The sequence below is a fragment of the Oncorhynchus masou genome, chromosome 18 (assembly GCF_036934945.1).
Source record: "Oncorhynchus masou masou isolate Uvic2021 chromosome 18, UVic_Omas_1.1, whole genome shotgun sequence".
NCBI classification, from domain to species: Eukaryota; Metazoa; Chordata; class Actinopteri; order Salmoniformes; family Salmonidae; genus Oncorhynchus; species Oncorhynchus masou.
Genome location: NC_088229.1, coordinates 57775706 through 57892127, shown reverse-complemented (window position 1 = coordinate 57892127; position 116422 = coordinate 57775706). Strand labels below are relative to the sequence as shown.

General features: G+C 41.6%; 9 protein-coding genes, 1 non-coding gene and 1 pseudogene across 18 annotated transcripts; 6 read left to right on the top strand and 5 right to left on the bottom strand.

Annotated features, from left to right (window-relative positions):
• The first annotated feature begins 10347 nt into the window (after window positions 1-10347).
• LOC135504940 (circularly permutated Ras protein 1-like) lies at window positions 10348-23323 on the top strand (annotated as a pseudogene).
• gjz1 (gap junction protein zeta 1) lies at window positions 23016-25060 on the bottom strand. Its single transcript, XM_064923885.1, has 2 exons — window positions 24712-25060; window positions 23016-24478 (listed from the first exon to the last, which is right to left on the bottom strand). Exon 2 carries the CDS (start codon window positions 24434-24436, stop codon window positions 23729-23731), a length of 708 nt encoding a protein of 235 aa, XP_064779957.1. The 5' UTR covers window positions 24437-24478; window positions 24712-25060; the 3' UTR covers window positions 23016-23728.
• Window positions 25061-25153: 93 nt separating this feature from the next.
• On the bottom strand, window positions 25154-28880 carry znf668 (zinc finger protein 668). Its single transcript, XM_064923884.1, has 2 exons — window positions 28774-28880; window positions 25154-28157 (listed from the first exon to the last, which is right to left on the bottom strand). The coding sequence occupies exon 2, from the start codon at window positions 28131-28133 to the stop codon at window positions 26160-26162; it is 1974 nt and encodes a 657-aa protein (XP_064779956.1). The 5' UTR covers window positions 28134-28157; window positions 28774-28880; the 3' UTR covers window positions 25154-26159.
• An 11-nt stretch (window positions 28881-28891) lies between these two features.
• On the top strand, window positions 28892-39004 carry znf646 (zinc finger protein 646). Of its 4 annotated transcripts, none has more exons than XM_064923882.1 (4): window positions 28892-29071; window positions 30685-33473; window positions 33870-34994; window positions 35254-39004. In XM_064923882.1, exons 2-4 carry the CDS (start codon window positions 30889-30891, stop codon window positions 36152-36154), a joined length of 4611 nt encoding a protein of 1536 aa, XP_064779954.1. In that variant the 5' UTR covers window positions 28892-29071; window positions 30685-30888; the 3' UTR covers window positions 36155-39004. The 4 variants fall into 4 exon arrangements, with proteins under 4 accessions (XP_064779954.1, XP_064779955.1, XP_064779952.1 ...); XM_064923880.1 differs by lacking the exon at window positions 28892-29071 and adding an exon at window positions 29106-29460; XM_064923881.1 differs by lacking the exon at window positions 28892-29071 and adding an exon at window positions 29106-29551.
• An 853-nt stretch (window positions 39005-39857) lies between these two features.
• On the bottom strand, window positions 39858-46450 carry si:rp71-1c10.7 (tumor necrosis factor receptor superfamily member 12A). The gene is made up of 5 exons (XM_064923879.1): window positions 45448-46450; window positions 42470-42568; window positions 42222-42365; window positions 42003-42051; window positions 39858-41808 (listed from the first exon to the last, which is right to left on the bottom strand). Exons 1-4 carry the CDS (start codon window positions 45527-45529, stop codon window positions 42011-42013), a joined length of 366 nt encoding a protein of 121 aa, XP_064779951.1. The 5' UTR covers window positions 45530-46450; the 3' UTR covers window positions 39858-41808; window positions 42003-42010.
• A 4194-nt stretch (window positions 46451-50644) lies between these two features.
• Window positions 50645-62872, bottom strand: rnf40 (ring finger protein 40). 4 transcript variants are annotated; one of them, XM_064923876.1, is made up of 20 exons: window positions 62806-62872; window positions 61564-61712; window positions 61291-61458; window positions 60950-61178; window positions 60498-60695; window positions 59911-60032; window positions 59558-59704; window positions 59116-59190; window positions 58779-58898; window positions 56784-56963; window positions 55974-56109; window positions 55518-55639; window positions 54455-54708; window positions 53344-53461; window positions 53007-53156; window positions 52354-52566; window positions 51926-52051; window positions 51601-51741; window positions 51261-51362; window positions 50645-51113 (listed from the first exon to the last, which is right to left on the bottom strand). In XM_064923876.1, exons 2-20 carry the CDS (start codon window positions 61699-61701, stop codon window positions 50937-50939), a joined length of 2916 nt encoding a protein of 971 aa, XP_064779948.1. In that variant the 5' UTR covers window positions 61702-61712; window positions 62806-62872; the 3' UTR covers window positions 50645-50936. The 4 variants fall into 4 exon arrangements, with proteins under 4 accessions (XP_064779948.1, XP_064779947.1, XP_064779946.1 ...); XM_064923875.1 differs by lacking the exon at window positions 62806-62872 and adding an exon at window positions 62302-62799; XM_064923874.1 differs by lacking the exon at window positions 62806-62872 and adding an exon at window positions 62655-62799.
• Window positions 62873-63279: 407 nt separating this feature from the next.
• phkg2 (phosphorylase kinase, gamma 2 (testis)) lies at window positions 63280-82356 on the top strand. 3 transcript variants are annotated; one of them, XM_064923872.1, is made up of 10 exons: window positions 63280-63354; window positions 66583-66691; window positions 77006-77181; window positions 77290-77344; window positions 77478-77543; window positions 77643-77806; window positions 77948-78038; window positions 78179-78332; window positions 78513-78638; window positions 78823-82356. In XM_064923872.1, exons 2-10 carry the CDS (start codon window positions 66597-66599, stop codon window positions 79066-79068), a joined length of 1173 nt encoding a protein of 390 aa, XP_064779944.1. In that variant the 5' UTR covers window positions 63280-63354; window positions 66583-66596; the 3' UTR covers window positions 79069-82356. The 3 variants fall into 3 exon arrangements, with proteins under 3 accessions (XP_064779944.1, XP_064779943.1, XP_064779942.1); XM_064923871.1 differs by having other exon boundaries at window positions 63321-63362; XM_064923870.1 differs by lacking the exon at window positions 63280-63354 and adding an exon at window positions 63369-63512.
• cfap119 (cilia and flagella associated protein 119) lies at window positions 80089-81946 on the bottom strand. The gene is made up of 9 exons (XM_064923873.1): window positions 81864-81946; window positions 81624-81658; window positions 81466-81531; window positions 81225-81388; window positions 81041-81111; window positions 80757-80873; window positions 80571-80649; window positions 80388-80480; window positions 80089-80249 (listed from the first exon to the last, which is right to left on the bottom strand). The coding sequence occupies exons 1-9, from the start codon at window positions 81930-81932 to the stop codon at window positions 80089-80091; spliced, it is 855 nt and encodes a 284-aa protein (XP_064779945.1). The 5' UTR covers window positions 81933-81946.
• A 328-nt stretch (window positions 82357-82684) lies between the features above and the next one.
• On the top strand, window positions 82685-88619 carry si:dkey-220f10.4 (tubby protein). Its single transcript, XM_064921881.1, has 12 exons — window positions 82685-82726; window positions 83165-83321; window positions 83586-83828; window positions 84076-84204; window positions 84923-85069; window positions 86501-86670; window positions 86885-87046; window positions 87267-87379; window positions 87571-87685; window positions 87811-87909; window positions 88089-88260; window positions 88486-88619. Exons 1-12 carry the CDS (start codon window positions 82685-82687, stop codon window positions 88617-88619), a joined length of 1683 nt encoding a protein of 560 aa, XP_064777953.1.
• LOC135505341 (small nucleolar RNA SNORA17) lies at window positions 84384-84512 on the top strand. Its single transcript, XR_010450274.1, has one exon. It is a non-coding gene; the product is annotated as a small nucleolar RNA SNORA17 (small nucleolar RNA).
• An 18875-nt stretch (window positions 88620-107494) lies between the features above and the next one.
• Window positions 107495-110186, top strand: LOC135559399 (interleukin-21 receptor-like). Its single transcript, XM_064993557.1, has 6 exons — window positions 107495-107661; window positions 108865-109025; window positions 109111-109279; window positions 109394-109481; window positions 109591-109669; window positions 109764-110186. The coding sequence occupies exons 1-6, from the start codon at window positions 107646-107648 to the stop codon at window positions 110184-110186; spliced, it is 936 nt and encodes a 311-aa protein (XP_064849629.1). The 5' UTR covers window positions 107495-107645.
• Window positions 110187-116422: the final 6236 nt, after the last annotated feature.

The window sequence follows — 116422 nt, the reverse complement described above, 5'->3', positions numbered from 1 at the left end:
AAAATGAAATATGACATTTCCATAAGTATTCAGAGCTTTTACTCAGTACTTTGTTGAAGAACCTTTGGCAGTGATTACAGCCTCGAGTCTTCTTGGGTATGACACAACAAGCTGTATTTGGGGAGTTTCTCCCATTCTTCTCTGCAGATCCTCTCAAGCTCTGTCAGGTTGGATGGGGCTATGTTGCTGCATAGCTATTTTCAGGTCTCTCCAGAGATGTTCAATCAGGTTCAAGTCCAGGCTCTGGCTGTGCCACTCAAGGACATTCAGAGACCACCGAAGCCACTCCTGCGTTGTCTTGGCTGTGTGCTAGGGTCGTTGTCCTGTTGGAAGGTGAACCTTCGCCTAAGACTGAGGACCTGAGCACTCTGGAGCAGGTTTTCATCAACAATCTCTCTGTACTTCGCACCGTTCATCTTTCCTTCGATCCTGACTAGTCTCCCTGTCCCTGCTGCTGAAAAACATCCCCACATCATGATGTTGCCACCACCATGCTTCACCGTAGGGATGGTGCCAGGTTTCCTCCAGACATAATGCTTGGCATTCAGGCCAAAGAGTTCAATCTTGGTTTCATCAGAACAGTTAATCTTGTTTCTCATGAGAGTCTTTAGGTGCCTTTTGACAAACTCCAAGCGGCCTGTCATGTTCATTTCACTGAGGAGTGGCTTCCGTCTGGCCATTCTACCATAACGGCCTGATTGGTGGAGTTCTGCAGAGATGGCTGTCCTTCTGGAAGGTTCTCCCATCGCCACAGACGAACTCTGGAGCTATGTCAGAGTGACCATCAGGTTCTTAGTCACCTCCCTGACCAAGGCCCTTCTCCCCGATTGCTCAGTTTGGCTGGGCGACCAGCTTTAGGAAGAGTCTTGGGGGTTCCAAACTTCTTCCATTTAAGAATGATGGAGGCCACTGTGTTCTTGGGAACCTTCAATGCTGCAGAAATGTTTTGGTACCCTTCCCCAGATCTGTGCCTCAACACAATCCTGTCTCGGAGCTCTACGACAATTCCCTTGCCTCATGGCTTGGTTTTTGCTCTAACATGCACTGTAAACTGTCGGATCTTCTATAGACAGGTGTGTGCCTTTCCAAATCATGTCCAATCAATTGAATTTACCACAGGTGAACTCCAATCAAATTGTAGAAACATCTCAAGGATGATCAATGGAAACAGGATGCACCTGAGCTCAATTTCGAGTCTCATAGCAAAGGGTCTGAATACTTCTGGAAATAAGGTATTGTGTGTAGATATTTTTATTTATTCAATATTGGAATAAGACTGTAACGTAACATGTGGAAAAAGTCAAGGGGTCTGAATACTTTCCGAATGCACTGTATAGCAACACAGATCAAGCCATCTTCTATGCACACATTTAGTTCAAATCAAATCAAATTGTATTAGTCACATGCGCCGAATACAACAGGTATAGACCTTACAGTGAAATGCTTACTTACGAGCCCCTAAGAGGACTGGCCACCTCTCAGAGCCTTGTTCCGCTCTAGGTTTCTTCCTAAGTTCTTGCCTTTTTAGGGAGTTTTTCCAAGTCACTGTGCTTCTACATCTGCATTGCTTGTTGATTGGGGTTTTAGGCTGAATTTCTGTATAGCGCTTTGTGACATCTGCTGATGTAAAAAGGGATTTATAAATACATTTGATTGATTGATGTCGGGCGATTAAGCCTGGCTCGCAATTCGGCGTTCCAATTCATCCCAAAGGTGTTTGATGGGGTTGAGGTCAGGGCTCTGTGCAGACCAGTCAAGTTATTCCACACCGATCTCGACAAACCATTCCTCTATGGACCTCACTTTCTGCAAAGGGGCATTGTCATGCCACAAAAGTGGAAGCACACCCCAAAGTGTTGCCACAAAGTTGGAAGCACAGAATGATCTAGAATGTCATTGTAGCATTAAGATTTCCCTTCACTGGAACTAAGGGGCCTAGCCTGAACCATGAAAAACAGCCCCAGACCATTATTCCTCCTCCACCAAACGTTACAGTTGGCGCTATGCATTGGGGCAGGTATTTATTCATTTATTTTTTATGTAACCTTTATTTAACTAGACAAGTCAGTTAAGAACAAATTCTCATTTACAATGACTGCTTACTAAAAGGCAAAAGGCCTCCAGCGGGGACAGGGCCTAGGATAATAAAAAAAAAAAAAAATACAATATAAATATAGGACAAAACACACATCACCACAAGAGAGACAACACAACACTGCGTAAAGACAGACCTAAGACATCAACGTAGCAAGGCAGCAACACATAACAACACAACATGGTAGCAACACAAAATGGTAGCCGCACAAAACATGGTATAAACATTATTGGGCACAGACAACAGCACAATGGGCAAGAAGGTAGAGACAACAATACAACACACAAGCAGCCACAACTGTCAATAAGAGTGTCCATGATTGAGTCTTTGAATGAAGAGTTTGAGATACAAACTGTCCCGTTTTGAGTGTTTGTTGCAGCTCGTTCCAGCCGCTAGCTGCAGTGAACTGAAAAGAGGAGCGACCCAGGGATGTTTGTGCTTTGGGGACCTTTAACAGAATGTGACTGGCAGAACAGGTGTTGTATGTTGAGGATGAGAACTGCAGTAGATATCTCAGATAGGGGGGAGTGAGGCCTAAGAGGGTTTTATAAATAAGCATCAACCAGTGGGTTTTGCGACGGGTATACAGATATGACCAGTTTACAGAGGAGTATGGAGTACAGTGATGTGTCCTATAAGGAGCATTGGTGGCAAATCTGATGGCCGAATGGTAAAGAACTTCTAGCCGCTCGAGAGCACCCTTACCTGCGAATCTATAAATCATTCTGTAATCTAGCCTGGGTAGGATAGTCATCTGAATCAGGGTTATTTTGGCAGTTGGGGTGAAAGAGGAACGATTACGATAGAGGAGTTTAGATTTAACTTTAGCCTACAGCTTTGATATGTGCTGAGAGAATGACAGTACACCGTCTAGCCATATTCCCAAGTACTTGTATGAGTGACTAACTCTAGCTCTAAATCCTCAGAGATAGTAATAACACCTGTGGGAGGTGGGGCATTCTTCTTACCAAACCACATTACATGGTTAAGGGTAGAGAAAGCTTATTGGACACCAAGAAATCTTTGTTGTAGAGCATATAACACAAAATCCAGGGAGGGGCCAGCTGAGTATAAGACTGTATCATCAGCATATGAATGGATGAAAGAGCTTCCTACTGCCTGAACTATGATGTTCATGTAAATTGAGAAGAGCGTGGGATCTAGGATCGAGCCTTGGGGTACTCCCTTGGTGACAGGCAGTTGCTGAGACAGCAGATTTTCTGACTTTATACACTGGACTCTTTGAGAGAGGTAGTTAGCAAACCAGCCCAAAGACCCCTCAGAGACACCAATACTCCTTAGCCGGCCCACAAGAATGGAATGGTCTACCGTATCAAAGCTTTGGCCAAGTCAACAAAAATAGCAGCACAATATTGATTAGAATCACGGGCAATGGTGACATCATTGAGGACCTTTAAGGTTGCAGTGACACATCCATAACCTGAGCGAAAACCAGATTGCATACCCGAGAGAATACTATACACATCAAGAAAGCCAGTCAGTTGATAATTGACAAGTCTTTCCAACACCTTTGATAAAAGGGGCCAAATAGAAATAGGCCTAAAACAGTTAGTATCAGCTTGATCTCCCCCTTTAAATAAAGGATGAACCGTCGCTGCCTTCCAAGCAATGGGAACCTACTCAGAAAGGAGAGACAGGTTTAAAAGGTTGGAGATTAGCTTGGTTATGATGGAAGCAACCTTAAAGAAGAAAGGGTCTAAACGGTCTGGCCCAGATGGTTTTAGGGGGTCTAGTTTAACTTCTTGAAACTCCCCATCCCGGATCCGGGATCGTGACTAAAGCCTCAGGCTCATTAGCATAACGCAACGTTAACGATTTCTGAAAATCGCAAATAAAATGAAAATAATGCGTCTGCTTTCAAGCTTAGCCTTTTCTTAACAACACTGTAATCTCAGATTTTCAAAATATGCTTTTGAACCATAGAAATTGACTAATTTGTGTAAGAGTATGCAAAGCTAGCATAGCATTTTGAGTAGCATTTAGCACGCAACATTTTCACAAAAACCAGATAACCAAATAAATAAAATCATTTACCTTTGAAGAGCTTCTGATGTTTTCAATGAGGAGACTCTCAGTTACATACCAAATGTGCAGTTTTTCCTGAAAGCGTCTGTGTGTAGGAGAAATCGTTCCGTTTTCTACATTGCGTCTGGCTACTGAAACGAACCGAAAATTCAGTCACCTACAACGTAAAACTTTTTCCGAATTAACTACATAATATCGACCGAAACATGGCAAACGTTGTTTGGAATTAATCCTCAAGGTGTTTTTTCACATATCTCTTCATTGATATGCAGTTCGTGGAAGCATGCTTTCCTCTCTGTATCCCATGGAAAAATACTGGCAGCTGGCTTTTGCGCACCAATTTCGGCGCAGGACACCGGGCGGACACCTGGTAAATGTGGTCTCTTATGGTCAATCTGCCTACAAATACGTCACAATGCTGCAGACACCTTGGGGAAACGACAGAAAGGGCAGGCTCATTCCTCTCGCATTCACAGCCATATAAGGAGACAATGGAAAACAGAGCCTCAAAAATCCTGCTCATTTCCTGGATGCCGTCTCATCTTGGTTTTCCCTGAAGCTCACGTTCTAGGGCACGCACAGAAAATATCTTGGTAGTTCTGGACACGTCAGAGTGTTTTCTTTCGAAAGCTATCAATTATATGCATAGTCGAGCATCTTTTTGTGACAAAATATCTTGTTTAAAATGGGAACGTTCTTCATCCAAAAATGAAATAGAGCATCAACAGGTTAAGGAGCTCCTTTAGCACATTGGACTCAGTGACTGCCTGCAGGGACAAACTTTGTAGCGGGCAGGGGGAAAAGAGGGAGAAGCATCGGGGATAGTCGCATTAGAAGGGGTGGGAGATGAGGAAATGTTGGGCGGACAAGGAGGCATGGCTGAGTCAAATAGGAATTCTGACTTAATGAAGTTGTGATTAAAGAGCTCAGCCATGTGCTTCTTGTCAGTAACAACCACATCATCAACATTAAGGGACATGGGCAGCTGTGAGGAGGAGGGTTTATTCTCCAGGTCTTTTACTGTTTTCCAGTACTTCTTGGGGTTAGACCCACAGAGCGAGAACTGCTCCTTAAAGTAACTAACTTTGGCCTTCCGGATAGCCAGTCAGCCATAGTATGCGTGTGCCGAGCCTTTCGCCAAATGCAATTCTTGAGGTGGAGTAACTCTGCAAGATCACGGTCTAACCAGGGGCTGAACCTGTTTTTCATTTTCATTTTCTTTATGGGGGCGTTTTTGTTAACAATACCACTGAAAATATCAAAAAAGAAGGTCCAAGCGTCTTCGACAGAGGGGATCAAGCTGATTCTATGCCATTTTATAGAGGCCAGTTCATGAAGGAAGGCTTGCTCATTAAAGTTTTTAGCAAGAGTCCATGACAAATCAGGACAGGTCGTTTCACTGAGCAGCCATTACAACACAGGCTGTAAAACAGTGATCACTATGGTCATTACAGAAAACACCAGACTGAATCCTATCATATCCTATGATAGTACCCAGCAACTATCAACAAAGAGCTATTTGAAAGTTTAATGCTTAAAACCAGCAAATCAAATTGTTTGGGGACAGACTTGATGGAGACAACCATGCACTGAAGGTGATCCTTGGTAAAGGTTGCCACTCCCCCACCTTTGGAAGATCTGTCTTGCCAAAAAAAGTTATAACCAGAAAGGTTAACATGAGTATTCAAAACACTCTTCCTTAATCGCGTCTCAGTAATGACCAACACATCTGGATTGGAGTTGTGAACCCAGACTTTCAAATGATCCATTTTAGGTAATAAGCTTCTAGTCATAACGTGCAGAAAACCCAGGCTTTTACGAGAGCAGATATCAGTGAAGCAGATATCAGAGTACAAGTCAGAATTGGGGCTAGCACAGTAGATGGGCCAGGGTGTACATGCACATTTCCAGATATCATCAACAGTAATACAATAAAGGCACGTCATAGGACAGGGAGAGCTCTGCAGTGCTGATTTATGACATCTGAATGTGCATCAGATGGCAACAAGATCATATTGTACAGCAATTTCATCAGGTAACATGAAATTTTAAAAAGTCTGTGTAAACCAATAAAGAGTCAGAGTCCCGAGTGTGGGAACAAACATAGTCTGTCCCACGGTTTGGTAAAGAAAGTTTGTAGTCAACAAAGTATGCAGGAGTCATGAGGCAAATAACAACATAGCAAAATGCACAAGAAAAAAAGAAGTGTTCTTCTGTCATCCGCCAAACTCAGATTTGTCTGTCGGACTGCCAGATGGTGAAGCGTGATTCATCATTCTAGAGAACGAGCTTCCTCTGCTCCAGAGTCCAATGGAGGCGAGCATTACACCACTCCAGCCAACACTTGGCATTGCACATGGTGAACTTAGGCTTGTGTGCAGCTGCTCGGCCATGGAAACCCATTTCATGAAGCTCCCGACGAACAGTTATTGTACTGACGTTGCTTCCAGAGGTAGTTTGGAACTTGGTTGTGAGCAGTGCTTAATTTGAGCCGAATCCTACCGGAACAGGATCCGGCATCTATCCGTTTTGGACTGTTTTGTTCCGGAACCTATGTGGCCAGATTCGGTACTTCTCGTTGCATGCAAAATAATTGTCACTTTTTGCTATGTAAAAATTCTAACAAAAGCGATCAAAGTTAATTCGAGTTGCCTTTTCGTTAATTATCCTGCCCCCACAAAAAAGCGTAATGTGAAAAACTTGATGGGGCGGCAGGGTAGCCTAGTGGTTAGAGCGTTGGACTAGTAACCGAAGTTCAAATCCCCGAGCTGACAAGGTACAAATCTGTTGTTCTGCCCCTGAACAGGCAGTTAACCCACTGTTCCAAGGCCGTCATTGAAAATAAGAATTTGTTCTTAACTGACTTAACCTGTTGATGCTCTGGGGGCGCTATTTCATTTTTGGATGAAAAACGTTCCCGTTTTAAACAAGATATTTTGTCACAAAAAGATGCTCGACTATGCATATAATTGATAGCTTTCGAAAGAAAACACTCTGACGTGTCCAGAACTACCAAGATATTTTCTGTGCGTGCCCTAGAACGTGAGCTTCAGGCAAAACCAAGATGAGATGGCATCCAGGAAATGAGCAGGATTTTTGAGGCTCTGTTTTCCATTGTCTCCTTATATGGCTGTGAATGCGAGAGGAATGAGCCTGCCCTTTCTGTCGTTTCCCCAAGGTGTCTGCAGCATTGTGACGTATTTGTAGGCAGATCATTGGAAGATTGACCATAAGAGACCACATTTACCAGGTGTCCGCCCGGTGTCCTGCGCCAAAATTGGTGCGCAAAAGCCAGCTGCCAGTATTTTTCCATGGGATTCAGAGAGGAAAGCAAGCTTCCACGAACTGCATATCAATGAAGAGATATGTGAAAAAACACCTTGAGGATTGATTCCAAACAACGTTTGCCATGTTTCGGTCGATATTATGTAGTTAATTCGGAAAAAGTTTTACGTTGTAGGTGACTGAATTTTCGGTTCGTTTCGGTAGCCAGACGCAATGTAGAAAACGGAACGATTTCTCCTACACACAGACGCTTTCAGGAAAAACTGCGCATTTGGTATGTAACTGAGTCTCCTCATTGAAAACATCAGAAGCTCTTCAAAGGTAAATGATTTTATTTATTTGGTTATCTGGTTTTTGTGAAAATGTTGCGTGCTAAATGCTACTCAAAATGCTATGCTAGCTTTGCATACTCTTACACAAATTAGTCAATTTCTATGGTTCAAAAGCATATTTTGAAAATCTGAGATGACAGTGTTGTTAAGAAAAGGCTAAGCTTGAGAGCAGACGCATTATTTTCATTTTATTTGCGATTTCCAGAAATCGTTAACGTTGCGTTATGCTAATGAGCCTGAGGCTTTAGTCACGATCCCGGATCCGGGATGGGGAGTTCCAAGAGGTTTTAACTGTTCTTACCTTAACTTGCCTAGTTAAATAAAGGGGGAAAAAATGTTATTGGTGTCATTTAGTAGTGGTTTCTTTGCAGCAATTTGACCACGAAGGCCGGATTGACACAGGCTCCTCTGAACAATCGATGTTGAGATGTATCAGTTTCTTGAACTCTGTGAAGCGTTTATTTGGGCTGCAATTTCCAAGGCTGGTAACTCTAATGAACTTATCTTCTGCAGCCGAGGTAACTCTGGGTCTTCCTTTCCTGTGGTGGTCCTCATGAGAGCCAGTTTCATCATAGCACTTGATGATTTTTGCGACTGCACTTGGAGAAACTTTCAAAAATTCCTGACATATTCCGTATTGACTGACCTTCATGTCTTAAAGTAATGATGGACTGTTGTTTCTCTTTGCTTATTTGAGCTGTTCTTGTCATAATATGGACTGGTATTTTACCAAATAGGGCTATCTTCTGTATACCACCCCTACCTTGTCACAACACAACTGATTGGCTCAAACACATTAAGAAGGAAATTCCACAAATGAACTTTTAACAAGGCACACCTGTTCATTGAAATGCATTCCAGGTGACTACCTCGTGAAGCTGGTTGAGTGAATGCCAAGATTGTGCAAAGCTGTAATCAATGCAAAGGGTGGCTACTTTGAAGAATCTCAAATATATCATATATTTTGATTTGTGTATTGGTTACTACATGATTCCATATGTGTTATTTCATAGTGTTGATCTTTTCACTATTATTCTACAATGGAGAAAATACTAAAAATTAAGAAAAACTCTGGAATGAGTAGGTGTGTCCAAACCTTTGACTGGTGCTGTATGTGGTAAGTGTCAATGTTCAAACCTTTCTGATCTGTGCTGATACCCTCCCTGAACATAAACTTCTACAAACATGAATATTCACAAGATGGAACAACGCAATGTCCACTGCAATCTCTACATTGACTGTACTACAGTGCTGTGTGCGTGTGTTTTGTTTCCATTCCATGTTAGATAATGTATACACTGCATTGGACAAACTTGTTAAACAGGTTTCTTTTAAACATTATAACACAGAGAATGAGTGATGTCATCACTCACTCACTCCTAACACTTCAGACTGGGAGTAACTCCGGAACCTATGTGGCCGGATCCGGTACTTCTCGTTGCATGCAAAATAATTGTCACTTTTTGCTATGTAAAAAGTCTAACAAAAGCGATCAAAGTTAATTCGAGTTGCCTTTTCGTTAATTATCCTGCCCCCACAAAAAAAGCGTAATGTGACAAACTTGATGTTATTGGTGTCATTTAGTAGTGGTTTCTTTGCAGCAATTCGACCACGAAGGCTGGATTGACACAGGCTCCTCTGAACAGTTCATGTTGAGATGTGTCAGTTACTTGAACTCTGTGAAGCATTTATTTGGGCTGCAATTTCCAAGGCTGGTAACTCTAATGAACTTATCTTCTGCAGCAGAGGTAACTCTGGGTCTTCCTTTCCTGTGGCGGTCCTCATGAGAGCCAGTTTCATCATAGCACTTGATGGTTTTTGCGACTGCACTTGGAGAAACTTTCAAAAATTCCTGACATGTTCCATATTGACTGACCTTCATGTCTTAAAGTAATGATGGACTGTTGTTTCTCTTTGCTTATTTGAGCTGTTCTTGCCATAATATGGACTTGGTCTTTTACAAAGTAGGGCTATCTTCTGTATACCACTCCTACCTTGTCACAACACAACTGATTGGCTCAAACACATTAAGAAGGAAATTCCACAAATGAACTTTTAACAAGGCACACCTGTTCATTGAAATGCATTCCAGGTGACTACCTCGTGAAGCTGGTTGAGTGAATGCCAAGATTGTGCAAAGCTGTAATCACTGCAAAGGGTGGCTACTTTGAAGAATCTCAAATATATCATATATTTTGATTTGTGTATTGGTTACTACATGATTCCATATGTGTTATTTCATAGTGTTGATCTTTCACTATTGTTCTACAATGGAGAAAATACAAAACATTAAGAAAAACTCTGGAATGAGTAGGTGTGTCCAAACTTTTGACTGGTGCTGTATGTGGTAAGTGTCAATGTTCAAACCTTTCTGATCTGTGCTGATACCCTCCCTGAACATAAACTTTTACAAACATGAATATTCACAAGGTGGAACAACGCAATGTCCACTGCAATCTCTACACAGACTGTACTACAGTGCTGTGTGTGTGTGTTTTGTTTCCATTCCATGTTAGATAATGTATACACTGCATTGGACAAACTTGTTAAACAGGTTTTTTTTTTACATTATAACACAGAGAATGAGTGATGTCATCACTCACTCACTCCTAACACTTCAGACTGGGAGTAACTCAAGTTTGAACCGTCACTGTTCACGAGGCTTTGCATACGTAAGTAAGACTCATTTGTATGACGGAGTAAGCAGTGTTTTAATCTAGTTGTAAATTAGCTTGCATCAGATGCAATAAATTAAGATTTATTCAAGATCACAATGACATACAAAGGCTTAGAAATAAGAGTTTGACAATGTGATAGAAGTGTCTACATCCTGGTGACTGGTTTGATGTGTTTTAATGTCCATGTCCTTATCTTAGGTTAGTGTACCCCAACTGGCGGCCCGGTGGCCAAATTTGGCCCGCTCTGATTTTATTTGTCACCCCAAGTTTTCTGTATATATAGTACCTTCAGCAAGAATTAATACCTTTTCACTTTCCCTACATTTTGTTGTGTTACAGCCTGAATTTAAAATGGATTAAATTGAGATATTTTGTCACTGGCCTACACACAATACACCATAATGTTAAAGCGGAATTATGTTTTTCAAAAGTTTTACAAATTAATAAAAAATGAAAAGCTGAAAGATCTTGAGTCAATAAGTATTCAACCGCTTTGTTATGGCAAGTCTAAATAAGTTCAGGAGTAAAAAATAGATTATCAAGTCACATAATAGGTTGCATGGACTCATTCTGTGTCAAGTAAGAGTAAAAACATTTATTTATTTATTTATTTTTTTCCCCAATATCGTAATATCCAATTGGTAGTTACAGTCTTGTCCCATCGCTGCATCTACGGACTCAGGAGAGACGAAGGTCAAGAGCCATGCATCCTCCGAAACACGACCCTGCCAAGCCGCACTGCTTCTTGACACACTGCTCACTTAACCTGGAAGCCAGCCGCACCAATGTGTCAGAGGAAACACCATCTAGCTGGCGACCGGATTCAGCTTGCAGGTGCCCGGCCTGCCACGAGGACTTGCTAGAGCGCAATGGAACAAAGAAATCCCGGCCGTCCAAACCCTCTCCTAACCTGGACGACGCTGGGCCAATTGTGCGACACTTCATGGGTCTCCCGGTCATGGCCGGCTGTGACATAGCCTGGGATCAAACATGGATCTGTAGTGACACCTCAAGCACTGCAAAGCAGTGCCTTAGACCGCTGCATCACTCAGGAGGCAATAATAGAGTTTAACATTATTTTTTTAATGACAACCTCATCCCTGTACCCCACACATACAATTATCTGTAAGGTTCATCAGTCGAGCATTGAATTTCAGACACAGATTCAACAACTAAAACCAAGGCATGGTGAAGTTATTAATTACACTTTAGATGGTGTATCAATAAAACCAGTCACTATAAAGATACAGGCGTCCTTCCTAACTAAGTTGCTGGAGAGGAAGGAAACCGCTCAGGGATTTCACCATGAGGCCAATGGTGACTTTAAAACAGTTACACACGGCTGATAGGAGAAATCTCAGGATGGATCAAGATTGTAGTTACTCCACATTAGTAATCTAACTGACAGAGTGAAAAAAGGAAGCCCTGTACTGAATAAAAATATTCCAAAATATGCATCCTGTTTGCAATTAGACGCTAAAGTAAAACTACAAAAAATGTGGGAAAGAAATGAACTTTATGTCCTGAATACAAAGCATTATGTTTGGGACAAATCCAACACAACACATCACTGAGTAGCACTCTTCATATTTTCTAGCATGGCTGTGGCTGCGTCATTTTATGGGTATGCTTGTCATCGGCAAGGACTAGGTCGTTTTTTTAGGATAAAAATAAACGGAATAGAGCGAAGCACAGGAAAAATCCTGAGGAAAACCTGGTTCAGTCTGCTTTCCAACAGATAATGGGAGACAAATTCACCTTTCAGCAGGACAATAACCTAAAACACAAGGCCAAATATATACTGGAGTTTCATACCAAGATGACATTGAATGTTCTTGAGTGGCTATGTTATAGTTTTGAATTAAATTGGCTCAAAATCTTTGGCAAGACTTGAAAAGGGTTGTCTAGCAACGATCAACAATCAACTTGACAGAACATGATTTTTTTAAAGAATAATGTGCAAATATTGTTCAATCCAGGTGTGCAGAGCTCTTAGAGACTTGCACAGAAATACTTACAGCTGTAATTACTGCCAAAGACATCAAAACTATGAAATAACACATATGGAATCATGTTACAACCAAAAAAGTGTCAAACAAATCCAAACTTATTTTATATTTGAGATTCTTCAAAATAGCCACCATTTGCCTTGATGACAGCTTTGCACACTCTTGGCATTCTCTCAACCAGCTTCATAAGGAATGCTTTTCCAACAGTCTTCAAGGAGTTCCCACATATGCTGAGCACTTGCTGGCTCCTTTTCCTTCGCTCTGTGGTCCAACTCATCTGAATTTTGTTGATGTCAGGTGATTGTGTAGGCCAGGTCATCTGATGCAGCGCTCCATCACTCTCCTTCTTGGTCAAATAGCCCACACAGCCTACAGGTGTGTTTTGGGTCATTGTCTTGTTGAAAAACAAGTTATAGTCCCACTAATCGCAAACCAGATGGGATGGTGTATCGCTACAGAATGATGTGGTAGCCATGCTGGTTAAGTGTGCATTGAAATTCTAAATAAATCCCAACATTATCACCAGAAAAGCACCCACACACCATCACACCTCCTCCTCCATGCTTCACGGTGGGAACCACACATGCACAGATCATCCGTTCACCTAGTTAATTCTAATGAACGTATCCTCTGCAGCAGAAGCAACTCTGGGTCTTCCTTTCCTGTGGCAGTCCTCATGAGAGCCAGTTTCATCATAGTGCTTGATAGTTTTTGCGACTGCGCTTGAAGAAACTGACTGACCTTCATGTTTTGAAGTAATGACGGACTGTCGTTTCTCTTTGCTTATTTGAGCTGTTCTTGCTATAATATGGACTTAACAAATAGTGCTGTATACCACCCCTACCTTGTCACAACACAACGGATTGGCTCAAATGCATTAAGAAGGAAAAAAATTAAACAAATTAACTTTTAACAAGGCACGCCTATTAATTGAAATGCATTCCAGGTGACTACCTCATGATGCTGGTTGAGAGAATGCCAAGAGTGTGCAAAGCTGGCATCAAGGCAATAGTAGGGGGAAAAGGGAAGTGAAGGTGTTTTTTATGTGTTTTTGTTTTTTTTTATTGATGGCTATATTTTGATTTGTTTTAAACTTTTTGACTTTTTTGGTTACTACATGATTCCATATGCGTAATTGTATAGTTTTGAAGTCTTCACTATTATTCTACAATATATAAAAACCCTTCAATGAGTAGGTGTGCCCGTACATTTTACTGGAACTGTGTGGATATATATATATATATTTTTTTTCAGACACACTTTATATATATATCTATATATATACAATATATATATATATATATATATATATATATATCAGTGAAGGCTGCTGAGGGGATTTTTTAATTATTGTTGGACATAAAAGACTGTCAAATCAGCTCCAAGTTCCAAAGTTTTGACACACATAATAGAGAGATGTATGTGATCATATACAAATGTAAGTAAGGTTTGAAATTATTATGTTTTAGTCAAATGTCATATCTGTTTGGTCTTCTTGGGGTCAATTTGCAGTGTACAAATTATTTGTAATTATGTTCCTGCGTCCTGACCATTGGCCTGCGGCTGAATCTAGTTGATTATCCCTGTTTAGGTGGTAGGACCACCAATGGAGTTTGCCTGTGGGTTTGTTTATGTCCCTCCATCAACCTATCAGAGGGAAGTTCAAACGAAACCACAAATTGCAGTTAAACGTTCAGGTGAGTTATAATTTTTCAGACACACTTCAAATTAAATCTTGCTAACATTGTCCGAATGCCCGTTGTTGCCTAAACACTGTCCTGTCAGTGAATGTCCAGTCAGTGAATGTCCTCTCAGTGAATGTCCTGCCAGTGAATGTCCAGTCAGTGAATGTCCTGTCAGTGAATGTCCAGTCAGTGAATGTCCTGACAGTGAATGTCCTGTCAGTGAATGTCCAGTCAGTGAATGTCCTGTCTGTGAATGCCCTCTCAGTGAATGTCCTCTCAGTGAATGTCCTGTCAGTGAATGTCCTGTCAGTGAATGTCCTGTCAGTGAATGTCCTGTCAGTGAATGTCCTCTCAGTGAATGTCCTGTCAGTGAATGTCCTGTCAGTGAATGTCCAGTCAGTGAATGTCCAGTCAGTGAATGTCCTGTCAGTGAATGTCCTGTCAGTGAATGTCCAGTCAGTGAATGTCCTGTCTGTGAATGCCCTCTCAGTGTATGTCCAGTCAGTGAATGTCCTGTCAGTGAATGTCCTCTCAGTGAATGTCCTCTCAGTGAATGTCCAGTCAGTGAATTCCCTGTCAGTGAATGTCCTGTCAGTGAATGTCCAGTCAGTGAATGTCCTGCCAGTGAATGTCCTGTCAGTGAATGCCCTCTCAGTGAATGTCCTCTCAGTGAATGTCCTGTCAGTGAATGTCCTGTCAGTGAATGTCCAGTCAGTGAATGTCCTGTCTGTGAATGCCCTCTCAGTGTATGTCCAGTCAGTGAATGTCCTGTCAGTGAATGTCCTCTCAGTGAATGTCCTGTCAGTGAATGTCCAGTCAGTGAATTCCCTGTCAGTGAATGTCCTGTCAGTGAATGTCCTGTCAGTGAATCCCCATCCTGTCTGAATGCCCGTTGCTGCCCAAACACTGTCCTGCCAGTTCATTAATGAATCATGTGTAGTAGACATTAACATTAACAATGCTCTGTCTCTCATCTCTCCCAGCTCTCCTTCCTCCCCCAAACAGAATCCGTCCCCGCAGTCCTCCCCCTCCTCCTCCAGCACCCTCCCCAGAACTACAAAAACAACAACACCACTCTCCAGAACAGAGAATCACTGAGAAATTTTTAAAAATGGTGAGGTGAAGACAGCTCCCAACCCCTTGCCATTGTATGAGAATTCAGCCTTCCATATTAGAAGAGGAGGAATGTTCCAGACTCGCCCCAACAGCTCACATCTCAAACAGCTCAATGGACATGTTTTCCTAGCATCACTGTACTGGGGAATTCAATGTATAATGTAATTTTTAGGATATACAGTTCAATTTCAGTGTCTCAAAAGTCATGAGTGAACTCTTGAGATTGTGGCGAACATTGTGTCCATTTCCACCTTCCCCAGCTCTGCTCCCCCCATTCATGCGATCTCAATCGCCTGCTTGCGTCCAGCCAATCCCAGGCCCACCTTCCCTTCTCCCTTCCAATAGCCAGAGGCTGCCCTATGACCTTCCAAAGAAGGAACCAGACATTGGGAGTCATCCATGGGATCCAGACTACTCATACAATATCCCAGAAGGCAGTGGGGAAGAGATGAAGCATCCAAACACCACCGGCAGCAGTGGATCTGCACAGAAGTCAGGTAACTGTTTAATGTCCTGTCAAGAGACATTCATTGTTAGGCTCAAAGCTAGTATTGTCAGACCATACCACCATTCATGCAATTCACATCTTAAGATGCCAACAAAACAAACAGTCTTGCGTGTTATGATAAAGATGTGATGAAGAATATGATGATTCTCTCTACTTCTAGCTCCAGCCTTGCCACCAAGACCTTCCTTTATGAAGTCCTGTCCAGAATACCTAGTTCTGTTGCCTGATTCTTTCTCCTCCTCAAAGTCCTCCTCTTCATCCTCCAGTAAATCCTGTTTCATTATGGACATCCATTAGTATACAGTATCTTCACAGTTCATTAGATAATTCCTCATTGAAAAGAAAAAAAATGTAGGAGCTCATGAATAAAGATACAAAGCACAATTGCAACTACTAATGGTCATTTACTACACAGGATCAAGGGAACCATTGGTGGGGAATCCAAATGTGATCCTAGTCAGTTTGGGGGAGCTGATATCAGAGGAAAACGGTTAGTGGACTATTCCTGCTATCATTCTGAGATAATGTTTAGTATATGATACTCAATGCCTTTGACCTGACTTTTCACTGACTCTCTGTGTGATACTCCTCACTTTTATACTGTCTCTCGGTATGTCACAGTCTAACTTGCTTGTCTGTGTTGACCAACGTGTGTGCAATCACAGTGTTCACCATAGAGGGAGAGCCCACCTGCTGCTCCCAGTGTGGCTCTGTGCTGGACTCCTTCTATGACAATGTGGTAGTTTGACCTTTCACACTCTCTTGAACATGAATCCTACGCAATATGATAAAATAATCACAGTGGTCAAGTGGTAATCACTGTTATGATTCTAACTTCATGCCTTCCAAATTATTCAACAATAATGGTAGACCTACAGTAAACCTTGTAATTCATGACTACTGAAGGTACAATTTCTTTCAAACAACTGCATTTCCATCATCCCTCTGTTGCTCTACAGGTGAATGTCTGTTATTTTTGCCAGTCATCATTGGAACCACCTACCTCCTCATCTGCCACCTGTCTCGGTTGCCGGGACAGTGTCTTCCTGTTGACCCCTGGTGACAAGGCCCTGGCCCTTACAGATACCCTGCTCCTGTTCTGTATCGACATCTCAGCGTCCATGAGTATCACCTCCCAGGTTTGAACACAAGATCATTAGTGTTATTTGTCAGTGTTTTCCCCAGGCTCTGTACGGTTAGATTTGAATACATGTGATTAGGGATACCTCTATAGTCAATTTTGTTCTGTAAAATCCTTATTTTTCTGTTTTAAGTAGCTTCACATTCAGTGCTGGTTGAAGCTGTATTTCTACTGGCCACAGTATATACTGTGAAATTCTCTCTTTTTCTTGTGCCAGGTGTTGGAAGGAAAACAGCCAATCTACAGGTCACGTCTTCAGGTCAACCATCTTTGATTATTTAAATGGGCATAAGTGGATACATTTGGGAGATATTGTGATGATCTTAGTAACTACCAGTAAATTAAATATGCAGTGGCAGATTCACAATCATTTGCTTTGCTAGAATTGATAATGGTCTGTGGTTGTGTACAAGCTGGTAATGATAACACCAATGCGGATTTTAAACCAGTTTGTTCAGGAAGCAGTGTTACAGAGTGTTTGGAAGCTGAGTGAAACACAACCACACATGCGAGTAGGACTCATCACGTTCAACAATCAGGTTCAATATTACACCCATTTCACATTGACATGATTGACTACTTATGCATGTTGATATCTAATGAAATGGTGTTTTTATGCTCTTTACATAAACATTTTGTTTTGGGGGGGGGGGGCTGTAGGTATCAAATCTATGTTTTGTGTGTGACATTTCATATTCACTGATTTGGATTCAATATTTGGATGCATTCGTCCAATAGTTGGGTGTAAATCTGAAGTTGTTTTGATCTGTATCTTAAGATCATCTACTGATGTTTGTCTTGACAGGTGACTCTGCATGGATATGACGAGTTCACCTCGCGTTTTTTGCGGGGTGCGGAGCTGATTGACAGTGAATACCTTAAGGAAGCAGCGTTCAGCTTCCCCAGCCCACAACCCCTCTCCAGGACCAGGGACTGTCTACAGAGAGAGATTCTAGGGTGATGTTGAAAGGGGCAATAAAAACAAACTCTACATTTTAATTCAAGGGCCCATGTGGTCCAAGAGCAAATAAGCCATGGACTCATTCAAACTGGTCCAATGAAGTCATAATTGTATTAAATAATGGTATGTTGTCACTTCCTCTTTTCATTAAAAGATTGTCTGAGAGTGGTGCCACGGCTTTAGGTCCTGCTTCTCTTGTAGCCATAGCGATGGCTTCTCGGCAACCAGGGTCAAAGGTCAGTCAGTCAGTCCCATAGTTCCAGTGCTCTGAATACATACTGTATCTGTTTTGTTTATTATGTAGTACCAATATAATGTACTGCCCTCTTCTCAGGTGATCATCTGCACAGATGGAAAGGCCAACACAGACCTGGGGAATCTGGAGGTGGAGGGCATTGATGCTCAACCTTGCCTCTCCTCCACTATCTTCTACCACGACCTGGGGGAGTATGCTGCTAGCCAGGGGTCGGTGCAACTCTGTACTGTCTTCACTAGCTACATTTTCACTTCTATTTGAGCATCACAGTGGAGAACCTATTTTACCTTGAAATAGCTCATTTTCTTACAGACTATGTTGATAGCCTTTTAGGTGTTGTCATAAGTGATTTTCAGTTATTGAATATTATAAGCAACCGCTTACAGTATGTAACCCTTTCTCTCCTAGGGTGACGGTATCAGTGTTGGCTATCGAGGGGACAGACTGCAGACTTGATGAGCTGGGGAGACTAGCAGACTGCACAAGCGGAAAGGTATGTGATACAATAAATCATCTTGTATTACTCTCCTTTATGCTGTGTATGTCATTGAGCTACAGTCCTATTTGGCCCATATGTGATCAGAGTCCATTGTTCAATATGTGTGTTCTAATATGGTACTGTACGTGTCATCCTTTCCCCCTAGGTGGTGATAGCAAGTCCACATGAACTATACACTGAATTTGAGGAGATTATTGAGAACAGGACAATAGCGACACACTGTAGTGTCACTTTGCTGCTCCCCACAACACTGTAAGTGTTGAATTAAACATCTGTATATTCATGTGTATTGTCAAATATAGTATATGTGTGTGGGTAGATGTTTGTATATGTATAATGCATTCGTAATGTGTATGTACGTCACCATCTGTATTTAAAATTAAGTGGTTTAAATGCTTAGGAACTCCAGTTGCATGCTCACCCTCAATCATTTTTGGGGGGTGAATTGACACCATAAATTGTAAATGGGAAATCTAGCACTGTCACACCAGCGACACATTTGAACAGAGATCCCTGATTTGACTGGAAAAGGCCTTCATCTCTCGGCCTCATTCGCTCTTCCGCCAGGTGTGTGAAAGGAGAGAGGGAGGCTGGGAACAGGGTGACCAGAGAGGTGGGCAATGTGGCATCAGACACAGAAATCACCTTTCAATTTGGAGCGAGGGAACACGGCTCACAGGGAGAGGGTGAGAACAGAGGGATGAGGAGAAGACCCAGTCAAAGATTTAAGGATTGGGGAGCAAGTTCACAGAGGAATACATTTGTAATATTTTTGTCTTTCTCTGACGTTTAGTGTCAGCCCCAGTGGCAGGTGGCCGTGTGTCTGTTCAGCTGCAGCTGAGATACAGACAGAAGGATGGACACAGTATGCTCAGAGTGCTGACGGCTGATAAAGAGGTGACGGGTGACAGGTAATGAGACACGTCCAGAACTCACTCAAGCGTTTTACAGCATTCATGACATGTGAATTCAGAAATGCCTTTTGTTGCCAGTTTATCTACCAGAAAGACTAGTTCAAGTCAAAGAATTATAGAAATGTGTTTACCCATCACAATCCACTCCATTTGCAAAACAATGTGATAGGAGAATAATGATGATGACAACCATGTTAGGAGTCACGATAGTCGCCTAACACTGTATACCTCTCTCCTCTCCCTCTCAGCTCAGTGGTCCTCTCCTCTCTGTTTCTAGCCATCATTCAGCTCAACTCATCCCAGGCCAGCGCCGCTCTAGCTGTCAGGGGCCGCTTCCAAGACGCAAAGAGTGAGGGGGAGACACAGAGGGAACTGATGGAGAGAGCCCTGTGAGTGAATGATTTAGTGAGAAGGTTGACGGACAGCAAAACGTGTGTGTGTGTGTGTGTGTGTGTGTGTGTGTGTGTGTGTGTGTGTGTGTGTGTGTGTGTGTGTGTGTGTGTGTGTGTGTGTGTGTGTGTGTGTGTGTGTGTGCCTGTGCTTGCTTGCGTGCGTGCGCGTGCCTGCGTGTGTGTGTGTGGAGGCAGAGCCTCAGAATGGGTGCTAATTAGTGAGTGAGACTGACAGCCGGATTCACATGAGTGAACAAGGCCTGTTTTTGTGTGTGTGGGTGAGAGCGAGAGTGCGAATATGTGTATGAGCATGCGCACGTTTGTGCTTGTGTGTTGGCTGGTCATTTCTGCTGTACATGGGCATTTGTCAACTTGTATTCGTGTATACGTGACAACATGCTTGTCTTTTACCTTTTCAGAGAGTATGATAGAAGTGCAGAAGACAAACTGATTTATTCAAAATGGCTTAAAACCATGGACCCTATACACAACAGCCTACAAAACTACACAAGGGTAGGTCTGTGTGTACAGTATTGAGATGATTGTGAGAGAAACTGTGTGAGATGATGGTGCATTCTTCAATACATTCTGTTTAGTAATTGAAGACTAATTGTCATTGTTTTTTTCCCCATCTTAGAGACAATCCATACGTTCTGATACACTGCAGGTAATGTATAACATATCCATCGATATAGAACCCTGATATGAACATTACAACATATTTTCGCCCAGACTACAATTGCCTCTATGGTAATATCTAACGTACAATGCAGATACACAAATCATGGTATTTTACCTTCGCAATCTCATGCTCCTATCCAAATATTACGCCCTAACTTCCTCTAGACTACCCTGCTAATCTCCCTCCTTCATATCTCTCTCCACTTCAGTCTCTAACAGACATGGGTGCTGCACTGCTGTACAGCATGAAGAACAGCAACAGGTCTATTTCACTGAAGGAAAAGCACCAACACTGATTGGTGGCTACTGACTATGCCTGATATCCTTGGAAGTTATTCAAGTCCTAGCGACTTCTGGGGAGGCCTATTTATACACAAATCTGACTAATTAATGTATCTAACAAAAAAATTCTACATCTGGAAATATATTATTTAAAATAGCATTAACTGTCGATATTTTACTTGTTCATTCTATTTGTAAATAGAATGTTCTTATCTATGCACACTATCAGAACGTCATGTCAGCACTGCGATGGCACATAGCAAGTGAAATGGGTTTGTACCTGCAGTGCCTTCAGAATGTAGTCATACCCCTTGACTTATTCCACAATGTGTTGTGTTACAGGCTGCACTCAAAATGTATTCATCTACACACAATACCCCATAATGACACACTGAAAACATGTTCTTAGAAAATGTTGCAGATGTCTTGAAATTGAAATAAATAAATATCTAATTTACATAAGTATTCACACCCCTGAGTCAATACTTTGTGGAAGCCCCTTTGGCAGCAATTACAGCTGTGAATCTTTCTGGGTAAGTCTCTTAAGAGCTTTCCTTACCTGGATTGCGCAACATTTGCCCACTATTCTTTTCAAAATTCTTCAAGCTCTGTCAAATTGGTTGTTGATAATTGCTAGACAACCATTTTTAGGTCTTGTCATAGATTTTCAAGTAGATCTAAGTCAACTGTCACTCGGCCACTCAGGAACATTCACATTCTTCTTGGTAAACAATTCCAGTGTAGATTTGGTGTTGTGTTTCAGGTTATTGTCCGGCAGTCCTTGCTCCGTTCATCTTTCCCTCAAGTCTGACCAGTCTTCCAGTTCCTGCCCCTGAAAAACATCCCCACAGCATGATGCTGCCACCACCATTCTTGACCGTAGGGATGGTGGCAGGTTTCCTCCAGACGTAACAATTGGCACTTAGGCGAAAGTGTTCAATCATGGTTTCATCAGACCAGAGAATCTTGTTTCTCATGGTCAGAGAGACATTTAGGTGCCATTTGGCAAACTCTAAGCGGGCTGTCATCTGCCTTTTTACAGAGGAGTGGTTTCTGTCTGGCCACTCTACCATAAAGGTCTGATTGGTGGAGTGCTGCAGAGATGGTTGTCCTTCTGGAAAGTTCTCCCATCTCCACAAAGGAACTCTGGAGCTCTGTCAGAGTGACTCTCAGGTTCTTGATCACCTTCCTGACCAAGGCCCTTCTCCCACAAACTTCTTTCATTTAAGAATGATAGAGGCCACTGTGTTCTTGGGGACCTTCAATGCTCGAGAAATGTTTTGGTACCCTTCCCCAGATCTGTGCCTCGACACAATCTTGTCTCGGGGAGCTCTACGGACAATTCCTTTGACCTTATGGCTTGTTTTTTGCTCTGACATGCACTGTCAACTGTGAGACCTTGTATAGACAGGTGTGTGCCTTTCCAAATCATGTTCAATCAATTGAATTTACCACAGGTGGACTCCAAGTTGTAGAAACATCTCAAGATGATTAATGGAAACAGGATGCACCTGAGTTCAATGTTGAGGTGGGTCTAAATACTTATGTAAATAAGGTATTTCTGTTTTTAAATTTTTCTAAATATTCCAAAAGCCTGTTTTCGCTTTGTCATTATGGGGTATTGTGTGTATATTGATGAGAAAACGTTTCATTTAATCAATTTCAGAATTAATTTGTAAGGTAACAAAATGTAGAGAAAATCAAGGGGTCTGAATACGAATGCACTAAAAGTGAATTGCTTTGCCAATTTCTTTTGCAGTATTACGTTAGTGCCTTGTTGCAAACAGGATGCATGTTTTTGAAAATTTGTACTCTGTACAGGCTTCCTTCCTCCTTCCTTATTTTCCCTGTCAATTAGGGTAGTAATTGTGGAGTAACTACAATGTTGTTGATCCATCCCAGCCATTCAACTCTGTAACTGTTTGAAAATCACCTTTGGCCTCATGGTGAAAACCCTGAGCGGTTTCCTTCTTCTCCGGCAAATGAGTTAGGAAGAATGCCTGTATCTTTGTAGTGACTGGGTGTATTGACACCATCCAAAGTGTAATTAACTTTATGCTCAAAGAGATATTCAATGTCTGCTTTTTTTTATTTTGACCCATCTACCAATAGGTGCCCATTTTTGCGAGGCACTGGAAAACATCCCTGGTCTTTGTTTTGAAATTCACTGCTCAACTGAGGGACATTACAGATAATTTAATGTGTGGTGTACAGAGATGAGGTAGTCATTGAAAAATCATGTTAAACACTATTATTGCACACAGAGTGAGTCCATGCAAGTTATGTGACTGGCCAATCAAAATTTTACACCTGTACATATTTAGACTTGCCCTAACAAGGGGGTTGAACACTTATTGACTCAAGACATTTCATCTTTTAATTTTTTATTAATTTGTCAAATGTTAAAAACATAATTCCACTTTGATATTATGAGGTATTTTGTTTAGGCCAGTGACAAAAAAAATCTACATTAAATTAATTTTAAATTCAGGCTGTAACACAACAAAATGTGGAAAAAGTCAAGTGGTGTGAATACTTTCTGAAGGCTCTGTATCACTCCCTCTCTAGCTTAGCATGTATTTTCACCCTGACCAGAAAGCACTAGAAATGCCTGACTCAGACACACCATCAGATAGGTGTTTCTACACCCATAAACATAGTTTGAACAGTAAAAACTGCTGCCAAGAATGATAATGTAGGAAACTTGGACAGATTATTTAGCATTATTAGCCTTTTAAACTGGCACAGACATGACACATGATTAAAAAAAGAAAACAGTACATCCAATGTTACACCTACACATTACACCTTTATAGTTAAAACGGTGCAGTATGGGTTCCCTGCAGGCTCAACATTTACAGAGGTAGTGCAAAATAGAGTACAAACAGAACAAGACAGAAGTTACAATGACCAGGCCTGAAACAGAGGCTAAAGCATAGATAGACATACGTTTCTCTGGTGCTGCCCTCACCAAGCAAATATGTATCTCTGGGCAAATACCTGATTTACACTTGAATGGCCCTTCATCTACTTTAGGTAGGTTCCAGGACAGAAGCACATAGACAAACCAGACCTCCACCATAATACGCAGCACGGTGCTGAGCAGGTAGAAGCCCACAGTGCCCCTGTCTTTGTGGAGGTCAATCACCATCTTCCCTGGGGGTTCAGATTCAGGCACACTGCCACTCTTCCCCTGGGCCTCCAACTCCCCGGTAGTTTTCCTCTGCCGGGAGCTCCTCTTCTGGGCAGCGGAGCGGAGGTGGGAGGCAAAGAGCTCCATGAGGAGGACAGACATGATGAGGAGGATGAAGAAGAAGTTCCAGGCCACCATGACAGGCTTGTCAAAGTGTTGATTGAAGCAGCTTCGGGTGCACATGTCCTGGGTGGTGTTACAGCTGAAGTCCGAGTCCAGCTTGAACCAGGGCATCTCGGCCACGAACAGAACCACCAGGCGCATGCAGAGGAAGCCAAACCACAGCGAGCGGCACTTGTAGGTGGTGGTGGTGTCCACTGCCGTGCGGAGGATTGGGATGAGCCCTGTTACGATGGCTGCCATTATTTCCGCTCGTCTTTGTTATGAAACTACTGTAGCAGTGATCTAGCAAGAGAAGAAAGTTACCACATCAGGCAATGTATCAAGATAGATGTTCACATATTTGCATTGCAGAGCAATAAACATTTATTTTGTCAACAATAATATTCAACGTGAAAAGAAATGTTGTCAGATTACAGTAAATATTAAAATATGGTTACAACTATACTTTAATTTCAACACTTTTCCCTGGTGTAATTGACATAAAGCTGCTGTAATAATAGGAGATGCCAACTTACCTTTAAAAGGAATTTCCATGAACCTCATAGTAATGTCAGTTGAAAACCTTTTATTAGGTTGTAAAATGGCATTGTCATCAGCATCAGTGTTACCATGTCTCACCTTTTATTCTGCTGACTCCAACCCAATGGTACTTCTCTTTTTTCCTCAGTGACCCTCCCTTTTTAAACTATTGTTTGTATAAGTCTGTGTGTAAGGTGTTTTGGTTGAAAATGTGGTTCTATTCTCTGTTATCATCATACTTTTGATGATACCATAGGCAACTATATGTATTTGAGTCTAACTGTAATATGATGTTATCATATACCCTGAATGTATGTCATATGTAATTGCATATTATTAGGCATAAGACATGATGATTCTTCTCCAACAGGTCAATTTAGGCATTCAGGTTTTTCATAAAAAGAGCCATTTCACAGGAAAGCAACTTCAGTCCATCAATGCTATTAAGTAAATTGTTTACTTACATATTCCATTGCAAAAATTATGAGAAGTGAATAGAAATCAAAATACCCAACAGTCCATGGAAAAAAAAACATGACTTAATATCATGACTCAAACAATGTTATAGCCTATGTTTAGACATAAATGACCTAACCGTGGAATTAAGATTAGTAGTTTAGCCTACACACTAATCAATATACACTGAGTTCACCAAAAAATAAGAACACCTATGATCCCTTATTGATGTCACTTGTTAAATCCACTTTAAATCAGTGAAGATGGAGGGGAGGAGACAGGTTAAATAATGATTTTTAAGCCTTGAGACATGGATTGTGTATGTGTGCCATTCAGAGGGTGAATGGGCAAGACAAAATATTTAAGTTGCCTTTGAACAGAGTATGGTAATAGGTGTGAGGTGTACCGGTTTGTGTCAAGAACTGCAACGCTGCAGGGTTTTTCACTCTCAACAGTTTCTCGTTTGTATCAAGAACGGTCCACCACCCAAAGTTCATCCAGCCAACTTGACACAACTGTGGGAAGCATTGGAGTCATCACCCCCTGTGAAACGCTTTCGACACCTTGTAGAGTCCATGGCTGGCAAATTGAGACTGTTCTGAGGGCAAACGGGGGGAAGGTCTTCCTAATATTTGGTATACTCAGTGTATAGCCTATGACACAAAACAATACATTCCTATGAACAAATCATGACAATGTAATTTGAAATTGAAAAGTTGATGACAGATGTCAGGTATCGTATAGTATAAAACATAATGTACGTTATATAGCATAAATAACACATTTTAAATCACAAATACATGTCATCCTACACACAAGACAGTTGAGGGCAATTTAAAGTGAAAAGTCTCATTATTTCAAATTGTAATCAATAACCTTTGTTTAAGGATGGGAACTAAGCTGTTTTATAACCATACTATTGTTAAAAATATTCAAGGCAGCTGACTGTTGAGTCATAATTCATTCAACACAAACAGGTACGGTCTTTTCAGAGTCTGTCTTCCTTGTCGATATACATAGGCGTGGTCTGAAAGGTTACAGGAACAGTCACAGGAATCGTCACCGGTATAGTCAGACAAATTGCACCAGGTTCAAGAGTAGATGAGGAAACGTCAATGGGTGGAGGTGGCGAGGGAAGAGGCTCCGTGTGTGCAATGTGTGTGTCAGAGAGGGGGAAGGTGGGAAGGGGGTCGCGGTGGGTGCGTAAGTGCTTGCGGAGATAGGCGGCAAACAGAAAGGCTTTGCTACAGTGGGGGCAGACGTGGTTGCGGTTGGTCGAGTGGATCCGCTGGTGTTTCCGCAACCCGGCTTTGTTGAGGAAACCTTTGCCGCAGCTGTCGCAGACGTGGGGTCGCGGTTTGGGGTGCATCTTCTCGTGGGCTTGCAGGTCAGACAGCAGTACAAACTCCTCCCGGCAGGTGGCGCACACGTGTGGGCCCATGGGCAGGGGGGCCACGGTGGTGGAAAGAGGGGAAACGGTGTGAAGAGCCTCATGGGCCTGAACCTCCTCCCAGGTCCCAAAGGTGACATCACAGTGTGAACAGGAGAATTGGGGGAGGGAGGTGTGAGCGAGGAAGACTGCTGCAACTGTCTCGGGGACCGCCTGCTGCGGTAGCAGCGCAGGCCTCTCAGCCAGGTGAGTGCGCTCGTGCTTCCGTAGGCTGGAGGAGACCACGAATGACTTGAAGCACAGGTCACATTTGAATGGGCGCTCGCCGGAGTGCACCCTTCGGTGCTTGTTGAGACTGGAGCGCTCGGCAAAGGACTTGCCGCACTCTGTGCAGGAGAAGGGCCGCAGCCCTGTGTGCACCAGCATGTGACGTCGCAGGTCCCAGGACGCCACAAACGCCTTGTCGCAGCTCTGACACTTGTAGGGCCGCTGCCCGGAGTGCACCCGCTGATGCACGGCCAGGTCGGCAGGCTGCCGGAATCTCTTGGCACACTTATCACAGGGGTAGGGCTTGAACCCTGAATGGGCCCTCTGGTGCCGACGGAAACTGGAGGGGTCTGAGAACATCTTCCCACACTGCGGGCAGAGGAATGGCTTCTCACCCGAGTGAGTGCGCAGGTGAGACTGATAGGAGGAGAGCTGAGTGAAGCCTTTGCCACATTGCTCACACTGGTAGGGTTTGCTCTGGGAGTGAATGCGGAGGTGACAAGCCAGGGAGGAGGAACGGGAGAAGGCCTTGCCGCAGTCTGAACACAGGTAGGGCTTCTCTCCTGTGTGAGACCGTTCATGGTTCTTCAGGTCTTTCAGCTCAGTGTACGTCTTCCCACACTTATCACAGGAGTAGGGCCGGTGGCCCTGGTGGTTGCGCCTGTGCTTCCGGTAAACAGAGGGGTCGGCAAAGCTCTTCCCGCACTCGGCACAAAAATAGGGCTTCTCCCCCGTGTGAGAGCGCAGGTGCACCTTCAACTTGGACAGAGTGGGGTAGCTCTTGGAGCAATGGGGGCAAGAATATGGCCGCTCGCCGCTGTGCTGCGTCATGTGAATTCGCAGGCATATGGCCTGCATGAAGGTCTTGCCACATTCGGTGCAGACAAAAGGCTTCTCCCCTGTATGGGAGCGGCTGTGGTTGCGTAGCTCCGTTGGGGTCTTGTAAGCCTTGTGACACTGATCGCACTGAAAGGGGCGCTGAGCAGAGTGAGAGCGCTGATGCTTGGAGAGCTGGGCTCTGCTGGGGAACGTTTTGCTGCACTGAGAGCATGTGTGCTGTTTTTGCTCCTGCTGCTCCTTACTGTGGGCAGACAGCTTATGGCTCCGGAGAGCCAAGGGGCTACTGAAAGCCTCCTGGCAGGCAGAGCATTTGAAAGAATGCTTGGATTTCTTTGGAGGTCTGCCTTTGCCTCTCTTTTTTACAGGGGGCTCCTCTACCTCCAGCTCTTTGCTCTCCTCACTCGGTTCAGCAAGGGGGGTGTCTTGCTTTGTAGGTGGTGGGCTGCCAGGCTGGGGAGAGGCCATCCTTTAAGTTATATGCTTGTGATGCTAAGGAAATTAGAATATAAGGAAAAGACATAAGTGAATCTGAAGATGACACATTCAGTCATGCATTTCTTAAACAAGCTTGGGAAATGTTCAGTAGGCAGTAATGATTTTAAATCATATAAAATAGTGAGCAGATTCAAACTCAATCCAAGATCATTTATATCATGTTTTCAAATATAATTTGTACTGGCTGAGAGGACATGACAAAGGCACTTAGGTAGCAGTGGGAAACTAGTGAAGCAACGTTTCATTAATAATGTGGAGGGATAAATCTCAAAATGGCTGGCATTAGGACCTCAGGGACAATTAAACTAAACGCTTGTTATAAAAGGAAGTTGGCATGAAAAACACGGATCTCAAATAAATCTAATTTCTTTGAAAAAATAACGTGCGTTTTCCAAGTTAAATTATTACTGGGGCGCATATATCAGGAGACAATAATTCAACAAAAATGGGCAATTGAAGCGATTTTAGCGTACTTGTGCTAAACTCAAAATGGCTGGCTTTAGGACCGGCTGAACAAGCTCATTCGCCCTCTGGGGTCATCCTCGCATGAGATGGCGCCGCATCTGTATTTGGAATAAATGTGTATTATAATATTAAAACGATTGCTTACCTTTTTATCTTCTTTCGGGCATTCAGGATCAGTTAAAATGTCCAGATATGAAGCCCCAATAACTGCGTTTACAGTGAAGCCCTATGATTGGTGTTGGTGGAGGAGGACGGCTTTAGGACCATGACGAGAGCGCTATTGTCGAGCGTGCAACAGTGCAGCACTTGCGTGGGTCACAATTTCATGTAAATATTAAACGTTGGCTTTATGGATTTTCTCATATTTGACCAACTGTAGTGTATTTTACAATTAGCAAGTTGTCGGAGAACCGCAGGAATGGCTTTATTTTTAAGAACTGCAGGTAAGAGGTGTTCTACTGAGAGGGGAGATAATTAAATAGCACGCTCCTGTTTTGCCAAATGTTTGGATGGATGATGTCGCGCAGATGGGTTGTTCATTTTTGAATGAGCTAGTGCCTAATTGGGTTTTAGTCTCCTAAGAAGTGTTTTAGATTTCAGTTTACGTACCAGTCCATCTTATAATTTTACATGACAAATCCACAAATAGTTTTAAGACAACGCACAGTTATGTGCGTATGACAGAACGACGAAGGGGGACTTATTTTAGTGGTACACATATCCTGTTTCCTAGCAACAAGAGCAGGAAGAATGTGTAATGGAATGGAATGAAGGAGGAAAAAAAGACAATTGAGGAAGACTTGTCCATTATCAATAACATTTTAGCTTTGTGGTGAGGAAAAACATTGACCTGGATTTAAATGCCATAGGTTACATCAGAAACTACAGAATATATTTGACAGGACGCACGAATCAAATGGATGGTAAAAACAGAGTATCGCTTTTTGCTGCAATGTTTGTTTAGCTAGCTAAGCATGATGATGCTACTTGCTAACGTTACCTAGCAGTTATTGTATCCAGCATTGGATTGCTCGCAAAACAACAGTTTTTCCATAGTGGTGCGTGTTTTGACTTAACATATGAACTGTAGCTACTGGAATTCACACATTTGACATTTTAAGTTGTTTTGACCAAGGTATTGTTTTTCCACATTATTGACATAGCTATGCGGCTGGCTGTCGCGCTAGTCAGGTTATTGCTGTGTGTGCTAGCTAGCTAGTTAGCCACTTTCAACTTATATCGGACAAAATATTATTGGGATAGTTTGAGGCCGAGCTAGCAAGCAAGTAGCAAACTAGTTAAATTCCTAAATTTAGTCAACTCGCAATTTAAATGTATATGTATCCATGTAAATAAGTAAGACAATTGGTAATTCAGTTCACGGTAACGTTAACGACATTTTATGTCGCTAGGCCAAACAGGAAAAGTATTGCTGCTGTACACTGTATGTAGCTGCATATGGAGTTTGTCAAGTTGCGTTACTGAACCGATATTTGAGCGGAGTTACATATATTAGGCCTTGTTTATTAGCCATATTCCAATCTGTGATAAACGACCCTATGGTTCTTCAAAATTCGTAATAATTTGAAGCGTTTTTTTCAAACCACAACTGTCCAGTTTACAGTAATATGGTCTACTTCATCTCTAATGTATCATTGCCTGCTTGAATTGTATACTTCCAGATGAGACACAACCCATGTTTCAATATTAAGTCTCACACCAAGCCTTTAACATTTTATCATTTAGCAGATACTCTTGTCCAGAGCGACTTACAGGAGCAATTAGAGTTAAGTTCCTTGCTCAAAGGGCACATCGACAGATGTTTCACCTATTCGGCACGAGGTTTCGTACCGCTCTTAACCGCTAGGCTACCCACTGACCCCTTTAACATGTCAATTAATAATAATACAGGTGTGGCATCAGTAAACTACATTTTGAATAAAAGTTTGTGCCAATTGCATTAGTAGGCCATGATTATCCCATTGATAAATAAATAATACATTGACTGTGCATATTATGCCAAATGATCAGATCTGTTTTACATTTTTTCCCACAGCCCTCATGGTGTACCTGCAGCCTTTCTACCCCATAAATTAAATTCATATTCAATGGAGTGGTACTAAATGAGCCAATCACATTATTGTGTTACCTTCCTATTTGGACCGTACAATAGATAAGCTCTTGTTATACGGAGGAGCTGGGAATCTGATGTATTTTCCCCACAATTGTCTTGCTCAAATATGTGCAGTACTATCCTGTAATGGCTATGCAGGAGCCTGGCAGGACCAAAGGCTTCCCTTGCAAACACTGTGGCACAGTGTGTTCCAACATGCCAAGCCTTCTGGAACACATGGATAGTCACTCTCAGCAAGAGGAAGATCGCAAGTTCAAGTGCGATGAATGTGGGCGGGGTTACAGGCATGCAGGTAGCCTCGCTAACCATAAGAAAACACACGAGTTGGGTTCTTTTCAATGTCCAGTATGTGCTAGGAAGCTCTCAAACCCTCTGGCCCTGAAGAGCCATCTGCGCATCCACACATCTCAGAAGAAGTACTCCTGCATGGATTGCGGGAAGGCCTTTAGGTTAGCTACTCAGCTGGCCACCCATCAAAAGGTCCATCTATCCAGGCAGTCAAAGAGGAGAGCCGGTAGGAGGGCAGCTGCAGAATATTCTCCAATTGAGAATAGAGATGAAATTGAGGATAATGAAGACCTTCATGAGCAGTTGGTCTTTGTGGCTGACCAGCAAGACACAACGATGGATATTATATCTGATAATGGCCTTAGTCAGGGGGGGGCAGAGATTATCCCCATCTCAGCAAATTACAGTGAAAACCTAGGCTCTGATGAAGCAGGGGATCGACCTTTCAAATGTGATCAGTGTGAAAAGTCATATAGACACCATGGAAGCCTGATCAATCATAAAAAGTCTCACCAAGTAGGGATGTTTGAGTGCCCTATCTGTTTCAAACAGTTCAATAATCTTGCTGCCCTCCATAGTCACCAGAGAACCCATAAGTCCAGAAGTGAGCCAGATACCCGTTCCACGGAAGTCACTTACACAGGCACAGCACAAGAGCAGTTTTCACCCTCAAACAGGGAGGCTGCTGTACATTTCTGTCACCTGTGTCAAGTGATGTTTCCTAATGATGATGAGTTCCAGGAACACATCCAAATGCATAATTCTTCCTCTATGTCATTTGGGCACATTCAAAGTTCATCTGAGGGTTATCATGGCACTTATGACCATAGTGTCACTCATTCTCCTGACTCAAACTTTCATTCACCCCCTCTAAACAATACTCTATCGATGGGTAATCAGGGGGAGCAGATCAACGATGTTCAAATATACTCTGACCACTCCAGTAACGAATCCATCTTGAACACTCAGCAAGAGCCCTCAATCTTGGATTCTGAGATTTCTGCTGACAATCTAGGGAAGGCAGAACAGTCCTCGGTTACAGAAAATGTTGAGCGCCGCTTCAAGTGCCAGGTCTGTGGCAAAAGCTACCGGCACGCAGGGAGCCTCATCAACCACAAGCGGTCTCATCAGACGGGCATTTATCAATGTTCCATCTGCCGCAAGACTTATCCACACATGGCTGCCCTCCGCAGCCACATCCGCATCCACAGGGCCCATCCATCCTCCTTCAACCTCAGCTCTGAAGGAGACTGGCTGTCTACCGAGCCCCTGACACTCGAGAACCAGCAGGCCTGCTTTTCCTCTCAGGATGGTGATGCTAGCAGTATGATGGCGCTCGCTCAGGAGAACAAGGGTGAACACGACAATGGAGGATCATTCCACGAGCAGTTTGACTCCACCTTTCCCCAGGAAAGAACTGTGCACCTACCTCACGACGAACACCTGATGGAGAGGCACATGTGCGCCGACTGTGGCGAAACATTTGCAGACATCGCAGGGATCAAGTCGCACATATGCCCCCAGCTACAACAGCAGCAGGAGGCCATGTCAAATGATTGTGACAGTAACCTAACCTTCCAGGACACAAATGGCCAATGCTCCATGGGAAATCCAGGGGATCATATAGAATTCCAGGGACTGAATGGCGGCCCTGGGCATAGGTACTTTGGTGAACACAACTTCCAGGAAGTCATGAATGGGGAGCAGTTAAATGGTGGTGATGGCGAGGAGGAGGATGAAGATGATGACGGAGAGCTCTATCAGTGCTCAGTGTGTGGGAACCGCTACACAAGCATGAGGGCTCTGAGGAGTCATCTTCGTGGCCACACTCAATCCCATGACACTCCTACAAGCTCCGGCCCCTCCTCCATGTCCTCCCTCGAGGCTGAAAAAGAGGAGGACCCTGGAGAGAGACAGCAGGTGGATGGGGGTCTGATGATCTGCAGTACTTGCGGAGAGAGTTTTGCCAAGAAGCAGGACATGCTTGCCCATCAGCTCTCGCACCATAAAGCACAGGCAGATGACGCTAAACACGTACATATGGACAATAGTAATGGGGCTAGGCACAAAGAGGAAGTTGACAGCATCATCTGTGGAAATTGTGGTACATTTTGCACCAGTTACCATCATCTTGAAACACATCAATGTACAGCAAATGGGCAAAGTGAATCTAGTAATGAGAGAACTGAAATGGGCAACTCTGTCAACAGTAAAGAATTAGGACCCATGAAAGAGGATTTAGACGATGGTGATCGCCAGTACAAGTGTGATCAGTGTGGAAGAGCATACAGACATGCTGGCTCCCTTCTCAACCATAAAAAGTCCCACAAAACGGGAGTATTCCGCTGCATGGTTTGCCAGAAGCGCTTCTACAATCTACTGGCCCTTAAGAACCATCAAAGGACCCACTTTGATGTTAAGAGGTAATTGCTCAACGTAATTGCTAACACAGAAAAAAGTTGTCTTCGACTGATAAGTGTCTATGTAATTTGACATATCATGTATATAACCAGAGAAGCTACATTGTACACATATGGTAGACTCAATTCATTTGTACTACTACATACCAATGGTTTAGGTTATTGCACTGTTATAGTTGAATTTGCCTAAATGCCAACCAATAGTGATTGGACCCTGCCCTAACAGCAAGCATTTTCTTTTACAAGTGCTTACGTACTTGTAGAAGAATCCAAGGATATGTTGCCTATAAAATTGCTATTGCCATAGATGTATTTTGTGTCTTGTCATAACTTCATTCATGCTCAAATGTTCTGTGCTTTGTAAACAGGATTATCCTCACTCTTTGTCCCCTCGTCTAGGCATACTTGCAATGAATGTGGGAAGGCATTCAAGATACAGAAGCAGCTATTGAACCACCTAAGAATTCACAAGGAGAACAAGGCCAAAATACAGGAGCTCAACAATCAGATTCAAGCCCTCATGCAGATGAATGGGACCGGGTCAGAGGGAGGAATGCACTCGTTAAATGCACCTGCCAATCAAGCCACCACCACCCGCAGAAAGCGTAGGCCAGCCATCAACCTAAAGAAACCCAGTGTGGGGGAAGGGGCTCTTACAGCGTCTCAGACTGAGGTCAAATCAGAGGGGGCAGGCGACCCTCGCCCCTACTCCTGTGACCAATGTGGGCGAACGTATCGGCACGCAGGAAGTCTGGTCAACCACAAGAACTCTCACAAGACCGGTGAATACTACTGCTCTGTTTGTAACAACACCTACTCCAACCAACTGGCTATGAAGAACCACCTGCGCATCCACTTCTCAGTTAAAAAACACAGTTGCCAACACTGTGGTAAGGCCTTTAGGGGAAAGAAGCAGTTGTCTAACCATATTTGTGCACACCTCCGAAAGGATATGCCTGGAGGGGTCAGGGGAAGTGGTCGCAGACGCGCTAGAAACATTAAATGTAAGCAGTGCAGACTGATATTTGTATCTGCAGACCAGCTCACAGCCCATACCTGTGGGTCACTGGCAAACTCATCAGAGGGCAGTGATGGACAAACGAGCATGTCCTTGAAAAAAGAGGAGCGACCATTCACCTGCAACATCTGCAATCGCAGCTACCGCCACGCAGGCAGTCTCCTGAATCATAAAAACACCCATAAGTCCGGCCACTTCAGCTGCACGTTCTGCTCTAAGCCCTTCTCTAACCCCATGGCGTTACGCAACCACACACGAATTCACACACAGAAGAAGAAGCATGTCTGCCTGACCTGCGGGAAGGCGTTTCGGCTGGCCAGTATTCTCCATAACCACCAGAAAGTCCACACCAGGGTGGCCAGCCACTTCAGCTGCCCAGAATGTGGCAAGAGCTTCCAGGGCAAGTCTGGGCTGAAGAGGCACCGCTGCCAGAGCAGGGGTCAGGATGACTCGGCTAAAGCTGGTGACAGCTATCACAGAGATGGTGGTGGAGACAAGTGCTTCATGTGAGTTACTGTCTCATAATCAACTCGTTATGTAAGTCCAACTTCTTCATGGTTGTTATTAGAATGATCTCCTTTTTTTTGTCTTCTCCCTTCTGTTTTCATGGTTTTAATGGCTATTTTTTTATGTTTAGTTTTAGGGTAAATCTGTAATTATTTCCTCTTTATATTCGATTAGTAAAAGCAAGGTTTTCTTTGCCAATTAATGCCCAAGGTAAATTATTTTCATGAACAGGGATTTTAATATGTCTCTCTACTGCAGGTGTGACCTGTGTGGACGCTCATACCGCCACTCTGGCTCCCTGCTCAACCATAAAAAGACGCACTCCGAAAACCTCCACCACTGTACCTTGTGCCTCCAGACTTTCCCCGACCCCATCGCCCTCCATGTCCACTCCCAGATGAAGCGCCACTGCTGCACAGACTGTGGCAAGACCTTCTGTCTCGTCTCCCACCTGCAGAGCCACATGGAGGTGCACTCCAAGGAACGCACCCTGGTCTGCAGTCCCTGCCATCAGAGCTTCCCCAACCCGGCCAGCTACCAGCAACACCAGGACCTGCACCACCGGGCCCAGGGGCATTACCAACAACACAGCATGCAATTAAAGGACAACCTAGGCTGGGGCTCGGAACTGGACCAACCCGTGGGGATCCAGGGCATGCCCAAGCTGGTACCGGCGTTTGCCCACATGCACGGGGGCATGCCTGACCCTCAGGACCAGCAGGAGAGCAACGAGGCTCACTGCACAGGGGTGAAGAGCCACGTGTGCGAGCACTGCGGCCGCACCTACCGCCATGCCGGCTCCCTCCTCAACCACAAGAACAGCCACAAAACGGGCTCCTTCTTCTGCTCCGTGTGCCAGAAGGAGTTCACTAACCTGATGGCCCTGAAGAACCACAGGCGCATCCACACAGAGCCCAAGCGCTACCAGTGCCTGGAGTGCGGCAAGGCCTTCCGCGTGTCCACCCAGCTCATCTGCCACCGGAGGATGCACACCAAAGAGAAGCCTTTCTCCTGCCTGCTGTGCGACAAGAGCTTCTCCAGCAAGTCAAATCTGCGCCACCACCAAAAGATGCATCAGAGCGGTGCCCAGGTTTATGAGTCCTCCTTCAGCATGGGTGCTAACAGTTTCATGGACTTGGACATGGGCTCTTTTCTCTGAGTCGAGTCGAGATTCAAAAGGTGAGGGTTTTCTTCAACTCCTCAGACCATTGTAGAGTCGAATACTTCTTATGTTAGTCTCCCCTGGGCCCCTATCAGTAATTGTAAAGTGACGGGTGTTCCTCAAAGCCCCAGTAGAGACAGCGTTTAGTCTTGATGCTGAGCTCTTCAAAGCTGCCTCACAAACATTTCATTTTTGTTTTGGTCATACACTTTTGGACTCGTGGAAGGAATTCCGATCTTACCTCTAGTAGGGATTGTGACACTAAAAAGTCCCAGATTGGATTGAATGTTTGCACAAAGCCATTGAATCGTTTAGCGCTACAGGAGTGAGGACTATAGGACATGATTTATTTCCTCTTGCTATCTATTACTGTGTTTTGTGCCTCCGTAGGTTAATTTCTCTGCTGTGCTCATCAAAAGTGTGGGCTGTATATTTGCCCTTGAATCCTGTTCAGTGTTGCCATAGGTTAGAGAGATGTGGTCAATTGACCTTTTGTGATGTGGTTTCAATAAGGACAACCCTGTTGCTTTAAAGGAGATGACCTCTAGTCCTACCCAGAGGATGATATCGAAGGTATTTACTGTACTGAAATCATGAAATCAAATATATGGTTTTAATAATGATAATATTTGGGTTCATGTTTGAGGCATTGTATGCTAAATGGACGTATTTAATAATTTATTCCTGTTCTTTTGATTTATTTTTCTGTGTACACTTTGATAGATCAGTTTTCAATGAATGTTAACATGTAAAGAGAACCTTGACTCTTTAAAAAAAAAAAAAAAAACTTTGTAGCGTCTATGGAAATTCCTCAATCTATAATTCCATTATTCTCAATTGGTGCAACTCCAATACAGGTAGGAATGCATAAACCCAGGATAATGGTCCTGCTAGCACTCAGGTTTTTCGTCTTTAAAAGGAAAATATCTGACGTGCAAAGCATTGTAGATGATCATCGGTGTCTGGGCTGGGCATGACGTTTCTTTTTTACATGCGCCATTTCTCACCCATGTCTTGTTAAAATAAGAATTGTAGCCTTTTGTCCATAATCCCCCCCCTTGAAAATTGCATGAATGTTGCAATACCTTACGCATGCTTTTGACTTCTCAAACGTTTAAAAACAACATTTGAGTGCTAGTTCTTAAAATATAAGTCAAAAGTGTAGCATTATCGCGGCGTGAAATCCTAGTCTCCTATTTCTCTCATTTTAATGGTTATTTTATGTTGAAATGGTATTATGGATTTTTTTTTTTTATTTACTTTGAAAAGGTGGAGATGAATCTACGGAATCTTGTTCTAACCACTCACCTATCACGAGCTTTAAGTGTTAGCAAAGTCAATATCGTTGGTTGCTAACTTCAACCATGTTGACCTCAACGTTTATCAAGAAGCAGGTGTTGATGACCACTATTTTGCGAAATGGTTTGGTGTCTTTGGAATCAGCAATTTCTGGTCATAACTTAACCTTTACATAAACGTGCAATTATCTTTGGTTTACTATTCCTACCAGAAAAAGTTTAGATAACAATAAGGTGCCTATCATACACAACAGTTATTTTTCAGTCACACTGTAATGTCAAATGTTTTGGAAAACACAAGTAGGAAGCAGGGGCCCTTTTTTTAGGTTCAAAACAGCGGAGGGCCTTTGTTTGAGGGTGTTGTATCAGTACACCACAAGGTGTTTTTCTTTGCTTTCTTTATGCCTTGTATTTCATATATTATGAATTGTAAATATTTTTGGGACCGGTAAGGTGTATAAAATACCTCATCAAAGAGCCTTGCCAATTCCTGAAACTGATATTTAAAGCTATCACAGTTTATTTAAGAGAAATTATAGCATATAGCTACAATACACTGTAATAATTACAACTTTTATAGTTCTCTAAGGCCTGTATCATGAGCACATTGTTAATAAGGCGTCAGCTCCCAACACCTCAAATTCTAATTGCACGTGAGCAGTCGAGATGCATGCAAGTTGTTCTCCCCATTCTACCAATATTGTAAGCAATAGGTTGCCATTTTATAAATGTTTAGTGCTCATTTTGCCAATACATGTTATTTTAGTAAGTTCACATCTTGTGGTTAACATTTTTTTTTCTCATTGTTGTATCAGACATGCTTGTCCACTGGGTAAAATTATATTACTTGATTCAGAAGACAAACCACATGGCCATCCTGACAGAGATTCTACAATTCACACAAAAGGTTACTGCAGAAGTCAGAACTACTGTACACTTAGAATAGCTTGCATGGTGATGGCAGACTTACCAACATCTAAACAGAGACCGTCTTTTTTTTGTGTGTGTGTGTTATTTGAATTGGCAATAAATACATTATGGTTCATTTCTGTAATTCGGCTCTCATACCCTAATTACATGAAATTGCAACATGTATTTTAAGCCGTGAACATTTGAAATGGTCTGCATGTAGAGAATGTTGCCAGTTGATCTCCATTTAAACCTTGCAAGCGGAAAGGTGTCAGATTTACTATGATCTCTTCTGGCACTTGTTAATGTACACCTCATTTTGTGACATGACTACATGTGTCGTGTGCATCTCCCACAGTTTTGTCAATATTTTAAATAAAACATTAGCTGGGTTCTCTGTACATTCATAGCAAGAATTTCCTTTACATGAAGTTACTGTTAAATTGGCTATAGTATAATTAAAAAGCATATGCCACATTTGATTTGAATTTAGTGTTTGAAAACTCAAGTCTGAAATATTTTATTTATATAACCTTGTATATATTTTGTCACTTTGAAATGTAGATTTTTACTTCCTTGTTAGTACTATGAACTTAACTAATTAGAAACTTAACAAATCACTTATTAAAAGTAAATGACTTAAAATATGTTGTGTTGGTAATTTTTTTGAGTTCATGTCCTTTTCAAACTTGGTTTTAAACAAGTTTTTTAAAACGAAGAACCTGGTTCCAAACCTACACCTGTCTCTTACACACAATAGTACCTAGTTCCAAAATGTACTGCTTCCTACACACAATAGTACCTGGTTCCAAACGAAGGCCTGTCTCATACACAATAGTACCTGGTTCCAAACCAAAGCCTCTATCCATGCAACACAGTACATGGTTGTCGTGAGTGCAAAATGTGTGCATTTGGACAGTTGTTGAACAACTTTGCGAGATTCAATCCGTAGAGCGGAGGGTTCGTGTTATAGCACAATTTAAATGTAAAGGTAATTTCAGATTGAGTTGACATATGCAACGTTTACGGTGAAGGTGACTGCGGGATTATTGCCTTTAAATTTCAATCGTGCTATAGCGTGGCTTATCTGCGCTACGGATTGAATCTAGGCCATAAAGTTTATACATCAACAAATCAATGGGATTCATAATTTTATTCTATATAACACAAAAGTCAGTTCATTTGTAACAATGCTTATTACTACACTAACTCATGTACATAACCCAAACAGACAAAGTACATTCACTAGGGCAATATTCAATCCAAGTACGGAAGTTTAGCATTGAAATTTAAAGGCTATGTTTCTGCGTTAGCGGAGACTGCATTCATGGTAAATGCTGCATATGACAGCTCAATCTGAAATGACCTTTACACTGCTATTGCACAATCTGTACCACTTCACCGATAGATTGAATAGAGCCCTAAATGATTGCTCAGTAACAAATCTAATTGGTCAGCTGGTGTCAGAGGTTTTACAAACAACTTTACAGGTGTCCCTTCGTCAGTATTTATTCATACATTTAGCTGTTACCACATGTAACTATAAACATTAGAAAATATATAATTCAAAATAAATAGATATGAAAACAATATCTGTATAAAAACTGTCCAATGACCCTTTTCTTGCTGCTGGTATACATATCCACTTAATATTGATAAGAAAGTAATATTGTCAGTAATATGAATTAAGTCATATTCAGCCACCCACATTATCCTGACACACAAGCCCTAAAATTGTGCTCTGAGTTAGTTTGAAGATGAGTACACAGTTATACCATGGTTATACATTTCAATAGGGTTCAGTTTGTTTTTCCCTAAACTGCAATGTTCCTTCCTGGGTTGGCAGTCAGTGTCTAATAGTGTTAAAAAAAAAGTCACACAAGCATTGACTCATCTCCATTGTTTCAACTGTGGAGAGCACAATGCTAAGGTTTCCCTATTTATCCATCGGGAATGGATTTAATTGCAAAAAGAAGAAAAAAACAGTATAAACTATACCAGGGATTGGCAACAGGTGGAAGGGCTTAGTCAGGGTCTCAACTTACTGTTGCGAGTTAGAATAGTAGAATACACAAGGTGCCATTTAGAAATTTGGTTGTGCATCAGCAGTTTTTCTTGTTCCTCAATTAGTCCATGTCAGCTAACATTTTTTAGATTGGTAAATTAGTCTAGCGCCCAGCTATCTAAACTTGTAGTAATCGTGGTCAAATTACCACCTGGAGGTGGGGCCCCATTGATTTTGTTAGTCAGTCTCAGTAAGATATAATTAAAACTGCAAACATTTCTCACAACCATGTTGCGAAATGTGTAGAATTGGGTGGCGGCACAACTGTGGCCCCTCATGATGTGTTCAGATTTTTTTGTGGCCCCCACCCCCATCAAAGTTGCCCATCCCTGAACTATACAAACACATTCCCACAGGATTCTGGACCACCTTGAACTTTTCCATCACGACAGTTTGCAAGCCCCTGTGTTATACTACTTATCCTGCATACACACATACTACAGTATAATGGTTAAATGACCTGTGTAAGAATGTCCAATACGCAGTTTCATAATCAGTTCACTTATTTTCCCCTTTGCCTCTTTGATTGGAAGATCCTAGAGAGTACAGTGCACGATACTGTTAAAATAATTCTACTCCTTTAAAAATGATGAGTTAAAAAACAACTAGCTCTAAGTGCATATAGTTCCTACATGGAAACACAGACTGGATAAATTGCCCTAAAAGTACATTCAAATTGCCAAAATGTGCCCAACATGAATTTATAATCTAACATTTCCCTTTTACTTTTCATTATCACGAGGATGTTAAATAGAAATGTTACTCTCATAGAAGTGCAGTATGTGAAACCTGGCCCAGGAAGCACGATTGTGCTGTATTCACTTTTATCCTGCTGATGGCAAGTCGAGGCAGTTCGGTAGTTGGTATTCGTCCTCATAAGCTACAATAAAACAATAGGTGTTCAAGCATTGACAGCAATGGTTGGAAATCCACAACATCCAAGATGTGTCTCATGTTCACTACTGTTTTTTAAACTACTTATTGATTGAACAACTTACTTATCGATAGATAGATTATTGGAATATCTAGACAAGCTCAACCGAGCATCACTACTCAAAGGCCATCATTTCAAAAAGAGCTGTGAGAGATACTCTTTACGAACTACATTGTCTTACTCAGAGTACAGTCTGACTGCAGACAAGGTAGGGGATTGACAGCGCTTGTTAACACAGTTCTATGTGAGAGCTCCGTTCCGTAACACACTGAGTGTATGTGAACACATCTTTACTAACAGTATAATAAATTAAATGGTCAAACTCCACTCAAATAATACCCTGTGGTCAGAGTATAATCCATTGTACAAAAATGATTCTGTTTCGGTTGGTCATCCAAAGATGTTCCCTTGGTTCTGTCACATCAATGTCAGAAGGAAGATGAGGCTGAGGAAGTAATGAGAGATTTGTTAGTTAATTCCCTCTGAACATCCCCATTATTTCAAAACATAATTACAACTCGTACAGAAATATTTACATATACTTATGTAGGCTACTTACATATGTAATTATGTATAATAATTGACAGCCGTTATCATCGACTAGTCACACATCAACAAATTTGAGGAACGCGCACTTACTGAAATGTTTACGCTTGGTAAAGAGGTCCCGTTGTCTCTTCAATGGGTTCTGCAGAACAAGAAGACGATGCTGATTTTCTTTTATGTATTTTCACCAGAACCCAAAGAGGTCAATGTGTCTTAATGCTACAAACATATGTGTGCCTCTATCATCGTGCTACAATACGTTTCATGACCGACAATGTTAGTTTATCATGAGATGGTAGCCTTGAGCCCTACCACGGAGGGGCCTCTTCTGTGCCTTGCGTCGATGCACCATGACTCCAATGATCAATACTGCAGCGACCAGAATAACTGCCAGCACAGAGAAGCTGGAAATGGCTGCCAGTCTCCAGACATCAGATCTTTCCTTGGTAAATGTGCCTGAATAGGGGACATATTGGTCGAAGGCATACAATTAAGCATGGGCATGATTTAGCTGTAGGATATAAAAGGTTTAATGTTCCTTAGATAAGGATTTGACTTACAAGTGTTACACGAAGGTGTCTTTGGATACTGCTTGCACGATGAGCAGGATACGCATTGGTCTATGTCCGAACTCCAGAACTCTGAACTACTGCATAGGTCTGTGAGAAAAACATCAAATGGAGAGACAATGCTTAATTCTCTTACAGCTTTTACCCGTTTGAATGACAACAATTTGTGACTCAATTTGCTCATTGGGAAATGTTCCTCTACCTCACCAAAACAAATTAACTATTGGAAGAGAGAGTATATATTATTTCCCTTCAACATTGGTCAATGAGAACAACGGATCTGCCTGAATAGTCCTTAGACAGCAACCTAAATATGATTTATCTTATTGTAGATGTTTTGAGAAAGGAATTGTTTTTGCCCAATGATAAAGAAATCGTATGACATCAAATCCAAAGAAATAGAGAAGATCCGAGAAACTGTGTGCTTCCTCTTCTTATGAAATGAGTTGGGGAATTCCTTTGATTTTCTCGTACTGATGCACTAAATATGCAAATCAACATTACTCATTGGCTTTGCGTGCGCAAGCATGGTGAGACGCTGTGTGTGAATGGCAGGATGTGTGTTATCAAGATGAGGTTCTGACACATTGTTTTGGTGTGTTTGACTTCTAGAGAAGGTGTGGTGAGACTGGGAGTAAACATTACCATAACAGCAGTGAACTGACAGACATACAAGACACAGACTGGATAGAAAATGTCTACAGTGTGTCCCCTGAGAGACACTACACCGGAAACCTCATATCCTTTTCGAGAACCCACAGACAGCAGTACCAGACTCATTTCGAAGAGGCATGTGTCAATTTATATCTAAGGTGATTAAGTACGGAATAAAGGGTCTGCAATGTTAATTCAACTCGGTAAAGAATAAAGCCTGATGGTAAATTCAATGTAGTGATCACAGCACTTAACATAGTTCATGTGATGAAAAACCGTTACTTTACAGAGTTAGGGTTACTCTGACACTGCTTGTCAGGTTTGACATCTCCACGTCAATAGCTTCACTCATTGAAGTGATGTAGAGTATCAATGCAATACAGTTTCCTCTTCCTTGAGCTCGAAGGCCACACAGGTGGTTAGAGGTCTCGCCAGTGATTTGTGACTTTGTCATTCATCATATAAACCACATGGACAATGTACTTTGAGAAAATGGTTTGTTACCGGACCAAATCTGAACCAATCATAGATGTTTATGTTTTACAGTAGAGTACAGTACAATAGAGTACAGAGAAGTAGAGTAGAGTACAGTACAGCAAAGATAAGTAGAGTATAGTAAAGCACAGTAGATTACAGTAAAGAGAAGTATAGTACAGTACAGTAGAGTACATTAGAGTAGAGGACAGTATAATGTACTGTACTGAACTATACTTTACTGTACTTTATTGTGCTGTACTGTGATGTCCAAACTTGTGAAACATGGACGTCCATGATTGGTTCAGATTTGGTCTGGTCCGGACCAACCAAATTGGGTCTTGTTTGGGGGCGGATCTTTTTAGAATAATAGCGAGTGTGTAGAATATTACCCATATATGACACGGATGATATTGCGTATTTCTACCTTTGTGTACCTTTTTCAGGATACATCAACATGAAGAGAATGCATAATTCTGCATTTCTGTGTAGTACAGACCCATGATACAAATCCATTACCATAATTCTGTTAACGGATGTAAATCCACTTCACTTACTAAAGTTTAATAACCAAAATAGTTTTTTTCTAACTCAAGGTGTCATGTAATAGCTGATACCCCATTCGTTCTGCAGATATCTTTGAATCTTAATTCCGGTGCAGATATTTAACAGTTTCTGGAAAATTTGGTCGCATAAAAAAAACGGAGGGAAATTTTGCTGCAATTCTGTTACCAAACTTTGCATCTGCACAGTTCTTCCAGTAAATGTGTTGTTGTGAAATGTTGTATGTAAATGGTTCAATGTACAATGTTGTCCTTGTGCATCAACGGCTTTTGCTTGGCATACATTTGAAAGTGAAAAATCAGCGTTGGAGTGGTGTTCCGTGGAATTGCCCATCAGCTGCTTTGAAACGAAATGAAACAATAGCATAAAGGTCAGAACTGAGTGGCACAATGATGTAAGACAAAAAGGTGTGCAGGAAATTGGAGACAAGTCAACACTTGCATTAAATCTACAGTATCAAACAATCAGTTGGAGTTTCCATGGTAAAATACTATTCATGAAGAAGCAGATTGTGCATGTTATCGGGAATTGCTGTGGATTTCTCATCTGTGTCTGACTTCCAGGACTGGTAATGTTAAAATTGATGTGTGAACATAAGCAAACAACACATTTTGGGTGACAGCATCACCACCTGCAAAATCCTAAATTCACCAGTGGGGCCTGGATGAAACCCCATTTCAGCATTAGCTATATTGTTGCCCTGGTCAATAACGAAACAGTCTCACATGCATTTAAGACATAACACAGTTTTGTCTGATGTCCACTCAGCAATAAGAGCCACCCTAGAAAATAACCTCAAAGGAATTCTTCTTGTGCTGGGAATAGGAAGAATTATATTGTCAAGAGTCCACAATTTTACTTTACTTTTACCCCTCAAGAAAGGAAAGAAATTATAATGATTTGCCAACTATAAAAGTGTCCCCATCAATCAGGTCTGTCCTTTTCACCCATGGGCATGGATGGAGTGAAATAAGGCGATTGGAATGCGGAACCGGTGAGAAGGCAGCTGGTAGAGGAAGCAACTCCATAAGCAACCCTTTCTTTTATCCGACTCCATTTGAGTAGCCATGCGATGATTCCATGATGGTCAATGAAACACGAATTCCCATGCGATTAAAAGTTTGATAAAATAACGTCTCTTCGCATTTAAAATATAGTATTGAGTTCGAAAAGTATATAAGCATTTTTCTTTGCCTTACATAGATCAAAATATAATACTTCATATGATTCAAGTTCATCTATATCCATACAAGTTGAATTAAAAATATTTTACTTACTTTGTTGCCCGTTCGCGCCGTTTAGGTTCGCTACAGTCGCAATGACAAGTCCACAAAGTGCACAGATAATGTTTGAAGCCATGTTTCTTGTATAAACGAAATTCCAGAAAGTTCATCTGATGAAAAGCCCGTTTTGTTTTTCACCATGGAAAAGCTAGCCTCACAATGAGTCACCCGGAGTAGTCTGAGCCTTGTTTTAATAGAGTACACACCCACGCTAACAGTTCAACTCCTATGAGTCATTTCCTATGTACTGTACTCACATTCTGAGTACTGCCGTCCGGACAGGCAGGAAACTTTAGAATGATAAAACATTTTACTTTCGTTTATTGTAGTAAAGCGAAAAATGTCAATGATCATTCACAATATGTATATTTGAACCAGCAGAACTAAAATACCATGACCGCACCCTTTTTGATTTTCCCTTAGCCAACTTCGGAGTGCAAAGTCTGTAAAGATCTGGAATTAATTGTGTTCTCATTGTTATTACCACGCCTGTCACGTCATTCACTGAGCACTGCCAAAAAATACAAGTATCCGGCAGTTGCATATGGATCCCATAAGCAGTGAAGAAAAGCACTTTACAATGGGGTTGAATATGTTCAGGGTTGTTTAAAACTTCACAGAAGAGGAACTTTTGTGATGCAAAGTGGTATTTTTCTGAGAAACTACAGGGAAATGAATACAATTACAGAGGGGGATCCTCATCTTGGTTCACGAGTAGGTGTTTTTTTTTTTAAACATTATTTTTTAAATCTCACCATCTCATATTTGTTGTATACATGTATGGTATATATTATTTTGTATGGTCATATGGTTGTATGCAAATGTAACACTTGACTGTCAAAGGAGCTTTTTTTTTACCATCCTCAGGAAGGAGCAACATCTGTAAAAACACAACGCAAAACCCCTCCTCCTATATACAGTATTGGGCAACCAAATGTTAGGCGCACAAGTGGGAACTGCAACACTCGCAGACTCGTGCACATTTGATACTTCTGCTTTTTTAGCAAGATCAAATGCTTTCCCATTATTGACCTCCCAAAATGTTGAGAAGAGGTCAGAAAACCCTAAGATGAGGAAATGTATTCAACATTCAACTCATGATGCACCAGTTCAAGTTTTTACTAGGAAAACAACTTCTACACTGTGAAATACAAAATGATCACTAGTATGTTCCGAATGACATGCATGTTCATATCACACAATCAGAGCCCACACTCTCTACTCATTTATACCAATCCCAATACCCAGACACAACATAACATCAAAATATCATAGAGGTCTTATTTTGAACCAATAAATAACATGTTTTTTGCCATTGACTTTAGATCACCAGAGTCTCACTGTGGTTTTTTGAGGCCGGTTATGATTTTAGTTCTCACAGGAGCTAACTTCAAACGCATTACCAAGCTCTCATTATACTGCTATCATAATCAGAACAGAGGAAAATGGTGTTCAGAGGTTCCATTAAAGGCTTATTATATGGTTGTAACAGATGTTTTGTGACTAATGTACAAGTAAACTTTAACAAAGTAGTCTTGGAGGACTTGGATGGGACAGCCCACTTAGTATGACACTCATGAGCTGACTATTCCACTGAAATGATGTCATCAGTATTGAGGCACTAAAACCTGCAGATGTTGTGTGTGACTGAGTCACTAGGTGGTAGCAAGAGGATTGGTCATAACTGGCTTAACACACGAAGATCTAGCCCAAGGTGATACTTAACACTCCTTTCTCTGTGCTGATTCTGAGACAAAATAACAACTGCCTACTTTGTGTCGATTGCTTCCTATTGACAATAGTGAGGCTTGAGTTTCAGATTGTCCGGGGCAAGTAAATAAATGTGTCAGAAAAGCAGAAGATGTGTTAAAAAAAATAAATGTAAAAATAATCATCACAATATCAACAAAAATAATTTGAATAAGAATGTGCTTTTGAGCAGATCTATCTGTAGCCACGTGCACATTTGTGGATATTCCTTGCTGGTTAGGGAGTTATTTGCCCAGTTATAGCTAATTGTTGGTCAGCACACAGGTACGGTCATGAAAATCCTGGAAATGTAATGTTGTGCGCATCATTGAATCTGTGCCAATGTGCTTGGGCCCGAGGAGAGACAGAGAAACATTGAAGCGTTTGTAATTAACTAAGCTTCACCAAAAAGCAGTATTTTCTAATCATCCTACAGGTTCTTGCAGGTCATTTTTATCTATCAGAAAGACCTTTATTTGCCAAATAACCCGAGATGAGCTCTATTTCAAAATAGAACTTTTCCCAACCAAAAACACTGTTCCATGCACTCCACACAGAGTACTGGAGGTAGCATGGCCGAGGCTACTAAGCAACAACTTCTAGTAATAAAATAAAACTGAAAATATTTTACTCTGTTCTTTTGAAATACATTTTCTTTGTCACTTTTTTTTTTAAAGTTCCAATTCAGCCATGTTTATGTCAACATCAAATCATTTCTGGATAACAAGTACCTTACTGTAACAGTTTTCCATTAAAATGAACAACAATATTTTTTGCAAAAAACTTTCTTAAGCAAGATTTTTTGTTAAATAAGACTGTATGGGAGTGGTCTAAGTGGGGAGGGAAATACTTGCTGTTATTAGCAGAGGTTTGGAACTCTCTTTGTTATTGGTTTATTAACCAATTTCCCACCAGGCAAGCAGAAACTCCCACTCATGCAAACAGGCTGATTTGAAGGTCCTGTGTATATTGTATTTTCAAGCAGGAACTATCAGAAAACATCAATTTTGTTCACACTTTTACAGTGTTTGTTTCATCAGCTGTTATACAATGATACAAAACACAGGAAACACACAATTTGGACTGCACCGGGCTGTATAAGACCCTCCAAAACGTACTTATAATGGATTTCTGTGTGATGACTTAACACTTCAATTGTGGTGCTTTGTGGTTTTTCCCCCCTCATTTTTACAGATAGCCTACAGTAAAATAAATGAATGAAAATGCTGTGTTCTTAAAAAATAAATTTAAAACTCTGTCGAAAGACCTTTATAAACACAACCAAATGATTATTTTGGGGATAGCATATCTGAAATGTATTTATTATTGGAAGTTGAGGAATAAATCTAACACCATTGGAAAGCTGGTATACCCCCTCTATTCAACATTGGCCATGTCATTCTGATGTTAAAATCTTAGAATAGCTTCATAGTAGCCTCCGCCGGATGTTCGGGTTTCAGGTGAAATGGAAAGAGCCTGGGAAGTGACTTGCGCTTTTGGATGTTAACAAGGTGACATTCCATCTTAACTCTTCCTCCACATTTATTGGATTGGTTGAACAGTGCGGTCAATAAACCTCCACTGAAACCTGAATATTTCAGCCTTACAATGTTATAAACATGTCTTCGTTAGTTACCGTTCTTTTAAGAAACCTACTGTAGCCATTTGATTCCCGATTCATTAAATTAGTCAATTATTTATTAAAGACAAAAAGTATTCGTTTGGAATTGTAACTGTGCAATATTTTGGGGGGCTATTTAAGGGTTGCCAGTCATCCTCCAGGTGCATCTAAAAGGGGCAGTGTTCTATTTTGAGACAGGCTTGAATATGCAATGAAGCCCATAATGCAGGGTAGCCTACATTTGTCTGATTCTCTATACGGTAGCAACAATGGTCATTTTTATATTGTAAAGTGGTTCCTTGAATCATACGACAATTTTAAGTATCCCTCTTTGGTGACTTGAGCTTTCTGACCCCAAAAAATAAATCTGTCCTACTTGTCTGAAGTACAAGTGGCAAAAAAAATGTCAATGTCAAAGCGCTGCAGTATTATCTGGTGAAATCTCTGCACAGGAACATCACGTGATCGTTACGATAATGAAAGAAAGTCCATTTTTACTGAATTGAGTCGCATTTGTACACAACTCAACTAGACTTGCATCCAGAGATTGAATCTCAGTTCTTCAGAGTGGTCTTTTCTTAGAATACTGGAAACAAGCACATACAGGTGTTTGTCAAGGTCGATTCTGGGGAAGTCAATGTACACTACCGTTCAAAAGTTTGGGGTCACTTTGAAATGTACTTGTTTTTTTTAAAGGAAAATCACATTTTTTGTCCATTCAAATAACATCAAATTGCTCAGAAATACAGTACAGACATTGTTAATGTTGTACATGACTATTGTAGCTGGACGCATTAGTGTCTAGTTTGAGAAACAGACGCCTCACAAGTCCTCAACTGGCAGCTTCTTTAAATAGTACCAGCAAAACACCAGTCTCAACATCAACAGTGAAGAGGCGACTCCAGGATGCTGACCTTCTAGGCAGAGTTCCTCTGTCCAGTGTCTGTGTTCTTTTGCCATCTTAATATTTTATTTTTATAGGCCAGTCTGAGATATGGCTTTTTCTTTGCAACTCTGCCGAGAAGGCCAGCATTCCGGAGTCGCCTCGTCACTGTTGACATAGAGACTGGTGTTTTGCGGGTACTATTTAATGAAGCTGCCAGTTGAGGACTTGTGAGGCATCTGTTTCTCAAACTAGACACTCTAATGTACTTGTCCTCTTGCTCAGTTGTGCACCGGGGCCTCACACTCCTATTTCTATTCTGGTTAGAGCCCGTTTGCAATGTTCTGTGATGGGAGTAGTACACAGCGTTGTACGAGATCTTCAGTTTCTTGGCAATTTCTCGCATGGAATAGCCTTCATTTCTCAGAACAAGAATAGACTGACGAGTTTCAGAAGAAAGGTAATTGTTTCTGGCCAGTTTGAGCCTGTAATCGAACCCACAAATGCTGATGCTCCAGATCCTCAACTAGTCTAAAGAAGGCCAGTTTTATTGCTTCTTTAAGCAAAACAACAGTTTTCAGCTGTGCTAACATAATTGCAAAAGGGTTTTCTAATGACCAATTAGCGTTTAAAAATTATACACTTGGATTAACTAACACAACGTGCCATTGGAACACAGGAGTGATGGTTACTGGTAATGGGCCTCTGTACGCCTATGTAGATATTCCATAATAAAAAAAATTCTTTTTAAAATCAGCTGTTTCCAGCTACAATAGTAATTTACAACATTAACAATATGTACACTATTTCTGATCAATTTGATGTTATTTTAAAATGGACAAAAAAAATATGCTTGCCTTTCAAAAACAAGGACATTTCTAAATGACCACCAACTTTTAACGGAAGTGTAAACAAATCATACAGGGCCACTACAACGACCTAGTTAAATATTTAATTACCACATGGGCAAGACTTGATCCAAAAACAAAGATGTGACAGAAAAACAAAAACAGTATCCAGAAGTATGAATACCTTGGTATGTGCACTTCGGTTTTTAGACTCACTCAGTCACAACTATCTGTTTGGTCACTAGCACCAACCGGCAATGACGTAATATAAGAAAGTCCTTCGAGAAAGACAAAACTAAGCTCTCCAACCACACTCACTTCCATCCATTTTTTCTTTTCTTCCTCCCCTCCCTTATCCCTGTCCTCTTCTTTTCCTCTGCAGTTAGGTGATGTAGATGCGGTGGAAGTCGTTGGCCCCGAAGGCACAGTTGCACTTGGGGCACTTCCTTTGTCGGGTGTCGTAGCGCGTCTTCAGACACTCGTAGCAGAAAACGTGGAAACACTTGGTGAGCACCGTCTCCTTGTCGCGGGTGTTGCAGCACGGACAACGCAGCTTCGCCTGCCAGGTGTGGAGTACAGAAAATGTACAGTTAACGCTGTAAAATAAAGTGTCACCCATGTACCGCAACATGTGAACCTTCTCACATGTAACTGATCGAACAAAAGCAAGGCCGGGCCATCAAGATGTGTGTATTTGTTTAATTACCTTATACTGGTTGATCTCCTCCTGCAGGATCTCATCAGCATCAGTGTACACCTCCACTTTCTTCTGCTTCTCCAGCTTTCGTCGTAGCCTGGACAGGTCCTCCTATAAGTCAGCCAGACACAGTTGAATACTTTAGGAGCCTAGACTAAAACGACAGTTAACATTCACACTCAAAATGACACTTTCCCACAGAAGGCTTTTAGGGGTTTGACAAATTAACGTCAGGGCTCCCTCGGGGGAAAAAAAAAGAGAAGACATTCACGTTTACAAAATGAGACTCACCTGGTTAAATAAAGGATACATATGTGGAAAGGACAGACTTGTTAGTAGTGGTGTGTACCTGCGCTCTTTTGAGGTTGCCCAACTCCCGCTCTCTGGCGTTGCGGTTCTCAGACACAGATACCTGGATCTTCCTCAGCTTGGACTGGGTGTGATCCAGCTGCACCTTAAGGTCCTCAGCCAGCTGGGCTGCCTCCACCGCCTGAGATGGAGGGGCAAGAGGCACTCAGATAGTATTGTCCTTAATAACAGTGGTATTGTTATTCCCTTTTTGTGATATTATTACAATACCAATAGTAAAAGTAGTAGTACTATGAGTAGTAGTATTGGTAAGGTAACTGTGGAAGAAGGGGAGTTTAAAATTGTAAGTGGTATTGTTTTGCTACCTTCCTCTTGTTGAGTTCTAGTGCTTGTATGCGAACTCCTAACTCTTTCTCCAGATTGGTCAGTGAGCTCTGGAGGATGCCCTCTTTCTCCTCCAGCTTCTGTACAACCAATAACTGGGCTTCCACCTGTGACAGACAGCAAGGGGAACCAATCAACCAGACCTTTTTCCTCATTAGCTCAGAAATACAAGCATTATCAGTACTACAATCAAATGTTTTTTTATTTTTTTATTTCAATAGTCATCAGGAATGAACAACATGCAGCCCAAGATATGCTATTTTTTTAACCATGGGTCTCTTAATAAATAAAACAGTCTGCCTTGCCGAATGAATGAGTTACGCACCTGTTTTACATCCACCGCTTTGTAAGTTGCCCTGAAAATAAACACACACGATGCTGAAAGTTCATCCTCCACAGTCGCTCTCACCTGGGTCTTGAAGGTGAGCACCTGGTCAGCCAGCTCCTCCTTCTCCTCCCTCAGCAGCTTGTAGATCTGGTTGGACTTGATGCGTTCCGACATCAGCTTGAAGTTGGCGTCGTCCTTCTCCCTCAGCTGCTGCATCAGCCGGCTGTTCTGCTCCTGCATGTCCTCAAAGGCCTGGCCCGTCACGTCCATCTCACTCAGTAGGGCCTCCTCCTCCTGGACAGAATGGAGCGGTACGGGAGGGGGAGGTTGGAATAGAGTTGGCATTTGTTCAGTTTTTTTCCATTTTACTGTCAGTTATGTAGTTTAATTGAATTGAGGTCAAATCTCTTTGAGAGACCTGGTACAATACGGCGGATGAAAACACATTAGGTCACACAGTATCCCGAACGGATCACACAATGTAATTGTAACTAACATGTATCAACTGACTTCACAATGACACCTCATGTAATGTAATTCAAATACCACTGAATAGCATCGTAACACCTCACTTATTGGCATCGAGATTGCTTAAGAAACCAAATTCCATTCAAATCCCTGGTAAAAATAAATAAAAAGCAATGGCAAAGCCAAGACAAACCCACTGCAATTGTGACATTTAACATATTCAACAACTCTGCAACAGCTTTGATTGTGTAGTGGATATACAGTACTTGTTTGGTGGCAGTGAGCTTCTTCTGTAGATGGTCGATTGTCTCCTCTGCCACACGGATCTTCCTGAGAGCATCCTCATCAGCCAGCTTCTTGCTCTCCTTCCTCTCCCTCTCCTCCAGCTCTCGGACACGCACCCGCAACTCATCCACCTGGGACGCGGGGGGGAGGGATTTATATGTAACACATGGACAAACACATAGGCAATCTACCACCTCATAATTTATTATGACCAAGATTTTATAGACAATTTTTTTTTTAATTATACAGAATACAAGGACCCAACAAATACCATTTAACTTTACATGTGAGATTCTTGATTTTTTTTAAAAATATAACCTCGGCTTTAGACTTGCGCTCTGCTGCCATAAGCTGCACTTTGTCCCTCTGCTCTTTGGGAGCTGATTTGTACATGTCCAAAAGTAGTTTCATCTCCTTCTGAGACTCCTGGGCTTTCCTGAGAGAAAAGGAGAATGAACAGTAGAAGAGTTAGCACTACCTAACTTTAGAATGAGACAATGTGTTAAGGTCTTCTACTATATGAGAGCATATTTTATTTTAGGGGTGTGCCGAGTAATCGGACAAAAGGAGTACCTTAACAGATATGGTGAATTTCCTGAATATGATTATGATGAGTATTTTTTGTAATTATCAGTGATTGGGGGGGACAAAGTCATTCTCAGCTGCCAGCACGTATCTCTCAAACAGTGTGGATGAAGCGTTGTGTACTATAAATTGTACTACTCAATTGGCTAGTTTGGCTGTCTGTCAAGAAATGGGCGGGGTGTGGGTTGAGCCTGCTGCCATAACTGGATTAGAACAAGTTGCCGCTCCCTCTGTCTTTATGTCGCGAGTTGAAGCCCATGCTTGCTTGCTATTATAATTTGTTCCTCGCCCAGGCATTTTCCCATTTGAAAATGACAAATGCAGATAGTTAATTTTCATGGTACAAATGTTGTGGCATAAGTGTAGGGAGAGAACATTTTTGCTCCTTTTGAAAGCAAAAAAATATATAAAAAATACGGGGCAAGCAAAGTACCTTCAACTAAATCTGGGTCTGGAATAAATGCAGGCAGCAGTAGCCATCCGCGCATTATATATTAGTCTATTTTGTTGATAATTGAATAGAATAAGTCAGTCAATCATATGGATTTTCAACTGTCAGGATCATTTCTTAACTTTGAACAATGTGTGAAGGAACATAACGATGTGCTCCGAGATGCATTCTGAGTGATAGTGCAGTAATGTGCACTTGTGGTATAGGCTTTACCTGCATTTAAAGGTCACTTCCAGGTTTTCCGATCACAAGTAAATCTGATAATGAGTATCACGTGTGATAAAACGGATCGAATTACGAATACGAGTATGAACAGATCTGCACACCCCTACTTTATTCAGTATAATATGAAAAATGGGAGTTGTGGGTTCTATAATCAAAAACAAAACATACTTAAGTTCCGCCCTCAGCATCTTCAGGGTGTCCGAATCTTTCCTCTTCAACTCCTCGCTGCGCTGTCGCTCTCTTTCTCGCTCCCTCTCTCGTTCCCTCTCAGTCTCCCTCTCCCTCTCCCGGGCCCGCTGTCTCTCCAGCTCCCTCCTCCTCTCCTCCTCTTGGTCTTCATCCTCCTCTTTCTTCACCTCCAGGCTGTCGCTCACCGGCTCCTCCAATGACAGAAGCCCAGTGTCACCACTCTGACACCGCAACTGACATAGGGGCAGGGATAGAAAATGGATTTGGGACATCAATCGCGTGGATCACTGATTTTCATCGCAAATATCATGATTCAAATAAGTCACGTTGATCCTCATCTACTAACCAAATATTGTGCAAGTTTTGTTGAACCACATGACCGGACCACCTCCCCAGGGCAAACTCAAGGTTCTAGTTAGCCTATAATAATGGTCCAGAGTAGTCTTGCAAGGGGATTCATTTTAAGCGAGCACTACCCTACCCAAGCCAATTGATTCTGGCAAATTCAAGGCCCTGCCCGAAACCAGAAATAACTTCCTCCATTAGTAAATCCATTAGCTGCTCCCTGCACTCAGCTCACTCTGCTCATTGCAGCTCTGAGTCGGAGTATCCATAGCAACGGATCTGCTTGGGTTGCTCTGCTCAACGAAGAGACAAGAGAAAGCAGTTAGCGGTTTGCTACTTTCGGTCACTCTAAACTCAGACACAACTCAAGGACCATTAGTTTCTGTGAAATAATCTCTCCCGTCTTATATTAGACGAAGATGGAGTACTTCTGACAGCATGTTATTATCTTAGTCAGAAATGACTGTACTGCGCTGCCGAGCACAAGCAAGTGGCTCAGCATCAAAATTTTAGTGATAGCCGAGCGCCATCCGTACCCTAGTTACTGATGAATAAAAAAAACTGGCCCTACCCTAACCCGATGTATAATGTCGGGGCCCTGTCGGGCTCAGGTCGGGTAGCAGCACTCTAGTCCAGAGTTTATCCTGACCTGGTCAGGTCATCTGGTTAGAAAAATTGCCGGGATCCGCCGCCCTACCTTGTTGATCTCCATCTGTGTTTCTCGGAGCTTCCGCTTGTAACGCTGCACGTCACCTTTCAGCTGGTGGTTGTGGTTCTGGAGGCTGCTGATGAGGTGGCGCATCTCTCTGTTGATTGGGCCTGAGGGAAAGATCAAAGGGGGACAGAAGGGTTGATAAGGAAACAACGACCGTGCGTTTCAGTCAGAGCCTCTGTTTTGTCTGACTGTAGTCTGCGTGTGCTAAACTTGTGAAGTATCGCCCAACTAGTGAGCAATATGGATAGTGATAACAGGATAGGACATTCATCCCAAACACAGTCAACATCCTTGGTTAGAGGGTGGGGGGAAAAAAGGAATAAGACTGACAATCATCCATTCAAAATTCTCACTGAGAAACTTTTGCTTTCTATGGGAAACTGTTAATGATAGAAACAAGCCTCGGGAGTGAGAGGTGTTGTGGAGATGAGACGTTACCTGCTTGCTCGTTGGCCGCCAGGTTCTGCTCAAACTCGATGCGCAGCATCTCGTACTCCTTGCGCACCTGGGCCAGCGTGTCTTCCAGCTGGATGACCTCTGTGCGGAGCTTCTTCTGTAGGGACAGCTCGTCACTCTGAACAGATGACAAGCGCCACAGCTTTTGTTGGCGGCAGTCCAACGGCAATGTCACACCAAACCTCTGACGTCCTGACTAGTTTTGGCCAGTTTTTACTGATTGTGACACGATCCACTTTCCAAACATATAAAGAGCCTGTCTGTTTCTGCTTACACCAAATTGGTAATGTTTTGCCCAAACACAAGGCACTGTAGCCATGGCAATGACACACCATTGTGGAATGCAGAGCTAGTCAGCTCCCCGGGCCGCTGTAACCCAGGCTGTACAAAATACCTTTCTAACCACATATATTCCTAGTGTATTCATGATATACATGCCAGACCTGGGTTCAAATAGTATTTGTTTTCTTTCAAATACTTTAGCTGCGCTTGATTGAGTGTGCCTGGCACAATGGAAACAATGGAATAGTCCCAAAATTGCAAAACCCATCCACCTGGTACCCCAAGCAGGGGTGGGGGGATACTATTTGAACCCAGATCTGATACGCTGAAATGTTTGTTACTTTAAAATCAGTGGCTCCCTCCTACACTTCAGTAATTTGTCAGATTATTTTATGCAGAGCGACAATCAGTCCATTCAACTAAGGGAGGTAAATTAACCATGGATCATAATCATTGCAAGTAAAAACCTTCTTCTAAATAGCCGCTTTCTGCAAAATCAGTGCTCCTGACCTCCATGTGCTCTATCTGTCGGAGGTGGGCGTTCTTTGCGGTGAGGAGCAGGGCCCGGGCCTCATCCAGCTGGGTCTTCACCCCCAAAGACTCGTTGTAGAGCAGGGAGAATTGGGACTGCAGGCACTTGTAGTCCGCGGTCTCTTTCACCACATCCTCTGGAATATTTTTCAGGTCCAACTGAAAAGGTAGTTAAGTGAGTGAATTAACCCCCCCCCATACATTGTAAGACACCTTGGGACATGGTGAAAAACTAAATGACTGCAATTCATTTGGGATAAAGCAAACAGACAAGGCCAAGAAATTACATACAGAGTATACATTCAGTGATCATAACATAAAACAATTATAAACACTAACATTTGTTTTAAGTGTTTACAGTGCCTTATGAAAGTATTCATACCCCATGATTTATTCCCCATTGTTGTGTTACAGCCCAAATTCAAAATGGACTAAACGTACATTTTTTCTCACCGATCTACACACAATACCCCATAATGACAAAGTAAAAACACATTTTTCGAAAATGTTACAGATTTCTTTATTTAATTCTCAAGAAATTAGCAATTGACACCGGAGTCAATGATTTGTAGAAGAACCTTGGCAGCGATTACAGCTTTGAATAATCTTGTGTATGTCTGTATCAGCTTTGCACATCTGGATTTCGGGATTTCCTCCCATTGTTCCTTGCAGATTTTCACACGATCTGTTAAGTTAGATGGGGAGCTGCGGTGAACAGCAATCTTCAAGTCTTTCCACAAATGTTCAATGGGATTCAAGTCTGGGCTTAAGCTGTTCCACCTGTTAGAGTCTGGGTTAAACTTAGAACATTGCTTAGAACCTAACACACCCAACAATTTCCACATTTTTGTTCTGAAGCCATTCCAGCATTGCTTTGGCTTTATGCTTAGGGTCATTGTCATGTTGGAATGTAAATCTTCAACCCCCAGTCTAAGGTCGTTTGCACTCTGAAGCAGGTTCTCATCAAGAATTTGCCAGTATTTGGCTCAATTCATTGTTCCCTCTATCCTTACCATCCTTATGATGCTGTCACCACCACCATGCTTCACGGTCGGGATGGTATTAGATGGGTGATGAGCTGTGCCTGGTTTTCTCCAGACATAGAGCTTTGCATTCAGGCCAAAGAGTTACATTTTTGTCTCATCAGACCAAATAATATTTTGCCTTATGTTTTCAGTCTTTCACAAGCCTTTTTGCAAACTCCAGGTGTGCTGTCATGTGCCTTTTTTATCAAAGCCCAGATTGGTGAAGCGCTGTAGAGTCTGTTGTCCTTCTGGCAGGTTCTCCCATCTAAGCCAAGGAACTCTGTAGTTCTGTCAGAGTGGTCACTGGGTTCCATGACCAAGGTCCTTCTTTGCGGTTGTGTAGTTTGATCGGACGGCCATATATTCCCAATGATGGAGACCACTGCGCTTTTGGAAACTTTCAACACTGTCGAAATTGTTTTATACCCTTCCCCAGATATATGCCTCATCACAATTCTATCGCAGAGATCTATGGACAGTTCCTTGTACTTCATGGTTCCTTGTACTTCATGGTATAGCTTCTGCTCTGACATGCTTTGGCCAAAAAAATGAATTGGCCACAGGTGCACTCCAATCAAGTTGTAGTGACATCTCAAGGATGATCAAAGGAAATTGGATGCACCGGAGCTGAATTTGGAGTGTCATTGAATTTTGAATAAATTTGAAAACATGTTTTCTCTTTGTCATTATGGGATATTGTGTGTAGATAGATGGGTGATGTTTATGTTTTAATCAATGTTGAATTTAGGCTGGAACAACATCATTTGGAATAAGTCAAGGGGTATGAATATTTTCTGAAGCCACTGTGTCTATTCTACAATTATAATCATCCTTGACATAACATCTGACTGATGACTGTCTGAATAGTGAGCATCTCCTTTGTTAAGCTGACATAACAGAATGCACAGCGTATTGTCTTGTATTCCCTCAGAGGGGGATGCTGTTGTACCTTGAGTTTCTCGCTCTCCCTGACAGCCTCCTGGAGCTCCTGCTGTAGTTTCTCCAAATCTGCCATGCGGTTGTTGGCCAGCTCCTGGTTCTGCTCCAACTCTGCATTCAGGCTCTCAAACTAACAGATATAATAATTACAATATGGAGTTAATTTGTATCACTTTGGGCACTAGGCCATTATTGTAAATAAGAATTTGTTCTTAACTGACTTGCCAAGTTAAATAAAATTAAAATAAATATGACAGGGTTGGAAACAACAATGTATCAAAACAAGATGGAAGGGAAGCCCAAAGATGAATGGACAATAGGATGGTTGGACAATGGTCTGCACTCACCTTCTGTATATTGAGGGTGATCTGGCCCCCGGGTAGCCCCCCTGAGCTGCCAGTGGTGTAGTAGCCCGAGGTCAACTGGACAGAACAATCAGAGATGGTTTAGTGAACTTGGCCCATACATTAGTACACAAACCCAGACATATTACAATAGCTATATAGACGTGGTTACAGTCCTCATTTCCGCAATAAAACATCAAGACATTATTTTACCCATGTACATACAGAAGGACATCAATAACCCCCCCCACACACACACACACACACACACAACTGCTATTCAATGGACGGCATGCACTGCTGCTTCAGCCTTGTCGCTGGCCATCGATGCATAACGGAGTGACATCAGCGATGACAAGACACTAGAACTACACACACACCTGCTCCATTACACACACAAAGTAAATTAAGTACACACCCACCGACGCACACAAATTACACACACCTGCTCCAATGCCTCAGCCAGATGCTTGTTGAGCTTCTGTTCCCTCTTACGGAGCTTCTCGATGTCCCACTGTAGATCCTCCACAGCAGTCTCCATCTCAGAAACCTTGGTCTCCGAGCTTGTCACCTTATCCACAAGCTCGTTGTACTGTTAAAGAGGAGCAGAGATGAGAGCAAAAATGTGATTATGAAATTGGTTGGATGAGTCCACACAAATCGCCATGTATTACCACCGGTGAGAACGAGCAGACATTCACATTGAGGAGGATACAAAAGCTTGAAAGACGACACTATGGAGATGTGGGCATACCCAACACACACACACACTATACTTGACAGGGTGCGGTAACATACCTCCATAGACATCTTGTGGTGTCTGCCCTGCAGGGAGGAGGCCAGGTCTTGCAGTCTGCCATTCTCCTCGAGCAGAGTACGATTCAGACGGAGCATCTCTTCCTGGCTGTCATCCTCACACGCTGACAAAGACATCACAGTCACTATGGTTACTCAACAAATGATTACATTTGCCACGTAGCAGATGCTTCTATCCAAAGCGACTTACAGGAATTTAACACGAGATCAAAGTGAATGTCACACGAGGCACCAGAGTGAATGTCACACCAGGCACCAGAGTGAATGTCACACCAGGCACCAGAGTGAATGTCACACCAGGCACCAGAATGAATGTAACACTAGGCACCAGAGTGAATGTTACACTAGGGACCAGAGTGAATGTCACACTAGGGACCAGAGTGAATGTCACACTAGGGACCAGAGTGAATGTCACACTAGGGACCAGAATGAATGTCACACTAGGGACCAGAGTGAATGTCATAGTTGGGAACCCCCCTACATAATTATGCTAAATATAGAACCCACATGATGCTACAAACAGAAAGTGAAAAACTCCAGAGTCATGATAAGCGAGTCTGAATAGTTACCCGAGGACAGGATCTGGGTGCATAGGCCGTCGATGCGGCTGTGCAGCCTGTCGAAGACGCAGACCATGCAGGCAGCGGCCTCCTTGCTGAACTGCATCCTGTCCCGCAGCTGCAGGCTGAGCTCCTCCTCACTGCTGTTGTCCAAAGTGGAGAGGAAGGCTTTGGTACTCTCACTGAGGGTAGTAGTGGGCGGAGGGGCTAAACAGTCAGGATGAGAAGACTTAGGATGTGGGTTTTTTATTTAACTAGGCAAGTCAAATTCGTATTTACAAAGACGGCCTACAAGTAAGTGATAAGTGACAGAAAAGTTTAGTGCTTGATGTTGCCATTACCTCACACTAGTTATTACCAGTGGCAACGCAATGGACTCAGAGGTATCATTACTTCTGATCAGAGGCTAGATATGCGTAGATGAAAAAGGTTGAGAGAGAGAGAGCAGGAATCCTCTTTACCGGTTGTCGAGTCCTGTTGTGGTTCACGAGCTATCTCCATACCGTCGGGTGGTGGAGGCTGTTTCTCCTCGTGTTCTGGCACTGGGAGTGGGGCTGAGGGAGGGGGTGGTGGTGGGATCATCATGCCATCCGAATCCATCGGGGTAGGGGTAGAAACAGGAGTAGCGGGGGGTGCCGGGACCACCGTGGGGTCAATGCGTTGGCGCAGGACGTGAACATTTTCTTCCAACTGGAAGTTAGAGAAAGAGGGTAATAGACTGTGTGTGGGGGGGGGTTACACTTTAAGTTGAGAGTATGTCTATGTTCCTTCACGGCAGCAAATGATTGTAGGACGTACGTACCTGGGACCAGTAGCGATTCACAATGAGCAGTGTGGTATCGTCAGTAGCTTGTCGCTTTTCCAGCTTCTCGATCTTCTCCCGCAGCTCATCCTCCATAGTCTGCCTCTGCTCCAGACGCTCACTCAGCTTTTTGTTCTTAAACTGGATCACCTTCATGTCCATCTCCTCCTGCAGACGTCACGTGATAATAAAGAAGATCAATTAAAACATCCCTCCTGTATGGTTAAGCACAGACAAGACCCAGTTGTGGGGGACAAAAAGATGACGACTAACCGTAGAGGACACTCCCCCAATGCGTATGGGCTCAATGAGAGTGGTGGTGGTCTTTTCCTCTTTTTTACACTTCTTCTCAGGTGGACCAGGGGAGCTGTCCCCACCTGAGGCTCGCTTCCCTCCCCCGGTGCCAGACATGGTTGCTGCTTCTGCAACAAAAGTGTGACAGCCGTTTTAGGACACAAAGCCGATGAAAAGGGGGCGTTTCATTTCAACAACTTCATTTGTCAGCTGCCTATGGCCTCTACGAAGAGATATTTATGATGACAAGACTAATCACTTCCCCGTGTCAACACCAGGGTTTTGTCATTGTGTCACCAACTTTTGAAGTGTAATTTAGAAAATGATACTGAAACTATCTACTATTTACTACTATTCGGTATACAACTACAAATAATTGATGTGGATTGCTTACAATTGCCCAAGTTGGTAAATTAATTCAGATTTGTATATGCCAATTCAATGAAGGCCAGGATGTCCCGCTAGCTAACTTGCTAGCTATCCCATTTCTGAAGTGTGGAATATGTAAACCTGCAAGTGGGCATCCAAAACTTGGCAGAGTAGCTATCCATGTTAGCTACCTAAATAGCAGTAGTTGCATGCTTAACGTACACTACATGACCAAAAGTATGTGGACACATGCTGGTCGAACATCTCATTCCAAAATTATGTGCATTAATATGGAGTTGAACCATTGTTGCCCTTAAGTCATTTTCACTTCACAATAACAGCACTTACAGTTGACCAGGGTAGTTCTAGCAGTGCAAAAAAAATGACTAACAGACTTGAAGGAAAGGTGGGATCCTATGACGGTGCCACATTGAAAGTCACTGAGCTCTTCAGTAAGGCCATTCTACTGCCAATGTTTGTCTATGAAGAATATATGGCTATGTTCTCGATTTTATACACCGGTGTGGCTGAAACAGCCGAATTAGCAACGGGTGTGGCTGAAATAGCCGAACCCACTAATTTGAATGGGTGTCCACATACATTTTTATACAGTGTATATTTTACTAGCTAGTATAACTAACGTTTGAAAGAATCTAGCTAGCTAACAGGCTAATGCTAATTGTAATGAATGCTAACGTTACCCGGCAAGCAGATTAGAGTTATACGGCCTATGCACTCGAATCACTTTGAAATGTTTACTACATGCAATCACACGTTTTTATTTAAAGATCACTACCAACTATCACAAACCTTCACCAGCAAAAAAAATATTTGTAAAACATAGTCACTAACCGGATATGACGACGGTAACGTTATTTAAGCAGTTTCCTGTACGGCACGGTAAGTGTACCGATGAGAAAGTCGTTTTATTCAAATTAAAGGTCCTGTAGTCCGTTTCTCGCTGTTTTTTTACTATGTAGTTACCTAAATGCCTAATCGAATGCATGCGTTACACATTTTGTCATTATTCAATAACTATCCGAACGTTGTGTTATACGATTAATTATGTGAAATATTGTTTAGTCCATGCCACCACGTCTCATTCCGTCCTCATGATGGCACTACAGTCTACAGCCCCTTCATATGCATTGTTGTATGTAAATACTTGCTCGCGGAGAATAAGTTCAAGAAAAGTTGAAATAATTGTGAATGCAGCTGGACGATTTTTGTTAGTTGGTGTGCCTAATTTGGTATTTTGTATTATGTCGTTTTCCCGCAATGTTTTTATATTTTCTCATTCAATACTCCGTCCAACTGGTGGCGGTAATGCTCCATTAACATTGGATGCCAACAGCAGTTTAAATCCCATTGAAGAAGAACCATTTTTGTTCATGCGTTAAGGTAAGGAGGTAAGAATGTAAACAATCAAGATGGTAGCTTAACGTTAGAAACCCTGGAAATATTTGCAATGACATAGTTGCCCTTCAGTTTGGTAGTATTATCAGTCGGATGCTCGACACTATTTATCTTCTCTCAATCTTGTAGTTTGATCGCATTTGGTAAGTAACGTTACCGCGTGAACCAATTTAAACGTGTGCAGCTAGTTAAACATGTCTAGTTAAGCTAACGTTAGCTGATGGCGAACGTTAGCAGCTAGTTAACCTTACTGTGATCAAATCGGTCAAAATTAAAATATGTTGTCTTCTTATGTGTAGCTAGCTACAGTAAGTATCTATGTCAATTGCTGGTGGTGTATTGCCATACATGTTTTGCCAAGTTACAGCACTCGCCGGCTAGCTACATCATCCGGCTAGAGGTAGCTGCAGTAACTGGCAAGTGGCAACCTAGCCGAGTTTACCGAACTCTACATACGATAGAGTTGTGTGGGCTGGCTGGAGTCCGACTACATCGAGTCGCTGTCAGACGATACTTGTAAAAATTTCAATTATTTAATGCTTTCCTTGTACCTATGTTTGTCCTTTGTAAATGCAAGCTTTTATTTGGTTGTTGTAGCCGACTAAACACAACTCCAAGATTTGTGATGGAATTGAAATGCGACTAGTAGTGTGGACGGACTGGATCTCCGCCATCACATGAAATTATGTTTTAAATAAAAAACGATTGATTTCAGCACCCAAAGAATAGACCGCAATTACGTAGAACAATGTTGTATAAAGTGTGGGCTATTTTTGGGGTATTAAAACCTGTAGTTTTTAATAAAAAATTAATTTTATGTGACATCGGAGATCCAGTCCGTCCAAACTAGTTGGTGCTCAACTCCATCATAAATAGTTGAGTTAAACCGGTTATGGGTGCTGAATTCCATCGTTTCTGTACTTGAACATATCGTGAATTTGAGAAACTCAGCTAGTGGCAACTTAGTCTGATTAATCAGGCTGTAATAGACAATTTAATTGTGTGTATATATCCAGTACCAGACAAAAAAAAATGGACACCTACTCTTCAAGGGTTTTTCTTTATTTTTACTATTTTCTAAATTGTATAATAGTAGTAAAGACATCAAAACTATGAAATAACACATGGAATCATGTAGTAACCCAAAAAGTGTTAGACAGATAAAAAAAAAAAACATTTTAGATTCTTCAAAGTAGCCACCCTTTGCCTTGATGACAGCTTTGGACACTCTTGGTATTCTCTCAACCAGCTTCACCTGGAATGCTTTTCCAACAGTCTTGGAGTTCCCACGTATGCCGAGCACTTGTTGGCTGCTTTTCCTTCACTGTGCGGTCCAACTCATCCCAAACCATCTCAATTTGGTTGAGGTCGGGTGATTGAGGAGGCCAGGTCATCTGATGTCGCACTCATCACTCTCCTTCTTGGTCAAATTGCCCTTACACAGCCTGGAGGTGTGTTGGGTCATTGTCTTGTTGAAAAACAAATGATAGTCTCACTAAGCGTAAACCAGATGGGATGGTGTATTGCTGCAGAATGCTGTGGTAGGCATGCTGGTTAAGTATGCCTTGAAATCGAAATAAATCACTGACTGTCAAAGCACCCCATACCATCACACCTCCTCCATGCTTTACGGTGGGAACCACACACGCGGAGATCATGCGTTCACCTACTCTGCGTCTCACAAAGACACGGCGGTTAGAACCAAAAATTGCAAATTTGTACTGATCATACCAAAGGACAGATTTCCACCGGTTTCATGTCCATTGCTTGTGTTTCTTGGCCCAAGCTAGTCTCTTCTTATTATTGGTGTCCTTTAGTAGTGTTTTTTTTCAGCAATTTGACTCCTCTGAACAGTTGATATTGAGATGTGTCAGTTACTTGAACTCTGTGAAGCATTTATTTGGGCTGCAATCAGAGGCTGGTAACTCTAATGAACTTATCCTCTGCAGCAGAAGTAACTCTGGGTCTTCCTTTCCTGTGACGGTCCTCATGAGAGCCAGTTTCATCATAACATTTGATGGTTTTTGTGACTGCACTTGAAGAAACAAAGTTCTTGAAATTTTCTGCATTGACTGACCATCATGTCTTAAAATAATGATGGACTGTCATTTCTCTTTGCTTATTTGAGCTGTTCTTGCCATAATATGGACTTGGTCTTTTACTAAGTAGGGCTATATTCTGTATACCACCCCTACCTCCTTGTCACAACACAACTGATTGGCTCAAATGCATTAAGAAGGAAAGAAATTCCACAAATGAACTTTTTAACAAGGCACACCTGTTAATTGAAATGCATTCCCATTGACTACCTCATGAAGCTGGTTGAGAGAATGCCACGATTGTGCAAAGCTGTCATCAAGGCAAAGGGTGGCACCTTTGAAGAATCTCAAATATAAAATATATTTGGATTTGTTTATAACACTTTTTGGTTACTAGATGATTCCACATGTTATTTCATAGTTTTTATGTCTTCACTATTATTCTACAATGTAGAAAATAGTAACATTAAAGAAAAACCCAGGAATGATTAGGTGTGTCCAAACTTTTGACTGGTATGTTATATAGCCTGATATGTTTTGTGTGCAAAGTCATATAAATGACCGGTTGTCTGTGCAGTTTGTCCTTCTGCTGCTTGAAATTTGAGACAAATGGTTTACCCACCTTTTTATAGCGCCAGTAGGTATGTGATAGGCAGCTAGGTAAAATGTGTTTTATATTGGATATTCAGATTTAAATCTTCAAATGTGTGGATTGTTCTCCATCCTCACCTGATTCAGAATATAAAATGTTCACTGTCATGGCATGCTTGGTTCAATAGCTATTGATGAAAGAGCTGAATATCCCATATAAAACTAACTTTACCTGGGTGCCAAAAGAACTATATATTTACCTGCTCTCTAAAAAGTTGTGCAAACCATACTTACCTGTGGATATTTTGTCTCCAATTTTAAGTAGCAGAAGGCCAAACAGCACAGACAACCGGTAGAGCATGTTAAATTAAATTTTATTCAACATTCTAATTTGTAAGGAACATTTACATGAGTTTGCACACAAATGTCTCAGGCTGTATATTATATACCAATTTGTTGTGCATTAGATACATTCAAGCTAAATGTAGCCTGTCACTCTTGATCAATTTGATTATCTTGTCAAAGCTCTCAGAGCATCCTGTCCAAGTAGCAATAACACGGTAATGTTCTGATCATGTTATAGATTAAGCTGTCACCATGACTCGAGATATAGTGATTGGAGATGAACTACCTGACTGGGTGGGAGCCAAGGAGTTCTACCAGAAATATGACCCGAAAGAGGTGATTGGCAGGTGAGTTACTTAGTCACACTTCACACAAGAATAGATCCTAAGCACATTATAGTCCAGCGGCTAAGCGTCACATTTTCGAGGGACACAACCTAAGACGTGTTCTTGGCTATAGTGCCATCACAGATTTTGTCACATGGCCATATCTCCATAAGTTATAGGTAGACACAGCTCAGTGATGGCTTACAATGTTTGAGATGGTGTTGAGAACACAATAAAAGCATTGCGGTTCTTGAAGCACGCAGACTGATGCGCCTGGCACCTACTATCATACACCATTTTAAAGGCATTTATATATTTAGTCTTGCCCATACACCCTCTGAATGGCACACACATACAATCCATGTTTTAATTGTCTCAATGCTTAAAAATCCTTCTTTAACCTGTTACCTCCCCTTCATCTACACTAATTGAAGTGGATTTAACAAGTCAATAAGGGATCATAGCTTTCACTTGGATTCACCTGGTCAGTCTATGTCATGGAAAGAGCAGGTGTTGTGTAACCAATGATTATGGATGAAGACTGAATAAAATAACCATCATAACAATTGTAATACATACATTTTAGAAAATATTAAGTAAATATATCCAATAAACCCAATAGCAGTATTGTAATTGTGTTTCTACCTTAATCCGTAGAGCAAAGTGCTCTGGCTCAGTGACGCCATTTCAGATAAGCCTAGGGTATGGCAAAGTGTATAAATTAAGCTTATTTACTGCACTGCAAAAACAAGCAGAATTGACTCCAGCCATTATCCCCTTGCTGTAGCTTATTTCACCTCATTCTCCAAACACGTCATATAAGAATTAGCTGCCATGCACTAGCTCAGCACTGGGATTAACACTCTAGTTTAATGTCAAGTCAAACAGCAGTTACCTAGCCAAAGCCGTCTACTGCAGCCATATCTGCACTGTTTTGAGAAAAACTTGCGCTGATCCCTACAGTTGCGTCGATGAGCTCCCATAAAGCCAGCCATACAAACAGCCTTCCCTTCTGCTCCCAGGCGTCCGCATGGTCCTAAAGTCAGCTAAACTGCATTAGCCCTTTAATTAGGATTGGAATGATTTTTGTAAGCCTTTTTTTTTTTTTAAATTGTTGGTGTTGAGCTAGAGTATGGCGATGCTCTGGCTATACATTTTTATCCGGTTTGTAAAGATGAAAAAAGATGCTAAAAGCCACCATCTCTGCTGAAATCAACTACCAAATTCTTGACGAGTGTGGACATCTAAAGTGAATGTGAAATTGAGACAAAGTGATGGAAACTGAATTTGAGATTAAAATGCTTGAGGTAGTGTGGAGAACACAAGAAAATGGCCCAGGTATGCCCGATATGTATCCTTTAAAATGTATGCAGAATAGTGGTCAAAAGGTGCCCTCAAATTACCATTTTGTAATGCACAGCCCCAAATGCTGGCTTACAATGTTCAAGGGGGGGCTGTGATGGCATTTTAAAGGATACATATCTGGCATACTTGGGCCATTTTCTTGTGTTCTCCACACTACCTCAAGCATTTTAAGCCATCATTGGCCTTTATGTACCAATTATTTATGACATATGGCCATGTGAATCCTGTCCATTGGAGCTGGTTAGCAGCCATTTTGCAAAACGGGTGCCCTAGAGTAAAATAAGTTAAATCTGCATTGGCACTATAGCTATAACGTCATTATTTAGACCTTTACTTGCTGTTTGTAAAGGTTGAATGGTCTCACAAAGGCATTTAGTTCAAATGGTTTCTCTTTCTGTCGACTCTGTTTTGACATCTCACATCGTGCTTTTCATTCTCTGAAGCCTTATTCAATTACACCTAACATGCAAATCAGCGCTTTGTGGGTGTAAGCACCAGAGTTCTATATACAGTGCATTTGTAAAGTATTCAGACCCCCTTGACTTTTTCCATATTTTGTTACATTACAGCCGTATTTAAAAATGTATTAAATATATATTTTTTCCTCATTAATCTACACTATATACCCCACAATAACAAAGCGAAAACAGGTTTTTAGAACCTTACATAAGTATTCACCCTTTGCTATGAGACTTGAAATTGAGCTCAGGTGCATCCATTCCATTGATCATCCTTGAGATGTTTCTACAACTTGATTGGAGTCCACCTGTGGTAAATTAAATTAATTGGACATGATTTGGAAAGGCACACACCTGTCTATATAAAGTCCCACAGTTGACAGTGCATGTCAGAGCAAAAACCAAGCCATTAGGTCAAAGGAATTGTCCATAGAGCTCCGAGACAGGATTGTGTTGAGGCAGAGATCTGGGGAAGGGTACCAAAACATTTCTGCAGCATTGAAAGTCCCCAAGAGCACAGTGGCCTCCATCATTCTTAAATGTTAAATGGAAGAAGTTTGGACTCTTCCTAGAGCTGGCCGACCGTCCAAACTGAGCAATCGGCGGATCAGGTCTTTATGGTGGAGTGGCCAGATGGAAGCCACTCCTCAGTAAAAGGCACATGACAGCCTGCTTGAAGTTTGTCAAAAGGCACCTAAATGACTCTGACCATGAGGAACAAGATTCTATGGTCTGATGAAAATAAGATTGAACTCTGGCCTGAATGCCAAGTATCACGTCTGGAGGAAACCTGGCACCAACCCAACGGGGAAGCATGGCGGTCGTAGCATCATGCTGTGGGGATGTTTTTCAGTGGCAGGGACTGGGAGACTAGTCAGGATCAAAGGAAAGATGAACGGAGCAAAGTACAGAGAGAGATCCTTGGTGAAAACCTGCTCCAGGGCACTCAGGACCTCCGACTGGGGTGACTGTTCACTTTCCAACAGGACAACACAGGACTGGCTTTGGGAAAGAACTCTGAATGTCCTTGACTTGAATGCCCGGACTTGAAAACCGATTTTAAATCAACAGAGACATTTTTGTGTTCTGAAAAACAACCTGGTTTTACCTGCATTCCATACTAATATCAGTTCAATAAAGGTTTGTTGTAAAGCATTAAGACAGGCTGCAGTTCAGAAAGAGCCTGGTTAACCGTGGGGGCAATAGTATACACAACAGTATCATCAGCATACAAGCGCAGGGAACTTTTTTTTTTAACAGACAAACTCATATTGTTAATGTAATTAGTGAATCGTACTGGACCAAGAATTGACCCCTGTGGGACATTTTTTTTTTTTTTTGTTATGTCCGATTTAACACCATCAGTTGATATACACTGAGTTCTATTTGGTATATACAGCCAAGTTACACGGAGCCTGGTCTAGGCCAATTGATGAAAGCCTCTAAATTTGCAGTGAGTGATCAATAGTATCGATGGCCTTCGACAGGTCAATGAAGAAGGCAGCACAATGTTGCCGTTTATCCATACAATTTACCACATAACGTATGACCAGGGATACAGCAGAGATTGTGCTGTGACCTGGTCTCAAACCTGACTGATTTTACATTTATAATATATTTCATAGATATCAGCTGAGATTGAATCAAGTGTTCTAATATTTCAGTTTGGCAATAACGTTTTTAAATAGGGTGAGTTATTAAGGTCATAAGGGTCACCACCTTTACATGAGCCGCCTTCCAGACCCTGGGGATAGTACCAGATAAAAAAATGTGTCAATTATTCCGCAATCGGGGGCTCAGTGCCTCACTGGAGGCGAATATAAGCCCTGTGACATTTGAACACAAAATGTCTCACAGAATTGACTTATCAAGCATAAATGTTCATGTGTATTTTTGTGTAAACACAAAATTACAATGTTCTAAGCAATACTACTTTGAAGTAACGGAACAACAACTTGCGTTATGGATGTGACGGAAATGGACAGACATTTTTGGGAGAACAGACACATCGGCAAGTCTGAATCTCAAAGTCTTAGGGTAAAATATTAACAGACGCTTTGAATGGAAGGCTTGGCTACACACAAAAACAATGATGAAAATATGAGGCCATGTACTAAACAACCAAAGATTTCAAGACTAAATGCTGGTTTCTACTACGCTTGTGTTTGTAAATTCAATCTGCGCTCTGGGCGTTCGTAAACTCAGAGCGTTGTCAGATTGTCTGTAAATTCAGAGCGCACACTGGACACTGGTCGAGGAGTTGGGTTGATCCGAGCGTTCTGATCTAACAACAGCAGTCAAGTACCCAAGCTAACTGTCTAACGTTGGCTAGCTTACTAACTACTTCCAGATACAAATGAGAGAACAGCTCACTCTGACCATTTTACTCACCCTAGCAGAGCTGGTTAGGCTATTGTTATGTTATCCAGAGTGTTGGTGATTGTAACTGTGCTGCTGGCAACAATTTAATTACGTTTTTTTTGCCAACGTTTACTGACCGGTGTTGTTTGTTTGTAAATTTGTCAGTTATTCTGCGCTCTGAATCTGAAATTAGAGTAGATAGCCAGAGCGAATTTACCAGCTATGTCTATTGACAGTTGTCGCAGTGACATAATGAACATTCTATTGAAATGGTTACTTGCATGGTGGAGTCTTTTCTTTAGACATGTAGCTAGCTAGCTAGCTAGTTAGTTAAACAATGAACCATAGTCCCAACTCATATGGTTACTACCCTGCATGAATCTGCAGGTAACTAACCAACCAGGTTCAATGTTTGTTAGCCAGCTAACATTAGGCTATAACTAGCAATGCAAATGGCTCTGAGGTATGAATAAAATATTACTACACAGATCATACACAATGTTAGCTAGCTAACAGTGCGCTTTTACTTAAAATGAAAACTACTTAATGACAAAATTAGAAACCTGTAACATCTGAAAAAGTCTAGCTAACTACAATCTTACCCGTATTCATGGATGGATGATTCTCCCTCTGTCATGGATTCCATTGTTGCCCTTAGTTTGAAGATGTAATCCAGAGACAGGTGATTTATACAACAGCGTTCCATGTGTTCTCTTTCGACTCACTCTGCATATTTGCAATCAAACGCCAGAATTTTCTCCATATCTTTAGCTATCATACTGATTCCACTGGGTATTTCACTGATTTTAATGCCAGACCAATCAAAGCTCATCTCTCGGCATGTCCAGCCCACCCATTATCTCAGCCACTCATGGCTAGCGGGAAGGTTCTTGACATTTTCCATGGCTAAACCAACTAGGCTCTTTTAATTTAACAATTCTATTTGTATTTACAGATGGCATATAAGTTTGTTATTAAGGCACGTTAAAGTTCACATGTTCCAGAATGCATTTCTGCCCCAAAAAACGTGCAACATACACCTAGTTTCCTGAAACTAATCATGTATGTATGTATGTATGTGTGTGTATATGTATGTATATATGTATGTATATATGTATTTGTATGAAACTAATGTATGTATATGTATGTATGTATAAGTGTGTGTATATATGTATGTATATATGTATGTATATATGTATGTATATGTATATATATATGTGTGTATGTATATATATACACATACATACATACATACATACATACATACATACATACATACATACATACATACATACATACATACATACATATACACACACATATACATATATATATATACACACACATGTTAGATCGTGTGTGTGTGTGTGTGTGTGTGTGTGTGTGTATATATGTGTATATGTATGTGTATATGTATATGTGTGTATGTATATGTATGTATGTATATAATGTGTGTATATATATGTATATGTATGTGTAGTTTAATGTACCACTGCTGGACTCCAAGTTGTAGAAACATGTCGAGGATGATCAATGGAAACAGGATGCACTTGAGCTCAATTTCGAGTCTCATAACAAAGGGTCTGAATACTTATGTAAATAAGGTATATTTTTTATATATATATGCAAACACTTCTAAAAACCTGTTTTCACTTTGTCATTATGGGGTATTGTGTGTAGATTGAGGATTTATAATTGTTTTAATCTATTTTAGAATAAGGTTGTAACGTAACCAAATGTGGGAAAAGGTAAGGAGTCTGAATACTTTCCGAATGCACTGTACAGTGGGGCAAAAAATTATTTAGTCAGCCACCAATTGTGCAAGTTCTCCCACTTAAAAAGATGAGAGAGTCCTGTAATTTTCATCATAGTTACACTTCAACTATGACAGACAAAATGAGAAGAAAAATCCAGAAAATCACATTGTAGGATTTTTAATGAATTTATTTGCAAATTATGATGGAAAATAAGTATTTGGTCACCTACAAACAAGCAAGATTTCTGGCTCTCACAGACCTGTAACTTCTTCTTTAAGAGGCTCCTCTGTCCTCCACTCGTTGGCTGTATTTATGGCACCTGTTTGAACTTGTTATCAGTATAAAAGACACCGGTCCACAGCCTCAAACAGTCACACTCCAAACTCCACTATGGCCAAGACCAAAGAGCTGTCAAATGGACACCAGAAACAAAATTGTATACCTGCACCAGGCCGGGAAGACTGAATCTGCAATAGGTAAGCAGCTTGGTTTGAAGAAATCAACTGTGGGAGCAATCATTAGGAAATGGAAGAAATACAAGACCACTGATAATCTCCCTCGATCTGGGGCTCCATGCAAGATCTCACCCGTGGGGTCCAAATGATCACAAGAACAGTGAGCAAAAATCCCAGAACCACACGGGGGGACCTAGTGAATGACCTGCAGAGAGCTGGGACCAAAGTAACAAAGCCTACCATCAGTAACACACTACGCCGCCAGGAACTCAAATCCTGCAGTGCCAGACATGTCCCCCTGCTTAAGCCAGTACATGTCCAGGCCCGTCTGAAGTTTGCTAGAGAGCATTTGGATGATCCAGAAGAAGATTGCGAGAATGTCATATGGTCAGATGAAACCAAAATATAACTTTTTGGTAAAAACTCAACTCGTCGTGTTTGGAGGACAAAGAATGCTGAGTTGCATCCAAAGAACACCATACCTACTGTGAAGAATGGGGGTGGAAACATCATGCTTTGGGGCTGTTTTTCTGCAAAGGGACTAGGATGACTGATCCGTGTAAAGGAAAGAATTGAATGGGGCCATGTATCGTGAGATACATGTGAAAACCTCCTTCCATCAGCAAGGGCATTGAAGATGAAACATGGCTGGGTCTTTCAGCATGACAATGATCCCAAACACACCACCCGGGCAAGAAGGAGTGGCTTCGTAAGAAGCATTTCAAGGTCCTGGAGTCTGGCCAGTCTCCAGATCTCAACCCCATAGAAAATCTTTGGAGGGAGTTGAAAGACTGTGTTGTCCAGCAACAGCCCCAAAACATCACTGCTCTAGAGGAGATCTGCATGGAGGAATGGGCCAAAATACCAGCAACAGTGTGTGAAAACCTTGTGAAGACTTTTGACCTCTGTCATTGCCAACAAAGGGTATATAACAAAGTATTGAGAAACTTTTTGTTATTGACCAAATACTTATTTTCCACCATAATTTGCAAATAAATTCATTAAAAATCCTACAATTTCTCATTTTGTCTGTCATAGTTGAAGTGTACCTATGATGAAAATTACAGGCCTCTCTCATCTTTTTAAGTGGGAGAACTTGCACAATTGGTGGCTGACTAAATACTTTTTTGCCCCACTGTATATACTCCACAGGAGTGGAATAAGTGGTATTGGTATTAAATAAGTGGTATTGGTAATGGTATTAAATACATCAAACACACATGTTTCTGTGATAAACTCCTAACCATAAATTCGGCAATTGATACTTTCATTTCCATGTTTATTTGAGCTATCTGCACTTATTCTTTACTCATCTCTACTATATCTTAACATATCTCATTATGTTGATGTCTTTTGTATGAAGTGTTAAACTATTTTTTTATGATGTGAAAGGGTAAGTTTTATAACCTTCCAATGGCACAGGGTTCGCACTTTCGTAAATTTCTTGTCAGAGAAATGTTCAAAGTTAAACATATTCAACTTCTCAGATGCATTCAGATTCAGTTTTCAACATCCTGATACTTTGCCAGCCAGGAAAGTTAGAGGAGAACGGATATAATCAAATGCTTTCTGTGGTAAACAGAAGCTTCTGGCGTCTTCTGAAGCCAATGTGGCATGAAGCTATTATATTTATATTTTCATTCAACCTTATTTATACAGGTTTTTCTCATTGAGATAAAATCAATTTTTTTAAGAGAGACCTGGTCCAAGAGTTCTTTGCAAGGAACACACAACACTATGTGTGGAGAAAAAAGGCACAGCACACCAACATCAAAACCTCTTCCCAACTGTAAAGTATGGTGGCGGGAGCATCATGGTTTGGGCTGCTTTGCTGCCTCAGGACCTGGACAGCTTGCTATCATCGACGGACAAACGAATTCCCAAGTCTATCAAGACATTTTGCAAGAGAATGTAAGGCTGACTGCCAATTGAAGCTCAATAGAAGTTGGGTGATGCAACAGGACAACGACCCAAAACACAGAAATAAATTGATAACAGAATGGCTTCAACAGACGAAAATACGCCTTCTGGAGTGGCCCAGTCAGTCCTGACTCCAACCCCATTGAGAGGCTGTGGCATGACCTCAAGGGAGCAGTTCACACCAGACATCCCATGAATATTGCTGAACTGAAACAGTTTTGAAAAGAGAAATGGTCCAAAATTCTTCCTGACCGTTGTGCAGATCTGATCTGCAACTACAGAAAACTTTTGGTTGGAGGTTATTGCTGCCAAAGGAGGGTCAACCAGTTATTACATCCAAGGGTTCACATACTTTTCCCACTCTGCACTGTGAATGTTTACATGGTGTGTTCAATAAAGACACAAAAACGTATTGTTTGAGTGTTATTAGTTTAAACAGACTGTTTGTCTATTGTTGGGACTTATAATTGGATTTGCTCTTCATCTATGACCAATTCTATGCAGAAATCCAGGTATTTCCAAAGGGTTCACATACTTTTTCTTGCCACTGTAATTGACAGAGTGAAAAGAAGGAAGCTTGTACAGAATAAAAAAACATGCATCGTGTTTGCAACAAGGCACTAAAGTAATACCGCAAAGAATGTAACAAAGCAATTCACTTTTTGTCCTGAATACAAAGTGTTATGTTTGGGGAAAATCCAATACAACATATTACTGAGTACCACTCTCCATATTTCCAAGCATAGTGGTGGCTGCATCATGTTATGGGTATTCTTGTAATCGTTAAGGCTACTGCGCCACTCGGGAGCCCTAAGGCACTGCATCTCAGTGCAAGAGGCATAACTACATTTCCTGGTTCGAATCCAGGCTGTTTAACATCCGGTCGTGATTCAGAGTCCCATAGGGCCACCCTATGAGACTCGCACAATTGGCCCGGCATTGGCCGGGGTAGGCCGTCATTGTAAATAATAATTAGTTCTTAACTGACTTGCCTAGTTAAATAAATAGAAAAGGGACTGGATTTTTTCAGGATAAAAAAAAACAACTAATGGCTAAGCACAGTCAAAATCCTAGAAAAAACCTGGTTCAGTCTGCTTTCCACCAGACACTGGGAGATGAATTCCCCTTTCAGCAGGACAATAACCTAAAACACAACACCAAATCTACACTGGGGTTGCTTACCAAGAAGACGGTTATTGTTCCTGAGTAGCCGAGTTACACTTTTGACATAAATCTACTTGAAAATCTATGGCAAGACCTGAAAATGGTTATCTTGCAACCAATTTGACCGAGCTTGAAGAATTTTGAAAAGAATAATGGTCAAATGTTGCACAATCCAGGTGTGGAAAGCTCTTAGACTTACCCAGAAAGACTCACAGCTGTAATCGATGCCAAAGGTGCTTCTACAAGGTATTGACTCGGGTGTGTGAATATGTATGTATATTAGATATTTCTGTATTTAATTTTCAATAAATTAGCAACAATTTCTAAAAACATGTTTTCACTTTGTCATTACGGGGTAGTGTGTGTAGATGGGTGAGAGAAAAAACATCTATTTAATACATTTTGATTTCAGGCTTTAACACAACAAAATGTGGAGTAAGTCAGGGGGTATGAATACTTTCTGAAGGCAATCAACCCGTCTATGGAGCTGGTTTGCAGCCATTTTGGAAATGGCTGCCAGGGGTGAATGGACAAAATCTGTGTTGGGACTGTAGCCAAAAATACTTATTTAGACATGCCCTAGCTGTGTGTGAAATTTGGTGCCTCTATCACAAAAGCCTTTTTTTCTCCCTTAGATCACTCGCCCAGAAAATGTAGCTGTTTACAAACAGCAATGCCATAACTTGTCTGTCTTTTACTTAAAAATACTGTATTTATTGTGCAATTTGGTTGTTTTCAGGAAAAAATTATGATAATAATTGCCCCATGTGGCAAACACAGATCAGGCTCATCTGGCCTGACTACTCAGCCAATTTGAATTGACACTTTACGATATCTATTTCTTTGTCCTTGCAGAGGTGTGAGTAGTGTGGTGCGCAGATGTGTGCACAAGCACACAGGGCAGGAGTTGGCAGTGAAGATTATAGAGATCACAGCTGAGAAGATGACCGCACAGCAGCTGGAAGAGGTGAAGAGCTCCACACTGAAGGAGATCCAGGTTCTCAACATGGTCAAAGGACACTCCTCTATCAGTGAGTTTGAATTACCTTCACCAATGTACTGAAGGGCATTAAAATAGCTTACTTGTGTCTCTTGAAATGCAAATGCTAATGATAGACTTTTATTTCTCTTTCTCCAAGTCACTCTAATTGATTCCTATGAGTCAACAACCTTCATATTTTTGGTATTTGACCTGTAAGTATGCATTTATATAGCCTAATATATTATTACATGTGTAGCTGTGTTTTGTGATGCGTTTTAACTATCCTGTCTTTTCGTAGTCTTCGACCTACTCAAGAGTTTTCTATCGTTATTGTTCCTTTTGCAGCATGAGGAGTGGAGAGCTTTTCGACTACCTGACAGAGAAGGTCACTCTCAGTGAGAAGGAAACTAGGTGAGTGTCTAGATTTTGGTCCATTATAACCCAAGCCAGAAATACACTCCAGATCTTCTCAATTCTCTCTCTCCCTCTCTCTCTCCCCCTCTCTCTCAGGTGTATGATGCGATGTCTCCTGGAAGCTGTCCAGTACCTCCATTCCCTCAACATAGTTCACCGGGACCTGAAACCTGAAAACATTCTGCTGGATGACCAGGGACACATCAAACTCTCTGACTTTGGCTTCTCTGTCCAGCTTCAGCCAGGCAAGAATCTGAGAGGTGAGGGAAGAATGAAATGAACTCGCTGCATTTTGGATTTACACTCTCATCAACAAAATAAAAAGTTGGAAGACAAAATCCATTAATTGCCCACATAGCTCAAATGTGTAATTTCTTTCTTTGTTCTCTCCAAACGGCTAGAGCTTTGTGGGACACCAGGTTATTTGGCACCTGAAATCCTGAAATGCTCCATGGATGAGACGCATCAGGGATATGGAAAGGAAGTTGACCTGTAAGTCTTTAAAATGATCACTTTCAGTAATCAGATAGTCCTAAGAACATTTTGTTATTTATAATATAAGAGCACCAAACTATTTTATGAATCCGTGAAGATTCTGTTCCTGACACTATATCTGGTTTTCTGTGTGTTAGCTGGGCGTGTGGGGTGATTCTGTTCACCCTGCTGGCTGGCTCTCCACCCTTCTGGCACCGCAAACAGCTGCTGATGCTCAGAATGATCATGGAGGGCCGTTACCAGTTCAGCTCCCCAGAGTGGGATGACCGGTCTGACACCGTCAAAGATCTGGTGAGACCTCATCCTGTCTCTAGTTCCGATCTATGATTCATGGGCTGATTTTGTATATTTCAAGGTGGATTTTAATACCATATGTCATCGAAGAATATGTTGAATATGAACATTGATACACTTTCTCCGACTGGCATTGTTTTAGGACTTCTCTCTTGTTCTCTCTTTCACAACTGTTAGATTACCAGGTTGCTGGTGGTGGACCCAATTGTCCGTCTCAACGCTGAACAAGCTTTGGCTCATTCCTTCTTTAGGCAGTACCAAAGGGACGAGGTGCGTCACTTCAGTCCCCGGAAGACATTCAGGGTAAGTTTCAATGTATTTTGTGTTATTTGGCTCCAGTGACCATAAAATAAACCGCTGAGACAGAATTAGATTTCCGTTGCATCCAATTGGATTCGTGCTTTGACTGGAAGATGGGGATCTTCTGGGATGTTGTGAAGTATTAATGTGTCTGTTTTAATTCACGTCCCTTTCCATGTTCCTGTAGGTACTGATCCTGAGTGTGCTAGCCTGTATCCGCATGTACTGTCGCTACCGCAGAGCCAGGCCACTGACGCGGGAGGTCCTGGCCAGAGACCCCTACTCCTTGAAGGGAGTGCGCAAACTAATCGACGGCTGCGCCTTCAGGATCTATGGACACTGGGTTAAGAAAGGGGAGCAGCAAAACAGGGCTGCTCTCTTCCAGAATACGGCTAAAATAATGCTTCTTGGTTTAGAGGACTTTGAAACTTAAAAGATCATACTTGTTCTAGTAACTGCATTAGCTTTATGTAGTTTGACATTTTGGTGTGCATATTTTTTCTTTGTGAATGCTAGGTCTCGTTACATAGGATGAGGAATTCATGATCCGGTGACATGTTCGCCTTAATGCGAATAATGGCTCATTATTATTTATGGTTAAGTGGAATTTGAGATCGTTGTGGATCCAGAGATGAGAATTTTGTGTTCATTTTAGGGTCCAAGAGAGTGCTTTTTGAGACTACTCAAATCAGCAGGCAATGGTTTTAGGAAGCAAAAGTGACAAAGCCACTTCAATGCACTATATTGTTCACATAGGGCAAAAAAGGTGAACATATATCCATACCGATGGTGCAGTTAATGCTTGAAAAAGTTGTTTTTTTTATTGCTATGACATCCTCTATTGAGTTGACATAACATTATTTTTTTCAATGTTTACTTCTATTTGCTACTTAAACCTGTATTTTAGCAATCATATATTCTTACTGAATCTAAAATAACATAGCGGAAAGTTATTGATTGCAGAAGAAACATTAAACATTCCAAATATAGTTTTCCAATTTCCACTGATAGTTTGAGTTAAGGATATAGGAAATGATGAAATAACTGTTACCCCAGTCAGATTAGGTTCCTTTCTGTGTTTGGTGTTTAGTGCAATATGACAATTATTGTAATCAATAGCATTCCTTTTCAGTCCAGTTTGAGATTTACTCAACTAAGTGTTCCTTTGCCTGAATTTAAAATGGCATTCCTCAATAAGTGGTGTACAATAATTGTACAACTGTGAAAGACCAATGTTTTATTGATAATGAAAGTAACCTATTTACTTTGTAATATTTGTGTGTTGATTATGTGTTAAAGGAGTTAACAAAAGCATGATTACGCAATCAACCTCTTTACTGACAGACACCCACAAATAACCTATATCTCAAATTTGACTAACGTGTTTTAGTGCAAAGAACAGCGTGTGCAAAGAACAGAATGAAATGCATAGATTAAAATCAGGCTTTGATGTTTACTTTTTGCCTTGGAGATTGGTCTCCAGTGAAGTCAGTGCGCTATTTAGCCGATCTGCACTTTCCTTCAATCGTTGTTCTAGTTGCCTTGACATATGTATCATCTCCTCTCTCATTTCCTGTTGTATTATCGTCCTCAACTCTGACTTGGGCGATGGATCTAATAGAGAAAAGAGACACTCTTACAAACAGGAAATTTCACAAGTTGCAACTGAAGTGTCGATATTTAGAACCAGGCGTGTTACAACACAATTTCTCTAGTCGATACAGGTGCCTTGCATGAGCAACCATGTAATACCTGTATTAGCCACCTCTGGACCTGTGGTCATTGCTTCAATGGGCTGCTCCCCTTCTGCCGTTTCTGGCTCGTTTTCCTTCTTGCCGTACCCGTCTGGTGCACGCAGATAAAACATGAATTCATACTGTTCCTCTGATCACATGGGTATGGTGGATATTTCAGAGCTTGCGCAATAACACCAACCTGATGATACTGCGTCAGTCTCAGTGGCAGGGTCTTCGTCTGGCATGCCAGAGTAGGAAAAAGACAGATCCAATCTAACCTAAGAGCAAAACACTAATTTCAAGTCACAGTTTAGCCCCAAAAAAACAATGTGTGTGTTATTTAGAAAAATATATGGCTCCCAGATATCTAATGTGTGGAGATTACCTGAGGGGTGAATATGTACTTGTACAGATTGTAATGTCTAAAATAGGTGTTAAGGAGATACTTCAAGATCTGGGTCACGTCCTCAGAGCTGAACAGGCTGATACTGAAGGGAGGCCTCTGTGGCAGGTAGAAAACAATTTTAATAATGGTGAAATGTAAGAGTTTGTCCATGAAAATGTCCAAAACACAAGACTGAATTACAATTCATACATTGGTGAGATTGTGAAGTGTATATAGAACATGTGGGAATAAACAGTATTGCCTCTTCGGATACACAAACTCACCCTGACAGAGTGACAGAGCAGAAGTTCACTGCAGTATGCGTAGCAATGGCCCATATTGTTGAGTGGAGTTTCTGAACAAAGAAATGCAAAGTTATTAACATTGCAGAGTCAATGCTGCTGACATAAAACTGTCTTTCTCTTACTAAAACAGCACAAGACCTAACTATGAGCAGTAGCCCATTACCAGTGTTAGCCTGATGCATGCTCTTGACGATGGAGAGGAGGACAGATGTCTGCTCCCTGTTGAAGTTGCTCTCTCTACAGAACAGCACTGTGTGGACATAGAGCTCCAGCAGGACTCCCTTCCTCGGCTCAGGAATGTTAACTCCCAGCACACAGCATAGAGTTCTGAGTAAAAAGTAACCAGTTAACCACAATGTCAGGGATATTGTGTTGTGTGTGTGGCCACAAACAAGGATAGAGACCTCTCTAGCTCTGGTATGGCCTTGGTGTTTTCAATTTCCTCCATGTCACTGTAGCTTACATCTGCCCTGTGAACACACACAAATAGAGGATTTCAATCGAATTGTAAGCCTATAACGTTAGTTTGCAGAAAAATCTTGAATATACGTGCCCCCCCTACCATAGCAAGACTTTTGGGTTCAGGGGGTCAGGTTCCTATAAAAGAAAGTACTCAATTAATTAAGATGTATCTACAATATAGCAATGGAAGAAAAATGCCCCCAATTGAGTAGCAATGAATTCGGGGCATACAGCTACAGCTAGCTTGCTACTGTACCAAGAAAGCTAAATGTCCAAGCTCTTTCAGTTGACAGCTAGCTAGCTAGCTAAGCTAACATTAGTTGGTCAGACCCTCTCTTACCTTTATTTTCCCAGCCAAATTCATTTCTCTGGTTAAATATAAATTAATAGATTTGAAACTAATTTGCATCAGCAAAAAAATGCTAGAATGTTTTTTTGTTTACTCTAACGTGTCCTAGCAACACCGTTTTTTTCCCGGTGGCGCACCAACAGTAAAGATTTCCCAATGCATTGCGCGCACAGCATAATAAACTCAAGCCCCCTCATAATACATTCAAGCACAAAAGCTTGAAATAAATACTTTTCGCTGCTTCTGTGCTGTAGCAATGTAATTCGTTTGAAGTCTCATAGAAATAGAAGACCAATAGCCTATAAGGGATGTATTTGCTTCATTATAGCAAATTAATGATAGGCTGCAATCAATTAATATGCCTACTTTTCGTAAATATGTATGTGAAATAAGTTAGATATCAAATGCATGACACATTATGCAAGTTTTTTAATGCATTTATGTTTCTTCTTACACATTAAACATGACTCTTTCAATGACTCAATGTTATTTGTCACTGGTCAGCTCTGTCACCACTCACCAGTCCATACTGCATGTGCTATGCCATGGAGTTTAAGAACATTATCCCTCTTAATCCACTTTACCTTCTGTTGCATGCAGGTGCATATGCTTATGTCAGACAGAGAGAGAGAGAATGAAACACGTTTCATGTTTTTACGTTGAGAATCTGTCTGTGCGTATAAGTTGTATTATTGGTCTGCAGGCTGAACATTTGTCCAGGTAAATCTATTTAGATAGTGTGGTATCTTCTCCTCAGCAGACGTCATTAGCGGTCCTATTGGAGTGTTATTTACAGTACAATTACTTTAGCCATGGAGGACCCAGAATTGCGTCAACTAAAGCTGGACAATCAGGTAAGGAAATCAGAATGATACTATAATTCAGATGACTTCCTCTAAACTGACATAAGTGACAATATTGTGTAATAAAGGCAAATGTCACCAAATATGTGGTCTACAGATCCAGTGTATAAGCCAAATAAAAGCAACCAGTCTCTCTAGATACTAGTCTATATAAACCTCAATTTATTAACCTATTCGAAAGAAAATCATGTGTGGTTTAAATTGTGAATATTGAAACTATGTAACATTTTACCTTTAGTGGTATAGATGAAACATGACAATCTTACAATAAGAATTAACTCTTCGCCTATATGAAAGGGTAACTCATCAAAGAAATAGGTAAACTTCTTTTGAAAGTGATGCAAGTGGTTGTTGTGTTTTTGAACCCGATGGAGAGACAGAACATTGATGCAATCTTGGAATTAAGATTAAGCCCAGAATCTCCCTCAGCGTTCACTTTTGATGAAGAAGCAGCAGAGAAGGAGGGCCGATACCCAAATGGTCACAGCCAATAGGGACGCTCGACCCAAGAAAAGCAAGCAGAAGACTGGAGCAGATGACACAGACCTGTTGATTACTCAATCCCAGAGCAACAACTCCTTAAATGGTTGGTGATATGAACATTCAATGTATAGTACTCTCACAATACAGTATACTGAACCACAGAACAGTCATACAACTGTGTTGGCTGCATTATCAGCCTTACAAATACATATCCCCATATTGACACCATTCTTATCAAGAATAAAATATTGTTGAATGGTTACAACCTCTGTCAAGATGTAGGCGAGAACTATTAGTTGTACATCATTTACCAATAACCATCTAGTACTGTATGCCTGACCTGTAAAGGCCATGTTATACTCTTCAGCTGAAGAAGCCCATGATAACCCACTGGAGGAAATTACTCTGGGAGAGCTCAGCCTAAAAACCACTGATGCTACAGATGAGATGCCCCCCGAGAAACCCATCATCACCAAAACTATGGACGTGGAAATTGACAGCCAGCCAAAGCCTAAACTCAGTACAGAAAATGAAGGCCCAGCAGAAGTGAAAAAGAAAGAGAAGGAGAAGAAAGAGAAAGGTGTGAAAAAGGAGAAGGCGCAAGCAAAACGTGAGATCATTTTATCCTATGAGATATGACACACACACACACAGCAAAAACAGCAGCAAAAATACACAACACACACACATGACACACACAGGATATTGTGTGTGTGGGTTGTGTATTTTTGCTGTGTGTTTGCTGTGTGTGTGTGCGTATCTGTGATTGTTTGTCAGAGGAGGCTTCCTCAAGGAGGAATTGAAAGATGGTCCTCCTCAAAATGTAGTAAAAAATACTATTATGTCTTGTGTTTTAGAGTTAGAACAGAATGAGGATAAGGGAGAGGAGAAAGAGAAGGAGAAGCGAGAGAAAAAAACTAAGAAGGACAAATTGAAAGGACACACCCCAAGTAAAGAGAAAAAAAACAAGACTGATGAACAAGAGGGTAAGAGATACAAATGTCATACACAATGCTGAATGTGTGATGATAACCTCTGCCACTGTATATGAGATGTGCACAGACATGGTTACAAATGCTTGCTCAGAAGGCTTGGTTTTGAAGGCTTTGTCATTGGTTTGTGTTTTATAGAAGAATGTGAGTTACAGCTAAAGGCATCTGTAGGCCTTGCCCCTTGAGACGTAACTTTGGCTCCAATGCCACTGTTGTGCTATGAAAGGGCAAACAGTAAATGGCTCACGATGGCCTGACTGCCCTGTTCAGTGGGCATCGGGTACGGAACCGAGCCAGATAGACCCAGGTATTCTGATCCTCTTCAGGAGGGCAAGGTGTATGTCTATAACCCATTGATCAAGCACGTTTGTTGTCGTCCTATCAAACTGATGTACTCTAGAACTATCAGCAATGCACTTGGACTAACCTTAAAAAGTACCCGAAGTCATGTACTGTAATAACTCATTCTCTTTATGTTCTGTAAAGACATAAGAGATCTAGCTGCTTTAATCTGTTTCCTGTGACTAACTAGTAAATATGATTTCCAGAAAAACAAAACATATTCAGAACAAAGTTGATGTGACTGCAAAGTTATTTGGATGTTGTAGCTCCATACTTTACACAATATGCAGAGCAACACAAAATATTTTATAACACATTTCATTACTACCTTTCAGCATTACCATTTTTTTATATTTCTCTCAATTTCCAGCAAACACTATCACTAAGTCTCCAGCTATTCAGATAGATTCCGTAGTAGAGTTTGAGATGCCAGAATGGGACAGTGATGGTGAGAGAAAAGATTGGTCAAAAAGCCCCATCCCAGGAACACCCAAGAAAAAACAACACCTCAACACATGTGAGTCATACGTTTGCAAGGTATACTGAACAAAAATATAAACGCAACATGTAAAGGTTTGGTCCCGTATTTCATGAGCTGAAATAAAATATCCCAGAAATGTTCCATATGCACAAAAAGCTTATTTATCTCAAATTTGGTTGACATCCCTGTTAGTGAGCATTTCTCCTTTGCCAAGATAATCCATCCACCTGACAGGTGTGGCATATCAAGAAGCTGATTAAACAGCATGATCATTACACAGTTGCACCTTGTGTTGTGGACAATAAAAGACCACTCTAAAATGTGCAGTTTTTTCACACAACACAATGCCACAGATGTCTTAAGTTTTGAGAAAGAGTACAATTGGCATGCTGACTGATGGAATGTCCACCACAGCTGTTGCCAGATAATTAAATGTTAATTTCTCTACCATAAGCCGCCTCCAACGTCATTTTAGATAATTTGGCAGTACGTCCAATCGGCCTCACAACCGCAGACTACATGTAACCAGGCCAGACCAGGACCTCCACATCCAGCTTCTTCACTTGCCGGATCGGCTGAGACTAGCCACCCGGACAGCTGATGAAACTGTGGGTTTGCACAACCTAATAATTTCTGCACAAACTGTCAGCAACTGTCTCAGGGAAGCTCATCTGCGTGCTCGTCGTCCTCACCAGGGTCTTGACCTGACTGAAGTTCGGGGTCGTAACCTACTTCAGTGGGTTAACGCTCACCTTCGATGGCCACTGGCATGCTGGAGAAGTGTGCTCTTCACGGATAAATCCTGGTTTCAACTGTACCGGGCAGATGGCAGTCAGTGTGCAAGGCATTGTGTGGGGACGAGCAGTTTGCTGATGTCAACTTTGTGAACAGAGTGCCCCATGGTGGCGGTGGGGTTATGGTATGAGCAGCAGTAAGCTACATACAATGAACACAATTGCATTTTATTGATGGCAGTTTGAATGCACAGAGATATTGTGATGAGATTCTGAGGCCCATTGTCGTGCCATTCATCCGCCGCCATCACCTCATGTTTCAGCATGATAATGCAAGGCCCCATGTCTCAAGAATCTGTACATGATTCCTGTAAGCTGAATATTTCCCAGTTCTTCCATGGCCTGCATACTCACTAGACATGTTACCCACTGAGCATGCTTGGGATGCTCTGGATTGAAGTGTATGACAGTGTGTTCCAGTTCCCGCCAATATCCAGCATTTTCACACAGCCATTGAAGAGGAGTGGGACAACATTCCACAGGCCACAATCAACAGCCTGATCAGCTCTATGCAAAGGAGATATGTCGCACTGCATGAGGCAAATGTTGTGTTTATATTTTTGTTCAGTGTACAATTACCGGTATAAACTAAACTGATCTTCCGGTATACTGCAAAGAGTTTCCCTTTTGTGTACATGAAATAACTTTGAATATGTTGTTTCCACTGCTACAGCAAGGTGCCAAATAAGTGACAATGAGAGGGAGGAAGATGAAATTATTGAAAGAGAGAAAAAAGAGAAAACTCCAAAAAAGACAAAAAAAGCTGAGAAAGCCAATCTCGCACTTCTTAACTCCAACTACAGGCAGCAGGACACCTCAGACAGCGACGACAACATTGGAAGAGTAAGAGTGTGATAAAAACGTCACTCTAAAAGAACAGTGATTGTCCATTTTAGAAATGAATCATTTCCCCTTTAACCATTACCTTATAAATGTTTATTAATTATTGTCTGAAAAAAAATCATTGATCAACATCTTTCCTTCCATCTCTTCCTCTTTCTTCTCTCTCCTTCCCTCTCCCTACCCTTCCCATTTCCTTCCTGTCTCTGTCTCTCAGGTGACAACTCCTGTCTCAGTTGAAGATCTTGAAAAGTTTGCCCTGCATCCAGCCCCTAGAGATACAACAATCCAGTGCAGAATCACTCGGGACAGGCGGGGCGTGGAGAAAGGAATGTACCCCACTTACTACCTCCATATGGAGAAGGAGGATGGGAAGAGGGTAAGGGTGCTTTAAGAAAATGTTCAATGGAATATATGGCTGGCCAATGTGAATGCTCTTGTTGCAAGTCTTTCCTTGTGCTGTATGTGATTGGCCAGCCTTTATGGCAGTTTGATCATCAGAATAATTGCACTCATGTAACTGCTGTTTTCTCATTGTCCATTCTTGATTTCTCCCTCCATCCTCCCTTAATAGCCATCTTTCTCTCTACCTCTCTCAGGTGTTTTTAATGGCAGGCAGGAAGAGGAAGAAGTGCAAAACCTCCAATTATCTAATTTCCATTGATCCAACAGAACTTTCCAGAGACACAGACAGTTATATAGGCAAACTAAGGTAACTAACCCCCAACCGATCTATGTTCAACCATACTTAAAAAAAAAAAAAAACAAACATTTGTGACCAACTTTTATTTAGTTTAGAATTTTTTTCCATTCTGTCTGTCTGTTTATTTATTGTGTCCATCTGTCCCGTTCTTCTGTTTAACGTCACAGTACTATGTAAATCGTATGATCAATCTCTTTCAGATCAAATGTGCTAGGCACCAAATTCACAGTGTTTGACGGCGGGGATAACCCAGATAAGAAGCCTTTCGTCAAAGAGTGTGAGTCAGTTCGGCAAGAGCTTGCCGCAATCTGTTATGTGAGTCAAACCTAATTTTACATCTTTACAATGACTCCCTTAATTTACTGTAGGCTTTTGCCTCCTGATAAAAAATAAATCCGACCAATAACTATGACCTTCTCTTCTGTATTTGTGTCTTTCAGGAGAAGAATGTTCTAGGTTTCAAAGGCCCCAGGAAAATGACGGTGGTTATTCCTGGCATGATGGAGAATGATGAGAGAGTGTGCATTCGTCCAAAAAGTGTATGTTTATCGACACCTAAGACTCCAGAGATTGAGACCTAAGGTTAAATTCATCAGGCCGCTAAACCAATACATATGATGCAGAATAGAATAAGAGAATAAAATGAGTACCTATATAAATAAAGATATGGTATGGACAGTCTGTTTACCACTCTCCTTCATCTACTGTTATCTCTCAGGATATAGAGTCTTTGCTCTCCCGCTATGAGAATGGTAACACTGACAACCTAGTGTGCCTCATGAACAAGTCCCCCAGCTGGAATAAACAGACACAGTCGTATGTGCTCAATTTCCACGGCCGAGTCACACAGGCCTCCGTCAAAAACTTCCAAATCGTTCACCCTGACAACGGTAAGATAGAGCCATTGTTTGCTGAGTAATAGAGGTGCTTTAGGCCGCCTGACTGGCTATAAACTGTCTTAGAATACCCTTTCTATATTTCTGCATGTAGTGGCTTAAAAATGCCTTAATTCACTTCATTCTCCCGCCCCCAATGCCAACTAACCCGTTTATAATGTACTGCTATCCAACTCCCCACCACCCTGCTGACCATGGGATAATTACACTCCCTTCCAGAGGACTACATTGTGATGCAGTTTGGTCGGGTGGCAGAGGACGTATTCTCCATGGACTATAGCTTCCCTATGTGTCCCCTGCAGGCCTTCGCCATCACGCTCTCCTCCTTCGATGGCAAACTGGCTTGTGAGTGATACCAAGTGTGGACAACTCAATCAAGCAGAAGCAGAGCCTTAATGGCTTACCATTACAGTTCTATCACAGTATTAATTGTCAATGTGCATTCCAGGTAGTATTGGATAAGTGTTTGATATTTTTCAACACCTGAGATTACAGAAAGTATTTTTTAGATTTTACGAAAAATACGTAACAACTCATCAACGTCGTTGAGTATAGGTTAAGATTGAGTCTCAATATGGAACACATATTACTAAATGTTATCTGAAAAACAGCAACTAGGTCCTCTGAATTATATATTGTGCTTAGATGTCTGGTAGATGTAACCACTAGAATGACAATGTTGCACAGAATACCTGTTTTGTGCAGGCTGTTTGATCATATTTGAACTGAAACATTTTTATAAGAAATATGTATAAGAAATATGTCCAATTCATTTATTTAATAATGATTGCAGTCTTAAGGCTCCGCTCCACATTATCAAAGTGTAACGTATTCATGTTTTTCTACATTCCACATAATCTCATATGTGCAATATACACTGAGTATACCAAATATTAGGAACACCACCCCTGTTGCCCTCAGAACGGCCTCAAATCGTCAGGGCATGGGCTCTACAAGGTGTCGAAAGCATTCAACAGGGATGCTGGCCCATGTTGACTCCAATGCTTCCCACAGTTGTGTCAAGTTGGCTGAATGTCCTTTGGACGGTGGACCATTCTTGATACACACAGGAATCATCTGCACTGATTGAAATGGATTTAACAAGTGACATTAATAAGGAATCATAGCTTTCACCTGGATTCAAATGGTTACTCTATGTCATGAAAAGAGGAGGTGTCCTTAATGTTTTGTACACTCAGTGTAACAAGGCAGCTGCAGGGCACTAGACTGCAACCATTTAGTCACATTTTGAGATCTTCCCAGCGAACGTTTCCATAACATTCCCTAAAGGTTCTCCTTTGGTTCTTAGAAAAATAACCTTTCCAAAAGGTTCCCAGAAACAACATTTGTTATCTGGGCTTTGACTTGGCTTTGCGAGTTATATTTTAAATTGGTTGCATCGGTGCGAGCTGCCATTTCTAGCTGGTCACTTCACTTCTCTCAAAACGTTCTATTTGGGGGCGGCAAAAACCACGATTTGGTCAGATCTAAAGTGCACCATTTTTCTGATCCCTGAATGAAATAGTCAGGTCTGCCCTGTGCTTGTTTCTCCCTTGCTGCTCCCAAGTAGGTTAGTTGGAGAGCAAAATGCATTCTGATTGTGACATTTCAAAATTTAATTGCGGGAAAATAAAAGTTTAGAAGCTGTTGTGGCTATTGGAGAGAGGAGGGTCTAAGGTTTCTGAAAGATATTACATTATTTCTCAAGTCTCAATATTGACTGTTTAAAGCACAGTTTTTAACCAAACTATCTGTTAGTCTATATCTTTGAGATATACGGAGTGGAGTGCCGGAAGCACACATCTGCCATTTGCGGGGATTGCATAGGCCTATATATAAATGATTGCTGCAAAGTTTTTAGGAAATTACAATTACTGTTAGATTAATCAATTACACAACTAACTACCGGCATATTATATTTAGGTATCTAACTAATGCATTTTGGGTTTACAAATTAATTAGCCTATGTTATATTTGTACACACAATAGATGTAAGCAAATTTATATCTATTTAACAGAAGAAATCTGCAGTTCTGGGGCCCTATTTTGAGAGTAAAATATAGCATCAATAGACTAATTGTCAACCCATTCATGACAGTCACTGGTTTAGTGTGCATGTCAAAATATATTGATCATGCATTCCTGCTTGGACATGTTCCATTTTCCGTTGACATTTTAGTCATTTAGCAGACGTTCTTATCCAGAGCGACTTACAGATTGTGCATTCATGTTAAGACAGCTAGGTGGGACAACCACATACTGTATCACAGTCATAGTAGGTAAATACATTTTTCCTTAATAAAGTAGCTATCAGCAAAGTCAGAGCTAGTATGAGGGACAAGAGTCAAGTGCGAGCGTTAGTTCACAAAAGTTTTTTTTTTTATGTTAGAAGAAATAACTTATTTTCTGAATCATATCATCTCAGTAGCACTGTGAACGTCTTTTTAAAATGGCTGGTCATTTTTTCCTATTGCGTGATGCTGCAACAAGTTTGGTACGACCAAATTATGGGCTGGTGCCACCAACTGAAAATGTAAGTAGCACCGGTGCCACCAGGAAATTAGTCTGGACTCCTGAAGCTGCAAAGAGCCTCTATTTAAGATAATGATGTGGAATTTGCCATAAATTGTTATTGATAGAATGTTTACTGATGTATAAAACTGTCATGTTGATTAATCATTTTTATACTATGGCATTGTTGAATACTTGTTTCTGATTGGCTTGAAGGACAATTTAGAGCGTGCATTATTTTCCTGTAATGCATGGTATATCCGCACGGTAGCGTTCAATGGCTATAGTTCATCCTTACATGTTCTATGTTTGAGCTGCTTTTGAAGGCAAAGGTCGAATTGAAAACATTATTGGTATTGATGAATTCGATTTTCAGCCACGTCTATTTCTATGGGCACAAGCACTGTTCATGACACAAACTATTCACACCCCTATTGTTGGTGGAGAGAACATTTTGCAAGTTTGAAGTCTATTTCCTGAAATTATAAAAATGTTCTCATGGGATGCAGAGAACATTTAGCAGTTTTAAAGCTACTTTTCATGCAATTCTATACATTTTGCCATGTCTAATGTGCATTCATGTGATATTTGACTGACTCAAACATTACAACAGAATGTATGGTCTAAAAAACGTTAGCTGACATGGGCTAGTTGATCTGGACATTTCTGACACATTATAGCTCTCTAAGATATGCAAAGACTGGTTTGACAAGAGGAAAACTGTTGAGGCATTACCCAATTTCAAAATTACACCTTGTGCATTCTACTATTATAACTTTCAAGAGAAAATTTAAAGCCAGACTGAGTTCCGTTAAAAAAAGGCAGTGCGCGCCCCACAGTTTGAGAACCAATGATCTAAACAAGCAAGTCTGTTTGTTTGGTTACCAAGGCAACTACTGTAGCTATCGAGTATCTAGCTATCTTGCTAGCTACTTCAGTGGATGTTGAATGCATTTCTACCTGTAAATGAACACATTTCTAGGGGCAAATGTGTTAAATTTGTTAAATTATAGCCATGGCATAAAACATCATGTAAACCCATTACTCTGTGTTGATGTTGTTTTTTTGTACAGGAAGTTAGTATCTTCTCTCCCCACTATCTCCTTTGGTCTCTTTATCGCAGTCAAGGACGGAAATACTTTTAGTCAAAGAACTTAATGAATATACCAATCTTTACTGCTGATCTGGAAACACTACATCCAACAAATTCAGTAGATATAGATAAAACCAATGACTCATGATTTCTCCTCTTGCACAACAGTTACAAAAGTAATTTCGATAGCGATAACAGTCAAGCTTTCAGCACTTACTGTATTGCTGAACACAGAGAGCAATTGAGTTTCACAGATATAAGAATAGGTCACAGTTAAGCCCTGTGGTAAATTAATTTGACCACAAAACATGTTTTCTGATGTAGCCTATTGATTCTGTTTCTGAGTGAAACCTTATACCAAAACTAACTTTGTTGTCTGCGGAGTTAAAATATGCCTTTCCTCTCAATAAAGAAACACACTTCCTGTGTTAATGATGTTTCGTTTGAACTGACAATAATATTGGCAATGATGACTGAAGACATTTATAAGCATCTTCCTGTGAGATAAAAGTGTTTCCTAATAACCTCTACTGTTCCTCTGCCACAAACTTGTCACTTGATTAGTGAAAGTTGCTCACAAACCTAGGTTACCATGATTTAGGCCCAAGTTATATTAGTTATCCCAGTTTGCTTGCTGTATGGTGAGGTTATTAGTTTATTTTTCTTGCCTCCCTGCAAAAAAAAATATTTCAAAAAAAGGTGTATTACCAATTATTGCCAATTACTAATCTCTCACACTTTAAGACAGGAGTATTTCCTGGTGAGGTCACATGGTCAGGAAAAACTCTTATCCCTAAAAATAAGTAGTCAATTCACAAGTTTAGATCAGAGCCATATAGAGAGGGAGTTCGGTCAAGTTTTAGAATGGCTGCCATGCCAACGTCTTTATTCTCGAAATGTTGGTGACGTAACAATGACCTGCTGTGAACAAGCAAAACCGAGCAGCGAATTTAGCAGACGTTGTTAGTGATTAGCATTCAGGATAATGTGTATCTAAGTCTGTACTGTGTTGTGGTGTCAACAAATCTATCTTTACTGGACATCTTCATAGGTTTTGAAAACTATCAGAAATAAACAGCACAAAGCAGAAGCATCAATTATAACTTAGCAATGTCTATGTAGGTGAAAGTGGCTCGCTCGCAACTACCAGACTGAAACCGCATTGGCCCAACTCTCTATGTATACACAGTATGACTCTTTAGATAGCTCAGTGATGTAACAGGTGAACTAACACAACACTGTCATTATGTGTTCACTATGTGTGCCAATGTGTATATACAAACTCGATGATAGTCAGATATGACCAACTTTGACACATGACCAGGAGCTCTGTATCTGCACTTATCTTCTATATACACTGAATTAAATAGATTATGCAACATGCAACTATTTCAAAGATTTTACTGAGTTCATATAAGGAAATAAATTCATTAGGCCCTAATCTATTGATTTCACATGACTGGGAATACAGATAGGCATCTGTTGGTCACCAATACCGTTAAAAAAGAAAGTATGGGCATGAATCAGAAAACCAGTCAGTATCTGGTATGGCTAGCATTTTCCTCATGCAGCACGACATCTCCTTTGCATAGAGTTGATTGTGGCCTGTGGAATGTTGTCCCACTCCTCCTCAATGGCTGTGCGAAGTTGCTGGATTATGACGGGAACTGGAACTTACAAGTTGATCCAGAGCATCCCAAACATGCTCAATGAGTGACATATCTGGTGAGTATGCAGGTCATGGAAGAACTGGATAATTTTAAATGTTTTACATTTGAATCATTTAGCAGACGCTCTAATCCAGAGAGTAACGGAGACGCTGAGAGTCGAGAAGCAGGTGCAGGTGAAACATTTAATTAAACAACAAACATGGAACAAGACAATATAACAGTAGAGTCTACGCATAAACACAGGAACAATACTGACTGGGGAAAGAACCTAAGAGAGTGCCAGATATAATCAAATCAAATGTTATTAGTCATACGCGTCGAACACAACAGGTGTAGACCTTACAGTGAAATGCTTACTTACGAGCCCCTAACCAGTAATGCAGTTTTTAAAAAATACAGATAAGAATAAGAAATAAAAGTAACAAGTAATTAAAATAGTCTGGGTAGCCATTTGATTAGATGTCCAGGAGTCTTATGGCTTGAGGGTAGAAGCTGTTTAGAAGCCTCCTGGACCTAGACTTGGCGCTCCGGTACCATTTCTGTGCTGTAGCAGAGAGAACAGTCTATAACTAGGGTGGCTGGAGTCTTTGACAAATTTTAGAGCCTTCCTCTGACACTGCCTGGTATAGAGGTCCTGGATGGCAGGAAGCTTGGCCCCAGTGATGTACTGGGCCATACACACTACCCTCTGTAGTGCCTTGCGGTCGGAGGCCGAGCTGTTGCCATACCAGGCAGTGAGGCAACTAGTCAGGATGCTCTCAATGGTGCAGCTGTAGAACCTTTTGAAGATCTGAGAACCGATGCCAAATCTTTTCAGTCTCCTGAGGGGGAAAAGGTTTTGTCGTGCCCTCTTCACGACTGTCTTGGTGTGCTTGGACCATGTTAGTCTGTTGGTGATGTGGACACCAAGGAACTTGAATCTCTCAACCTGCTCCACTGCAGCCCCATCGATGAGAATGGGGGTGTGCTAGGTCCTCTTTTTCTTGTAGTCCACAATCATCTCCTTTGTCTTGATCACGTTGAGGAAGAGGTTGTTGTCCTGGCACCACACAGCCAGGTCTCTGACCTCCTCCCTGTAGACTGTCTCGTTGTTGTCATTGATCAGGTCTACCACTGTTGTGTCATCGGAAAACTTAATGATGGTGTTGGAGTAGTGCCTGGCCGTGCAGTGATGAGTGAACAGGGAGTACAGGAGGGGACTGAGCATGTACCCCTAAGGGGCCCCTGTGTTGAGGATCAGCGTGGCGGATGTGTTGTTCCCTACCCTTACCACCTGGGGGGCGCCTGTCAGGAAGTCCAGGATCCAGTTGCAGAGGGAGGTGTTGTCACGAGCCAGGGCCTTGGTCACTGATCCGTCTGGAGCTGTGTTATTAAAAAATAAATGCACAGCAATGAACCCCAATCATTCTACATACCCCGCCTTCTTCTGCCAATTAACTTATCGAGAGTCAGTCTATTTTACCAGGTAATGAGGGAGGTGGCGGATAATTGGTTAGAGAACCCCTTTACTGTATCCACAGTATCATTCACAAATCTCTGTTGATTATAATAGATGTCATTAATCCAATCCACATTTTTATTTATTGTCAACCACCAAAATAACGTAGTGGTAAAGTCTTCACCTATTTGATTCATAGCTTTGTATTAATCTGTAACTTCCCTGAGGATGCCAATAGCATCCATCTTGACAAAGCTACTCCCATCCTGGTCTAAACTCCTCCTGTGCCTACTTTAGCCTCATATAACTGGCCTCTGATGACTAACTCAAACTGTTGGACCTATAACACCGGGGCACAAGTTCCTAACCACCCTTTCTGGTAGTTTCTGTCGTATGCGGCCTTTGCTGGTACGAGCCCACCCTACACCAGTCATAGGTGCTGTTAGGTTAACAATTTTCTCCTGTACTTCCAAACCTAAATCAGTCACATTAACGATTACCTTTCAGCCATTGAAATCATCTAAGTTTTCAGTGCCATTCTTGTATCCATAACACTGGTACTCATCGGGAGTTAAAGTAAGCCGAGGTGAGTTGGCCGAGTACTTCAATCTGGCCAACCTAGTCCCTGTAAAGTTATTTGCTTTCCTAGGGAAATGTTTAATGTTTACCTTAAATCCTACATCTTGATCTTCTTTGACCCCTTATTCTGTAAGACACTCATCAGTGTATTATATAGTTTATCTTTTAATTTTATCAATGACAATGGTGTCATATAATTAGTACCGGCAGGTGGTGGATCTGGATGTATCAGAAAGATTACCAAGACTATGATGCAGCTCAGAGTCCCTACTCTTCCCAAAAACCGCCAACCCTCTCTTGCCCTTAGTTGATCTGCTAGGTATCACCCCATACTCACATCTCTAGGGGCACACACAGTGTTGAACGGTCGGGATAGGGAATCTTCGTTAAGGAGGTAACCCCCGGACCATGTTGGTACTCGTTTCTTCTCCTAACACTGTGTGTGAGCAGCAGTGCTTGTATGTGTACATACCCTTTTGCAGTGGGTAACGTGGACCCAAGTAACTCTCTCAGCTATTCTAATGGCAAAGGCGGTGGTTTAACAGAGCCTGGTATGGGCCTTCCCAACAGGGCTGCTTCCAGTCTATTCTCCTCAGGGACTGGATGCACACCCAGTCTCCTGGTTGGATTGAGTGAATCACCTTCTCCTATAATTTACCTGTTGGACACAAAATCTTTGACATACGGGTTTGGTTAACAAACAATCTTCTCATGTGTTCTGCTAGTACAGTGGGGCAAAAAATAATTTAGTCAGCCACCAATTGTGCAATTTCTCCCACTTAAAAAGATGAGAAAGGCCTGTAATTTTCATCATAGGTACACTTCAACTATGACAGACAAAATGAGGGGGGAAAAATCCAGAAAATCACATTGTAGGATTTTTTATGAATTTATTTGCAAATTATGGTGGAAAATAAGTATTTGGTCAACTACAAACAAGCAAGATGTCTGGCTCTCACAGACCTGTAACTTCTTCTTTAAGAGGCTCCTCTGTCCTCCACTCGTTACCTGTATTAATGGCACCTGTTTGAACTTGTTATCAGTATAAAAGACACCTGTCCACAACCTCAAACAGTCACACTCCAAACTCCACTATGGCCAAGACCAAAGAGCTATCAAAGGACACCAGAAACAAAATTGTAGACCTGCACCAGGCTGGGAAGACTGAATCTGCAATAGGTAAGCAGCTTGGTTTGAGGAAATCAACTGCGGGAGCAATTATTAGGAAATGGAAGACATACAAGACCACTGATAATCTCCCTCGATCTGGGGCTCCACACAAGATCTCAACCAGTGGGGTCAAAATGATCACAAGAACGGTGAGCAAAAATCCCAGAACCACACATGGGGACCTAGTGAATGACCTGCAGAGAGCTGGGACCAAAGTAACAAAGCCTACCATCAGTAACACACTACGCCACCAGGGACTCAAATCCTGCAGTGCCAGATGTGTCCCCCTGCTTAAGCCAGTACATGTCCAGGCCCGTCTGAAGTTTGCTAGAGAGCATTTGGATGATCGAGAAGAAGATTGGGAGAATGTCATATGGTCAGATGAAACCAAAATAGAACTTTTTGGTAAAAACTCAACTCGTTGTGTTTGGAGGACAAAGAATGCTGAGTTGCATCCAAAGAACACCATGCCTACTGTGAAGCATGGGGGTGGAAACATCATGCTTTGGGGCTGTTTTTCTGCAAAGGGACCAGGACGACTGATCCGTGTAAAGGAAAGAATGAATGGGGCCATGTATCATGAGATTTTGAGTGAAAACCTCCGTCCATCAGCAAGGGCATTGAAGATGACAATGATCCCAAACACACCGCCCGGGCAACAAAGGAGTGGCTTCGTAAGAAACATTTCAAGGTCCTGGAGTTGCCGAGCCAGTCTCCAGATCTCAACCCCATAGAAAATCTTTGGAGGGAGTTGAAAGTCTGTGTTGCCCAGCAACAGCCCCAAAACATCACTGTTCTAGAGGAGATCTGCATGGGCCAAAATACCAACAAGTGTGTGAAAACCTTGTGAAGACTTACAGAAAACATTTGACCTCTGTCATTGTCAACAAAGGGTATATAACAAAGTATTGAGATAAACACTTGTTATTGACCAAATACTTATTTTCCACCATAATTTGCAAATAAATTCATTAAAAATCCTACAATGTGATTTTCTAGATTTTTTTTCTCATTTTGTCTGTCATAGTTGAAGTGTACCTATGATGAAAATTACAGGCCTCTCTCATCTTTTTAAGTGGGAGAACTTGCACAATTGGTGGCTGACTAAATACTTGTTTGCCCCACTGTATATCTTCAACTTCTATGTCTACCTGTTCTGGTCCCTAACTCTGGCATTCTATTTTTTTCTACCTGCTTAGCTAGAATGTCATCCATTATTTAAAGATATATATCTTAGTAAACCAACTCTAGGGATAATATCTTGACCTAATATTTTACTATCCATAATCGTGTCTGCCAAGTAAGTTGGGAACGCTTCTACCCATTTGCTATATTTATCTATTATAAAAAAATGTTTAGGTAGTTCATTATCACATAGGCCACAACGTCTGCTAATTTTATCTATAACAAAAAATGTTTTAAGTCGTTCGTTATCACATAGGCCACAACGTCTTTCCTAACCTGCAGTGTTTCCTAACCTGCTCCACCATCCATATTCTACAAAGTGTTGTCTAATTACCTGTACCATCCCTCCGGTTGATAAGTGGCTCTGCCCATGTATCAATATTACTGCATACCTAAACAATGACTTAGGTAGTATGGGCAACTTATCCTTGTACCAAAACTCTTCTGAATCCCCCTATTCCTGTCTTAGGATGTGCGACTCCTTCTAATGCCCTTGCTACATCCCTCTGTGTCTATGCCCTATAGACTTCTATCGTGTCTGGTGTGTGTGTTGGAATTGGGGAATTGGGGTATCTGCTCATCGTCTTCTAATTATGATGTGTCACTTCTGTCTTCTCTCAATCCTGGCTTATTATGAGATTCTAACCTTCGTAATGCTCCAGGTCTCCTGCTCCTCACTCCCAGTCTCTCCCTTTCATTCTCCTCAAATTCCTTCAGCTTTCTCTCCATCTTGCTCATTTCCTGGCCACCCTCCCTCCTTCTCCTCATACTCCCAAACCATCAAGGTCACCTTAGGCCTCCGCATAGGGCGGGGGAGCCCTTCTCCATCTGCCTTTTCTACTATCTGTCTGTCGCTCCTTCCCACAACCGTCAGTATCAAATATAGGTTGTTTCCAAATATTTACTAAATGTCTCACTGTCTCCCTGTCTGAACTCATGGATTTGAGAAAAATCACGTCTATGGTAGTAATCTCTAAGTGTCAAAGTGTTTCCTACCCTGCATACAACAACAGCTGACTACCTAAAGGAAAATAAACTTTTGCTAGATTTCTAAACATGACTTAAGCCACCTTAAAATCAGTATTACAAATGACCTTAAATTCATTATCCAAATGGCCCTCCCATGAGGCTGATCAGACCACAAAGGAAAGCCATGATAGAGGTCAAAAGTCATACCACCCTTTCACAGTAATGTTTCTTACTATATTAGACAAATTAAAGAAAAACCATCAAACATTTTCTACATGTTGTATCCCAGGTTCCCAAAACATTCCTTTATCAAAAATAATTCCCGTGTTTAATTAAAATTCAGAAAATAAAACTTTTAAAATTCCATATGTGTGTGTACCGCCTTTAAGATATTGTCTCTCTAGGAAAAATGGAAATCTCCTCAAACCCCTAGGTTAAAAACAAACAAAACATTTCCAGACCTTTTCAATTTAGTAGAAATATGCCTCTCTCACTCACTCCCTTCCAGATTACAGCCCCCAGAAAACATTTCCAAAGAGAGACAATGAATCACTCCTTTTCCCAGAAAAAACACTTGGTCAGCATTCATTATACTACCCCGATTCAGAAACCCAAACATTGACTACAAACAAAACCTAATAACAATGATAATTCCATTGTACTCTCTCCAATCATTAGTTTTACATTTCCTCAATGGTTATATGTACTTAATTGAACATGCACTACCCTTGGACACAATACTGTACTCTATGAAATTCCCCTACTACTTAGCTAGTTTGGCCCAAGCTTGCTTTGCAACATTAAAACCCATTCAGTCTGTCTGCAAACAGTCTCTCAACATGCTGATAGGAATACCCTGCCATTAGACACACACGACTGAGATTAATGTGCACTGTCCCTTTAAAATAAAATTAACTCAACCTGCAATCCACTTTGCTGACCTGACATTGTTCCATGTAATGGAAACTGATTATAATGTTAGAATTCATAAACTTTCTGTTCCAATTCACTGGTGTTACCTAAACAATCAAACCAAGAATCAATAACCAGAAACCATCACAAAACTTTTATCCGACATCAGTCACTCCATAAGAATAAAAACACATTTCGATGGGCACAACTCTATCACAATTATCTCTCCGCTATTATTTAGAATTCACAGGTTATTCCAGCAGACCATTTATGTCATGACTTCCACCGAAGTTGTTCCCTGTCCTTGTTCGTTCGGCGGTCGACGTCACCGGCTTTCTAGCTGCCACCGATCCATGTTTCATTTTTCCTTTTGTTTTATCTGTTTACACACCTGGTTCCCATCTCATAATTACGTTCCTTATTTAACCCTCTGGTTTCCCTTTCTGTTTGTGTGTGATTGTCTTTTGTGTGTTGGAGTTCTATCCTGTTTTGTCCTTGTTTGATAACGGGATTTTTGTTAAATTCTTGGATTGAGTAAATACAGTGTTTTTTTTACTCTTACCTGTGTCCTGCGCCTGACTCCTTCGCTATCTTCTAGATAGACTCTGACAATTTAGGCAAGACAACGTATTACATCGAAATCGTCTCGTTATTATTTAGAATGAATTAGTACTTCAATTTAACCTAAACAAGCTATTAAAATGTTAAGTTCATATCATAAACAAACACGAGCAACTGTATCTTTCCAGGCAAAACATATCCATAGTTCAACTACTATCCGAAACACAGATTTTAGTCAATTGGTGCTTAGGCTGAGATATGAACCTGAGTCTCATGCATGGTAGGCAAGAAATCTACCGTTGGACCACCAGCACTTTTTGAAATGATAGAGACTCCATGCAAATAACTATTTTTATAATTGTCTGTAGTCGTAAAATCAGGCATTACTACCGAGACAATTCCCAGAGAATAGCCCTAATTTAAAAGTCCAAGCATTTCCCCAGCGAGGATTCTCCTTACTCTCTCTCGTTGTCTCTGCCTCTCTCTTTCTCTCTGTATGTCCCCTTATCTTCTCTTTTCCTTTCCTCTCTTGACTCTTGTCACTCTCTCTATCTCCTACTCAGAATTTAGGTATAATTACTATTATGACTTTTGATAAGTTATTAGGTCTCACACGCACATCATTTTTTCCCTGCTGATATCCTTCTTGTAACTTTCTCTCACCGTTTCCCAACACTTGCCTTTTTGCTCCTACTACTCCTCTCGCTCTCTCATTCGCCTACCTTCCCTCTTCTGTCTCTCCCTAAACTGTCTTTGTCTACTGTTCTTTGGTGGGGCCTAACAATCCTCTGCCATGTGGCCTGTTTTATTGCAGTTGTAACACTTTCTGTCCTCGGGTTCTATCCACTTTCTACTCTCCCTGTTTCCCCCTTTCTTTTTAAAATCCTTCCTGCTTTTTCCTGCAATTTCCCCAAGAGTGGCGATCAAATGTTCTGCTCCTGTCTGTTGTTTCTTAGTTGTCTTTTCCTTGCCATAATGCTCATGGTGTATAGCATACCTCTTTACTTCGGCTCATGTGGCTGTTCCCCACCCTATCAGTCTCTTTTATGATTTGGCAAATTTCAGGCTTCATACCACTCAAGAAGGCTATTTTTAACTGTTGGTAGTAAGGTCCGTCCTCTCCCTGTCTAGGATCTACCAGTCCACTATTAGCATTGAACACGTCTCTCAGTCTCTATAAATACTGGCTAACAGTTTCCACATCCCCTTGTTTACACTCATGTATCTTTGAAAAGTCTGCATGTCTATGGTAATAGTCTCTAAGATTATTACAGAGCTGTGTCAATTTGTCTGCATAATCCCCATCTCCTGCCCATGGTAAAACCGGTTCTCCTCCTTGCCCTGGAACCCAGGCTCCCCACTATCTGTCGGACGGCCATTTCCAATTCTCCTGCATTTAGTTTAAAACTCTCGGTCAGTCCCTCCATATCTCTCCTAAACCCTTCTATTATTACCTTCTACTCTTTTCCGGGCCTCTGACAGCCACACCCTGGCTGTATCCAAACCTTCTGATTGTTGTTTCTGGATGTTATTACCACAGGTTTCATGCATTTGTTCTATTATAACCTCCAGCTTGTCCACATCTAGACGCCCCATAAACCCGTATTTCTTTCTCCATTTCGGACCATAATACCCATTCCTCTTATCCTCAGACTGCATATACCTCTCCTCCCTGGTAAATTCCGGGACCTCCTTTGAGGATTTACCACTCATGTTTATTAATTACTGTTATGCTTATTCTCACAACCGATGTGTACTTACTCAATTATTACATTTCTTTTGTAATATCTATTATCACTTTCTATGGGTATAACCTCCTTCCTCCTGTTTGGACATAATCAGACCTATTTTGTGAGCCTCTGGTAGATCTTGACTATCCTCTCCAAAACGTATTTCGACAGGGGATCTATATTCATAGAAATTATGTCCCTTATAATTTTTATTATATATTTTGCTTTCTACATTATGTTTTCCGGCTACTGTACACCAGCCCGTTTTACTTTTAGGTCTTACTGTTCGATATTGTACTTTGAAATTTCTTAATTAGATCTGTGACCCAGTGCCGCCAACACTAACATAGATACTTTTGTCATAAACTTACTCTACATTAGATTATATGGACAGTTAAAATCCTCCCTCACATTTATCTTGATCAATGCTTAGTAAGTTTAGAATTTAACCCCAAACTACTGAATAAAGATCACTGACCTTAACTTGCAGCTGAGAATATATATTTTTTCCTTTATTTTACTAGGCAAGTCAGTTAAGAACAAATTCTTATTTTCAATGACAGCCTAGGAACAGTGGGTTAACTGCCTGTTCAGGGGCAGAACGACAGATTTTGTACCTTGTCAGCTCGGGGATTTGAACTTGAAACCTTTTGGTTACTAGTCCAATGCTCTAACCACTAGGCTACAGTGTAGCCCCAGTGTAGCCAATATTGGTTGGATTTCGTCACTGTTTTCTGTCGTGTACCAGTTTGCAACCGGCCTGAAATGGAACCTCAATTTCCAGAGGTCAGGTCTTTAACTTACGGATCTCTGATCTGCTCGTGCACGGTTTTCAACGCTCCCATGGGACGACAGAAAACAGGTATTGAAATCTGTCTCGAAGGACCAAGCTGTCAGGTGTCACATTCTGACCTTAGTTCCTTTGTTTAGTCTTTGTTTTAGTATGGTCAGGGCGTGAGTTGGGTGGGCAGTCTATGTGTGTTTTTCTATGTTGGGGTTTTGAGTTCTGCCTAGTATGGTTCTCATTCAGAGGCAGCTGTCAATCGTTGTCCCTGATTGAGAATCATACTTAGGTAGCCTGGGTGTCACTTTTGGTTTGTGGGTGTTTGTTTCCGTGTGAGTGTTTGGGCCACACGGTACTGTTTCAGTTTTCGTTTTGTTCACATCGTTTATTGTTTTGTAATTCAGTGTTCAGTTTGTTTTGAATAAATCATCATGAACACTTACCACGCGGCGCTTTGGTCCGATCCTTCTTCCACCTCTGAATGTGGTTACATCAGGAGAATTTTCAATCCCAATGACAATAACAATTAATCAATAGCTTTGACCAATCCCCGAGGTTTGTAAGACCATGGGTTTAATAATAATTAGTCAAAGACTCAGCTTATGCAAAAGGTCAGTACAGTTTATTCACGAGAACGTTCTGAAGTCCACAATACAAAGACATCCATTTTATAGTGGCACACATACTTCCACACAAACAGTAGATATCATACACACATACATACACACGAACAGTATGTATCCTACACACATACAGTATCACTACCCAGCCGACAAAGATTATGGAGACCGTGAGAAGCACTCCCTGTCCTCCCCCAAGACTAGGGAGGCCGTGAGAAGTACTCCCTGCCCTCTCCCAAATCTCTCAGTGGCCCCTAGCCAAGGTCGGCACCGAATTTTGCTCAGACAGTTTAAGATACTATAAACAATATATTGTACAGATATATTGTTTTACCCTAATTCTGACTAAAACTACACACATCATTAATTATAACTTTACTGACTATAATCAATTTCGTACAATTATATGGTTTCAGGGTGGAATATTCTAAATCAGTCATTTAAACATATCAATTCCATTATCAGGTGTTTAGTCCCAGGGTCCTTAGCTTATTGATGAACTTTGAGGGCCCTATGGTGTTGAATGCTGAGCTGTAGTCAATGAATAGCATTCTCACGTAGGTGTTCCTTTTGTACAGGTGGGAAAGGGCAGTGTGGAGTGCAATAGAGATTGCATCATCTGTGGATCTGTTGGGGCGGCATGCAAATTGGAGTGGGTCTCGGGTTTCTGGGATAATGGTGTTGATGTGAGCCGTGACCAGCCTTTCAAAGCAGTTGGTAGTCGTTTAGTTGTTGGTAGTCGTTTAGGCAGGTTACTTTAGTGTTCTTTGGCACAGGCACTATGGTGGTCTGCTTAAAACATGTTGGTATTACAGACTCAGACAGGGAGAGGTTGAAAATGTCAGTGAAGACACTTGCCATTTGGTCAGCGCATGCTGGCAGTACACATCCTGGTAATCCGTCTGGCCCTGCGGCCTTGTGAATGTTGACCTGTTTAAAGGTCTTACTCACATCGCCTGCGGAGAGTGTGATCACACAGTCTTCCAGAACAGCTGGTGCTCTCATGCATGTTTCAGTGTTATTTGGTTGGGGTATGTACGTACGGTCACTGTGGGGGACGACGTCATCGATGCACTTATTGATGAAGCCAATGACTGATGTGGTTTACTCCTCAATGCCATCGGAGGAATCCCGTAACATATTTCAGTCTGTGCTAGCAAAACAGTCCTGTAGCTTAGCATCTGCTTCACCTGACCACTTTTTTTTATTGATCTAGTCATTGGTGCTTCCTGCTTTAATTTTTGCTTGTAAGCAGGAATCAGGAGGATAGAATTATGGTCAGATTTGCCAAATGGAGGGCGAGGGAGATCTTTTTTTTATATTGTGTTATTGATTGTATGTTTGTTTATTCCATGTGTAAGTCTGTGTTGTTGTTTGTGTCACACTGCTGTGCTTTATCTTGGCCAGGTCGCAGTTGTAAATGAGAACTTGTTCTCAACTGGCCTACCTGGTGAAATGAAATAAAATACAATTATTTCAGCTCATGAAACATGGGACCAACATGTAAAGGTTCATATTTTTCTTCAGTGTAGAATCATGCACCACCACAAAAACACATTTACTCACGCTATTTCACTCACACATCCCCGCTCTCTACAGAGCGCAAACATCTCCTTCTTATTCTATATCTTTCTTTCTACTACAATATGTGCTCGTTCCTCTTATCCAGTACCATATACATATGAAAATATATAAATACACAATTATGAGTGCTTTTTTATCCGTTATCGTCTTTGTATCTTCACAAACAAGCAGCCTTGGCATGGCATGATGGCTGAGATGGCAAGAAGAGACTGAAGATACTGTGGTGACAAGAATAGATTAAAGATACAGATCACAGTCATTCGAACAGGAACACTCCCCTCACTGCAATTACTATGGATCGTTGCAGAAGTTTGTTTATTGGTAAGAGACTGAATGTAAGTATATAGTAGTACAGACAGTATGATCAATGTTATTATTGTTTATGTAATTCCCACCAAGAATAGAGGAACATCAGGCTTGCCTACAAAAAAGATCACACAGTTAATTACCATTATAACCAAACTAAATGTCAAAGGTCAACAGAACATTTTTTATTTAATTAAATATAGATATTATTTAAACAAAGTGGATGATAAACTCTTAATTAAAGCAGGCAACTGTCAATCATCTGACAACTCAATAGCTCTTTGCTCTACACATTTTACACTGTATGTTAGTGTTGAATCTATTTAAAGTTGAATGACAGTTACAGAGCACACCACCCACTTAATCAACTCTTCAAGTCCCCCACAAACTGCTCTTATAAAAAAAAAAACACATCCTCTACCTCATATGAAAGCGGCGGGTGATAGCTATCTGAATAAAGTCACAATCTGGATCCTCCTCCCACTTTCAGTTTCAGGCATCAAGTTGTTTTGTCATAGAGACCTCAGTCAAGCTCCTTTGGTACAAGACCAGGTCAGGTCAAAGTAGAGCAACGTAATGCCATACCTGATCAATGTTAACAACAGGGAATACAGAAGTATGTGGCTGCTCCTCACCATTGTCCTGTCTTACAGTATCGTCTGCCTGAATGGGACTCATACCACAACAGGTAAACACCTCATTTACAATTAACATTTATCTAACTTGATAAACAGTTCTACTGCTTGTATAACACCACATTAGCAGAAGCCTACAAGACATACCCTTTTGAAAAACCTGGCACACACCTGGGCCACGTTCAGTTGCTAAACGTTGTCGAATGTTGCAGGCAGAAATGCCATGAATAGAGCAGACATGAGTCCTTTGTTCTACATGTCAGAGATGTATGTTTAGTTCCACTGATCAAGAACAAGAGTAAATCCCTTAAAAAATATATATATATAACAACAAATGGCATGGGTTTACGGTTAAACAATTTGGAGAATAAATGAACAACTTTAAATATGAGAAACAAAATATTACCATAATTTGCTCGATTATCAAATAAATGTAATATTGACTGATGACTATTGTAAATTGAGGGTGCCTGTGTGTAGTCTGCAATGGTTTGCAAGCCATTACAGATTCTGTGTGAAATAAATGCGATGTAACATACATGTAATTCATTCTTTGCTAAATACATTTTGTATTTCTTGGTAAGGAAGCGTATTAATTTGGTCACACCTCTGTTTAATCCTACAGTGCATCAAAACATGTCATTTATATATTTTACATATTGTGTTGAATTTGTGTGTGAAATGTGTATTTCTCTGTGGTGTGCGAGATAAGGATATTGTGGTTCGTGTGGCAGGGTTTTCCAAACTCAGTCCTGAGGCCCCCCCTTGGTGCACGTTTTTGTTTTTTTGCCCTACCACTACACATCTTATTCAAATAACCAACTCATCATTAAGCTTTCAAAACTAAACGTGTACCCAGGGGGGGGGGCCCTTGACCGAGTTTGGGAAACCCTGGTGTAAAGCACCATTGTGTGTTTTCAGTGCTTATACAGTTGTATTTCATGTGGACTCTTCCAGGTCATGAATATAGCCTTGACTGTGTAAGTGATTACCTGTTCACCATTAACTGTTCCCTGAGCATCCTGCCAGAGGTTGGTCATACAGACCAGTCCTCTTACTGGCTGCGCATTGAGGACCTCTCTTTCGGGACGGTATTTGATGGGTGAGACCCCCACTATTTCATATTGCTAAAATTTGAGTACATTAATTTAAATGTATTAGTATAGTGGTTCTCAAACTTTTTTGGTTAATGTACCCCTAGTCTACCCCCCTACCACATTTGCTCTGCATGGAGTACTGACTAAGTAACCCCTCGTGTGCATTTCAGCAGTGGGCTATGTTCTTATTATTCTTCCCAAATACCCTCTGTGGATAGGCCATGTACCCCAGATTAAGAACCACTGTATACACAGTACACACTGAGGCAATGTGTGTAAATGATATGTTATGACTTCATATTGTTTCGCGCTTTATTTGTTTCCTGTTCACTTCCACTCATTACACAGTGGGAAGCTGAAGAAAACCGATGGCTATTACTCCTGTTCATTGGACACTTCCCATCCAGATTCTGCTGTTGATCCAGATCCTGATGAGGAGTCTGATTTTTTTTTTGACACTTCAAGATTTAAGATCACTCTCTATCACAACAGAAGCAATGGACATATAAGCTCCACCTTGCTGGATAAGGAATACATGCCAGTAAAGCATAGTAAGTGCTTATTACAGCATTACAATACAAACATGACTTTGTGATATGCCTACCCATATGCAAACTTCAATTGACAAGCATAGCTACTTGTTGAAGTTGTTGGTTCGGGAAGCTAGGTAACACTTTACTTTACAGTGTCATTATTACTGTGCAACTAACTCAAGTAATTACAGTATAACAAGTATTGTAACTACAGCGTAATAATGAATAATGACAATACTTGGTACACTGTAATTACAGGAATCATTACACAGTAATAAGGGCACTGTAAAGTAAAGCATAACCGGCCAGTCCTTGCGATTCTGCCACCCTAGGCTAGACCAAAAAATGCTGCCCCCCAAAACTAGAATAGTCCCAGTAAGCAAAATTAAGTTGAAAAGATGTCATAAAGACGCATTTTCCAGACGTTGAAGTTAGGTTCAATTTAGGTCTTGAATGAAAAGTGAAAAGGTATTTTTCATATGTTTAAAATACATATTTTCCAGGACGTTGACATCAGGTTAATTTTGTGGTTCTGAATAAAAGTTGGATACGGATACAAACTTGAAACCACTGATCATGACAATGGGGTGAAACTCTTGGACAAAAGTTGTGGTTGTCCATTTTACCTTGACCTGTCCTGTTTGCAGGATATGATGTTTGTTCACATAACAGCGCATTTTGTATTTGATTGAGCACCCTTTAGATTAGGCTATTTGATCAGAGAAACCTGCATGATGTAAAAAAGTGTCCATCTCATTACATTGTCATACATTTTATCTCCAGCCTGTGGGCTAAAGAAAAGTCTCCATACTTTCAACCATATCCTATATCTGCTACATGATTTATGTGAGATTATTGTTTTTGCGTAACGTTGGTGGAGCGGTGCAGCCATGTTTCTCTCCAACAGCACCCTGGATAGGCGCGCTGGGAATGGGCACTGCTTGTCACAGGGCGGCATCAGCTCTCACATAAAAAACACATATGCCACTGGTTGAGAGAAAATGTCTTTGTTTATGGGCAGAATTATGCGAGATTTTAAACGTTGTTGTTGGAGGTGCGTCTTGGTTAGTTTAGCTCAGAAAATGCCGCCCTCGTCAATCTGCTGCCGTAGACAACCGCTTAATGCTGCCTAATGAGCAGACCGGCAGTTGGAAGCTTTTCTTTTTGTGGACACTTTAATTCCATCCCAAATCTTTGACATAAGTGTCTTTCTCTCTCCAGTCAAACCCAATGCACCATTCAATCTCACCGTCAACCGGATGTCAAGTCAACACCATGTTACCTGGATGAGTAGCTATGAGAAATATCTACAATTTGGCAATCTTCTGTCTGACAACCTGAAGTACCAACTCTGGTACTACAGAAGTGGCCACCAAGGCAACGTAAGACACTCAAATACGGCTAAAGATGTTTCTAAAATAAAGCCGGAGAATAAATGGATCTATTTCCTCGTATTTTTCCCCACAGGTTGTCGAAGTTCGCCACTCAACTAACATCTCAGTGAACAATGAAAATTTTGAGCCAGACACAGAGTACACTGTAAACGTGAGGTCCATCCCCAACCAACAACAGTATCAAGGCCAGTGGAGTGAATGGGCAACGGAGGTTCGTTGGAGGACTGATCCCACACAAAAAGGTATGGTTCCGTCAAGACATTAGGCACTTTACTAGAACAATTTGAGCCCACTCCTTGCCTGTGCTGTGTTTCTACAGGCTAATTGCCGTTCCAATGTTCTTTGTCCCCTTTTAGTCGGAGAATTTCCAACAAACACATTTACTGCCATCTTATGTGTGCTGGTTCCAGTACTGCTAATTCTGTGCTACATTCCAATTGTAAGGTACGTTTGGAGTACCTTACCTTTGGTGACATCTACAGTGGGTGGAAGAACAGATGCATGTCATTTATCATGTCATTCATGGGGTGTGGAAACGTCTCATATATTGCAGGTTGAATAAATCCACCTTCATCCCAACTCCAGCACCATACTTCCAGTCCCTTTACGCTGACTGTGAGGGGGACTTCAGGGTAAGGAAGAATTATGTCACCCTTGATGCATTTAATACTTCTCAACGAGACGTGAACATTACAATAACACACTCTGTGGTGATTGTGGTTGTAGAGTTGGGTTGTGACCCCAGGCTCTGGGGCAGACTTATTCAAGACAGAGGAAACCTTGCAAATCGACACCCTGACTGAGACCATACCGGTCCGGGATGATGACCACTCCTCACTGGTGCCCCATCACATGATCCAGGAGGGCCCCAGTGACAACCTGTCTAACCCAGCATCTGATGCGCTTTTCCTGGGCATTGCTTATGCTGTATCTCTGGGGTCACCACTCCCGGCACCCAGAGGCCCACTGAAGAGTGTGTCTCTGAGTGAGCCAGAGAGCACCATCGAAGCAGACTCGGGGTGTTGGCTGCACAGCACCACATCTCTGGAGCGGGAGAGTGCCTGGTACAGCAACGTGAACAGCAGCAGTGACTACTGCACCCTATCAGACACTGGGAATTGTCAGGAAGTTACCCATAGAGTCTATTGACACACCGGTGCGTCAATCTAAGCAACATAATACAAAATCCCCATCCAAATCAGTCAGTTTAAGCCAGAGATGTGTTTTTTGTATGGGCTGCGTCTCAATCCACCAGATCCGCCCATGTCTCCCTTCCACATCTGCGGTGGAAATTGGCAGAGCTACAGCGCTGTTAGTCAGACCAGGAGACATCCCGAAAATCGGTGACGAAAACATTGTCTAAAGGTAACCCATACAAACGAATGGAAATATGGAGGTAGTTTTGTGCCAACAAAATTAAGGGGTTAAATATGTGTAAAAAACAACAACATATATTATATATAATGAACAAAAATATAAATGCAACATATAAAGTGTTGATCCGATGTTTCATGAGCTGAAATAAAGGATCCCAGAAATTTTCCATACGCACAAAAAGCTTATTTCTCTCAAAATGTGTGCACAAATGTAAGATAATCCAAATACCTGACAGGTGTGGCATATCAAGAAGCTGATTAAACAGCATGATCATTTCACCTTGTGCTTGGGACAATAAAAGGCCAATCTAACATGTGCAGTTTTGTCACACAACACAATTGTTTTGCCACAGATGCCTCAAGTTTTGAGGGAGCATGCAATTGGCATGCTGGCTGTAGGAATGTCCATCAGAGCTGTTGCTAGAGAATTGAATGTTCATTTCTCTACCATAAGCTGCCTCCAATGTCATTTTAGAGAATTTGGCAGCATGTCCAACCGATGTTACAAGCGCAGACCACGTGTAACCACGCTAGCTCAGGACCTCCACATCTGGCTTCTTCACCTGTGGGATTGTCTGTGACCAGCCACCCAGACAGTTGATGAAGAAGAGAATTTCTATCTTGTTAGGAAAAACTCATTCTGATTAGCTGGGCCTGGCTCCCCAGCTGGTGTGCTTATGCCTTCCCAGGCCCACCCATGGCTGTGCCCCTGACCAGTCATGTGAAATCCCTAGATTAGGGCCTAATGAATATATTTCAAAAGACTGATTTCCTTCCTCAGTAAAATCATTGAAATTGTTGCATGTTGTATTTATATTTTTGTTCAGTATATATATATTTCCTAAGCTTTCTTATATCTCCTAGATATAGGACAGACACTTCAAAACCCTATTCCTTATGATACCTTTTTGACTGTCTTTTTATCCATTTATGAATGTGTTATTTGATGTGTTTCTATGGGCTGTCGTATTAAAGGCCAAATTCAATATTTTAACAAATACATAAAAAAAGATAGGACCCTAAAGGGGTCCTAAAATTCTAAATCAAATGGCTAAATGATCCATGGTATGACCCCACCCCCACAGCACTTTTCTTTGCCCCAGCACTACACAGCTGATTCAAATAATCAAAGCTTCATGATGGGACCGAGTTTTGGAAAACCCTGGTCAAGACGCTTGTCTAATTCAATCAATGATGTATATAAACCCTGGATTGCTGATGCCACGTATTGGTCATTGAGAGGCTTTGAAGCCACCGGTCGGCCATATTGCCACTCCCTAATAAGAGCAGTCCTCCATAGGAATTAATGGAATTCTACAGTATTTCAATTAAATGTTTCAAGGAAAAAATGTTACCTTTTGTTGTAGTGGGGACAGTAACATCTCAATATATATATATACACTGCTCAGAAAAATAAAGGGAACACTAAAATAACACATCCTAGATCTGAATGAATTAAATATTCTTATTAAATACTTTTTTCTTACATAGTTGAATGTGCTGACAACAAAATCACACAAAAATTATCAATGGAAATCAAATTTATCAACCCATGGAGGTCTGGATTTGGAGTCACACTCAAAATTAAAGTGGAAAACCACACTAATGGCTGATCCAACTTTGATGGAATGTCCTTAAAACAAGTCAAAATGAGGCTCAGTAGTGTGTGTGGCCTCCACGTGCCTGTATGACCTCCCTACAATGCCTGGGCATGCTCCTGATGAGGTGGCGGATGGTCACCTGAGGGATCTCCTCCCAGACCTGGACTAAAGCATCCGCCAACTCCTGGACAGTCTGTGGTGGATCGAGATGGATCGAGACATGATGTCTGTGGTGGTGGATGGATCGAGACATGATGTCCCAGATGTGCTCAATTGGAATCAGGTCTGGGGAACAGGCGGGCCAGTCCATAGCATCAATGCCTTCCTCTTGCAGGAACTGCTGACACACTCCAGCCACATGAGGTCTAGCATTGCCTTGCATTAGGAGGAACCCAGGGCCAACCGCACCAGCATATGGTCTCACAAGGGGTCTGAGGATCTCATCTCGGTACCTAATGGCAGTCAGGCTACCTCTGGCGAGCACATGGAGGGCTGTGCGGCCCCCCAAAGAAACGCCACCCCACACCATGACTGATCCACCGCCAAACCGGTCATGCTGGAGGATGTTGCAGGCAGCAGAACGTTCTCCACGGCGTCTCCAGACTCTGTCACATGTGCTCAGTGTGAACCTGCTTTCATCTGTGAAGAGCACAGGGCGCGTGGTGAATTTGCCAATCTTGGTGTTCTCTGGCAAATGCCAAACATCCTGCTGTTGCCCTCCTACGGCCTCCTCCACGTCTCCTGGTGTACTGGCCTGTCTCCTGGTAACGCCTCCATGCTCTGGACACTACGCTGACCGACACAGCAAATCTTCTTGCCACAGCTCGCATTGATGTGCCATCCAGGATGAGCTGCACTACCTGAGCCACTTGTGTGGGTTGTAGACTCCGTCTCATGCTACCACTAGAGTGAAAGCACCGCCAGCATTCAAAAGTGACCAAAACATCAGCCAGGAAGCATAGGAACTGAGAAGTGGTCTATGGCCACCACCTGCAGAACCACTCCTTTATGTGTCTTGCTAATTGCCTATAATTTCCACCTGTTGTCTATTCCATTTGCACAACAGCATGTGGAATTTATTGTCAATCAGTGTTGCTTCCTAAGTGGACAGTTTGATTTCACAGAAGTGTGATTGACTTGGACTTACATTGTGTTGTTTAAGTGTTCCCTTTATTTTTTTGAGCAGTGTATATATATATATATGTATATATTACCAGTCAAACGTTTTGATACACTTACTCATTCAAGGGTTTTTCTTTATTTTTACTATTTTCTATATTGTAGAATAATAGAGAAGACATCAAAACTATGTAATAATACATATGGCATCATGTAGCAACCAAGAAATGTTTTAAAAAATCAAAATACATTTTTCATTGGAGATTCCTCAAAGTAGCCACCCATTGCCTTGATGACAGCTTTGCACACTCTTGCCATTATCTCAACCAGCTTCACCTGGAATGCTTTTCCAACAGTCTTGAAGGAGTTCTCAAATATGCTGAGCACTTGTTGGCCGCTTTTCCTTCACTCTGCGGTCCAACTCATTCCAAACCATCTCAATTGGGTTGAGGTCGGGTGATTGTGGAGGCCAGGTCATCTGATGCAGCACTCCATCAATCTCCTTCTTGGTCAAATAGCCTTTACACAGTCTGGAGGTGTGTTGGGTCATTGTCCTGTTAAAAAACAAATGATAGTCCCACTAAGTGCAAACCAGATAGGATGGCGTATCGCTGCAGAATGCTGTGATAGCCATGCTGGTTAAGTGTGCCTTGAATTCTAAATAAATCACAGACAGTGTCACCAGCAAAGCACCCCCACACCATCCCACCTCCTCATCCATGCTTCACGATGGGAACCACACTGGCGCCTCGGCAAGGCAATCAAACAAGCAAAGCGTCAGTACAGAGACAAAGTAGAGTCGCAATTCAACGGCTCAAACACGAGACGAATGTGGCAGGGTCTACAGACAATCACGGATTACAAAAAGAAAACCAGCCCCGTCGCGGACACCAGTGTCTTGCTCCCAGATAAATGAGACAACTTCTTTGCGCTCTTTGAGGACAATACAGTGCCACCATCATGGCCCGCTACCAAAGACTGTGGGCTCTCCTTCTCTGTGGCCGACGTGAGTAAAACATTTAAACTTGTTAACCCTCGCAAGGCTGCCGGCCCAGACGGCATCCCTAGCCGCATCCTCAGGTCATGCGCAGACCAGCTGGCTGGTGTGTTTATGGACGTATTCAATCAATCCCTATCCCTGTCTGCTGTCCCCATGTGCTTCACAGGCCACCATTGTTCCTGTTCCCAAGAAAGCTAAGGTAACTGAACTAAATGACTATTGCCCTGTAGCATTCACTTCTGTCATCATGAAGTGCTTTGAGAGACTAGTCAAGGGTCATATCACCTCCACCCTACCTGATACCCTAGACACACTCCAATTTGCTTACCCCCAATAGGTCCACAGACGATGCAATCACCATCACACTGCACACTGCCCTATCCCATCTGGAGAAGAGGAATACCTATGTAAGAATGCTGTTCATTGACTACAGCTCAGCATTCAACACCATAGTACCCTCTAAACCCATCATTAAGCTTGAGACCCTGAGTCTTGACCGGCACCCTCTGCCACTGGGTCCTGAACTTTCTAATGGGCCACCCCGCAGGTGGTGAAGGCAGGTAGGAAACAACATCTCCACCCCGCTGATCCTCAACACTGGGGCGCCACAAGGTTGCGTTCTCAGCTCTCTCCTGTACTCCCTGTTCACCCATGACTGCGTGGCCATGCACGCCTCCAACTCAATCATTAAGTTTGCAAAAGACATTACAGTTGTAGGCTTGATTACCAACAATGATGAGACAACCTACAGGAACGAGGTGAGGGCCCTCGGAGTGTGGTGTCAGGGAAATAACCTCTCACTCAACAAAACAAAGGAGATGATTGTGAATATCAGGAAACAGCAGAGGGAGCACCCCACTATCCACATCGACGGGACAGTAGTGGAGAAAGTGGAAAGTTTTAAGTTTCTCGGCGTACACATCAGAGGCAAACTGAAATGGTCAACCCACACAGACATGGTGGTGAAGAAGACGCATCAACCTCAGGAGGCTGAAGATATTTGGCTTGTCACCTAAAACCCTCACAAACTTTTACAGATGCACAATCGAGAGCATCCTTTCGGGCTGTATCACTGCCAGGTACGGCAACTGCACAGCCCACAACCGCAGGGCTCTCCAAAGGGTGGTGCGGTCTGTACAACGCATGACCGGGGGCAAACTATCTGCCCTCCAGGACACCTACACCACCCGATGTCACGTGAAGGCCAAAAGATCATCAAGGACAACAACCACCTGAGCCACTGCCTGTTCACCCCGCTATCATCATCCAGAAGGCGAGGTCAGTACAGGTGCATCAAAGCTGGGACCGAGAGACTGAAAACCAGCTTCTATCCCAAGGCCATCAGACTGCCAACATACATACTCAAATCACTGGCCACTTTAAGAAATGGATTTAATAAAGGTACCACTACTCACTTTAAATAATGCCACTTTAATAATGTTTACATATCTTACATGACTCATCTCATATCTATATACTGTATTTTAAACCATCTATTGCATCTTGCCTATGCCGCACGTCCATCGCGCATCCATATATTTATGTGTATATAAGGTAGTCGTTGTGAATTTGTTAGATTACTTGTTAGATATTACTGCACTGTCAGAACTAGATGCACAAGCATTTCGCTCCTCTCACATTAACATCTGCTAACCATGTGTATGTGAACGATAAAATTTGATTTGATTTGTTCAGAACAACAAATATTTACCTTGTCAGCTCAGGTATTCAATCCAGCAACCTTTCAGTGACTGACCCAACGCTCTAACCACTAGGCTTCTTGCAGCTACCAGTCTCATTCTATATCCTGGTTCATATACTACATTCCTTTGAAAAGTATCATTCTATATCCTGGTTCATAAACTACATTCCTGTGAAAAGTCTCAATGCATTAAGACATACAGTCTACCTGTTGGTTCTAGGTAAAGTGTTACCTTAGTATTTTCAGGTCCCTGTCATGAATCCTCTGAACTGTGTCCCTCTCTGGCCACTTTAATAATGTTTACATATTTTGCATTTCTCATCTCATATGTACAGTTGAAGTCGGAAGTTTACATACACTTAGGTTGGAGTTATTAGAACTCGTTTTTCAACCACTCTCCAAATTTCTTGTTAACAAACTATAGTTTTGGCAAGTCATTTAAGATATCTATTTTGTGCATGACAGAAGATATTTTTCCAACAATTGTTTACAGACAGATTAAATCAAATCAAATCAAATTTTATTTGTCACATACACATGGTTAGCAGATGTTAATGCGAGTGTAGCGAAATGCTTGTGCTTCTAGT

Excerpts from the sequence above, each read along its gene's own strand:
- gjz1 (XM_064923885.1), bottom strand. The coding sequence starts at position 24,436 with ATGGCAGCCATCGTAACAGGGCTCATCCCAATCCTCCGCACGGCAGTG.
- znf668 (XM_064923884.1), bottom strand. The coding sequence starts at position 28,133 with ATGGCCTCTCCCCAGCCTGGCAGCCCACCACCTACAAAGCAAGACACC.
- znf646 (XM_064923882.1), top strand. The coding sequence starts at position 30,889 with ATGGCTATGCAGGAGCCTGGCAGGACCAAAGGCTTCCCTTGCAAACAC. Across the intron at positions 33,474-33,869 it reads ACCCACTTTGATGTTAAGAG|GCATACTTGCAATGAATGTG; the intron begins GTAATTGCTCAA and ends CCCCTCGTCTAG. Across the intron at positions 34,995-35,253 it reads GGTGGAGACAAGTGCTTCAT|GTGTGACCTGTGTGGACGCT; the intron begins GTGAGTTACTGT and ends TCTCTACTGCAG.
- si:rp71-1c10.7 (XM_064923879.1), bottom strand. The coding sequence starts at position 45,529 with ATGGCTTCAAACATTATCTGTGCACTTTGTGGACTTGTCATTGCGACT. Across the intron at positions 42,569-45,447 it reads CGGCGCGAACGGGCAACAAA|ACCTATGCAGTAGTTCAGAG; the intron begins GTAAGTAAAATA and ends TTTTTCTCACAG. Across the intron at positions 42,366-42,469 it reads GACACCTTCGTGTAACACTT|GCACATTTACCAAGGAAAGA; the intron begins GTAAGTCAAATC and ends TCCCCTATTCAG.
- rnf40 (XM_064923876.1), bottom strand. The coding sequence starts at position 61,701 with ATGTCTGGCACCGGGGGAGGGAAGCGAGCCTCAGGTGGGGACAGCTCC. Across the intron at positions 61,179-61,290 it reads TGAATCGCTACTGGTCCCAG|TTGGAAGAAAATGTTCACGT; the intron begins GTACGTACGTCC and ends TCTAACTTCCAG. Across the intron at positions 56,110-56,783 it reads GACAGATAGAGCACATGGAG|AGTGACGAGCTGTCCCTACA; the intron begins GTCAGGAGCACT and ends TCATCTGTTCAG.
- phkg2 (XM_064923872.1), top strand. The coding sequence starts at position 66,597 with ATGACTCGAGATATAGTGATTGGAGATGAACTACCTGACTGGGTGGGA. Across the intron at positions 77,345-77,477 it reads ATATTTTTGGTATTTGACCT|CATGAGGAGTGGAGAGCTTT; the intron begins GTAAGTATGCAT and ends TTCCTTTTGCAG. Across the intron at positions 78,639-78,822 it reads GTCCCCGGAAGACATTCAGG|GTACTGATCCTGAGTGTGCT; the intron begins GTAAGTTTCAAT and ends ATGTTCCTGTAG.
- cfap119 (XM_064923873.1), bottom strand. The coding sequence starts at position 81,932 with ATGCAAATTAGTTTCAAATCTATTAATTTATATTTAACCAGAGAAATG. Across the intron at positions 81,659-81,863 it reads ATTTGGCTGGGAAAATAAAG|GAACCTGACCCCCTGAACCC; the intron begins GTAAGAGAGGGT and ends TTTCTTTTATAG. Across the intron at positions 80,650-80,756 it reads AGTACATATTCACCCCTCAG|GTTAGATTGGATCTGTCTTT; the intron begins GTAATCTCCACA and ends TTTTGCTCTTAG.
- si:dkey-220f10.4 (XM_064921881.1), top strand. The coding sequence starts at position 82,685 with ATGGAGGACCCAGAATTGCGTCAACTAAAGCTGGACAATCAG. Across the intron at positions 82,727-83,164 it reads AACTAAAGCTGGACAATCAG|CGTTCACTTTTGATGAAGAA; the intron begins GTAAGGAAATCA and ends AATCTCCCTCAG. Across the intron at positions 87,380-87,570 it reads AGTTATATAGGCAAACTAAG|ATCAAATGTGCTAGGCACCA; the intron begins GTAACTAACCCC and ends AATCTCTTTCAG.
- LOC135559399 (XM_064993557.1), top strand. Across the intron at positions 109,280-109,393 it reads GACTGATCCCACACAAAAAG|TCGGAGAATTTCCAACAAAC; the intron begins GTATGGTTCCGT and ends GTCCCCTTTTAG. Across the intron at positions 109,482-109,590 it reads TGCTACATTCCAATTGTAAG|GTTGAATAAATCCACCTTCA; the intron begins GTACGTTTGGAG and ends CATATATTGCAG.